The sequence below is a fragment of the Phoenix dactylifera genome, chromosome 7 (genome assembly GCF_051530095.1).
Source record: "Phoenix dactylifera cultivar Ajwa chromosome 7, Ajwa_hap1_PhDact_Kaust_v1.1, whole genome shotgun sequence".
Classification (NCBI taxonomy): domain Eukaryota; kingdom Viridiplantae; phylum Streptophyta; class Magnoliopsida; order Arecales; family Arecaceae; genus Phoenix; species Phoenix dactylifera.
The window spans coordinates 33,635,981-33,748,965 of NC_143196.1; the positions used below are offsets into that span (position 1 = coordinate 33,635,981).

General features: G+C 38.4%; 9 protein-coding genes and 1 long non-coding RNA gene across 21 annotated transcripts; 4 read left to right on the plus strand and 6 right to left on the minus strand.

The window, feature by feature from the left end:
• Positions 1–4,543: 4,543 nt before the first annotated feature.
• Positions 4,544–20,445, minus strand: LOC103701945 (mitogen-activated protein kinase 9-like). Of its 2 annotated transcripts, XM_089924516.1 has the most exons (12): positions 20,435–20,445; positions 15,654–16,055; positions 14,434–14,842; positions 14,221–14,348; positions 13,998–14,057; positions 13,406–13,555; positions 12,137–12,292; positions 11,883–12,020; positions 11,714–11,787; positions 6,171–6,272; positions 5,732–5,981; positions 4,544–5,021 (listed from the first exon to the last, which is right to left on the minus strand). In XM_089924516.1, exons 2-12 carry the CDS (start codon positions 15,915–15,917, stop codon positions 4,944–4,946), a joined length of 1,809 nt encoding a protein of 602 aa, XP_089780642.1. In that variant the 5' UTR covers positions 15,918–16,055; positions 20,435–20,445; the 3' UTR covers positions 4,544–4,943. The 2 variants fall into 2 exon arrangements, with proteins under 2 accessions (XP_089780642.1, XP_088557946.1); XM_088701820.2 differs by lacking the exons at positions 15,654–16,055; positions 20,435–20,445 and adding an exon at positions 15,219–15,416.
• A 10,917-nt stretch (positions 20,446–31,362) lies between these two features.
• Positions 31,363–35,825, plus strand: LOC148703025 (uncharacterized). Of its 5 annotated transcripts, none has more exons than XM_089924521.1 (3): positions 31,363–34,554; positions 34,722–34,942; positions 35,682–35,825. In XM_089924521.1, exon 1 carries the CDS (start codon positions 31,421–31,423, stop codon positions 32,510–32,512), a length of 1,092 nt encoding a protein of 363 aa, XP_089780647.1. In that variant the 5' UTR covers positions 31,363–31,420; the 3' UTR covers positions 32,513–34,554; positions 34,722–34,942; positions 35,682–35,825. The 5 variants fall into 5 exon arrangements, with proteins under 5 accessions (XP_089780647.1, XP_089780646.1, XP_038983012.2 ...); XM_089924520.1 differs by having other exon boundaries at positions 31,363–34,219; positions 34,497–34,554; positions 34,722–35,825; XM_039127084.3 differs by having other exon boundaries at positions 31,363–32,575.
• Positions 35,826–37,432: 1,607 nt separating this feature from the next.
• LOC103702055 (putative transcription factor bHLH086) lies at positions 37,433–39,397 on the plus strand. The gene is made up of 5 exons (XM_089924522.1): positions 37,433–38,180; positions 38,372–38,470; positions 38,677–38,742; positions 38,854–38,919; positions 38,994–39,397. Exons 1-5 carry the CDS (start codon positions 37,542–37,544, stop codon positions 39,111–39,113), a joined length of 990 nt encoding a protein of 329 aa, XP_089780648.1. The 5' UTR covers positions 37,433–37,541; the 3' UTR covers positions 39,114–39,397.
• A 5,690-nt stretch (positions 39,398–45,087) lies between these two features.
• On the minus strand, positions 45,088–50,464 carry LOC103701946 (mitochondrial ribosomal protein L51/S25/CI-B8 family protein). Of its 5 annotated transcripts, none has more exons than XM_088701825.2 (5): positions 50,306–50,462; positions 50,109–50,190; positions 49,236–49,347; positions 46,045–46,151; positions 45,088–45,571 (listed from the first exon to the last, which is right to left on the minus strand). In XM_088701825.2, the coding sequence occupies exons 3-5, from the start codon at positions 49,313–49,315 to the stop codon at positions 45,399–45,401; spliced, it is 360 nt and encodes a 119-aa protein (XP_088557951.1). In that variant the 5' UTR covers positions 49,316–49,347; positions 50,109–50,190; positions 50,306–50,462; the 3' UTR covers positions 45,088–45,398. The 5 variants fall into 5 exon arrangements, with proteins under 5 accessions (XP_088557951.1, XP_026658368.1, XP_008782398.1 ...); XM_026802567.4 differs by having other exon boundaries at positions 50,109–50,197; XM_008784176.6 differs by lacking the exon at positions 50,109–50,190 and having other exon boundaries at positions 50,306–50,464.
• An 829-nt stretch (positions 50,465–51,293) lies between these two features.
• Positions 51,294–59,065, minus strand: LOC103701947 (BED zinc finger and hAT dimerization domain-containing protein). Of its 3 annotated transcripts, none has more exons than XM_088701821.2 (6): positions 58,589–59,065; positions 56,064–56,131; positions 55,810–55,869; positions 55,223–55,444; positions 52,431–53,293; positions 51,294–52,319 (listed from the first exon to the last, which is right to left on the minus strand). In XM_088701821.2, the coding sequence occupies exons 3-6, from the start codon at positions 55,841–55,843 to the stop codon at positions 51,426–51,428; spliced, it is 2,013 nt and encodes a 670-aa protein (XP_088557947.1). In that variant the 5' UTR covers positions 55,844–55,869; positions 56,064–56,131; positions 58,589–59,065; the 3' UTR covers positions 51,294–51,425. The 3 variants fall into 3 exon arrangements, with proteins under 3 accessions (XP_088557947.1, XP_088557948.1, XP_008782400.1); XM_088701822.2 differs by lacking the exon at positions 56,064–56,131 and adding an exon at positions 56,384–56,431; XM_008784178.6 differs by lacking the exon at positions 56,064–56,131.
• A 2,860-nt stretch (positions 59,066–61,925) lies between these two features.
• LOC103701948 (Adenine nucleotide alpha hydrolases-like superfamily protein) lies at positions 61,926–64,098 on the minus strand. The gene is made up of 4 exons (XM_008784179.6): positions 63,585–64,098; positions 63,097–63,215; positions 62,470–62,595; positions 61,926–62,354 (listed from the first exon to the last, which is right to left on the minus strand). The coding sequence occupies exons 1-4, from the start codon at positions 63,801–63,803 to the stop codon at positions 62,270–62,272; spliced, it is 549 nt and encodes a 182-aa protein (XP_008782401.3). The 5' UTR covers positions 63,804–64,098; the 3' UTR covers positions 61,926–62,269.
• Positions 64,099–68,114: 4,016 nt separating this feature from the next.
• LOC103701949 (protein decapping 5-like) lies at positions 68,115–83,729 on the minus strand. Its single transcript, XM_008784180.5, has 8 exons — positions 83,383–83,729; positions 79,286–79,386; positions 74,299–74,367; positions 73,280–74,224; positions 71,525–71,590; positions 68,891–69,088; positions 68,648–68,758; positions 68,115–68,561 (listed from the first exon to the last, which is right to left on the minus strand). The coding sequence occupies exons 1-8, from the start codon at positions 83,528–83,530 to the stop codon at positions 68,412–68,414; spliced, it is 1,788 nt and encodes a 595-aa protein (XP_008782402.4). The 5' UTR covers positions 83,531–83,729; the 3' UTR covers positions 68,115–68,411.
• A 1,985-nt stretch (positions 83,730–85,714) lies between these two features.
• LOC113462400 (uncharacterized) lies at positions 85,715–90,853 on the minus strand. The gene is made up of 2 exons (XR_003384662.4): positions 90,713–90,853; positions 85,715–90,553 (listed from the first exon to the last, which is right to left on the minus strand). It is a non-coding gene; the product is annotated as an uncharacterized LOC113462400 (long non-coding RNA).
• LOC103701950 (Cyclophilin-like peptidyl-prolyl cis-trans isomerase family protein) lies at positions 86,165–87,765 on the plus strand. The gene is made up of 2 exons (XM_008784182.6): positions 86,165–87,009; positions 87,111–87,765. Exons 1-2 carry the CDS (start codon positions 86,165–86,167, stop codon positions 87,211–87,213), a joined length of 948 nt encoding a protein of 315 aa, XP_008782404.1. The 3' UTR covers positions 87,214–87,765.
• Positions 90,854–94,913: 4,060 nt separating the features above from the next.
• On the plus strand, positions 94,914–106,949 carry LOC103701951 (nuclear matrix constituent protein 1-like). The gene is made up of 8 exons (XM_008784184.6): positions 94,914–95,722; positions 99,625–99,834; positions 100,533–100,786; positions 100,942–101,212; positions 101,312–101,395; positions 102,003–104,158; positions 104,917–105,169; positions 106,417–106,949. Exons 1-8 carry the CDS (start codon positions 95,393–95,395, stop codon positions 106,651–106,653), a joined length of 3,795 nt encoding a protein of 1,264 aa, XP_008782406.5. The 5' UTR covers positions 94,914–95,392; the 3' UTR covers positions 106,654–106,949.
• Positions 106,950–112,985: the final 6,036 nt, after the last annotated feature.

Below are 112,985 nucleotides of genomic sequence, written 5' to 3' on the forward strand. Positions count from 1 at the left end.
ATTAATCATCGCAAGCTTATAAAGAGTAGTCTTCACTTTGGACCAAATTCTTTCCTAGCTCCATCTGCATATTAGTCTCCCATAAAACTGACTAGTCATTGAAAATCCTAAGTTCCTTTACATCAATTGAGGGCAACTAAAAATTTTTTATTTAAAAAAATTCTAGAATTCCGTTCTTTCCAAGAGATCCAAGATATAGCTGCAAGCAGCATTAGAGTGATGAACTGAGTACATTTTGTAAAATGGTTCGACCTTCAATTAATGTATAATTTTTTTTAAGAAAAAAAAAAGGAGGAGGCAAGAAGCTTCCCCTCTAAAATTTATTAAATGAAGAAATTATGCACAAGTGGGAAAGAGATGGGAACAAAATGTGACGTTGTGGTCAAAAGGGGTAATGCACAAGAAATGCAGGGCAATTCCACAGATTGACATGACTTTCAATTGATAATCATATCAATCTTCTAATGAGCAGAGCATTAATGACGTCATACCAAAGATTAGAGCACCTTCTAATAGGTTTCTAACCCTTAGATAATTTGACTTTTTTGTAGTAGGCAAATTGCACATGCTAGTCCCTTTAGATTTTTAGGTCATTTGAAAGATATGTTAATCTCCATTCTTATTTTGATAACAGAGAGATATTAAATTGAGCTAGATCCTTTTAACTGGCAGACCGAATACTTTTTATTTGTCCCAATCACTATGGTTGTCATACCACAAAGTCTAAGACACGAGGCATTAGAACGTACGGATATGGGACTTGCTTCCGAGACCCGTCATTTACAAATACAGATCAATCTAACCACAATAATATTTTTTTTAAAATTAATGAAAATTCTAAAATTTGAATCGGTTGCATACCAATCATGAAAACTATAGTTAATAACGTCACCACTAAACACTGGAACAATTTCACAAGCATACCAACCAAACAACTCATATTCTACAAAAATCCAACAAGTTGTACAAAACTACAATATCAAAGAAGTTTTCAATATAAATCTATTAATGTAAGGTGAGTTTAATTCATCCTTGAAAGGCCAAAGTTCCTCTAAGCAATGTATGGGCTCCTAATGCATGAGACCAACAAGGTTTTCGAGTACCAGGGGCTTGTTACACAAAACACTGACATGTTTCAACTACTAATGCTGCCTTCATTAGGATTTCGTAGTGATCTAACCCCTGCTAATAAGGTACGGTTATAGGATCTAATGCCAAGAAAAAAAGATATTGTGTGAGACAATTTTGCAGCTCTTGCCACCTGACCTTTTCTTTGAAGTTGCTAAATATATGGAGGTATAGTCTCTCTCTAAAGCAGCTCACAATAGAAGCAGCATACAATGGGGGACAGGCCCTCATCTTCTGAAGGCTTTCCGCCCTTCCAGAAAACTTCATGTAAACCTGGGTCTAGTCTTGATTTTTCTCTTTTTTTATAAAAAGAAGAAAACCAAAAGTGGACCGAAATGCTCGTATTACTGATCATTAAACTGGACCGAACCGGTTAGGCACCGGCCGGGCGGGATAATTAGTTGTCTTTATGTTTGTAATTAGGCCTGTGGGACTGGGTTTTTTTTTGCCGGACCGGCTCGTGGTTTACTTTCGAGCCGGGGGAAGGAGGGTTCCAATGGGAAGTGCAAACTTGTCCTTTGGGGAAAACTATTCTCCACTGACCATGCTTTGGCATTTGTAAGGCTGCAAACTTGTCGGGTCGACCTAAGACCCGACCCGCATAGATCCAACTCAATCCAAATTTTAGGACCCGCGAGTCCGGGATAGGTCTTAAAGTTGGACCCGAATCATTTTCTGGATCGGATTTGGGTTTATCGAAGGGATCCGATCCGATCCGAATGGATTCGAAGAGAGAGAAGAAAAAGCAAAAGAGAGTTTTTTTTTTTTGTGTGGGGGTCGGGGCACTATTGGTCCGCTAGAAATCTCTCTCGATCTATTACACTATGTCTCGGTAGCTGGCTTTTTTTTTTTTTTTTTCCTTCTGTCTTTTCGTTTTTGTTTTTTTTAACTTTTGCAGGGAGGAAGCGAGGGAACACTAAACTGGATATGGGTCGTGCCAGTTTTCTGCAATGGAATAATCTGGGATTTTTTTTGTCGTCGTGAGAAGGGAGCTGGGAGACACCAAGTTCCGTCCAATCAATCATATAGACAAAAATTAGTGCGATATGAAATTTGGCTTGTTGACCGACTTTGTTTGTAAGTCATGGGTCATCTGTTCTGACTGGAGGTCAATTGCAAATGCAAGTCTTTCAAGTCATGGGTCACCCAGCACCTCATAATTATGATATGACTAAATTAGATTTGCCCATTTTTTTTCCAAAAACATAAAAAAAGGACCGACTCAGACCCGGATCCTACTCGGACCCAACCCGACCCGATCTTCAATCGAGTCGGGTCTGGATCCAAAATTAGAACCCGAACAAAAAATTGGATCGGATCCGGATCACCCAAGACCCGACCTGATCCGACCTATTTACACCCCCAGGCATTTGTGAGGTTTAGTCGAGAAGATTTGTCCAAACGTATCTTATAGTGGATCTATTGCATTTAAATGGGTTTTAAAAATGGGCATGGAGTATATTGGGGTAATTCTATTGCAATTATGGATTCCAAATATGGCAATTGTGTCATATAGCATGAGTTGCTTTCTTTGGGGGGGGGGGGGGGGGGGGTAAATGGCTGCTCACTCTACTCTAGTGTAGGTGCAGCCAGCAAAATCAAGAGCTACAATATGACACAAAGGCAAGGGAGAAGCTCTCTGATGTGGCCAAAGAATCTCTTCGGAGTGCTGCGCAGTATAAAAAGCTACCCAGTCTGTCATCTTGTTTGCAATGGGATAGATTTTGTTGTAATTGTTAGTTTCCAAATATGATATTATTAAAAGAATGGTTTAGGTTCACCATTTCACAATTGCACTTTGGTATAGGCCAACTTATGTGGTATAATTTTATTCCACTATTTTGGTGGAATAGAATTAATAAGCTTGCCTCGAATCCCATGGGTTATCATTTTATCCTTCTTTATTCTTATAAACACATAAAAGATGAACCGACAATATTATCTCTAAAATAGCATTCAAAACATTTTGAAATTCAGCGTATATTAAATGTATCTAAACCTTCCAAATTATATTCCACATTCAAGTAGTACCTTAGTATATGTGCACACATCTCCTTCCCTCGTCCCTCCCCTGGTGGATATAGCAGATAGATAATGTCCTCAATTCACCCCGTGTTATTTTGCGAACAAGAATTGACATCAAGATGATGAAAAGACCATATCTTTTATTTGGGCAAACCACGTTTCTATACTTGAGTTCTTGTGTGATCTCCTATTTTCTGATTTTGTTGGCCACATTCACATCCATCGCGTATGAGCCGTAGAATGCACTACAGAAGTACCTGAAGGTAGAGAGGAGCAATATTCCGTACTCCAACAGAATGATCACCGCATGCTATATTATTTATAATATTTGGTTGTCTTTAAAAATATGAATCAGGATCCTCTCACCACTATTGTGAGAGCTCGGAAGCAGGCAGTTAAATTATATCCATGCCATTGCTACTCAAAGAATCGAGACAACCAGAGAAAACTGAGGCTCCCACTCTGCACATTGTGCGTCTCCCAAGAAGATACACTTCACTTAGAGCTCCTCCACCCCTAGCTTGCTCGAGATAAACTTTGATAGCAATGTGCGAGATGGAGGAATGGTGGAGTCGGCTATGTGATTCATACTCAAGGGTCTTCATCGATGGCAGCTGGAGTTCACCTCTATGATACTGCTATTCTGCAGGCCCAGATGAGAGATGCTTGAGAGGGCTTGATCTATACTGTTACAGTATTAAGAGCCTCCAGTATTATCTTGGAGGGAGACTCAAAGAACTGTCATCAGTTGGCTGACTAGAGCACCATCTAACCCAATTTCTCTCATCCCATTCCAGACAGCATGATAAAGGTCATCCCTACGCTGAGATGTTTTGAAGTCATTCACATTTACAGAAAAGCGAATAGAGCAGCTGATTTGGCAGCCTGTTATGTGGCTAACCACTCAGGCTTTGTAGCGTAGAGTTCAGTCCAGCAGATCCCATCCCACTTATGGGATATTCTTCGTGCTGACGCCACAGGTTGTATCTACTCTAGGGCCATCTAGAACCACCCATCACATTACACAACAATACCGATATATAATCATCCTGATACTTCTCTGTTTTCCCATGCGCAAAAGGTAGACACAAATAACACATCCCAAATGCTAGTGTTTTCAGAGCGCACCTGGTCTAACAAATCCTCAATGTTTTTGAGAACCAGATATGCATTGCTTGATGAAGTCTTTAATTGAAAGAAAAATGGGCAGGAAATAAATTCTATTTCAAGCAAACTTTGCATTATTTCTTTGAAAGGAAAAGAAAAAAGAAAAGAAAAACAACTCTTTCTAGTTGAACTTACAGGGAAGTCATTTTACAGAACCACCTGGCATAAATTATCAGAGCTGTAAATATCAGCAGGTAAAGAAATACAAAGAATAACAACAGCCTGTCAAAAATATTTGTAATACGTTCCGATTTACCAAATAGACTGATAATTCTTTTACAGCAATATGGCCAGTTTCAACAATTACAGGTTTGCTGATCCTTCATTAACAAAGTCTTTAGACAGTATATATGACCAAAAATAAAAAAAAAAATCAGCAGACCGGCTGAAGAATCCCAACCATTGCTAAATAACTTATACATAGCCATAGTAGTGTTCTGACTTCTGATAACTTGCAATAGAAACAACAAGAAGTAATGCGTTTGGTATCTTTGAAACTAATACCTGACCTGCAACCTGAAGTCTTAAAAAACTCTCGACCATCTTGGGCATGATATGGAGCTTGTAGCCCAATAATGGTTGACAAAAGTTTCAGTAACCTAGTAAATGTTCTCTCGAGAATTTCACGATGCATACAACTCTGCTACCTTATGTGATAATCCATCAACCACCTCATCTGCATGCTCAGAAATAGCCTCATCCTGAAAGAATAAATAATAACAAAAAAGTTTCCGTGATTTCAGTCGTAGATAGCGCAAACATATCAAACAGAAAAATATGCTCCTGAGAAAATCAAAATGTGCCAGTAAATCCTATTCACAACACTTGGAAAACAAGGTGAAATAGGTTTCTGCTCTCCATTGCAGGCCATTAAACAAGTCAAAGGACCAGCTCTAAGACAAGTTTTAATCTACACTCGCCCAACAAAAATGTCACATCCCCAGAGACGAGATTCTGGCAGCAAAATTGCCCCTATAAAAGCTAATATTTATAAGTAATCCATTTATTAATCAAGAGATGGAGCATGCTGGGAAACTAATATTTTTATCTTGAACTTATACTTGTACAACATTTTTCCCTCTCCTGGGGAAAGTTGTAGTTTGTGTTTCTTGTCCTTCTGTTTGATAGGTACCAGTGGTTGCTAATATTTGAATTCATTTATTCGTGCACTGGCATGCCAAAAAACATAGTCGACAACTAATTGAAGTGCTGTGATGACCAAAATCCAAGGTTGTGCAAAGTTTTGATCAGTCTCGAAGAGTATAATTCCCATGGATGAAACCTGACCAACCTTGGCCATATAAGCAGTCAGTTAAGAATATCTTTAAACTCCGACCTCAAATTGTGCAAAAAAAATTCCAATTACAGAAGGAATGAAAGAAATTTAAGAGGTTAATTTTTCTATACTTACTTCTAACTCCCTTCTTCCATTGACAGCTACGCACTTGGAAGCACTGATACTAGCACTCTTTATCAAGCTCCGGGCACTACAGTCTGGTTTGCTTATGCCATTTTCTGCAGCATATGCATGCTCAGATCCCTCACATTGGCGTGACCTCGGAGGGCTTTGACAGGTAGTGCGAGCAACTGAAGCTGCGGTCCTTTTCTCAAAATCTTTATTTTGATCAGCAGTTTCATCTTTCAAAGCACAGACCCTCTGTCTGTTACAAAGGAAGTAACAGAACATATTTTAATCAAATGAATTAAAAATTACCAACAAATTCCATCTTCCTACATCTCATGTAAAGAATTTCATCGCCATGAAATGGAGTTCAACAAAGGTAGTAGGACCATATAAGAAATTGACTGATACTTGTATATAAGAATTTGCTGGTTATAACAAATAATACCTTGGCAAAGAGGCATGCTGCCGCTGGAGTGGAGTGCTTCTTTCTCCCTTGCCGTAGTGCTCTTCAAGATGTGCAAATTGTCGTTTAAAACGATCAACCCCACTGTTATTAGAGATTCATATGTGACAAGCAATAAGAATCTCATGTGCCAACCTTTGCATCTAGTTGCTCATAATATGCGATCAAGGTAACCAAACAGAAAAACCAAGTAATGATATCGTTCAAGATGGTTAATTTACTTTAGCAACACAGAGAGAGCAATCATGATTTATGCCTCAATGAGATAATATTAGAAAACATCCTTGTGAGAACCACCACAAGAATCAAATCCTCTCTTCTTAATCACTACTTGTTGCAGCAAAAAATTGCTATTATGATAGCATTTACACCGTGATTGGTCAAGTTTTGCAACACATAGCTTCCACGAAATGAATTAGTATCAGTACCAGGAATCATGTTTGAATGCATTTGAAAGGTTTTTTTGCGCAATATGAATCAGTTTGAAAGCTAAATCACATGAGCAGAGGTCAATTCTCATGATATTTTGCCTAAGCGCGAGACTAAGTTGTGAACGGTCAAAACAAGGAAAATTTCACCAGAAAAAAACTGCAACAGGAACCCTTAACCTGCCATTACTGGGAGAAGATAACTTGAACTCATCACTTTTCCAGTTCAATTAAGCAGTTCAGCCAGAGTTAAGGGCCAGGGCCATTGCCCAATTAAGGTCCCAGCACAATCTGGGATCCTGGGAGGGGCAAACTAGAGACAAACCTAACCTTTGGCCATTTCTTGGCACAAAGTGGCTGCCCTGGGACTCAAACCCGCACTATTGCACTTGTCAGCCCAACCTTTTTTACCATTGCACCAAACAATGGCCCCTAGTCAGAGTCAAGAGAAGATAAAATTATATCTTTGCTATAATCAAAAGCAATAAAAAAAAAGTTACAAGTCGGTGATGAAAGAAGCCTAGACATGGGAGGCTAGAATCTTTCAACGAGTACAATTTGACCAAAACTAAATATGCTGCTGATAGAAGATTCAATGTGAATGCTTTTCTAGATCAAAAGGAGAAACGTACTGCAACTATGCCAATTAGTTTAATAGGATATGGATTTTAAAACTTATGCATCAGATGAGTAAAATTCCCCAATGTCATATTTTCTCTACAGTTTCTGATATTGTTTATTTGAGCTCGCACACCAAATGAAAAGTAGAAACAACGTCAAAGCCTATCTAGCAAAGTACATTGCATGACATTCTACATATATATATATATATATATATATATATATATATATATATATATATATATATATATTATGCTGTGATGGAATCCATTTATGTTATTAATTCCAGTGAAGCAAAGTAGAAACTAAATTGAACCCAGGGCTTGAGGATCCACCTCCAGAGCACTCTGTTATTCCCTTTGATGACTTCCGTAAAAGAGAGATCCAAAAATTTCAGAACTGATCCAAATAATCAGATCTAGGGTTTCATTGTAGTTCTAAATTAATCACCTAAGATCAGCTTGTGTTCACAATAAGTTCATAGAATCGCAATCCAACCACTCAGATAGTTAGCCTGTGCCATAAAGTTACGAGTCCAGGTGCCTCCAAGCACCTTTCATCACAATTCACCCTGCAAATTATCATTTTCACAAGGGTTTTAACATAAAAAAACTTGCAAGTAAGTGTCCAATGACAAGTCCTCCTTGTTTTTTGTTAACTATATCAACTCATTAGCACGGTACATGGTTTCAAAGAGTTTGGTCCTTTAGTCTAAGAATCATCTTCAAATTCCACAGTTTTGTTATTAATGATGGGAGGAAACAGCAATTTTCAAATGAGTGACAACTAGAACATTACTCATGAAAAAGCTGCGAAGTAAGGGATGCCTTGTAATTCATTAGAAAAAAGAAATGGAAGACCAAAGTCAAATGCAATGAGCCTTATCATGTTTGGACTATATTAATATTTGTAGTTCAAGGTTTGCATCCAAATCACAGGCTTATCTATAAGGCCTAGGCTTTCCTCTTGTTTAATCTTTCCACTCTTTTCCTGTTTATAGCCCTAATTAGCGATTGTCACATCTAATGATCCAGGAGGATTCTCAGACTCAATGTGGACCACTTTGACCACTACGAGCGGGGTTGGATAGGATTCAAGAGCGAGATCAGTTGCATCGAAAAGTCGAGTCAGTCAAACTTTCGGATTCCATAACTTGGTCATACGATGTCCGATTGAGATGGTCTTTTTTTTTTAAAATAGATATCTTTTCGAGATCTACAACTTAAGGTCAACATCCTAGGAGGTTGAATCAGGCTGAAATTCCACCATTTGGAATCCGAAACAAGCTGGTCAAACCAAAAGTTTCCTTTTCGGGTAAGAATTTGATTAGGCGTAGCTCTCTATGCGATAAAAATCCGGCGGAGCGACAGAAAGCAGAGTTGACGTAAAAATCAAGATCTACCTCCTCAAAATTTTTAGCTTTTTCTAGAAGATTTCCACTAGAGATGTCTATTTTGGAAAAAAGAGTCCTACTAGGTTTAGGAAGAGGAATCCGATCCAAATTATGTTAGGACGGACCTCACATTATAAATAGTCTATGTACCCTATTTGTTTAATCATTAAAAAAAGAAAAGAAGATTTAAAGCCCTACTTTCGAAATTCTTCCATCTTCTAGTTATCTTCCAAGAGATTCAAGTTGAGCAGGTTGAAAAAAAATTTTCTTCTCCTCGGTCGGATCAAGGTAGTATCAGAGCTCCAGACCTCTATATCTGTGGGGCCTTTATTCATGATCCAAACACGTGAGCAATACAAACAATCAGGAGAAAGGTTATCCGTGCTTCAAGTACATCGATGGACAAAAGCAAGTATGGCCACTAGTTCTTCCTCAATGAGTGATGAAGAGATAAAGAGACGTCTCATATAACTAGAGAAGATTGCCCAACTCACCGAGATTATCTCGAGATTGGCGATACATTTAGCACAAGCACCAACAACTCCTGTTGCGAAGCTATCTCCTACGGCTCAAGATAAAAAACCACCATCCAGCGAGGAGGATGAGAATGAGCAACCTACGAGTATGAAAAATCTCTCTTCAACCGTTTAAAGTTGAGGCTCGAATCAAGATTCTTGTATATGATGGGATTGTTATGCAGAGAAGCTACATAACTGGCTAGACCAATTAGAGACATATTTTACTATCTATAGATACTCCATTATCCAGAAGGTAGCTTTTGCCCATCTCAAGCTTTCCAACCATGCTTTTACCTGGTGAAATTCGTGCATAAGGAACAATGATGTTTCGAATCTAATATGGAACAAATTCAAAAGCCTAATCAAGGAGCACTTCTACCCTTCAGCCACAAGAAGGATTGGTGGATTAAGTGGCAGTACCTACGGCAGAAGTATGATCAATTTATCCAGGGCTTCACCGAGTTCCATAAGCAAGCAATCTTTCTTGAAATCTCCCTTGACGATCATTCAGTTTTTATTAAGTATGTTGGAGGTCTCTATGAGAACATTCGAAAGGAGTTAAAACTCTTCAAAGTTGAAGATATCAGCGAAGCCAGCATAAAAGCCACGAGGATTAAGGAGAAGAATCGGCCTAAAGAAGGTAAAAAAGATGACAATTTTAAAAAAGGCAGCGAAAAATCAAGCCATTAGGGAGAGCAAGGCAAGAAGCACGCCAACACGACTCGGACAATTTATTGTGATCATTGTAACCTCCGTGGACACACGAAGGAAAAGTGTTAGAAACTTCACCCCAAGCTGCGACCGAAGAGAAAGACATAGATGGATGAAGATTCCAAAAAGAAGAAAAAGATGAATCTCAATACTGTAGAAATTGAGAAGCTACCTGAATTTGAATAAGCAAACTCCAAATTGAGCCTGATGACGAGTAAACCCGAGACAGGTACTGAAACTGATTTATAGAGGTGCAAGAGAAACTCTTCCGCTTGAAGCTCCAGATAAAGCAAAGTATCATTGAGGCTATTGTAGATCCTAAAAGCCAGAAGAACCTCAAATCTGAAAAGCTGGTTCATAAGCTGGGGATGCAGACTAAGCCTCATCCACGTCTCTGCTCCCTTGGTTGGATTTAAAAAGATGTTGAATTGAAGATCACTAAGCAATGTACCTTCAAATTCGCTATAACTAAGAGTTATATCGACGAGAAAACTTGTGAAGTAGTTTCTTTGTTTGCCAGGTTATCCCTGGAAGCCCATATATTTGGGATCGAGATGCAGTCTTCTACCGGCGTCTGAAGAAGTGTCAGTTCATGAAAAACGAAAAGGAGTTTATGATCAATGCCTCCAGAATACAAGAAAACATAGACTTTGTAATTGCTGCCCAAGCGAAGTGACTTGTTAATACCTGTAACAAGTTTGTGATGATGGTATGAAAATCTGATAACTACTTATGAAAGACCAAGCTCTCATTTTTTGATTTCATTGACCGATCTACGAGATCAAGATCGAGGAGTCACCATAGTCATCATTGACGAGGAAGGACATCAAGAAGCATCCCTACCACGAAATACAGATGCAAGAGTTGAGCAAATAGCTTGCTGAGACTTAAGAGCAAAAAAGAGTCAGGCCAGAAACCATCTCCAAGCAAAGATAGATGGTTCAACTATGAGACGGGGAAGCAGGCATTTTTTACTCTTAGTTCTGATTTAACGGGAGCTAAATCCCCTAAACAGGGGAAGCCCTAATCCAGGAGGATCCTCAGACTCGATGTGGACCATTTTGACCACTACGAGCGGGGTTGGATAGAGTTCAAGAGCGAAATCCGCCACATCGAAAAGCCGAGTCACGGCCAAACTTCTGGAGGCCATAACTTAGTCATACGATACCCGATGAGATGATCTTTTTTTTAAAAAAAATTGAGTATCTCTTCGATACCTACAACTTTGTGCCAAGAGGTTGAATCATACCAAAATTCCACCATTTAGACTCCGAAACGAGCTGGTCAAACTGAAAGTTTTCTTTTCGGATAAGACCTTGACTGGCGTAGCTCTCGATAAGAATTTGATGGAGCGACAAAAGGCCGAGTTGATGTAGAAGTCAAGATCTACTTTCTCGAAATTTTTAACTCTTTCTAGAAGATTTTCACTATAGATGTCTATTTTGGAAAAAAAAAAGTTCTACTAATTTTAGAAAAAGAAATCCGACTTACATTGTGTTAGGACGGACCTTACATTATAAATAGAGGCTATGTACCTCATTTTTTTAATCATTAATGAAAGAAAAGGAGGTTTAAAGCCCTACTTTCAAAATTTCTCCATCTTCTTTTAGTTATCTTTTGAGATATTCAAGTTAAGCAGATTGAAAAAAAATCTTCCTTCTTCCCGATCAGATCATCTAAGAACATCTTTAAAAAATTTATTGCTTTATCCTCTACTACTGTAATTGCTAGGATTCATCTAATGCACATCATATATTGCCACATTTCCAAGAAGTAAAGCACTTAGTTACCCAATTCTGCTGGAATTATATGTAAATATATATCTTAGTTGATGAGGAAAAAAAGATGTCACACCTTGGGTACATGAAACTAGTCTGTTCTCCACCTCGAAGACACTCTTGCAGCAGCTGAGGATGATATTCCAAAATCTGTTTGCTTTTCAAAAACATTCCATCATAAGTGAAAAGTGCAGTAGACATGACTGACGACACTGCATGAAGAATATGAAGCCGCAGCAGTGTACCTCTCGATAAATCAATTCTCTGACATCATCTTTTGTCAATTTCTTCCTCTCAAACTCAAATTCAAGTTTGGATATCGGTTGAGTTGATGGTTCGCGGTCTACATTAGCCAGACCTTGGAAATATGGATCACCCAAAGCCTAAAATGTAAAAAAACACAGGTATCAGCTAAAAACCACGCACCAATTGACCTCTTAAATGTCAGATCACACTTCATCTGCGGTTGGATGAAGTAGTCTAAGTTGCCCAATCTCACCTCTTCGGCTGTAGGCCTATCTTTAGGATCGAATGCAAGTAAGCGCTCTAGTAAACAAAGTGCCAATGGATCTGCATTGGGGAACTTCTGCGAGAAAGGAACAGGTGGTTTTTTGCGCATGCTACTCAAATATCTTCTAGCCTTTTCATTCCGAATCTGAAGATAAAAAAATAATAATAATAATAACAATAGTAGTAGTAGTAGAACTAATAATATTAATCATAGTAGTAATAATAATAATAATGAGAACACATTTAAGCAACAGAACCTTCGAGGCAAATAAAATATCAAAATACTAATGCACAGAGGTGCACAAGGCATACAGAATAAGGAAGAAAACATTTGCAAGGAAACATGTATGCAGGTTTATTTATAAAGAAAAATCAAATAGGAAATGGTAGTATAAGTTATATCCTGTATTAGTTCTACAAGGTAAATAGAAAATTGCATCTTTTCCCTATAAAATGCTGGTCACTGTCACTATAATCCTTGTCTCCTTTTGTAACCAAAGACAAAAAAATGGCTGTTTGACAGCATCTAGCAAATCAGTAACCTTATTCTTTATTTTATAGGTTGCAAGTAGTCAACAATATTTTCCTATAAAATACTGGTCTACTGTCACTATAACCCTCATCTCCTTTGTAACCAAAGCCAAAAAAACTTTGCTGTTTGTCAAAATTTCTCAGGACAGTATCTAGCAGATCAGTAACCTTATTCTTCATTTTCTAAGTTGCAAGTAGTCAACTATTGTAAGCTTTACATCCGGATTATTTGCATCCTGTTCAGATAAGAACACATTCTCAAATTATCCCATGCATAATTCATTGACTTCTGAAGAGTTTATTTCTGATCATCACATTTGTTCATTTTTTTCCTGTTTCCCTCTCTTTTCATCTTTCCTTATTTCATATATGCCTCAAGACTCAAAAAAGACAAAAACATAGTGGTAGGTAGAAATTTTATGCAAGCAAGTAGGCCACTCAATTGCCAAAATCATGTAACATAATAAAATAAAAGAAATAGGATAGAACCTTTACATGCAAAAAGGCAAACTAGTATTCCTCTCAACAACAGAGGATAGCTTAAATAAGGGATTCACATGGAAGCATATATTAGAGAAAAGAACGAATTTAAAACAGGGGAGAATAAGAACAAGAAGAAGACGACGAAGAAGAAGAGGTCCAAAAAGCAAGACATTGATGCATAAAGTCTAGATCATGAGCATCTGTTTGTGCTGAATGTAAATGGTGATAGAGATGGCAGACAAACCCTAGCAACAGCTTCAGATGAAGGAGTGCCAAGTAGATCAGTCATTAGATCCAACTGATGCACCACATTCTTTCCAGGAAATAATGGTCTTCCTGTAAGCATTTCCGCAAATATACATCCTATGCTCCAAATGTCAATAGCAGGGGTGTACTGTAAAATACAAATTTGTTAGTAATCAAGCATCTGCATGAAATATAACTCTTTTTTTTCTTCATAAGCATAGGACTAAAGGTCAGGCAGCAGGCTATCTAAATCATATGCTGCATGAATTGTAGAAGACTGTCAGCAGCGACACTTTTCCCACGATAGAAGCAGTGCCAATTCATATAATTTATGTCACAGATGCAGCATCTATTCATAAGTTATAGAGCATAGAAAAACAATATAAGAACTCCTTGCTAAATCTATGATTATTTTGTCATCCTATTGCACTGCAGCCATGCAACCACAGTTTAACATTTAAAGTTGCAAGTCCCCGGTATGGAGCATAATCATTGAGTTTGAGATACATATCAAGTACAACTAAGATAAAATTTGATAATCAAGTTATATGAGTTCAAATATAAGCCCAAAAGCCATAAATTAGTCTTACTTTGGAGAAGAAAGAGCCACATAGTTCAGGGGCACGATACCACCTTGTTGCCACATAATCCTAAAAACAAAATATAAACTATGAAAATCAACAAAAGAAAAACACAAATATCACAAACCTGTATTTGAAGAGAAAAATAAAATAAGTACAAGTCACCAAAAAATTTGACCACCAACAACAAATAAAAAGCTAAAACAATGGTACAATGGAAAGAGTCACATACAGTCCAAAAAATAGCAGATGGAGTATCATTAAATGATACTCGTGCAAGACCAAAGTCGCAAATTTTCAATTTGCAGTCAGCATTCGCAAGTATATTCTTGGGCTTTAAATCACGGTGAAACACATTAGCTGAAAAAAAAAAAACATTGACAATCAATAACACATAAAATCTGAATGCACAAGCAACTATACTTGATCTGCAGGAATTTTTGACCTGTATGGATATACTTCATAGCTCGAAGAAGCTGGTACAAGAAGAACTGATAATGTTCTGGTGTGAGGTCATCGTTTGCCTTGATTACTTGGTGAAGATCCGACTCCATCAGCTCAAAAACAACATATATATCCTTGAATTCTCTCCGAGAAGGAGGAAGCATTATATGCTTTATTTCTACGATGTCAGGATGCCGGAGCAGCCTGAGCACCTTGATCTCTCTTAGAATGCGAGTGGCATCAGAAACATGCTCAAATACATCATTAATTTTCTTGATTGCCACCCTCTCGCCTGTGTGAGTGTCCACTGCAGCGGCAACCACCCCATAGCTTCCTTTGCCGATGACTTCTTGTATCTGGTATCGTGTTGCTTCGCCATACTCCGTGAAGAACTCCTTGTCAAGCATGCTCTGAACGATTCAAGATCAGCATGAGAAACTGTGACTAACCATACATATTACACATCAATGAGATCAAACGCAACAAAAAGAATAAAACAAGCATGTTCAACCTAGTCATAAAAGCAAGAAGAGCAAATGGGAAGCTCCTTCTGATCGATGCTACAAGAGGTTTAGAATATTTCCCAACGCAGAGGAAATTTTGGTAAGATGGCAATAGAAAAAATGTGAAAGGAAAGATAAAAATTGCATCTTTGGTTAGAGAATCGGATGAAATTAACTATCGAAGCAAAATTCTGGATTAAACGCGAAAGGGAATCTCCAACTTTGATTCCAGTATAAAAGACTGAGAACGAAAAAAGGAGTTAATGGAATCTAAAGCTCTTACCAAAGATCAGAAGGAGGTGGTGCTCTCTCTCTCTCTCTCTCTCTTTTTCTTTTTTTTTGTTGTTGTTGGATGTGGTGCTCTCTTCTTGAAGAAAAGAACAAGAAGAGCCGAGAGCCCCACCCCCTCCTTCTCGGAATTCCCCCACTTAGATTCCAATAAAAGAGAAACCCCAATTGATCGATTCCTTCTGAAAGGAACAGAAGATATGAATGACATCCTAACCTCATTAAAAAGAAGAAAGATTGGCAAAGTCCATGTTTGCATTTAAAAACCCGCAGATATGGACAGCAGACATAATGATCTACAAAATAAACAAACTTTATGACGTAAAATGGAGCGGAGTTCAAGATGAGCAAGGAACTCCGAAAAAGGTCAGAGCTCTACAGAGAGAGAAAGCGAAAGGTCAGAGCTTAGGGGGGAAATCGGCTAACGGACCTTCTTGTAAGAGTCGATCCCGGCCATTCGGGATCGTTTGGGGACTCGGAGGAGTGGGAGGCAGATGAGGGCCAAGACCTCGACGAGGGGGGTTTGGTCCTCCTTCTGCTCCTTGTCCGCCCCCTCGTCGGCGTAGGAGGCAGCGGCGGAGGCGGTGGCGGGGCCCGGTTCTCCGCTCACGGAAGAGGTTAGGACGACATCGGTGCGGCCGGAACGGCGCTGGAACCAGCGACGGACGCCCTCGACGAAGGTGCCTCCCCCCATATAAAGGCAACGGCGGCGGTGCGGCAGATCAGAACACACCGCAGAGATCGCAGCATTGCCCGCCTTATCTCGCCCTAGTTTCGCTCCCCAACCTTCGCCATCTCTCGCTCTCCCTCTCTCTCTCTCTCTCTGAGGTCACTGGAGACGAAACGCGGAGGAACGTTCAGCTATCAACACTGGCGACAGCCGATAGATAAGTATATTTTTAAAATAATTATAATTAAAGCTAATAACGAACTTGTTACATACGTGAACTGCTTTAAACCGTGACTTCTAAGCAAATCAATCCTCTCTGGTAAATATGTTTTTTTTCTTGGTACAGTAAATTTGTTTGCAGTTAACCCCAGTATTATATTATACAACAGTCTTGTTGAAGAAGATATTGGACTCGGATAACATGGATAACTAGCAGGAGAAAGCAAGATTAGTATATTCCGATGGTTTAAATTTTTAAGTGAAGTAAGATTTCAACATGTATATCAAATTCTACTGCACTTGATTTCTTGTTCTCTCAACAAATCTCACAAGAAAAGACTCCATGATTTTTTTTGCATATTAGTCATTTCACTATTGTCTAGTATGGTATCAAACATAGATTGATTTTTATATATTAATCATCTTTTAATGCCCAGATTACGAGTCAATGGGCTAATGAAACTATCATTTATCAACCCTATAGCTTTCATTTGTATGAAATTTGATTGTTATCAAAACGTTTATCACTCGTTATTTACTAGCAAAACAAGGTTGGTGATTGGATAACTTAAAGTTGGATGTGAATGAATCCATTTTTACCGTCGACTGCCAGCATGGGATTAATTTTTCCTAGATTTATTGATTTTTTAGAAAAATAAAAGGAAATCATGGAGAGTTTAATGATCTGTTTGTGCAATATGATAGAAATATGTATGATACGCCTCCAAATAGGCTACAACTCACCAAAAGGTCCAACGAATTAAAATATGTCACAGTACTAACACATGGTGAATTGGGAGCAGCCACTAGGCTGGCCTAGCACCATACCGCGGAGCTTACATATAAGAAGCTCCCAACAATTGGCTGCATCCTAACAGAGGACCCAGTGATCATTGACATCCCGCAAATGTGACAGACAGAATGTTGTCTGTATGTAAAGCATTCATACCTGATGTCCAGGCCGTACTCCGGCTAGTCACTTCTAGTCGACCCGCGTGCTCTAATTTTCTGGTGGTAGGTAAGCCCCTCCATTGGATATACATAAAAAATGGAGAGAGGAAGAGGAGGCAAAGGAGGTAAGAAAGAAGAATACTTTAGCAGACTAAGAAACAATCTTCTCATGTTCCTTGATTACCACACTAGCTTAGGTATCGGAGGGTCCTCCGCCAGATACGTTCTAACTAAAAAACTTCTTTGCTTCGTGTTGTTTCAAATCGAAGTGCTACCATCCGACGAGGATCTCGGCCGCAGCGATCAAGCGCTGCTCATCTTCTCTAACTCCGACCAAACTAGCCGACACTCGAACTCTCCAGCGTCGTCGCTCTTCTAACCATGGTGCCTAGGGCTAGTTAATTCTTAGCAGCAACAATGTCGATGCTAGCCCCCAAGTATGAATCGTGAATCTCTGTCGAGCTAAGCTTTTAAGGGACAGGTGACGGACTAATCTATCAGATTTTTATATTAGATAATAAATAAACTATTTGTTAATGTATTGGGCAACTTTTTACATTTCATTGCATATGCATCTCCCTCGTTCTTGACATCGTTTGAAAAAAAAAAATCCAATTTTATAGCATGGTTTATTCGAAGCTCATTTATCCTTGATTAACCCATGCACTCACTTCCTTCCTATTTAGTTTTTGGTCACAGGATAAAGTAGAGGCAAACAGGCAAGATTTGGATCAACCTGGACATGGGCAAAAAAAAAAGGGAATTTTGATAGAACTTGCATGTAGCAGGTTAGCCATTACTTCTACAATAAAGCAATCATTTACATGTGTATTATTCTTTTCATGAACAAAACATCCCAAGTCAACTGCAGCTTGGAATCCCAGAGTTAAGCATGGTGTATTAAAATAGTGATTAGATATTTAATGCAAAAATGTAACAACCCCAAAATTTTTTTTTTAAAAAAAGGGATAGAATAGTTCTTTAAAATTGATATAAGGAGTAAAATTGGGAGGAATCAAAAGATAATGGCATAGTTGTAGATACGTTGAAGTGGTAAGGGTAAAATTGGAAAGGAATCAAAAGTTAATGGCATAACAGTAGATATGTTGAAGTGTTAGGGGCAAAATAGGAATTTAATAATATTAAAAAAGGGTGAATAGTGCTTTGATGTGATTTAAAGGGGGGTTTACTGTGGCTTTTGGAATGAAACCGAGAGAAGAAAGGGAGGGGTTCTCAGGCGACAGAGAGGAAAAAAAAAAGAAGAAGAGGGAAGGAAAGGAAGAAAGAAAGAGGAAGAAAAAGAAGAAAAGGGAAAGAAAAGAGATTCCGGTTGCACTTCCAGCTGAAGGGAAAAACGTAGATCTCCTTCCCCTCTACGCAAGGACCTCGATTTCCAAAAAGAAAAAGGTAAATATCCGTCCCTATCTAGTCTTTTGATGACATTAGGCTATACAAAGGGTGGATATAGTCTAGAGGGGTCGGATAAGGGTTGTAGAGGTGGTTAAAAGAGGAAGAATCGGATTTTAACAAATTTTTCCGGCACTACGGAAAAACTGTGTCGAAGTCCCAACTTCGGCGAATTATTTAGGGGGTCAAACGGCCTCCGATGATGATGCATGTTATCTCTTTGGAATTCTCTATGAGTGTAGAATGTTAGGTAAAAATTTCATCAAATTTGGAGTCCTGAAAGTGGATCAAAACCGGGATGAAGTAACCCACTGTCAGTTTGGGTTACTGTTCATCCGGGTGGAAAATAAGGGATTTCATGCCATAATAGGGTATTAAGCCTAGATTAGGCTAAGGGAGACCTTGTACTCGTGCAAGGGAGTCCCTAATACACATAAATGATGAGTTAATTAATAGAAAAAGAAAAAGAGAAAGAAAAGAAAAGATTTAGGGAACGGGGGAGTTGAATCAATTAAAGTTCCCTATATTATAATTGGCACGTAGATTATAGCCCTTGATACAAGACTAAATGTATTGTAAATGCATGTCACAGTTGGGCAAGAAGCTAGGAACAAGAGGAAGAAGTTCCCCACTGCCTGCTGTAGATTTTTGGAGGCGTATCAGGGCTGTGCCAGATTGACAGGTGAGTGGGAGTCATGTACTTTGCACCATGAGCATTCCTTATTCATTTTCATGAATGTTGCCAAGTGTGACTTGATTCCACCTGAGCCTATTGATTAATTGTTGTTGTAGATTCCTCTATATTTTGTTCTCCATACTTGATTATTCTGTACATGCATTCGAGGGAACATTGAGAGGAATTACGATGGATCTGAATTGGGAAATGACATCTTTTGTAAAGTGATTTCATTTCATCTATTTCAAAGACTTGTGAGTGGGAGTCATGTACTTTGCACCATGAGCATTCCTTATTCATTTTCATGAATGTTGCCAAGTGTGACTTGATTCCACCTGAGCCTATTGATTAATTGTTGTTGTAGATTCCTCTATATTTTGTTCTCCATACTTGATTATTCTGTACATGCATTCGAGGGAACATTGAGAGGAATTACGATGGATCTGAATTGGGAAATGACATCTTTTGTAAAGTGATTTCATTTCATCTATTTCAAAGACTTGTGAGTGGGAGTCATGTACTTTGCACCATGAGCATTCCTTATTCATTTTCATGAATGTTGCCAAGTGTGACTTGATTCCACCTGAGCCTATTGATTAATTGTTGTTGTAGATTCCTCTATATTTTGTTCTCCATACTTGATTATTCTGTACATGCATTCGAGGGAACATTGAGAGGAATTACGATGGATCTGAATTGGAAAATGACATCTTTTGTAAAGTGATTTCATTTCATCTATTTCAAAGACTTGTGAGTGGGAGTCATGTACTTTGCACTATGAGCATTCTTAATTCATTTTCATGAATGTCGCCAAGTGTGAATTGATTCCACTTGAGCATATTGATTGATATTGTAGTAGATTCCTCTATAATCTTGATTCTCCATGCTTGATTATTCTGTACATGCATGTGAGGGAACATTGAGAGGAATTACGAGGGGTTGATGAGTAATCAAATTGATTCCGAATTGTGAAATGACTTCTTTTGTAAATTGATTTCATTTCCTCTATTTCAAAGACTTGTGAGTGGTAGCCTTGATTATACTCTTTTATGAGTAGTTAAATTGGATCTGAATTATGAAATGATTTCTTTTGTAAATTGATTTCATTTCCTCTATTTCAAAGACTTGTGAGTCGTAGCCTTGATTATACTCCTTTATGAGTAATTAAATTGGATCTGAATTGTGAAATGACTTCTTTTGTAAATTGATTTCATTTCCTCTATTTCAAAGACTTGTAGAGCCCTTCTCATGGTATATTGAGTTGCATTGTACTCCCGTGATTCCTCACTCCCAACCCTGATGTTAGTTTATGATTGGGTCATGATCGAGTGAGTGGTAATCTTGATTATACTCCTTTTTAGTAGAGTATTGGGAGGGTGCATTATGGCATTTATGCATGGCTTGACAGTATCTGCAGGACACCTATAGTCGATGGGGGTTGAACATCGGCCTTTGTGCACATAGTAGCCTTCTGGGTGGGCGGAGCCCAGTCCCTTCCTAGGGGGGGACACGGCCCTAGGCGTAGGATCGGCCGGTCCTACGACTTATATTCTGCTTGCCGCCGGGCATAGTAAGACCCCGCGAGGTGCAGTATGGCTTTCCGCGGATGTAGAATTCCCGCGAGGTGCCGTTTAGTATGTAGATGTGAGATGGATTTCTGTTCTGGATACTGGCCAGCATTTATATGATCAGTGTGGTGTCTTATCCTGCATATGCATGTGACAGTAGGGAGTTGTTGTTGGTTCGCCTGGGGCGTAAAACCCACCTCCCGATAGCTGTCTAGCATTTACATTATCGATATGGTGTCTTATCCTGCATATGCATGTGACAGTAGGGAGTTGTTGCTGGTTCGCCTGGGGCGTAAAACCCACCTCCCAACAGCTGTCTAGTGATGATTTACATATTGGTGTGGTGTCATATTCGATATAAGCATATGGCAGTAGGGAGTTGTTGCTGGTTCGCCTGGGGCGTAAAACCCACCTCCTGATAGCTGTCTTGTTGATGATTCAGCCTATTGACACCTGATTTATATGATTCAGTACTATGACCTGTTGAGCATATTCATGAGTAGCATATATGTTTACTTGATTATTCCATATATGCTTCAGATGAGTTGATATTGATTGTGGTGGTATTGATGACTTACTCCATATTTTCTATGTTGAGATCATGTTCATCTTGTTATTGATCTTGAGATTTCACATCGAGCCATGATTATATTCTGTCTCATGTGCATAGTACTCTCTACTCCACTCACTGAGTATTTATATACTCACTCCCCAGTTTGGTGTTTTTGATTGCAGGGCAGGTATTGTATAGAGAAGAGCAGGATTAGTGGTTGCCTGCTAGCTGTGCCGCTCCATAGTATAGTATAGTATAATGTAGATAGAGGTTTATACCCTTTTGGTGTATTATAAACCTTCTATTGTATATAGTGTATAGTTACAGTCATAGATCCTGTTGTGGATATGGGTTTGACCATGGATGGATTGGGAAGCAGGTATATATATGTGTGCAGATCAGTTGTGTGCCTGTGATAATGTATTGCTATATATTGTCCAGGTTTATTATGTGACAGATTATGTGATTGCTGCTCTGACAGGTAGTGTGTTGTATGTATTGAGATAATCCTGACAGGTCACTATAGGAAAAGTGATCATTTTGTGCATGCATCATGCCAAATTTTTCAAGATTTATTGATGATTGATAGGTAGTAGGGTTCTACGCGGTGGCTGGTGGCCTTATGCCTACCCGCACCCTAGGACCGTCGCGGCGGCCCGCTAGGGAACGGGGCGGGGGTCGTGACAAAGCTTGGTATCAGAGCAAAGGTTAAACAAGAGTCCTGTCAGAGCAATAGGGTGAGTCAGGATTAAGTATAGGATTATACTATGGAGCATAGGATTTTTCTGTATATTCATTTATGAGTCATTTACAATTCAGTAAAATATATTATGGCTCTGTGTAATGACTGCCCTCTCTTTTTGACTCTTTTAAAGATATATAAAGAATACTTCCAAGGAGAATGGAGCCAGATATAGCATTGGATGCGGGTTCCGCACATGTCGAGCCCCAAATAGAAAAATCTCCTCCTGCTGATAGACGGAGGGTTGATGATCAAGGAGAGGTAGGAAGTAGAGATGCATTGATGGAACAGTTACTGGCGGAGAATCAGGCTCTGAGGGAGCAGATTGCTCGGGGGAAATCTCCTGCCCCGTCAGTAGTATCCATCCCACCTCCTGTACCTGTGCCAAGAAGTTTGGCCAGGCGGGCTCTAGATGATGAGGGGATTACTGTACAAGAATTTCTGAGGCTCAGAACCCCGGAGTTTAAGGGGGAAGAAGGTGAAGATCCTCAGAGATTCTTGGAGGAGACTGAAAAGATGATACGGAGACTGCCCTGTTCTGATGCAAGAGCTATAGAACTTGTAGGGCTCACAATGAAAGAAGATGCCTGGGGCTGGTACCAGAGACAAGTGGAGGACAGATTGTACAGTAGGAATCCTCCAACCTGGGAAGAGTTCAGGCAAGCAGTGATGGATGAGTTCTTGTCTCCGGCTGAGAGGGAGAATCGGGCTCTTCAGTTTGAGAGGCTGAAGCAGATGCCCGGAATGAGCGTATCTGAGTACGCTCGTGAGTTCACTAGATTGGGGAAGTATGCTCCTTACATCATCCCCACTGAAGCTGCCAGGATAGAAAGGTTCAGACGAGGTCTGATTTTTCCGCTTTATAATGCAGTACTGGCAGTAGAGGTCCCCACCTTGTCTAGGCTGATAGATAAAGCAAAACAGTGGGAGACCAGAAACAAAGAGGAAAGAGCTGAAAGAGAACAGAGGAAAATGAGTGTGGAGAAAGGACAAAGCAGCAGAGGTAGATCTGAGGGAGTAGATCTCTCGGAGGGCCCGACGGAGCAGTCTGTACGCTCAGCTCCACCTGCCCCACGTAAGAGGAAATGGAGGGAAAGAGGTCAATCACAAGAAACTTTTCTACCATCAGTACCTCGTCCTCCGGTCACTATGGCCAGAACTGAATCCAAGTTTCAATCATGGCCAGTGTGTGGCATATGTGGGAAGCAGCACCCTGGCAGATGCAGAATGGGTCAGGGAGTGTGCTACAGATGTGGACAGCCGGGTCATTTTGTCAGAGAATGCCCGCAGGGTGCCACCCAGCAGTTTGTGCCTTTAACATCCTACCCTTCTGTGCAGATGGACAGGCCTAGTAGTAGGGGGCCTGTAGGCAGAGGCAGAGGTCAGACACCAGCGTCACAGCAGAGTGCCGGACCATCTCAGCCATTAGCTCCAGCAGGCAGAGGGCAAGGAAGGGTGTTTACGGTAAATCCACAAGAGGCACAGGCATCGAATGCAGCTGTGACAGGTATGCTCCTCATTGATAAGATTAAAGCTAGAGTGTTGTTTGATTCTGGAGCTACCCATTCATTTGTGTCCCCTTATTTTGCTAAGAAGTTAGCTAAGGATAAGATATTAATGCATATTCCCTTAGCTATTAGTACATCTGTAGGGGATAGTATAGAAGCGAAGTATGTGTATCCTACCTATGTGGTAGAGATAGAAGGTAAAACACTCCTAATTTATTTGATTCCCAATACCATACCGAGCAGAAAAGCTTCTGGTAGTATTGTTGCTCTACTTACCCCTTTGAGTAATCAGGTAATTTACTCTTTCAAATTCGAGGACGAATTTTATATAAGGAGGGGAGGATGTAACAACCCCAAAATTTTTTTTTTAAAAAAAGGGATAGAATAGTTCTTTAAAATTGATATAAGGAGTAAAATTGGGAGGAATCAAAAGATAATGGCATAGTTGTAGATACGTTGAAGTGGTAAGGGTAAAATTGGAAAGGAATCAAAAGTTAATGGCATAACAGTAGATATGTTGAAGTGTTAGGGGCAAAATAGGAATTTAATAATATTAAAAAAGGGTGAATAGTGCTTTGATGTGATTTAAAGGGGGGTTTACTGTGGCTTTTGGAATGAAACCGAGAGAAGAAAGGGAGGGGTTCTCAGGCGACAGAGAGGAAAAAAAAAAGAAGAAGAGGGAAGGAAAGGAAGAAAGAAAGAGGAAGAAAAAGAAGAAAAGGGAAAGAAAAGAGATTCCGGTTGCACTTCCAGCTGAAGGGAAAAACGTAGATCTCCTTCCCCTCTACGCAAGGACCTCGATTTCCAAAAAGAAAAAGGTAAATATCCGTCCCTATCTAGTCTTTTGATGACATTAGGCTATACAAAGGGTGGATATAGTCTAGAGGGGTCGGATAAGGGTTGTAGAGGTGGTTAAAAGAGGAAGAATCGGATTTTAACAAATTTTTCCGGCACTACGGAAAAACTGTGTCGAAGTCCCAACTTCGGCGAATTATTTAGGGGGTCAAACGGCCTCCGATGATGATGCATGTTATCTCTTTGGAATTCTCTATGAGTGTAGAATGTTAGGTAAAAATTTCATCAAATTTGGAGTCCTGAAAGTGGATCAAAACCGGGATGAAGTAACCCACTGTCAGTTTGGGTTACTGTTCATCCGGGTGGAAAATAAGGGATTTCATGCCATAATAGGGTATTAAGCCTAGATTAGGCTAAGGGAGACCTTGTACTCGTGCAAGGGAGTCCCTAATACACATAAATGATGAGTTAATTAATAGAAAAAGAAAAAGAGAAAGAAAAGAAAAGATTTAGAGAACGGGGGAGTTGAATCAATTAAAGTTCCCTATATTATAATTGGCACGTAGATTATAGCCCTTGATACAAGACTAAATGTATTGTAAATGCATGTCACAGTTGGGCAAGAAGCTAGGGAACAAGAGGAAGAAGTTCCCCACTGCCTGCTGTAGATTTTTGGAGGCGTATCAGGGCTGTGCCAGATTGACAGGTGAGTGGGAGTCATGTACTTTGCACCATGAGCATTCCTTATTCATTTTCATGAATGTTGCCAAGTGTGACTTGATTCCACCTGAGCCTATTGATTAATTGTTGTTGTAGATTCCTCTATATTTTGTTCTCCATACTTGATTATTCTGTACATGCATTCGAGGAAACATTGAGAGGAATTACGATGGATCTGAATTGGGAAATGACATCTTTTGTAAAGTGATTTCATTTCATCTATTTCAAAGACTTGTGAGTGGGAGTCATGTACTTTGCACCATGAGCATTCCTTATTCATTTTCATGAATGTTGCCAAGTGTGACTTGATTCCACCTGAGCCTATTGATTAATTGTTGTTGTAGATTCCTCTATATTTTGTTCTCCATACTTGATTATTCTGTACATGCATTCGAGGGAACATTGAGAGGAATTACGATGGATCTGAATTGGGAAATGACATCTTTTGTAAAGTGATTTCATTTCATCTATTTCAAAGACTTGTGAGTGGGAGTCATGTACTTTGCACCATGAGCATTCCTTATTCATTTTCATGAATGTTGCCAAGTGTGACTTGATTCCACCTGAGCCTATTGATTAATTGTTGTTGTAGATTCCTCTATATTTTGTTCTCCATACTTGATTATTCTGTACATGCATTCGAGGGAACATTGAGAGGAATTACGATGGATCTGAATTGGAAAATGACATCTTTTGTAAAGTGATTTCATTTCATCTATTTCAAAGACTTGTGAGTGGGAGTCATGTACTTTGCACTATGAGCATTCTTAATTCATTTTCATGAATGTCGCCAAGTGTGAATTGATTCCACTTGAGCATATTGATTGATATTGTAGTAGATTCCTCTATAATCTTGATTCTCCATGCTTGATTATTCTGTACATGCATGTGAGGGAACATTGAGAGGAATTACGAGGGGTTGATGAGTAATCAAATTGATTCCGAATTGTGAAATGACTTCTTTTGTAAATTGATTTCATTTCCTCTATTTCAAAGACTTGTGAGTGGTAGCCTTGATTATACTCTTTTATGAGTAGTTAAATTGGATCTGAATTATGAAATGATTTCTTTTGTAAATTGATTTCATTTCCTCTATTTCAAAGACTTGTGAGTCGTAGCCTTGATTATACTCCTTTATGAGTAATTAAATTGGATCTGAATTGTGAAATGACTTCTTTTGTAAATTAATTTCATTTCCTCTATTTCAAAGACTTGTAGAGCCCTTCTCATGGTATATTGAGTTGCATTGTACTCCCGTGATTCCTCACTCCCAACCCTGATGTTAGTTTATGATTGGGTCATGATCGAGTGAGTGGTAATCTTGATTATACTCCTTTTTAGTAGAGTATTGGGAGGGTGCATTATGGCATTTATGCATGGCTTGACAGTATCTGCAGGACACCTATAGTCGATGGAGGTTGAACATCGGCCTTTGTGCACATAGTAGCCTTCTGGGTGGGCGGAGCCCAGTCCCTTCCTAGGGGGGACACGGCCCTAGGCGTAGGATCGGCCGGTCCTACGACTTATATTCTGCTTGCCGCCGGGCATAGTAAGACCCCGCGAGGTGCAGTATGGCTTTCCGCGGATGTAGAATTCCCGCGAGGTGCCGTTTAGTATGTAGATGTGAGATGGATTTCTGTTCTGGATACTGGCCAGCATTTATATGATCAGTGTGGTGTCTTATCCTGCATATGCATGTGACAGTAGGGAGTTGTTGTTGGTTCGCCTGGGGCGTAAAACCCACCTCCCGATAGCTGTCTAGCATTTACATTATCGATATGGTGTCTTATCCTGCATATGCATGTGACAGTAGGGAGTTGTTGCTGGTTCGCCTGGGGCGTAAAACCCACCTCCCAACAGCTGTCTAGTGATGATTTACATATTGGTGTGGTGTCATATTCGATATAAGCATATGGCAGTAGGGAGTTGTTGCTGGTTCGCCTGGGGCGTAAAACCCACCTCCTGATAGCTGTCTTGTTGATGATTCAGCCTATTGACACCTGATTTATATGATTCAGTACTATGACCTGTTGAGCATATTCATGAGTAGCATATATGTTTACTTGATTATTCCATATATGCTTCAGATGAGTTGATATTGATTGTGGTGGTATTGATGACTTACTCCATATTTTCTATGTTGAGATCATGTTCATCTTGTTATTGATCTTGAGATTTCACATCGAGCCATGATTATATTCTGTCTCATGTGCATAGTACTCTCTACTCCACTCACTGAGTATTTATATACTCACTCCCCAGTTTGGTGTTTTTGATTGCAGGGCAGGTATTGTATAGAGAAGAGCAGGATTAGTGGTTGCCTGCTAGCTGTGCCGCTCCATAGTATAGTATAGTATAATGTAGATAGAGGTTTATACCCTTTTGGTGTATTATAAACCTTCTATTGTATATAGTGTATAGTTACAGTCATAGATCCTGTTGTGGATATGGGTTTGACCATGGATGGATTGGGAAGCAGGTATATATATGTGTGCAGATCAGTTGTGTGCCTGTGATAATGTATTGCTATATATTGTCCAGGTTTATTATGTGACAGATTATGTAATTGCTGCTCTGACAGGTAGTGTGTTGTATGTATTGAGATAATCCTGACAGGTCACTATAGGAAAAGTGATCATTTTGTGCATGCATCATGCCAAATTTTTCAAGATTTATTGATGATTGATAGGTAGTAGGGTTCTACGCGGTGGCTGGTGGCCTTATGCCTACCCGCACCCTAGGACCGTCGCGGCGGCCCGCTAGGGAACGGGGCGGGGGTCGTGACAAAAAAATTAGCAGCCGTTAGAAATTATCATGGCATCATCTCTTGCAACAAGCTTAGCCTACCCACCGTCCCGGCATGATGACCAATCCGTGCGGGTCTACGCATATAATTTGTCAAAGGTGTTGCTGTTAAGCAATAAAATTCTGTAGAAAAGAAAAGAGTTCCAAGGCGTGTGGTTGGAGCAATTTGTCCGGGAAACAGGCCAACTTGCTAACTTTCCGTCGCAAATTGTCAACCTAACGACAGAAATATCTCACCTAGACTCTCAAATTTCCTCGCAAGTTTTGGACTAACCACGTGTCAGAGTCTGTGCTCTTATATAATCTTTTATTTTCTGATCTTGTTAGCCATACTCACATCAGTCGTCATTACACCAAAAACAAAAACAAAAAAACACAACTCAATGCCGGATGTTTCTTCTAGAGTGGGAGTGTCGGTCATTTCCCTCACGACTCCTTTGATTTACTTAAAAAAATATCATTTAAATATTTTTTTTTAAAATAAATTTAGTATATTTAGTTGATCAATAAAAAAATATTTTACAATAATTTTTATTTGATTGAGGATAAAAGAATTATATGAAATATGTGTTATATTTTGATAAAAAAATATTTATCAATTTTGATGTCTTAAAAGTATTTTTGAAAAAAATATCAATTTTTAACTAGTAAAAAATATTTTTTTATAACTTTCTTATTTTTTATTAAATATATAAATTTTATTTTTAAAAAATTTAAAATATTTTGTTCGTTTTTCCGTTGAACGTATTTTTCTTTCTTTGTCGTGATGCTCTTCTATATATATATATATATATATATAAACCCATGGTCATGTGCTAACCAGTTCGCGACGCCCGATCGACGTGTCATGTGGTCCCCACACGGAAAGGGGTCGTATCGATCGCACTACGAGGACCATGGATAAGGTCGACGCACCGACGCATAGCGTGCCGACACGTGGCACTGCTAATTGGTTCTCCACTCGAGAAGATGACCCGAGACACGCGCCGATCTGGTGGCGGTATGTGAAGCCCGCACGGCAATTTCTTGCGTCTGAGCGGCCGTAGCTAATCCATGTGCCCCATTATTAGGTAGACCGGTGGTGCTCAGACCCCATCCAAGCATTAAGAGAAAAAATTATTACCTATACTGCATGCATGCATGCACCACATGATCAGTCATGCCGTCAATTACGACCACTAATTTTTACACCAATACATTGAGATGCTTGCTTTGAAAAAAATTAATTTTTCACGGAAGTCAAAAGTCATCTTAGAGTTGCACACAGCCATATGCTTTGGAAAAAAAAGAAGTATATATACATCATATTTGGGTGCTTTTGTGGTTGGACTAGTTCACTACTGAATTGGTGGACATAATCAAACAAGTAATATTGCGTTCTAAAGTCGTCATCCACGATCCCCCTATACAGCATGAAGCACCAGCAGCAAAGGCCAACCAAAGCTTCGTAAGAAAATATAAAATATATAAATAAATCTACTCCATCCTATTAACTTAAGTTTTTGGGATAAGTGGAGATTTCAACATGGTATCAGAGCAGAGGTTCTGAGTTTGAATCCTATCTCCGCACTCTTTAACTTCATTATTAAAAAATTTCACATATTAGGCTCATCCATTAAAGGAAAGTTTGGCCCATATATTCTAAGAATGTGATTCGCTTTCTATGCACGAGTCTGCGACGATCTCGTCCCAAGATACAACAACTCAGCTCAACCCAGTCTTTCTTTAATAAACACGATCGCTGGAGAGGCTTGACCACCGACTCTTTCAGATGTCCAGAAAAGATAGAAAGCAAAAAATTGAAGAGTGGAAGAACTCACTATCTATGGAAAAAACTCTCGTGAGACAGAATACTCGTGAGAAAGAGATAATTTTGAAGATACATAATATTTCGAAAACATCACATCTTTTCAGAAATTAATGTTCTCTTTCAAATAGTCACAACTTTTTTGAAAGAGGAATCCGATAAAAAAATATTTTAAAGCACTTAAAACAACTAAAATTTAGGGGATAAGAAAATTTAAATCTTTTTAAATTAAAACTTCAACAATTCTCTAGAAAAGATTTAAATTTTTGAAAATTATAAAGTATAATATATGGGCAACTTATACTGTGCAATGGGTGAAGTATCCTGTAGATTTGAACCTCACTTAATATTGATAGTATCCATCTGAAGGAATCGTAGTAGATTAGACCTTGAATTAGGTCCTTTATCTCAAATTTCTACTTATCATACACACATTACTGATCAATTGGGTCTATGTGCGGTTAACACCATTTAAAAGTCTTGCACTTAGCACCTTAATTTTTTATAAGAATTTTGTTAGAGTTAACCCAAACTTCTAGTTGCGGCCTATACAACAATTCTCACATAGGTTAGTCCTCTAAGAATATTTGTGGCATAATACTCTGCAAAATTCATATCTTAGACTTATTAAGAGTATAATCCAATATTTTCTTTTACTAATAAAAGTATTCATTATAGAGATAAGAAAAGATATACTCCAAAAAAATGTGCTCTGATACGAACACGACCATTCAATTAGTTTCGTTTCTACCATATTGAGCCTTCTTTATGGATCTCTAATACAGAAGTTGAATATTCATTGTGGGTAACCAAATAAAGGTGTTAAGCCTCATCTTCTTCGATGATTCTAAGACTCAATATCCTTGGCGACTTTGGGGGTGGACCGCCGTGCCGGGCGATGGGCTCCGACGCTAGAGGGGCCAACCGTGAGATGGCCGTTGCGTAGACAAAAATCTTCGAAACGTCGGCAGTGTCCGCCGTATGGAAAACATGTTTTAGCGGGTAGGTGCACGCGCACTCATAAAACTTCTATGCGGAAGAAGTTCCAATGGAAGTAAGTACGCGGACGTCCGCGCAGGAGGGTGCATGCTGATGCTTTCGGAGTTGCGCGTTTATTATCCACCATACCGCGCGCCGAGAGCAGCGGAAATCCCCTTCTTTTTTTTTTTTTTTTTGAATTTTTTTAACAAATATCCTTCTAAATATCGAATTTTACATTAATAATTTTTCAAAATTAATATTTACATATATATACCCTCATAAAACTTTATTATTGTGCAAATGCCCATAATATAACGATTGTTCGATGTTAAGAACAATTATATTTATATTAATTAAAAATAAAATAAAAATTTTAAAATTATGCTATTGTTCCTGTCTTCTTCTCCTGCTATTGAGATTGCGATCTATTTGCATGTCTACCCATTAAGAATATTTTAGTCACTTTAATTTGAAACTGTTAATTTTTAACGTTGTTAGATAGTATGGGTATATATGCAAAAATAAAAATAAAAAAAAATAAAATGGCAAAACAAGTGTTTTACGAGGATATATATGTAAATATTAATTTAGAAGGATGTTCATGCAAACTCTGATATTTAGGGGGATATTCTAAAAAATTTTTTTTTTTATAACAACGCAGCGGTAATCCTGTAACAACGTGGACATTCCGTGCGGTCGTCCGCATAATAATCTACGAGAAATAAATCCGCTGGGAGGAGGCGGCTCTCTCCTTGGGAACGAAGGTGACCCGAGACGAGAGAGAGAGAAGGAAAGATGAGAGAAGAGGAGCTGCTGCGGTGCCAAATTCAGGAATGGTACCCCATCTTCAAACCTTATTCCATCCGCACCCTCTTCCACCCCCTCCCCGACTCCTTCCTCCGTTACCTCCTCGGCCTCCCCCTCAACCCTTCTTCCCCTCACGCCGACCCTGACGCTGACGCCGATGCCCCGCCCCCTTTCCTCCTTCCCCTCTCCGTCTCCGGCCGCGACCCCCTCCCTCGCCCCACCGCCCACCTCGACCCCGTCTCCCTTCTCGACTCCCAGACTTCCTTCTCTTCCTCCGACGACGATGACGCCGCCGAGGCCTCCGCCGCCGCGGCTCCGTCATTCCCGGACCTGGAGGCGGCGGTGGAGCGGTCCATCGCGGCCCTGGGCGCCGCCGCCTTCCCCAAGCTGAACTGGAGCGCCCCCAAGGACGCCGCCTGGATCTCCGCCGACGGCACCCTCCGCTGCACCTCCTTCGCGGACGTCGCCCTCCTCCTCCGCTCCTCCGACGCCATCGCCCACGACCTCTCCCACGCCCTCCCTTCCTGCCGCGACAACGAGCGATCCTCCACGACAACCTTCTACCTGGCCCTCCGCAAGTGGTACCCGTCTCTCCGCCCGGAGATGGAGTTCCGGTGCTTCGTCCGCCGCCGCCGCCTCGTCGGCATCTCCCAGCGCGAGGTCACCGGCTTCTATCCGGTGCTCCTCGACCGCCGCCACGAGATCCAGCCCCTCATCGAGGCCTTCTTCGCCGAGGTCGTGAAGCCGAGATTCGGATCGGAGGACTACACGTTCGACGTGTACGTGACCGGGGACGGCCGGGTGAAGCTGCTGGACTTCAATCCCTGGGGGGTCTTCACGCTGCCGCTGCTCTTCAGCTGGGAGGAGCTGGAGGGCGAGGGATTTGGCGGGGAGGAAGGCCGAGCGGTGGAGTTCAGGATCGTGGAGAGCCAGTGCGGGGTGAGGCCGGGGCTGAAGACGGCCGTGCCCTACGATTACTTGGATACAGCGGAGGGCAGCGGCTGGGATCAGTTCTTGAAGAAGGCGGATGAGGAGATCAGGAGGCAGGCCCAGACCACTCCCGCCCCTGATGCTGGCTGAATGCCTACTAGTAGAAGAAAAGAAAAAAAAAAGGGAAGGACTCTTCATGCTCTTTGATCTAAGGTCAGCCAGTCTTCAGAAAAAGTCCTTGCTTTTTGCTTGTAATTGTTGTTTAGCAATGGGTTTTGAAGGCAACCATGGAGCTTCAGTTGTAGTTCTAGTTAAGGATCCAAGTGTTGGTTCATGTCATGCTGCTGAAAAGATTACTGACACAGTATAGAAGTGTGCATATCATGTATTTGCTTGTATCGGTCAGTAATGCACTATGATGCTGGTTAGTGGTTAGATTGATATTGCCAAACTTAAACTAAATTCAGCCAAACCAATTCACACTACATTATTTCATTCAGCTAGTTTGGTTTCGCATCTTTTCTTCCCTAGGCCTTCTATAAGCCTTTTGCAAGCTAAAAGCATTATATTTTTGAAATTGGAGGTAGACAGAGCCTAGATGCAGAGAGTTAATCATGTCTTATGATGAATTTTCTTCATAAACGACAGGCAAACATTATTGTTCTAGTATGATAGTGGATAATAAAGAATAAAGATAGAACCTGGATTCTATAAACAAATCAATCTTTTACAAAAAATTCTGTATGGTTTGGAGGGAGTCTGCATGACATAATTCCTTTGTATGAATCAAAGTTTCTTAGAGCAAGTTTATGATGCTTTACAATTTTCACTTAAAAATTTTCATTTCATCAGCTTTGTTTTGGATGGTTTAGGCGAAGATAATGCTAATCTATAGCTTGTGGGCAACCTTTGTTGATTAGTGTGTCACATATACTCAAGTTTTGTCTATTAGCAGCATCATACATGTTTAGTTGGACCAATGATGCTTGATATCTTTTAAACTGTCAAAGTTGGTTTATAGATGTTCAGGACGTTTTTAAGAAATAAAATGTTGAAGGATTTTTGCTCATGCACATATTTTTTAGGTTCATGGATTTTTAGGAAACAAAAGCCTTGGTAATTTGGGTTCATGTACTTGTGGGTTGTGCTTTGTAGTGGTTGATTTTATTTAGGAATGAACCCCTGGGTAATTTTGGTTAATGAAAATGTTTTATTATCTTTAATGTATTCCATGAGAGCAAATAAAATTTTAGTTAATTTGGTTTGCTGTCCTGCCATACGTGCAGTAATGGATTGAACACTTTTCAGGAGTAGCATTTGGGTAATTTTGGTTCGTGGGTGATCTTTTGTTCTGGTGCATCATTTTTTTTTTAATGACATTTAGGAGACAATGTCTTTGTAGATGTTTTTTCTTGTACTTGCAGGATGCTCTGTAATTTTTTGCATGCTGTTCTTGGAAACAAAACCTTCGGTGATTGGTGATCCCATACATGTATTTTAAACTCCCATGACTGGTAAACAAAATATATGACAGATACATTGCTATCCTGCCTATCATCTAGCTTTGAGTTCCGTCTCTATATAAGTATATGAAGGAGGGAAAGGAATTCTTGCAGATCCCACCTCTTACCACCTCTCAATCAACTAGAATGACAGTACCTCATGTGGAAGATAGTGTCTCCCACATATCTCCATCTCATGACTGGACGAAAGAAATAAATTTACTATAAGCCCTTGCACCTTTGCTCCCTTATGCAAGCGATGCTTCTCAAGATATTTATGCATCTCTTCACATGTTGGAAGGTGATTTCCTTGTAAAGCATTCACCAACTGAGACAAATTTCAGCCGCTCCGAAGGTTCCTCCTCTTCTCCTCCTCCTACCATTTTTCTGTTTTTCAAAATTTATCTACTCTTCTTCTTCCACCGTTGCTGGGTAAGCTGGGATCAAGTGAATTAGTCAAGCTCCAAAAGCAAGGTAATTTGACCTCACAAATACCATACAAACGCATCCCTTCAGCCATTGCCTTCCCTTTCCACCTTTCTAGCGTTAGACTATATGGCATACATGTATGGGTGCTTGAGGAAACCCAGAGAAATTGACACCACAGTTGACAGAGCTCACTTTCACTACAGGATTCATGGTATCTTCTTACTGATTCATTGAGACCCAATACTCATTAGAGTCTCTGAGGTTAGTTTCTGTTTGTTCTTATTTCTCCTTGGGATTCTCATAAAGTAATCCAAACATGCTTGAATTTTAAGTTTATAGAATGTTGTTGATATCTGTCATATTCAATTCTTGCTGACAACGTATCTTTCCTTGCAATGATGAATGATTTTCTATTTCCCCCTTTCCAGGATCAATTCATCCGTGTAGTTGGTGATTGGATGGTTTACTCAGAGATGTTCAGGGATGGAGGCAAGCAGGAGCTTTGCAAGCATACAAGACATTGTCTCGTTATGAAAGCTAGCCTTGCATGGTTTCTGAGTTGCTTATATTCCTCAAAAATCCAAACATGTTGCTCTGTGTTTATAGAACATATGATGGAAAAATATGACGGAAAGAGCGCATCTTTCAGGTATGGTTATGAATATTTGTAATTGCCTTTTTATGTTAATCAGCAAAAAAAGCACTGCAAAAATATTTATATTTTTGAAATTGTGTATGAAGGATCGTTTCCAAAAAAAATTGGAAAATAATTGGTATGCCAATCAATCTATGAACAAGAGTACATACTAGGAGTATTGCTCTTGTTGATTCTTTCTGTAAGGCAAGTGATCTAATGGTCTAATGTAGATTAGGGATTTCTCCCACATAATTAAAGCCAAAACTATGAGCTCAGTTTGACGGTATTCAATTGTTTGACTGTGACTCTAGCTTGTTTTGGATTCCTGAGCCTCTTTGACAGAAACAAATGAAAAAAATACTGATCTGGCAACTCTTGGCTGAGAAACTCTTGCAAGCCTTGTTGGCTTTGTGGTTTTGTGGCAAGCTCACTTATGCCTAATTGGCTGAAACAACAGTTCAGCAGACATTTCCAAGGAAGCAACATAAACTTGATGGATGATCATAAAATCAAATCAATCCTTCCGCTTCTAGCCAAACATTTATCTGGTGAAGAAGGCAAGAAGGTTCAGAATAATTAAAATTAACCTTTCCAATGTCAAAACTCCTTTATGGTATGCATTAATTCAGTCGAGGCACATCCACTCAAAATTGGATCATCCCGATTGCAGCTAGTGTTGGTGGACATGTAAATATTCCTTGTTTGATGTTTCTAGTTTTCTTTTCATCATGCCTGCTCTGACTTCTTGTAGGATGAGAACCTCAGGAGCGATGACAGACTCAAAACTCCAAGAGCCCACATGGTCTTCAAACCTGCTATTGGCTTTGCCACTATAACACTTGTGTTGTACTGCTAACACTTGCTAATTTATATCGCATCATTTGCTTGTGTGGCATCTACTTGCTGATTCAAAATCTGTGGTTTCATGGATTACAGGTATCCCACTCATCTAGTAATCATTTGATTACATATTAATCAATCAAATTAACAACTAAAGCGAGCTAAGTGCGCTCATTATTCAATGCGTGTCGCAGTAAGGAATTAATTAACAAGGATCTTAATGTATATCATATCTTAAGATTAGGCGAACACCAAATAAATTAAGGATTGGTACTCTAGTTTTGCGAGCTGTAGCGGTCAGCTAATCTTGTGTTGGAAACATGGTGCAGAAGGGCTCATGTTTTTATCTAATTTCCGACTTGGCTGCACAGGACAAGCGGAGGATATCCATTTGATGCAGAGAGACAAGATGCGAGTCAAATTGAAATTTAGAGACTTTTTTTTGAGAATTATGCAGGTATATATATAGTCCCACATCGGTTATATATAGAGAACCAAGAAACTTATATAATACTATCTGACTGGTATTTTTGGATAAGATTCTTGGTTGCGATATAGAGTATTAGAATAAATCCGGCCTATGGCCCATGTGGACTAGGGAACATTGTAGACATCAATCTTTTCTCTTCCTCATTTTTCCTTTTTCTATAATTATATACATAAGGAGGAATGTTGCCATCCAAATTGGAACATGAAATCTCTCCATATTGCATGCCCTTATGAGAGGGATGCCAACAAATCAAACCAAACCCTGTTCTCAAAAATGATATGTTTCACACTTTTACATCCTCTTACTTATGAAGAAATGGGACTCGTTGAATTGGCATCAAAACGGTTATTAAAAGAGATTGCCTCACAATTCCTTCCTCGCAATTCGTTTCTGTCAAGGTTTGCATCTTCTTCTGCAGATATGCCAGCTTTTATTGGTGCTATGACCATGTTTTTTTCTTTAGCATTAACACTTCTCAAACTTATGAGCTTGACAAACAATAAGGCTACGTCTTAATAATGATGAAAAAGTGGAGCTAAGTTGACCGGAGTCACAAAAGAAGCAGCTCGAACTGTGCGATGAATCACAATTCAACTTACAGGATCACCCAACTGGTATATAATTTACCCTTAAAGTATTTAAAGCTAGGGTTTAGATGGAAGACTTCATGACCTATAAATTGGAAGTCCTTGGGTCCGGCACTGAGTTAAATGCATGGGATCTACCAGTAATCATCCATCTTGATTTCTTATTCCTACATTAATATAAATAAACAAATATACGATTTCTATATTAAAATCTCTTCAGTATCTTGTCTAGAATTTAACTTGCCATAAGCTAAGTAGCTGCCAAGAAAAAAATTATACATCTATATGAAAACGGGCTTCCGAGGCCACATGCTCATAAGTGTGGAAAGCGAGAAGGGAGGCTCATATGGGAATCTTCGACGTGGGAATGCGAGAGATCCGGCGACCCTTCTGCTGCCCTGCTCTCTTCTAATCTTTCCTTCTCTCCACAGTCCTCTTCACTCGTTCCATTTCGTTCATCCATGCCAGCTAACAACTCCTCACAAAAATATGTGCAAGCGCTTCACAGCTCGATGCTAGTATAAAGACTTCATCAGTCCTCCCCATATGGATCTTAGCTCGCAGGGAGCAATATATGAGGTGAGAGTTCTATTCCATGCATTAAGAATTCATACAGCGCCATTTCTCTAAGGAGCTGCTCCTCTTCTTTTTGCTTCCATTTGGTCTATCCTTCTTGCTCGTCAGCTCTTCCTCTATGGCCCTCGCCAAGGAGCGAACGCCGGAAGGCTCGCAAACCGGTTCGCTCTATGGGAATGTGCAGGGAAGAGGGCCCTCCATTCAAGGGTTGGATCCTTCTTCGCTCGAGTTGTTTGGCTACAAGGGCCACAATGATGTGCTGCTTGAGGATGGAGGAGGGTCGGAGTCCTTCGGGAGCTATTCTGGAGGCCTTCTTCCTATGTTGTCTGATCCAAGCAACTCATCCTTCGTGTTTGGGCCGCTGAACTCTTCACCACAAGGAACTCGCTCCGTTGTCGACGTCGACGCAGGGTCCAGCCATTGGGCACACTCAGGCTCTTCCGTCCTTAGCTTTGAGCAAGGGGATAGGCTGCTTTGCACTAGCTATCCAAACATTGATCATGAAGATGAGAGTGCTATTTGGATGGATGACATGATTCAAAATTACCAACTGAATGACTTTGACATGAAGCGTGGCACTGACTCTCGTTTCATTCAAGACCAAACTTGTTTTGATATGGGAAATGGGTATAAATTGAATGAAAACCGAGAGAACAAGAAGCGGGGGTTCGGGCTGCTATACATGGGCGCAGCTGCTGGTGATGGTCATCAAGAGAGTGCCAAGCAAGAGAAAGGCATCCAAGAATGCCCTTATATGGTGCTTTGATCCTCTTTGAGAGTTAGATCATGTTTATACTAAATTATAATATTGTTCTCAGAGAATTCAAGTAGTGAAGCATGATGACATGAAATATATTCTTGTTTATTCAGAGAGGTCATGTTAATTCTTCACAAATAAACAAGGAAACATTAGTTAGGTTCTAACTCAGGCCATGGTTATTGCTGCAGGGTGGTGAATTGCAAGCCTCCAAGAAGCATTGCTGTAGCACATGGAAGACCAAGGCCAAGCCTAGTCCATCCAAGGATCCTCAGAGTATTGCAGCAAAGGTCAGTTATTCTAACTGCGTAATACTTCAATATATGGTAGTCCTCGGGCTTTCTTTATGAACTGCCATGTCTTTATATAAGGCTACGGTAAATGGAGCATTTCTCCAAGAGCATGAACTGTTATGCCTTTATTTAAGGCTGCAGTACAAGGAGCATTTCATCCAAACTCTCGGAGATTTCCGTTAATAGATGATTTCATGTTGCAGAACCGAAGAGAGAGGGTAAGCGAGCGGCTAAAAATTCTGCAAGATCTCATTCCCAATGGATCAAAGGTGCACCTTAATTATTTCCCAACTTCCTTGAAATTTCAATTTGGGAAATCATTGCATGGGCTCCATGAATTATCTCGTCATTAATAAAATTTCAACACCTCTTGACTTTAGGTTGATGTGGTTACCATGCTAGAGAAAGCCATTAGCTATGTGAAGTTCCTCCAATTGCAAGTGAAGGTGATCATCCAAACTGAGTTGAGAATGGTATGATTTTTGCATGCATTAGACTAAGCATTTTGATTTTGATATAGGTATTAGCAACTGATGAGTTCTGGCCAGTGCAAGGTGGGAAAGCACCTGAAGTGTCTCAAGTGAAGGAGGCTATTGATGCCATTTTGTCTTCTCACAGAAACAGCAACTCTAGCTCCTAGCAGTTAGCCTTTAATGGGAAGAAGTCAAGAGGACACAATAAGAGGACTCCACCAGAAGAAATAAAAAAAAGGAACCTTCAGATGCCAAGAAAATAAGGCATTTTTATAGCTTGGTGCTGAAGAGTAAAAAGAAAAGGCCATTTTCATCTTTTGCTCTTTCTGATGCTTATGTAATATTTTTATGAGATGTAATGGAACTGAACTGAACCGAACTGCAGCAACTTTAGAAAGGAGTTTGAACTGAGGAATACAGAGTATCTTAATTTTTATTCCCTTGTTGATTATATTCAATTTCTCCTAATTTTTTGAGATCCAATTTCCCTTGAGAAATTAGATGTTCAATGTTTCAAATTATTTGAATGATAAGTTTAATATTTTGAAGCATGAATGTTATGGTAGACAAGACAGCAGCTCACTCTAATACTCCTAAGCTTCAAGTTAAGAATTAATCAATTGCACTGATAATTAAGACAAACTTTTATTGACCATTAGGGTCTTGGCATGACAAGGGCTGAAAGTCAAAATAAAAGACAGAATAAGCAATTTGCATCTTTCATATGCACTTCCACTTGCTTAAAGTAGGGTATACTGGTTGGTAGCATGAGAAGAGTTAGGTACGTAGTTTTGTCTTGCCGATCTATGGAAGTAGCCCGCATCACCGTTCAGGGATCGGCAGCAACAGATAGCTAAATTCTTTAGGCTACTGAATATGGAATGCATTCATGGAGTCTCGACTTGCCGAGAAACAAAATCATGCGGCCAAATTTGACAACGCATTTGACAGCCAATCTAGTAATGCATATTCAACATAATGATTGTTTAGAGTCAAATTTAGATTAATATAAAGCGAGTTTCTTGTCATATGTGCCCTTGAAGAAAAGGAAAAAAAGGGTTTATGCATACCATACATAATAGTAGGGGAATGTAGGAATGTTCAAGGCATCTGATAGCAAAGAATATAGGCAAGAATAGAACCAGGGAGCAGATGAAAACCTTACTTATGGTCATTGGAAAATCAGGAAAAATGGTGCATGCACCTAAAACCTGTTAAATATTATCGACTAAATGTGTTCATTTTATACTCCTTTCTATCAAATGGCAGCAAATTTCCTTTCATGCCATAATTTTGTAGGTTACATTAGAAAGTTAAGTAAAATGGATATCTTGTTTTAAAATATCCAAGAACTTTTTAAACCAGATGTGCATATAAAAGCAAGAGCAAGACAAGAAACTATTGAACATAGGGTACATTATTAGAATGACAACAATTGAACACAAGGCCTTACAATCCCTTTGTAGTATAGCTAACCCCCACATTAGCTCAATGAACCTCAATACCACAAATTCAGAAAACAAAAAGCTCCAAAATCCACTTAGAATAAACCAGAAGTCTCAAGCATCTCAAATCTTTCACCCATTATTCATTTTTAGACCTGTCTTTGCTAGACATGGCAACAGCATATAACTAACTTACAATAGCTAAAAACCCATTTCAAGTGTACTCCCTATAGAAAAAGTATGTATTTTGAGAATATTAACACAGATTTGTTATTGAATTCCTCATACTATAAGACTATGAAAAAATGTCCATTGTTACAGTAATCATAATACGAAAAATAGCTGTTGTCGAAATCATCAATTAGGTATTGGAAGCACTGGCATAGAGGCCAACAAAAAAGAACATACATATTATACCATCCCTTATTTTGTTTCTTATAATTTAGTTCTAGTAGGAGATCATTATAGTTTATAGTGTTACTATAAGAATTCTATTAGCAACTAGGAAACACAGTTATATGATCTTTCTGATGAGCTAGGTGCTCAAGGGTGTGCTGCACAGTTATGATCCGGCTTCTTGACTATATTTGAAATATTCATAAGAAAATTATTTTAAACAAACCGCAGGTTGCAGGGACATGCATTGTTAGACAGATCGGTCGAGATCCAGTTAAATATGAATTAATTTGATGGCATAACTCGATGATCGTGGCCCATGGTTGAGAGCAGTGTCTATGATTGATAGAGCAACTGATCTACTTATTTGTTTATAGGTAGAGAGCTATAAGTACGTGCGATGGCAGAAGGCTATTAGAGCAAAAGAGTGAAGAAATTGGTCATAATAATGATAACAAGATGTGGAGTTAATATTTTTGCATGATGAGAACTTTCAGCAAGCGCCCTTCTATTTCATAAAAATTGAAGCAATCACCCAATCACTACTACAAGTATCACCATCAACAGGGGATGGTTGGTGTAATGTTAATATGAGCACAAATTGTTCGATTACATTAGTCTATACTTGTGGTCTGTGTCTAAGAGCAATGTGTGTTAATAAGTAGAGCTTCAGAGTTCATGCACCAACATAATTAGGACAAATCAGCAGAAGTACCACATGTAGGTGAATTAAATACATCTGAGTTATACAACAGAAAAAATGAATCATCAACAATGTGGAATAGGATTAATATGTTTGCAAAGGAAATGGTAATATGAAATTGGAACAATAACTAGGATTAACAGTTCTGAGGGGAGGAAAGTTGGTGGAAGCTTCCCAAGGTTGTCTTGCCTAAGTCTTTGAATCACTCACACACACCATGCACATTTGTATTTATGTCAAGCTTCACATGACTCTCACATGCTAAACCCTAATCTCCCGGGGGAGCCGGTTTCGAAGAGCATTGCAACCTCTTTATTGTCCTCCCCCAATCCAAAGTCCTACAGCAAACAAGTGCCCATTCACAAACAGAAAAACATGCCATTAATGAGAGGATGCCTCCCTAAGTAGAATACCTGTTTCTCCTAGGGAGATGGCCACCATAGCTCTCGTCGACCATTGCTCCCAACCACCCGATCGACTGATCGAATGGCTCGCAGGTTCCCGAAGCCCATAAATTCATGGATCCTGTCTGGATGGCTTCCTGATCTCGATCGATCGGGGACTCTTAACTACTATAATTATATAATAATTAATTGACTCTTGATTTCTGTTATCTTGGTCTATTTTATTGCATCTATATATGCGGCATTGTGGAATTCTAGAGTGCCAATTTTCAAATCAGTGGGAATGATGTGTTGTGCCTCTTGTGGGGCTTAAAGCGGGCAATGGAAGATTTTAACCCAATAACATTTGTTTATGCGCAATGATTGATATCCTGCTGGTAGAGTTAATTAAGTTCATGTGCATATATTTGACAAACCTTGCTGCTCTATGTTGAGATTAGTTTAATAGTAATAGAATGGAAAGTTTTATTGTGTGAAGGCAATTAATGGTTCTTCAAAGTTCAGACTTCTTGGGTAAGGAGATGGATGAGAGTGCCAGGTGGTTTGGTAGTTAAGCCAAGCTGGTGTTATCACTCCCCTCACATGCATTGAGAACCTCACTTCCACCTAATAGACAGAATCACTAGTTCTTTGGTGGACATCAAACATAGAGGAATGAGGATCTCCCTCATTGTTCTCCTGTCTCCTGATGGACTTAAAAACAAAAAAAAATGCAGTAAATTATTGTTGGAGCAGAAAGCAAGTGCATGGAGAACAACAAAGGCAGAATGCATGGCTTAACAGACCCAAAGTCTTGCCTTTATCTATTTATAATGGAAATAAACAAGAGAGCAGACATAGAGATCATAGATAACCAATCTCCAATAGCTGCATTGGGATGCATGCGAGTGGCAAGAGTACCAAGACGATATCGAAAAACAATACTATTAGCAATAATGCATATGCAAGCGATTTACATAGTTCACAAATATTTTATAATGGGTCGCGAACAATTTATAAATAGATCATGTTTTTTTTCTTGATTATTGAATAGTTCTTGATTATTTCCTTCATGGAGAATAATTTGCAGAATCATTTCGCACGTTCATAGATAGATAGATAGAGAGAGAGAGAGAAAGAACACGTAAATGGAAGGCATGTGATTTTTGGCAAGGCAATATAACATACGAACATACATTGTATTTAGCTTCTGTACCGTTTGTTATTTTGATATACATGAAATACGTGCAGCATAATCCTTAGAATACTATATTTGTTGACCATCGATGAACCGGTCAACTTAACCGGCCAAAATTAGTCTCATAAGATATCTATTATTTTATTATTATGAAATCTTATTTCTAATTCTCCAACCATGTGAGAGCTTTAACAAATTTTAAAGGGTTGGAGCTTGCCTTTCCTCCACAATCCCAAGCAATCACACGACAATGTACTAAAATAACAATATAAGAGGAGAGGAAAAGCCATAAAGAGCTTACCTTCCAATCGATAATATCTTTTATTTGATATGTTTCTTTTAATCACCATAAAATCTTTTTTAACAACATACGTGTGCGCTCGCTTGCCACGACAGCAGCGGGAGCATATTTACGAGGCAGGGCCCACATGAAAACTCGGTGCACGTCAACCACGTGGAGCTAATTATTTGTGCTCATTATCACAAGTCCTTGCCAAAGTCCAATATTGGAAAGAAGCTGGCTCACATGCAAGAACACTGCTAAATTGGCAATAGTAGAATGCCACGTAGCATTATAGAGTTTGACTGAGGCTACCAACCACATGGCAACCATCACACGTGGACGTGGGTGAGACCATTCATCATATTATTTTCTTTTATTTTTTTTCTTCTTTTTTTAGTATTAGTCATACGGACCAATGCGTTGTAGCATTCTAAATAGGGTGGCAATCCAATCTGATTGGATCCGATACGAATTGAGTTGAATTTAGATTGGGTCAAAATTCTTTAACCAAACCTGATTTTTTTATTAAATAGATTAAAATTTCAGATTTGAACCATCACTATTAATTAAATAGGTGACTCAAGCCGATCCACATAACACATTTATTGAACAGATCAAGTTAAGTTAAATGGGACAGGTCTGGACGGGTTGATCTGTTTATGATCAAAACTCATTTATATCGAACCAAAATATATTTAAAGCGGATTGTTTACAAGTCAGACTAACAAGTTGGAAAATAAATTGCCACCCTTGATCCTAACCTCCCTCCATCCTACATATGGGGCTTATGTAAAAATTCGTGCAGGCGTGTGTTTATCCCACATCGGATATGCACTGAATAAATCTTGAGCATTTATATAGACTATCACCAATTGGATGCATCCTAGTTTAGGGATACAGGTAGGTGAGTTCAGATCATGCACCTAGCTTGACCCAAATCCCGATTCAACCTAGCTCTGGGTACAGGATTTGGACTTAGATCCCATGAACGCACTTTTGAGTCATGACAAGTGGCTGAATCCGAATTTTGACTCCTTTTGTCGGGTACAGTTAGTCTCTTAGATCCAACGAGTCGGTTTCTGCTACAATGCTTCAAGGTCTAGATGCATAATGATTGATGAATCAAGTTGCAAGGTCTATAATGATTAATGAATCAAGCTGTAACTTTGCACGCGTTCCGCATTTGGACCCTGACATCTTTCCTGAAAACCATCGGATTTATCCATTAGCCATGTCTGTTTAGTTGCGCAAAAGGTGATCTATCTCCATTTGTTTCAGTTATACCTTAGCAGCCAGTCTAAACGTGAATTCTTTTGTGGCTTCTCACTGGTTGATCAACAGCTTGGCCAATGACAGGCCTGGGGAATCCGGAAAGCTGCAAACAATGGCTATATATGGAGGTACAGACATTTGTTATCAGGCCATCACCCAACCAAATGTACTCTTTGTAAGCTCAGAGATGCTCATTTTCTATGATCTACCAATAAATGTTGCCAGTTACCCAGAACATGATCCAAACTTGGAGGGCAGAAAAAACCCAGTGCCAGAGTTTTAATGCTTCAATCCTGCCTTCTGAGGCTTCTTGTTCCCCTGCAACTTTGCCAATACTAGAGAAGCCAAGGTTGGGCAGCAGCACCCTTGCGGACGAAAACTCTTACCCAATCTGAACCTGCCAACCATGCCTTCAAGTTCCCACATGCCTTGCTATTTCTGCAATGCCTCAACAGTTCATCTTAACCAAACTATTGTCCTTGCAATTCTTTAATGTCCGCCAATACAGCGAAGCTCATGCCAAGTTTGAATGTCAGAAAAATGAAACCAAATGCCTTAGAAAACATACATAAAAGATGACAGATAAACTGTAGGTTCTTTTGATTGGCAAGTTATGCATAGGGTAAGGAAAGCTTTGTCACGCAGCTTGGAGAGCATGGCATTCCATCCAGCAATCACAGAGCCAGTTTGTCACTTATGAACCCACTCAAAGGAGCATGTCTTTGACCTGTATAAAAGCAGCAACACCAAAGAGAAACTAGGTTGTCTTGACTCAAAATTTGACCGCAGTTGTCCACGTGCCTTGAACGCTTGGGTGCTTGGTGACATGCCTTGTCCTAAGCTTCACGACCTTCCTTCCCAAAGCATTCCTCAGCCTGGTTGCATGCAATAGTATGTCCTCTGGTGTCATATTTTTGACACAAATCACCCGTTGGTTATGGTTCTCTGCACATCGACAGAAGTACATCTTATTCTTACCAAAGCAAAAGAGTGTTTTCTGGCTAATCATCACACTGAGTAGCAAAGATTATATTCGCTGCAAACTATATTGATCCAGATGAAAGTATTATTCCATGTGAATAACTACATGACATGAACCACATGGTGTATATTGAATATACAAACAAAAATATTTTTTGGTACTCATGTAGTTAGTTAAAGAAAACACCTCTCGATCCCCCTAGCATCATCATTCAGCAAAAAATATTGCAAAAAAATAGTATGAAAAACTTCTCTTCACTTTAAAGGTAAGTATAATAGTCCATCCACTTTCTTTCTAATATAAATACATAAAAACTCAAAAATTGGGTGTTCCACTCAGTTGCATCATCAGTTTATAAGATATTTCATTTCATACTCAGGTGAATGTGACAAGTGTATAAGTACTTCAAAAAATCAAAGAGAGAAAAAGATCTTACTATAGAGGCCCTTCAAATGAGGGTGCTGACCACGAATAAGCTCTGTTACCACCTCTAGCTGTGGATTATTTTCCTTCAACGTCGGCAGATGAGTTTCCATAAACGCCCTGCCATTCCAAGTTTTTGATTAAATTTGGCAAGGTTCAATAAGAAAGACATAAGACCTTCCTAATATGTCTGGAATAAGAGATAACACCAGCATCATGAGCCAATGTCCATGTTACCTGGACATTCACGCCCAACTCCTAGAATCCATATCTGATAGGTATCCAAGTCAAATATGCATCGGACACCTGGATACTTATCAAACTTTACTAACTTCAACTATTAGAAATTGGTAGAGAGTTGACTCCAACAATTACTTTAGCGCATTATATTAATGCTTAAAATGAGGTTTTATTCTTCTCTATAGATAGGATAAGCATGCACCATTAAAATAATTTTACAAATTATCATTTTTCCATAATCCTCAAGCTAAATAGAAAGCTTAAATGAGAAACATGTATATTGGAAGACCTTACCAAATAACATCTTTAGATGTTTTCTTTTATGTGATACATACACACACACACACACACAAGTATCCACGTATCTCCTTTTTCTCTTCCCAAGTTACACTTGTACACGTCTGAATCTTATTCTCGTGTCCATATCCATTCAACACTGATCAATGTTGCCCTCTCACTACCATCTTAATGAAAATCAATTTAAAAAGCAGCTGCAATATGCAGGCAGCTTATGCAAGTGCATAGGTGGTTACCATTTTTTAACTATTTAAAAATATAAATAATATATTATGTACAATAAAAACAACAATAATGATAGCATTTTTTAATGGATGAAAAAAAAGCAATATTAATAACAATAACAACTAACAATTCGTGCTTATTACTTCGTACGTAACATCCAATAGCAATAATTATAACACAACATTTTAGCACTATTGATACCCATCTCAACCCTACCTAAAACCAGTATCAAATCTAACCATGAAATCGAACTCAATTCATTTACATGGCCAACATGGGAATGGATTGTATATGTGGCTCTACAAAGCTAAATGCGCTAATATAGGCAGTCATATGATATGCCAAGTTGGCCGTCTTTTTTGGGTCCACATGCAATATGACCACATATGGTATCGCATATACGCAATGCAGTGCAGTCAAGAGAAGGAATACATATATTTGGTTGTGTATGCAGCAATATGCACTGCATTTTAAAACACTGATGAAGATTATATACAGCTAATGACCTGTCAAATTGATGTTCAATACCATGCCTTAAATTGCATTTTCAGATTGCATTGTAATAAAGTTGCTGGAAGATGCAATATTTGATATCTGTTACAGTTATTTAACATTTGACATATGTTACAGTTATTAACAAGTTCCTTGCTTCATTAATACATTTTTCGGCCCATTATAGCCCTGTTCTAGTCAAATCATTCTTATACTATATACTGATCCTGCACCTTAGGCATAGTTTGTGATTGGCAATAAAGGAACCATGAGCTTAAACATCCACTCTGCAAAATCAAGCTAACAATCAAAATTCTCTGCCCGTACCATGCAATGGTCCTTAAAGGGAGGCAGCAGCTTTGTCAAGAAAAAGATAATCGAAGAGATTCAGCTTAAAGATAATGCATGCATTTAATTCTATCAGCTTCTCAATGACAACTAACCATTAGGCATTTTTAGGATTGGAATTAATATCAGAAGAGTAATAATCGTAAAGCACAATCAAATAGACAAGCAGTGTGAGCATAGTTGGGTTAATTTTGGAGCTTATTTATGATATCCAGTTCAACATCTTAAAATTCTAAGGAAAGAACTGTTTCATGTTTGAACTATTTAACGCGTGTAATAAACATTTTAGACCTATTATGTGACGTATCTTTTAAGGAACCTACTTATGCCATAGTTGAAAAACATTAAACTAACTGATACACCTTAACCAAACAAGATGCAACAAAGTACTTGTTCCACTGCCATTACAAAAACCTACACACCTACCCTGCCTGTCATTACATCTATTTACTCATCTTGTGTATAATAACAAAACAAATTTTGAGATACAAAGTTTCATAGCATAATGATTATATGCTGGAGGGACCTAATATGGATGTGGGCACCATACATCAAATTTCAAAAATTCACAAGCAAGTTAGGTATGTATATATGATCATAAATGGATAAACATATTTATCTGTCCATTAATATCTATTTTTGCACAGAAGAAGCTGATCAACCCAGTTCCAACCTGAACTCGTATCGGTCTGTGATTTAGACCCACATCTAACCATTTTGTGGGGGGTGGGGGGGGGGGGGGGTACACTTAGTCTTTTGAGCTAAATTTTGTCGGGTCAGATTGAGTCCATTTGGATCCAATCTGGTCAAGTCTAATTCTGCAAGATCTATTTCTGACCCACGAATATGAAGTTCAGGTTTGGACTGGGTCTGTATCAGATGCCAACCTACATGCACTTTCATTTGTAGCAACAGATCTTTCAAAGGAAACCACATCCATTGGGAATTCAAAGCAGGCATACTTGGACTGTCCTTGCATTGCCTTCACTACATGCATGTGTTAAGTATACAAATCAGACAACTAGACACAACCTCATGCATACAATGAAACATCTGCATCACAAAATTTGATGCATAAGCACATACACAACAGATCATACATGTGGATAAATAAAACAATAAGTCCTCCAAATAATAGGAAAGGACTTAGGCTGGGTACATGTAGCTCAAGACCCCAACTTGAGTGTCCTTAGCCCCAGTCTTCAGCCTATTCTATGACTGAAGCCCAAATTATGCAGGAATTCATGCTTGTCTATAAAGTTAGGATTACCTACTTCCCTGACTTACATCAGCTTCCAGATAGGGCTAAAGAAAGTTTTATGAGCTTCCTATCAGCAGGAAGCAGTGGGGCGCTCTATCGTGGAAGTAATGGCCTCACGCGTTAGCTGGGCCCCTGATCCGCGTAGACCAAGGGCGAACACTCATCGTAGAGAGAGAAAAGAAGAGGAAACGTACTAAGTAGTAGACCGCCCTAGGAATGTGAATTCCATTGCCTTCCTTGCTTTCCGTGAAAAAGGAAGTTCCTCTTTTGGGTAATTTGTGAAAGCAGCAATTCCGGTAGAAAGAGACAAACCTCGGCACCAAAGAATATAAAGATTATACCTGATCCCCCTGCTACTTCCTCCCCAGTCACAGTAGCTAACTATCAGTTTCTGAAGTTGCCAAACACCTCGCAGTGCCATTTATTTTGAAGTTGAAGCCCGCAGAATGTCAACTGGGAAAAGAAAAAAAGAAAGAAAAAAAACATTATACCATGAGAGACAGCATATGGTGAAAGAGTCATCAATTATTTAACAAAGTTCTAAATATCAGCTTGAAAAATTGTGTATAAGGCTGAAATGTGAAACGAGAAGGCCATAAATTACTACGTCACTTTTACTGTTATTACAACTAACAGATCTTTTATGTAGATAATAATTCACAAAAAAGAATAAAATTCCTTCAGAATAAATTTAGGACTTATTACATGAGTAATTGAATCTTTTTATCATTTCTTCAACTCAATAGCTCATAGATTTGAATACATGAAATTCGTTTTCTAGTTCCTATGTAACAATGTTGGAGAAAGATAGAAGCAGGTTTACCAGCCATGGATTTCTATTTTCCCTGCGATTTCCATTAATTACAACAAATTAGCGACAGGAAGAAGACTTCATATATCATAATTCAAACATGCGCGACACATTAGACAATAAAAGATCCCAGATCGCTCGGGCCTATTACAAACATACAAAACACAGAGAATAGAAAGAAAATAATCTTGAGACTGGTTTAGTCCCATGCGGATTCTAGGCTTAACAAAGCCGGTAGCAACAAAACAAACCGCTCTTTACCACCAAAAACAATAGCTACCAGAAAATAAAAGACGAGATTTTGAAAAGATAGATCTAAGCGGGTGTGCCCTTGTTTCCTTCACAATTAATTCATCAATATTAGATGCAAACTCTGCCCTCACAAACCTAGCAAAATAAAAACCTTAACATCCACCATAAATTCACAAATCCGCGACGATTCGTCTGCACGTTCAGATTCTTAAAGCTCCATGCAGATTCTTCGGCTGCCGCCTCCACGACCGAGAGTTACCCTTGAATTACCATCAGATGACTACGAGTGGTAGACCCCTTGAAAGAAATTAGAAAAAGAAGGAAATTTTCGAAGGGATCCGAGCTTACCTGCCGGCGACCACGAGAATCTGGAGCCCTTTTGATCCAAAGCTCCGGCGAGCGAGAGAGGAAGGTTTATGGGGTTTGGGAGTGGGGTATGGATCCCTTTTGATCCAAAGCTCCGGCGAGCGAGAGAGAAGGGTTTATGAGGTTTGGGAGTGGAGTACGGTATCCTTTTTAATCCTGTTCGATCAAACGGCTAAGATTAACCATTTAGATATACAAAGGCCCTGGTCCGGGCCGGAAGGTCAGGCCGGCCCGGCCCATTAACAACTTGTTTTGTGCTAGGTGGGAAAAGGTCAGTGAAATTACTTATTTGTGCTTTTTTTTTCTTTTTTTTCCTTTTTGTTAGCCATTTACAACAACAACAACAACAAAACAAAAAACACTATACTTTTTGAGGGAATACATATGGCTGTGCCTTTTTCAAATTTTTTTTATGACTGGGTGCTTGATCGTGCAGCCGAGATCTTATTAAAGTTCTAAGATCATAAATTACACATTCCTAGTGCGAGCAGAATTTTATGCCTTCATATTTCTCCATTTAAATTTTTTTTCATTTTTTAAATTTTTCCCATCTTCTTGATTTAATAACCGAGCATCTTTTAAAAATTCAAAAACTTTCAAATATTTTAAAATTAGAAGAAGGATGGAATTATCATTTTTGCAATCAAAAACTTCCAAATGCAGCTGTAGTACTTCAGTTGTAAATGTACACCGAAGTTTATTGGTGGAATTCAAACCCTTCAAAGTTGAATCATTTAACTAGTATTAATGATCTGAAGAAAAACAATCACCCAGCCATGATACTTACATTTAAAGTTGAACTTTCTGTGGGTGTGGGATCCAATCCCTTCAAAGTTGAATAAGTGCATTGCAGGAAAACTACCATCCAATCCTGGTCACAGGCATCAGATGTACATCAACCCTCAGTGTTAGCCTTCCATGATTCAATGTACGTCACCAACTATTTCCAGCTTCTAGGGATGAGAAAAAGTAGCTAGAAAGTTGCGTAGCGCTAATAAATATAAAAGAAATAATATACAGCCAATTCCAGAATCATAAGCCTGATGCTAAATGGAAATAATACAATATCTCACATCAATCTACTTATCTAATTATTTTTTGCTTAAGACTTGGCATTGTCAGCTGCAGCAGCACCAGATTCCACCAACTTCTCAAAGTCAATTTCAGTCGATCGAAACTTGAACTTGTAGCCACTCTGGATCCAAGAATTGATGCACATCACAGCTTGCATGCCGCTATAAGGCAAACAAAACTGTTGTTTGCGTATTTCATTGCATTTGCTGGTGAACAACTCTACAGGCTCAACTGAAGTCCCCTGAACAGCCAAATAATCACGGGCCATAATAGAAAGCCGTGGATATCTTGCGCTGTTCACCTTCCACCAGTCTAGAACATCTGTTGCAATTGGTGCAGGAGGCTCTGACAAATATTGGGATAGCTCATCTGTAGCAGTGTTCATGCTCACACGACGCCTCTTCCGCGCAATCTCCTCTGCAAAAGAAACAACATTGGCTTCTTCGGTAGCATCTTGGGTACCAAAACCATTAGCCATGGCTGGGAATTGGCTGCTGGAGTAATATCTTGTAAAATGGCTCCTTGCTTCCTCTAAATTCTTCTGAGAGTTGAGGTTCTCAGGGATGAGCTCCTTTTTGATTCTAGGATCAAGAACTGCAGCCATGAAGGTGAAGAGGTTATAAACTTGGGTGCTAAAGCTTATAGCTCTCTTGGCCATGTCATCAGCAACGGCCTTAAGCCAGTCTTGCCGACAACTATCCCTGCAAGAACTGATTAACTCGAAGACATGATCCATGAAGAAAAGCACTAGACCAACCGTCGGTACTTTACAAGTGCATAGGTTGGTTGTGATCTTATAGAACGGCTCCAGGTACGAATGTAAAATACTAATCGCAGACATCTCTGTCGTGCTCAGCAACAGGTTTCTATTACCAAAAGTTTCTTCATGCTTCTTGATGGTGCTATCCACGGAATTGGGGGCCTGCATGGTGAACAACATATTAAGTCAATGATGAAATAGTCTGAAAGAAAAGCATGCTATATATTTATATTTTTTTAATATGGGAACATCAATAGCAGACAGAGATAGTACCTTCCGTACAATGTCAAGCATTGTGTAATCACCGTTCCAGCTTGTTGAAGCATCGAGTGGGAACTTCCATGAACCTTCTTGATAAAGTGCTGCCAATTGCTTAAAGTCCTCGATGATTTCTGGATACCTATTCAGCCCAAGGACAAATTCTCGGATCTTAGATAGTATTGGCTTTGGAGTTCTCAGGCCATCTTCTATTATTTGATTTAGGGTCCGAGCAGCACAGGGGATATAGCAGAAGGGCAATTTACGAGCATCCAGCTCCTCTTTGAGTGCACGGCAGGCATGAAATGCATGTTGATTGTTATCAGTTGTGCAAGATAAGATCTTTGTCTCAATATTAAAGGTCGTGAGTACCTTCATTAGAGAATGTAAGATTTCTGAACCAGTGCATGGATAAGGGATTTGACAAACATCAAGAAGTATCTTGTGCAAGGACCAGTTGTCATTTATCCAGTGACATTTAACTGACATATAATATACTTGCTCATAGGAAGTCCAAAAATCCAGAGTAATGGAAACCTTAGAGTTCACATGTTCCAGTGATGCCCTTACATCCTCCTGCATGCTTCTGAAAACTTCAAGAATGACTGCTTGGACTTTTTCTTTTGGCCAAATTGTAACTGATGAATTGAGAAACTTAAACGAATTCAGAAGTCCCTCGTCCTCCAAGGTGGAAGGAGGAAGAGAGGCTCCAATGAGCCATTTAAGCAGCAACCAGTTGAGATGATCCAGATCAATTGAAGGTTTAGCGTGAGGTTGAGGCTTCTTGCCTGCAACAACAGTCTGCGAGACTTGTTGACCAGTATCACCTAGTCGATCATAGCCAGGATGGCGGTGACTGAGATGCCTACCAAGATTTCCTTCATAAATCACAAGTCAGTAAATTATGATATGCATAAAAGAAGTAACTTTTGGAAATTACACAAATGAGATGATTGTGTTCTAACACCCCAAGGCTCTATCGACTGTGAATTGCTACTCACATCTTCGGGTTTTTCTTGTGGCAACTGACTTGTTCCCCAAGAAGTCATAGACAACTACAGTCCATTTGATGAATCAAGACAACCAAGAAAGATGCAATAATTGTGCACACAAAACAACTCATTGTTTTAAAAAATGGTTGCAGTATACATGTGGTCAAGGGACAGCACAGTGCATGTCTAGTATGCAGGTGCATATGCGTTTACTATTTTTAACTATTTAAAACAAATATAATACTAAAGGCAATAAAAACAAAAATAATGATAGTAATTTTTATGGATAGATAATAGTAATATTAATAGTAATACTAGCAATTAGTGCTTATTACTTTGGTATCTAATACCAATAGCAATAATGATAACATAATCATATTTTTGCGCTATTTATACTTGTATCTGGCCCACCTCAAACCCATATTAAACCTAAGCATCAACTTGAACCAGCTTCACATACATGGTGTTGTCGCCCTTTCCATCCCATTCTAGGTGAGTCAGAGAACTCGGGATCCCAAGAACTCGGTCAGTTGGGGGAGGGCGTGCCACCAAGCTTATTTGGGCAAGAGGTAGATGCGTGCGTGGGCATGCCAATGGCTAGCTAAAAAGATGTTAATCGAACGGAGGATAGAGAATAGCATGGGTCCAAATGCCTTAACCTTTAAAAACTTTCGCCACCGTTTGATGGAGATAGAATTGGATAGGAGTACAACATTGGATTACAGTAGAAGGGTATAGTACTGAGCTACAGTAGAAAATCTAAGTTGGCCCTACACCTAGGTTAAAGATTAATATAAAGATAAAGTAATATAACTGGATTGATTGTCGAAGGATCCCTCATACAGAGTACAATTCTAATATTTATATAGAGACATGATAACTAAAGCATAATTGAAATAAAATAACCGTAGTGTAACCGCTAATCCATGTAACCATCCCTATAACCAAGATCTTCTGTGGTTTCAATAGTTCACTACTATGATCTCCAATGCAATGCAACCTCAACCTAAGTCACTCCATGCTTTTCGGCCTGTACCTATACCGATATATGGTTTTAAGCCTTTGGCTTGCCCATCTCTGTTTTTGCCATAACCTATCTATTCAGTTTTCATCTCCATACTTAGCGTAATTCGCCACAACAAATCTCCGCCTGGTTTGGCAAAAGTCATGTGACTTTCACTTGTTCTATCAAATCTGTCCACGTGGCACCAACTATCAGCCACCACTTGGATTGTTGAGATGGGGTCTAAGCATATAGGCTCACAAAAGAGTGTACCATATAGGCAGCACCGTAACGCTAAGTGGGCTCACATGTGCACTTGTACAATACTGAGCAAGCCAGGCATGTGGCTGCACAATGCTAAGTTGATCAGCTTTTGAGTCCATATATGGTATGCTGCACATAGTACAGCATATAGGCAATAAAATGCGGTTAAGGAATCACATATGCATATACAAGCGCATAAGTGGTAGAATGCGCCACATTTTAAAACACAAACTATATAAAAATCAGGTAAATTGTGCATATCTTCAGCAAGTTTGAATATCTTTTGCATGTAAGGGAACACATATCCATGAAAGCTACAATCAACTGTGACCAAACATATTTTAGGTGTTTCCAGACAATATTACTATAAAAAAGCTAGCTTCTTTAGATATTATTATTTAGTATTAAATTCAATTAAAAAGAACAGCAATTTAAAATCATTCAAAAGTTGTAAACCCAAAAAAAACCCTCACTGAATCCTTTTAACTATACAAGCAAAATACAATAACTTCTGCATTACAAAGAAAGTTCCAAAGAATGGTAATTACCAGTTGCAGTAGCTATAGAGTAACTTTGCTTGCAAAATTTGCATCTGCGACTCTTTCCATCAGGAGCAGTTTCAAAAAATTTCAGGTACAATGAAGTCATTGACTTTTTCCTTGGCTTCACCGGTGGACCGGGATTTCCTTTGTCTGAGGAACCCAATCCAGATTCTATAGGTTCTACACTGGGCACAAGTGTCATGTCCATCAAGGTTTTTGGTTCCATCTCTGGAATAAACAATACAATAGTATGTTCATTTTCAGCTTATACAGAAAAATGAAATCAGAATACCTTGTGACAGCTGAAAAGTAATTAACAGAAAACAACAAAGGGTCATGCAATTATGCATAAAGAATGATTTAGATAACTACCATCCTCCTTAATTCTAACAGCAATTTGTTTAGAAAGCATTCTAAGGAAACACATTTAGAGGTTTAATGTATTTGATTACTTGGTTTCCACACAAAGATAAAAAGTGTAATGCGATGATATAATTTATTTTTTCTAATACGTAAAGTATGTGGCCACATTACATGCTAAGAAACCATGGTTATCACATCCTCAAAAGCAAAAATTCAAATCCAGAAGATACCTTTCATGCTTTTAAATGTATTATTCCACTCCATCAAGTCCCTTGTTTTCAAACAAAGCCCTGCATATCAAAACCATTGAAAGAGTTTATTTGACAATTTTACTTTTGAGACAGCATGCTAATATTAACTAACAAGACTGTAGTAATTAATATATAGAGAGGAGATAGAGAGAGAGAAAGGGAGGAGCATTCATGTATTCCAATAAGACCTTATCTATTGGAGGTTAGTTATCTATTAAAAAATGAGAACATACCAAGAACTTGGAAGACCAAAAGGCTTAGAAAAATGCTCTTGTTTCTAAAAGGTGTAAAACCTTGTACCCTGTGAAGATATCAAACTAAAACCACCCATCACCAAAGATTCCAGAATGAGACATAATACAGGAACCAGGGATATCCAATACAACAAGTTAATTCTTCATAACTATAAATTTTCCTTCAAAGGTTATCTAAGAAGCCTTATCCTACACCCAACAGGATATCTGAGAGCTTAATGGTTCTCCCCCCACAGAAAACACACACGCACACACAACACCCACAAAAGAAAAGAAAAATATGGCGAACTGTTAAGTACCTTTTATTAGAAGTAGACATCTTTAGCAGAATTAAAGCTTTCACCCATCTAAACAAGTTTAACGTCACCAGTCAAGATAAAGAGGTCCTAAACATGTGCAATACAATATATGAAGAAACTTAACATAGAAATTAGCATGAAGTAGCATATGTTTCATCAAATGTGCACAGCAAAGAAGAGAAGCTCTGAAAGATTGGAGAAATTTGCAAGGAAGAAAAAAGCAATCAGAGTATCAGATTTCCCCAGATAATATATTTCACTTTGGGTGGATTTGTCTACACGTATGTAAAGTCAAACCATCTATCAAGCATATCTGCTGCTAGCACATCATACTGCTAAGTTATAGACCATAGTACAACTGATACAAAGACAATACATACATATACAAGTTAAAATCAGTAAACATCACCTGTACTATGTTGATTACAAGCAAAATGTCATATACAGTGCAGCAAGATATGATATAAATCTACTCTTAATCCTTATATGAATCAAAATACAATTCATCAACTTTGTAAATAATTTATGAATTGGCTATCAAACAAATGTGAATCATCTTTGCTGAAGCTTGCAACTATCCCTTAAATATTATGCCCAACCTCATCATCAATAACTTGAGTCCACTTAGATATTTATGTAAACAAAATATATTTAAAAGAAAAGACGGGGAGGAAGTGGAGAAGATGAAGAAGGAGATGAAGAAGAAGAAGAAGGAGAAGAAGAAGAAAATGGAGAAGGAGAAGGAAGAGGAGGAGGAGGAGGACATTAAAATCTCAAAGATTCTCTCAGATCTTCCCAACAAGAACAGAAACAAATACTAGAGGAAGCTAGATCTAATATGGTTAGCTAGACTTAACTTGAGTGTCCTAAAACAAAATCTCTTATACTGCTGAGTTTGCCTCTAAAGGGTCATTTTGATGTAAGTTGTAGACGATAATCCCATAGCTTTTGATTTTGGGCCTACCTAGGATGTATAACAAGCCTGGCTGAAGGTCCTATTTGCACATAGTAAACCACTGCTTGTGGAAAATCAGAATTTATTGAAAATACTAAAGGTGGTAGAAAAAGGTGGCAGCAAGGGTTGCATTAGATGGCGGTGTGAGAACTAATGGACTCTCAGTCAGATCCTTCTGCAGCTTCCTCAATTCTGGCACACCAAGCTCTTGACATCTTTGCACTTGCCTAACCTCAATGGAAGTCAGATTGTCGTCTCCGTTAGCTAATATGAGTAATCTCACATACGGGATTGTTTGGTCAACACAAGGGAAGGAGAAATTAACTCTGTGCTCTAACTTCAACATCTAAATCTTGCATCTCCATTAACTGTCCTTTCTTGGGTTCTTTGAAATATATAAACGTGTTGGAGTAAGAAAAACAAAAAACAAGATTCTAATTTGGACAGAAACTTGATTGTTTTTACTCTGCCATGGAATCTAAAAGTGAGTAAAACAACATAATTTCAGGAAGAAACACTTATCAAAAATGATGTAAAGGGTGATGCAATATCACTGAATCTGCATTCTACAAGGAAATTACCAATTTGAAATTTCAAACAAGCCAACCAGGTCCTTGGATGCCCAACATGCTATGCAAGGAGAAGGACAGCATACACATGCAGCAATTATCCCACTATGAGAAAAGCAGCGGCTAGTAGCCAGCTACAAGTGCAGTCAATAAAGGGAGCAAAGGATGGGAAAGATAGATTAGATAAGTTGAGTTGAGTATCCCCTAATCCCTTATTAACCAGGATATAGTAAGTCAGTGTACCAATTAATTGCAACATCTTATGCATGCATGATATTTGAGATTCACACTGCAACAGTATCAGTACACTTCCACTCAGTATAAATTTTCAGTGTACCCTGTAACAATAATTGTGTGAATACTTGCAAGAACATTCTTTTCCCAAAAAAAAAAAAAGAGAAAAAAACGCAAAAGTTCATAATACAAAGTACAAAACACCAATTTCTTTTAACACAGAGCTACAGCTCCATCGAGTGCAAATTCCAGTGCCAACTTCACGGCAATCAAATATTTTAGGAAAAATATCAAAAAACAAACTGCGAATTAGCTCAACGACAAATGATCATGTGAATTGCTCATCTATAATAACATAAATTTACTTTTACATTCAGTACAAGCTTTTTATTATCTACCTCATAGCAATAATTGCATGATAACATTACAAAGAAGGGTTTTTTATACCTAAAAATGCATGCTGGAAGCGTAGAGCTTCGAAATCAAGCACCATCCAGAGCCATGGTAACAGATTACTAATTCACTCTAGAAAACAGAAGGATAGGGTTTCAAACGACGGGAACCGCACCGCGCGACCTCCCGCCGGCGACCGACCGTCCCGACCGATCGGCGGTCGCCGAGCATCCGGTACGTCCGTCGGAAAGCAAGGGACGGCGTGGCGCCGAGGAAAAGTGGAAGAGAATCGCGGGAGAACGAGGCGCGCCGGATCGGAGCCGACCGGAGCCGGATCTGAGCCGGATCGGAGCCGAGGAAGGAAAGAGGGGAGGAGAGTCGATGAGAGAAAGAGAGAGAGAGAGAGAGAGCAGAGCCGACGACGCCGGGGAAAGTGGGGCGAGCGAGCATTTAGTCGTTTTCTTGACGCCCTTTGGACGGCTTTAACGGCGTCGCTTCTTCACGCCCTCCCTCTCTCTCTCCCTCTCTCTCTCCCTCTCTCTCTCTGGCTGGTTGACGGCCGTCTTAAATGTATGGTTAGCTGAACGGCTCGGCTCCACTGGAGATTTGGATTTCGTGGTAATGATATAAAGATAGCTAAGCTATAGCCAAGAAAGCCGGACTCAATAAATGAAAGCTAGAAATTGAAGCCAGCTGCAAAATTGTATGGTGGAATAATTGCTAAACCAAAATCCATTTGGTTCTCCAGGATCGAAATTAGAATCAAAATTGAAATGGATTGGATGAGAATCTAAATAATCATATTTTCGAAAGAATTTGGTTTGTAATTAGAATCAAAATCGAAATAAAATTTGAATACTGAATAAAAAGTAGGAGTTGAGATTTGTAGGATTCGGATATTTTTATTTTTCTTTAAAATTGGAATAAAAATAAAATTCTTCTAACTAAATGGCAGGAATGAAAGTTATTTATTTTCATTTCTATTTAGAGTCTAATTTTTCCTAACTAAACATGCCTTAATATAGATAGAACTGTGAAAATCGAAAAATAAAATGTCTAAGAATTACGAAGGAAAATTAGCCAGTATCTCATATGAGCGGCAACATATGATGCCTTCATGATATGGATGGCTAGTTTTGTCTGAAAAAAAACTCTATTTCTTTCATATATTTTTCAGCATTTGCTAAAATATATTTATAATGGAAATGGAACACAGCTGCACCAACTTGGATGAGAGATTCATGGATTCATGTGCAAAAATTCAGCTAAAGATAACTAATATTTGCCCAATCTTCTACTATATAAAGGAGTGAATCCTCACAATTTTTTCTTTTAAGCCCACATCTACATGAGGGAGAACCGTGCTGAGATCTTTTTTAGAACCTAAGGATTAGTTAATTTATTCTAGCTAATCTTTTTCTTAGAGTGCCATTGCTATAACCTAATAAGTATTATTAAAAAAACTTAGTCAAAAATCTTCCAAATTTTCCTGTCCGATTGAAAAATAATCAAGTGACAAACATCTCTTAATTTCTCTCTTAGTCCCTTAAAAAGTTGCATTTTTGACTTTGCTTGCCAAAAAAAAAAGTTGCATTTGGACTTTCTCCATTACCCTCTTAAAAATAATATTTTGAGAACAAATAAAACATAAACTACAACCTCGATGCACATGTCAAAATTTGGTGTTTTGTAAGAGAATAAGAACATTACAGGTATGGGCCTCATTCATTACATGGGATATGCACTTCTTGAATTACACACACAAAAAAAAAGAAAAAAGATGATGATGATGATGATGATGATGTAGGCCTCTCAAGAAGATGGTATCCAAGTTGAAATACATGTATAGCCTACAAACCTTTTGCAATAAGAAGAGCAGAAAGAAATCATTTCTTTTAGTATAATGCATAGTCTTTTGCAAGTTGAAATACAATTTTGTGGAATGCATTGCACCTATTTTTTCAGTGAATTATTTTCCATCATAAATTAGTAAATTTAGCCATTGCTGATCACTTTATTCTTCCAATATGAGATCTTCTTCACTCCTTACAACAGCCTAGGTCAGATGCAAGCTCCACCTAATAGCTCAGGCTCAACTGTATTTCCGCCCAAATCAAGCCCAAGGGTCCCACACCTGCCCAGTTATGCACAAGATTTGAGCCAGGCCGAGAAAAAAAAAAAGGGGGCCTCAATAAGTACTTAGGCCAGGGCCGGCCCAGACTTGGATATATCGGGCTTTATTAATTTGCAAACCGACTCAGAAGGCTTACATTCCAAGTACGAGCCCGGTCATCAGGCCACTTGAACCAGCCCGGCCCAAATATATGGATATCGAAAAAATAGGAAAAGGAAACCTACATACGAAATAAAGCCATCAAGCAAGAAAAAATCCACAAAGAAGAAGTAGAAGCTTTCTAGGACCAGAGATACCAAAAAGCAAATCCATGGATACTAAGTAACCCATGTAAGTGTTAGACCGGTACACACTGAGTCCAAGACAGCAAACTCGACATTTGGGGGTGGACAGATAAAATAGGTTAAATAAGATATCTGAAAGTAGAGCTGATTATAGGCTGGGCCTCAAGTCTAAACTCTATTAATTTTTAATCAAACTTTGGGTCAGACTTATGTAAAATTTGATATTGTCTGTACCCACCCTAAAACACCGCCTCATCGTTTTGTCCATCGGTACAAATAGCAAAAGCGATGATGCCCACCACCAAATGTTCTTCAAGAAAACACGGATCAAATTGGATATAAAATTTGGAATAAAAATTTACTTCGCTGTCAAAGAGATGAAACTAAAAGAGCAAAGTTGGCAAAACTCATCATCAAAAAAATGGAACAAAGTAGCAAAGCCTTCAAATTCCAAAGACAAAGATAATGACCTTGATCCAGGTAAATTTCCATAAATTTCTTAACACAATCATCTTATTCCTTCAACTTGGCTAAAACTTATTTTCCACCAAACCAAGGTTCTAGCAGCAGCCTTTTTATAATTGCGCCCAAAACGTCATGAATCAGCATCATATTAATATTGAATTACTTCATTGCTGAACTACAACAACCATGGTGATGCCATGACCAATTTTATAACAAAGCATGCCTGCATAGTAAATATTCTATAGTTAAATAATTATTGAATAACAAAATTACATGTTCGTCACAAACATTAATATAAAAATGATGTCAAATACCACAGACAATGATAGTGCTTAACATGTTTGCGAAGCAAGTATTTTTGTCATAATCTTCTTGTTGTTAAAACAATGCTTACAAACGATCGTTAAAATAGTGGAATTCATGAGGACCACAAACATCACATTTTGCCAAGGTTTAGGCATGCTGTACCAATCATGCCACGTAGTCATAAAGGACTGAGACAAAGATCAAGACAAGAATCTTGCATAAATTTATATGAGCTATAGTTGGTATCTTCAACTCAATCAAGTTAAAAATAGATCACAAACTGTAAAAAGTAACAAAACGGCCGACAGTACATACAAGCGAATGTCAACACTCAAGACACAAACTCATGGCTCATGACAAATGTCAACACAACTCTTCGTTCTTTAATCAATGGATTTAAGCGCTGTAATCCTCTGCTATTTCTCAAAAGACTATTACATTATGATTCATTTAAGCACACTTGACCAATTCTAACTCTGTTTGGGTGTGACTGCAGGTTAGATATCAAGGCTGACTGCAGGTTAGAAGCACCTCTTAATTGTAGGCTCATCGCTTTCTCCTTTTTGATCTTCTCCATAAAAACCCCAAGGAAAGAGGGAAGCTTGGAAATGGGTTCTTGGGTTCTGCCATGCTGTGAATCAAAAAGAAAATAGTTATCACATTAGAATCATTAAGATTTGAAGGATTTGACGTTGGAGATTAAGGGTGAACTACAAGTGTCATAGATAAAAGTTCCAAGGACTCACCATATCCTTGTAATTTCAACTTGAGAGAATTCTGCATTCACAACACCTTCACAAGTTTTTGCGTGCTCTTTAATTGCAAGAATGCGACAATTGAAGTTTCTTGCACCAAGATTTGGGATGGGGGGCCTGGAAATTAGAACAATTTTTAGGATGATATACTTAACATGCTTGATTCTTAAAGTAGCATTTCAACAAAGTTAATTGAAAGATCCGTTTTAAAAGTTTTGCTGATTGAAAAAGAATGGCCCCTATATTAACTGCATACGCCTTCACCCTTATTCGGCTTACAAAAACTTGCACTTGAGTTAATCTTGTCCAGGAGTGGCATCTGAACAACTTTTTGCAAGACGTTAAAGAGCAGCTTAAATTTTGTATCTAAACAAAAATTTTGACATGGTGTGGTAAACCCAATCTATCATGGCTTTTCATTAAGTAGATTGCCATCAATACCAAATTAAAAGGATGAACCAACCCTATGGAATTATGATGGAACTTATTACTAAAATCCGCTCAATATTTAGATGTAGAAAATACAAAAGATGGGCCGAAGAAAGATAAGAAAAATGATTTTGACGAAGATCATTGAAGAGATGAATGAAGATTATTGTAGATATGAAAGCAAATTACTTGCAAAGGAAGCTCTGGTCATGGAGCCCAACTACAAGGGTGGAGGCTCCAAGCTTGTTCACTGTAGAAACGACCAACGCCCCTTGATCGCCTTCAGTCACTATGATCTCCACCTTTGCCTGAAACAAAACCAAACCCCTTGTGTTCATCACTCTCTTTGTTAGGTGTTGATTAGAATACCAGGTGCTGCTTAAAACAAGATTATTTTCATAAGCTCTGCAAGGACCACTAGAAGCAGCAGGTGGCTCATGAACAAGTCCTTTTTAGGGGGACTGGAATTTGGAAGAGGAACTCGTACAAAAGAAAACTTATCATTATTTGTATCATGAAACATACCATCCATCAGAAAAATAATGATTAAAGCTTTTGAGAGGAGCTGAAACTCATGATCGAGCTTCAACTCGCATGGTTCATGGTGTTGACGTGATTACACCTATGCCTTGGAAATTATATCTTCTGACAATAAAAATCCGTATCGGGAAACGCACCTCGGCGATGCCATTGCAGAGGTCCTTGAAAGAGAGGGCCAACTGGAAGCCCTTGAGCCTTAGCTTTCTCTGCTGCTTCTTGGATCGTGTCGAGGGGCAAACGTGGAGGAGAGTGACGGAGTCGCTGCTGCGAAGGAAGTTGCGGACTGCCCACTGGAGGGCGGCTCGGGCGGCGTTGGCCTCCTCCACCACCACAACCACCTTCTGGCTCTCCTCCATCTCTATGACTTGGCTCCCTCTCCTCCTCCAAACCACATATTATTCCAAAGTCTCCTCATGTTCTTTCCATTTATTTCTCCAGACTTGGCATGTCCTTTCTTCTTCTTCTTCTTCTCTTTTATTGTCAATGCTGAGATTGGAGTGCCAAATGACCTGGTGAAGTAACTGCAGTGGTTGACGGGCCAAAAAAATAAAGCACAGGAGATAACCTGGAGAGTCTATGTTTGTCCATCTTAGGTCCACTCGCTTGTTAAAGAGACCTAAAGCACCAAAGACCAACAGTGTACTGCACCATACAAGATGAGCAGAGCTTTATTAGACCCGAGAGTCCCATAAAGGTAATGCAATTATCTCGATTCAAGTTAATTAATTGAGGATATTGTCGTTTCTGTCGTTTAATCGATATGATCTTAGAGCTCACTAAATATCGGTCCAACTTTAAATAGCTTCTTTTGGAACTATCTTGAACGCATGATTTAGAATACTGCCTAAAGCTAATTGTGTGCCATGATTCTTACTACTCAACCACACTAGATTCAAATCAAATAGTTATTAGACCGTTATTTGATGATGTGTCATTTGATATTTTGTCGACAGTGATTGAAAAGATCATATGTTGGTAGGAGCCAAATATAGGACAAATAATGAAATATTCAGATGATTTTTTTCATCATAAAATACAATTTTTTTTTTTTTTTATCTCCGTTGAGATGATAGACTATGTCATTCAATTCACCATTTTGATCATAAAATTCAGAACTAGCGGAAACAAGAACGGATCAAGCTTGACACCCACATCCTAGAAGAAGAACAAATTCTGCTCTCTCAACTTAGTTAGAGACTCATGACCATCACTAATCCATGCGGGTCTCATGCCTACTCGCGGCCTAACAACATTCTGGTCTAAATTTCGGGTCAACTTTGCGTCCAATTAATTCTCGATGGCGCATTTAACTTCTCAGCTGCCGGAGGCAGCTGTCAAGGTCTTTTGTCCCGCGACGCGTTCGGCCAACTATGGGGGTGGTTCTATATACACCCCCCCTATTGCTAAGGACACCCCCCAAAAACCAAAAAAAAATACCCAAACTAACCTTTAGTGTAATTACCATATTGCCCTTGAAATTTTCTCATACACCCCCCTTCCTCCTCCTCCGTTTCGTTTTGAAAAGAAAAAAAAAAACACCCCTCAAACCCCCCTTAAACCCCTCGATCCATTTACATCGTTTAGACGATCTTTGAAGGAGATTTAAGCCCCATTTGAAGCATGGACAAGCAACTAGTGATTTGGGACGAAGAATCGGCCGCAAAGGTACGTGTTCCACCTTGTTTCGAAATTTTTTTTTTTCACGGTTCGTGCTCCGTTCGGCACTGGATCGCCGAACAAAAGGCTTCTGTTCGGCTGAACAGTGCCGAACAGAAGCCTTCTGTTCGGCAACCCTCAACCGAACAGATCTGTTCGGCTGCACAGTGCCGAACAGAAGGCTTCTGTCCGGCACTGTTCAGCCGAACAGAAGCCTTTTGTTCGGCGATCCAGTGCCGAACGGAGCACGAACCGTGAAAAAAAAAATTTCGAAACAAGGTGGAACACGTACCTTTGCGGCCGATTCTTCGTCCCAAATCACTAGAATGCCGGCGACGAGAGGGAGAAGGGGGAACGGGGGGGTTTTGGGCGTTGGCGAGGTGTTTTGGAGGGGAAGAGTGGGGTGGGGGGGGTTTGGGGGGTGTAGAGAGCAATTTAGGTGAGGGGGTGGGGAGGGTGGGGGGTAATTTAGGAATTTTTAATTTTTTAGGGGTGTCCTTAGCAAATGGGGGGGGGGGGGGGGTGTAGAGAGTATTTAATTTTTTTTTAATTTTTGGGGGTGTCCTGAGCAATAGGGGGGGTGTATATAGAACCACCCCAACTATGGGCACACAATTACCAAACTACCCAACATCTTTTTTACTTTTTGACCAGAATATCCTCTCCACCGTCATCATGATCATCTCCATTAAGTATAACCGAATCATAACCGTTGGATCGATTCCGGGATGCCTCGGCACATAAAACAGTGCGTGTATCGGGTTCCATAAATTAAGTAAAAGGAATACCGTGGGGTCGGGTAGCGCCGAATGAGGCCGACAGCGGAAACGACGTCATCCACGGTCCGAATCGGGCCCCACCCGCCCCTGGAGAACACGATACTCGAAGCTGATCCGATCACGACCGATCGATGTGGCATCGAGCTGGGCGGTATGATCTACGGATCTGATGGTCCCCTTCAATGGAGTTCCATGTCGGGGACCGGGATGAGTCGATCGGAGGTGGTCCATGGACGACACCTTGCATAGCTGTACCGATGTTTCCAGCGTTTCTTGGCCTCGTCACGGACTCATGGGTGGATTACCTGAAACTGGGTAGTGCAGTTTGAGAAATTAAAGCCTCTTTATTTTAGTGAAAGTGACGCCGCACCTAATCACTACATTAAAAGGAAAACCAAGTACAAGTAATCAAAACAGGGGAAAACGTGCAGGATTAAGAGCCAAGGTAGTGAAGAGAATAGTAGGTAGAAGATCCATGAAGTTCCAGTTCCAAATCATCGTATGCCGTTTCGTTCGTTACCGAACTTTGTATCCATGCAATTCTATTACTGTATCGGTATATCGATGCCAGGCAAAGTGATAAGAGGAAATACTAATGGAAGAGGATGGGGATCCAAATTTCTGTCCAGTTTGTAACAAGGAACAGGATTTCCTTCAATAATTTAGGCACAGATTTCACTTCATTGTTGAAGAGTCCTCCGTTCCTTGGAGTAAAAATGGTTCAGTAAACTGCTGCTGCTGCCAATGTAAACCAGGCAATTCTCAAGTCTTTCTGGACACAAAACCAGGGCAATTCAAACCAGAGAGAATAATTACTCCCAGGTAGGTTGACAAAAAGATAGTCGATGTTTTCCTCAGCAGATTGACAAAACGCATGCACTTGGTTCCAGCCAATTATGTTTCACAAGCTTTTCCCCGGTCAAAACTTCTCCTTTACTTAAAAGTGCTGAAAAACACTTTATTCTTAATAGGCAGCGGGCATTTCCAAATTAGTTTGCCTGTTGGTGCAGCGACCGTGCTATCAATAATCATACTGTAGTAGCTCTCAACTACGTAAAATGAGTTTAAGGTCTCTCAAGAAAGCTTCTCTTACCTCACAGATTAATAAGAGTGTCATCAGCATATACAGAATAGTGATAAATTTAATATCCGACACATTATATCTTATATCACTCACAGGCCCTTCAAAATTAGCCTTGTTCAGAATCCTGCAGCGAAGATCTACAACAAGCACAAACAAGCCCCTCTGCTTGGATCGGCCAGCAAATAGAAATGGAAACCACAGAAGACAAGAGGCAAACAAACACAAAAACCACAACCAAAAAGGCCTACACTATAAAAGTAGTTCATCCCCATGTCCTGGACACACAACAGTCTGAGAGTTTCTTCAACAAAATGCCGCATTGGAGGCACAGCTTCATCAGATCTCCGGTACTCGGGAGACAGCATCATCAGGCCAAGCAGACCATTTAACCTCTGAATTCTGGTTTGGCCCTTCCCAGTCCCCCTGATCAGCATCAACATTGTTTCCTCCATTGCCATACCCACCTACAATGACGTCCACCCCCAAAGGCACCAGTCTTGGATGCTCACAACAAAACCCCACATCAAAGCTGCTGGATCTACTGAGTCTGATCATTTCCCCAAGATAGCAACAATAGCGGGAACAAAATTTGCATGGCAAAACAAAGGGAGATCCACCACAGTTGGACCAACTTTGTACGTCAAGTACTTCAGATGGCCGCCATCGACTTGTGGCCATGGCCAGACCACCACGGTAAAGCCCTCCCTCGCCTTCAACGGGGCGCTTCCTACACACGTTTTCAAGAACTGGAGAGGGACAAACAAGGACTCAGATTCTTCATTCTCCAGCGAACAAAAATTCGAAGGCAACAGGCACTGAAAGCAACAATTGAATTATTTTTGACCATCAGAAGCCATTGTAACAAAAATTCGAATGCAACATAAGCCACCCCATTAAAAAGCAACCCACTAGAATAGAATTCATATTCAATTGATATCACAATCACATCCAATTTAAACAGTAGTCTTTATTCTTTAATCAAACTACTGCTTCAAAACCAAGATTCCTCTCACGTTACAAAGAAGCTGCGCACTAATTTTAATCCCATGCTCACTGTCAGCAGATATTACAGATTGAATAATGCAGGCTTTCCAAGAGACCAGTCGAACACCCAATTAACAAAGCATGAACCTAAGAACATTCATAGATGCGAGCAAAGAAAACTTCTGCATATTTTAAAAAAGGGCAAGGGCAACCATTCTACACCGCCACAAAAGCTCCGTCCATCCCAGACTAACAAAACAAGATTAATTCGGCGAAATGGAAAAGAAGGCCTCCCATGTTTTGTCCTAAGCTCCTGTTTATTTTCAGGGAGATACACAGGGAAGCAGGCATTGCTACTTAAGAGCATATTACAATCATTGCCCCTTTCATCAGTATCTTCCTCTCCCTTTCATCTAAAGAGATTGCACTGGCACCTACACTCATAGCAGCACTGATCTTTCCTAAGGGGCACGATTTGGCATGGCATGACCTCGGCCCCTACCCATGTAGCCATAGCCTCTACCATAGTAAGAACCTCGTGCACGACCACCACCACGAAGACCTCGTCCACCACCCCGAGTTAGCCGATGCCGTGGAAAATCGCCGAAAGTCTACATGAATCAAGTGCAACATTATAAGACAAACCTTTCCTAGAAACAGCAACAAAATATAATCCACAAAGAGGGCTCCCAAATACCTCTGAGTCTATTTTCAACTGCTCCGAGAACTTTGTCCTCGCATTTCGTGTTCCCCGATCAAGTGTGGTGCAAGAGAGTGAATCAAAGAAATCGTCCTTAACATAAACAGGCTTTAAGGAACAAAAAGCAAACCAATCATTAGCTGTAAAGACAAGATGATGACAAGACAAATATTTTTATAGCAAAGATATTAACCAGAGCCATGTGGATGCAATGACAAAACTTGTGAAAAAACTTGCTACCTTGATTTCGAGCTTTACAGCTTCAGCCTCATCTTCCCCCAAAGTATCATCGGCTTCATTTTCTTTTGGTTCTCCATCCTTGTCCCTGAACTGGGCTTTACTTTTACCAAGATGGCCCCACACTTCATCCTTTTTAAATTTTTCATTCATAGCCATAAAATCAAAGTCTTCAGTAAACTTAGTCACAGGACGCAAATACTGCAAGACCAAAGAACAAGGACCCAATTTAACGAAATTAGTACAAAAATAATCCTTGTCAATAAGAAGAAAATTTAACTAATTGGGAAAAATTACAACTGCGTGAATAAACATAGCAGATGTGTGTGTTTGGGGACAAGCAACAATGTTTCTAGTGAGCGTGTTATGGAAAGAGGATTGGCATGGAAGATAAGTCACAAGCAAGCATACATGCATGTCAATAAAAAGCTGAGTTCACTTCATGCATGATTTTCTGTAACAGTCATAAAGGCCATTTAGAGCCACTACCTTGGAATTAGGTGCATGCTCCAGGTGGCTTTTTGGTTAGATGATCAAATAGCTATGCAAATAGAAGATTTATGGACACCAATGTCTATGAACAATCACTTTCCAGAATTGCAAAGGAAAACAAACAGGGGTAGTTCAGGTTCTGATATTTTGAAGCAACAGCATAATTGCACGAAGTCGTAAAACAAGAGGGCAGAAGATGCAATGGGAAGTGGAAACAGGTTTCCCTAGAACACGTCCAAGTCCCAATTGGCTTCTTTTATTAGCCAGTAATTCCAGAATTTCTTGGCAAAGCTTTGAATTACTTTTAAAGTAGTCTTATAGGCAACCACCACACTTTTTACAGAATAGTGTAGGTAAATATCAATCTTTACATGGGATAACGATTCCCCAAACCTCAAAGAAGCAGAACTGGCGATAAGTTTGTCCATATATGTGCATGAGTGGATCTCTGTGCTACTAACAAGAAACATAAGCATAAACTGAAATACAGATAAGAAAAAAACAATGCCACAGTAAACCAAGCACAGAAGATAATAAAAGAATAGAAGAAAGCCCTCAATTAGAATTTTTAGTCACTAGCAACAGGTTCTCTTCATGGATATCAAGAATCACGGAGCATATATATCCTCATACAGAATAAAGAAACATAATGCAACAGTTTCAATCATCAATCATATATATGATTGAAAATCACCAATTTATTGGCTTCTTTTGTCTTTATTTTCTGAATATTTCACCTCCCATGATATTTATCATCACTGTTCTCTATTTCTTCACATCTTAGGTTTGATTTTGAATCTCCTAATTTACCTCATGTTTTTGTCATTCTACGTTTTTATGATCACCACCCAAAATAACACATTCAACTATGAAAACTCTCTTGAAACCCATTTTTGTACAGGGGGTTCTTCAGGAAGAAGAGCTGAGACGTCCACCTTGCCCGTATCCAATGAACATAAAAGAGTATGTAGATTTTATTTCCATAAGATAAATCTAATACTTGTTGATTCATCCTTTTGTTCTTTTTGCATCTTTTTTGTTATGCATAAAATATGCACTCCAAAGACCGCTAAATACGGTTCTCCTCCAATGCAAGGGTACCAAGTACCACCAAGATCAAGGAAGCAATCAAAAGTTAATACACTAGAAAAGAGCATTTCAAGGGTGAAGCTGCAACAAGAGGTCATGAAAGTCTTGTTGCTTGGTTGGAATGAAAGACATGATCTATACATTCTACATGAATACAAGATCAAGTTGAGTTCAGGGTTGAAATGTAGAAACCGGACTCCAATGTCCTTATAGCATGTGACTGCTAAGAGGCAGGCACCTGCAAGCATGCACTGTCAAGCTTACATATGCAATAAATCTTCGGCAGTTTGACAACACAACATCAATCCACCCAGACCAATTGAACAAGCTAAAAATTGTTTTGATCCATCAACATAAAAACAGCCCAGCTGTGATTGTTGCATAGGCACAAACCTCCATCAAGCCACTCAAACATACCAGTGCCTTACCAGCTTCAAGCATACACATGCATAGTTCAGGTCAACCTGCACATGCCAAAATGCCAATGCACCCCCCCCCCCCCCCTCCTCCTGCCTCCCTTGCCGCACACGTGTGAAAGCTCATACCCCCACACATATGCAAAAGCTCCTTATATTTAGCGCCATCAAGGTATTTTTTCCAATAAAAATGGTAGCAGAGTTCCAGTTTTTTATCAAGCAACAACATCAATCACTATCCAATTCAATTACTTCAGTTTTAACCCCTTGAAGTCATGTTTATCAACTCATGTTTATGGAGACTGAAGAGCTAATTATAAACATAATTTACAATCATGCTCCATACAAGCAAGAAAGCTTGATGTTTCACATGAGGGGATGATACTGTAGATACACCAGCCAAAATGAACATACTGAAGTTCTGTGCAGCTGATGGTAAGAAACAAAATAGATACATCCATCTAAAAAGTAATCCAATCTTTTACTTCCATGCATCTTGATGATTTGCCTTTGTCCTATGACATTAGAAAAAGCCATACAGCAAATCTAAGGTGACTAGTGATATTTAAAATGTTTCTTTTATAAATTGTTCCCACAATAAATTATAAAAAAAATAAAGCAAAGCGAACAGATGCAGTACCCCATTTCCTCTTCCTCTTCCACGCCCCCTGTAGTTGTAATGAGTGTGTGAAGAAGCCCCATTTGTCTGAAAAACAGATTTACAAATATAAAAACACACACTGTACAAGGACTACCCACAATTATTCTAAAATAATACGCATAAGCAATATGTAGAAGACAGATGAAATCAAAATAGAATCTCAAAAACATTAGCAGATAATAAAGAATCTACAAAGCGAACCGGCAGTTCCTCTTGTTAATCAATGTGATCATCTTAACAAATGAACAGGACTCGAAAAGATGATCCAAGAAAACACTCAAATACCAATTTCAAGCTCTATTTGTTCTGGCCAAGTTTGAACATGCAAACCTTCTTGATGCCTCCTGATGACCTAAACAGCCTTTAATGTTACCTACTGTTTAATTGTTTTCCCCTCTTCTACTTGACTGGTTTGCCCATTTCTCCATCTTTAACACATACTTCCTGCTGTTTTATCTCACATCGTTTGTGAATATGAACCATAGAGCTTATTGAAAGTAGCCCAATATGTTGATATTCTTTCAACTCCAAACATTTAATAATACCTCTCTAGCACAGATATATGTGAAAATTTGTTCCTGGTACTTGGGTTTTTAACTTCTTAGTTTCCATCTTCTATTAATGTACTGGAATTCTTAAAATTCTTAACAAATCTGATTTTTTCCTTTGAAGTGTCCCTCTAGTGCTGCTGTAGAATATATCGCAGTTAGGTTTAACCTATCACTTAATTTGTTCATGATCTTGGGTCGATTTTCATCATAGCATTTGCATCTCTCATCCTTTTACAAACATATTTTTTTCACAACTATAGTAGGGTCAAAGAAAATTCAAATATTAAGGTACGACAACCAGATTGATGATATTTTGCACCTTTAAAAAGTTAATCCAACTGAACCTTATTTATGAATAAAAAGATGATGAACTGGCCCAGGAGCAAATAAAAGCTTGTTGATATATCACTAATAAAAGGTACTCTACATAACTCAGAACCTCTTGACTGCTTTCAGACATAGGAGAGGGTCCACTTAGACAACAAGCCCTTTCAATCACAAAGGGGAAAATGCAATCAAAGGTCAGGAAAGTGCCTCTCTAATAAGAACGTAAAGGGACCAGAGGGATAATAATTCTTAATTACATAAAAATAATGAAAATGATAGTTGTCATTTGTCAGTTCTTGTTATATATGATATTATTGATGAGACTAGCTGACTGCATGATTAATAATAATTATTGAATCACACATGTTCTATGGCCATTGGGCCACCATGTGAACTTGACCACATTTTCACTATCTTTATTCACATGTATAACAAGTTATAAATATGCAGAGGCAGGTAACAGGGTCATAAATTTGGAAAATAGCTTGAAACATGAGCAACAAAAAAGAACGAGACCGTTGAATGCTAAATTCACAATGCTCCACACAAGAGATACAACAACAATTATAGTACTTACAAAAAGAAATACAAGAATAATTATAAGGTACAAAGTTGCATGCAAGCAAACACATCAGTTTTCCACAATCTAAATCAATTCTGTTAACAAGATTATATTTACATCATAATGCTGAATGCTAAATTCACAATGCTCCACACAAGAGATACAACAATAATTATAGTACTTACAAAAAGAAATACAAGAATAATTATAACGTACAAAGTTGCATGCAAGCAAACCCATCAGTTTGCCGCAATCTAAATCAAATCTGTTAACATGATTATATTTACATCATACCTTTTGAGCTGTGGGTTTGGGTAATGGCAGTATCGGCTCCTTGGCTTCTCCTGGAGCACGTACAGATGGTTCAGGTAACAGTGGTTTACTTTTGGCTTCTACTGGTTTAGCCTCTACATCTTTATGGCTTGTTTCCAAGGGCTGGGATGGAGTAAGTGCTGAAGAGCCGGACTGCAGCAGTTGACCAGGAATCACTAAGGGAACTAATGTTTCAACTTGGCTGGAACTAGATGAACCGACAATTAGAGGCAATGACTGAGATATAGTCTGATAAACAACAGTTGGACCAGGAACAGTGTTAGGATTGCTACTAACAACAGAAGGCATATTTTGCGACATGGTTGCAACAGGCTCGAGGCTAGAAGTCAATGGAGGCATGATAGGAAGGTTAACACCAAGAGTTGATGCAGAAACAGAGGCTACAGGAGATTTATTTGGCAACAGATTGGATGGTGTTTCAGTAGTTAATGCACTAGCCGAAGTAGGAGCCACTGTTGAGGGCAATAAACTTGAGGTTAAATTCAGGGTGCTACTAGCAGGTTGCAGTAAAGGAGAAGGGAACTCTGGCATATTTGGAGATACAGATGGCAATGCTGCATTCATTCCAGGATATTGCAAAGGTTGCTGCATGGAATGAGGAATTGGCAATCCAGGTGGTGGCCGAAGCAGAGGTGGCTGTTGCAAATGAGGAAGCCCACTTGATCGTGCATAGTATCCTTGCCAATACATAGGCGGCATTGCAAGCGCAGACCCATTTGCAGTTGGAGGCGTTGGAGAGGTGCCCCATGACCCTAAGGCTCCCCCAGGTTGATAAAGAGGCAAACTGCCTTGAAATGTTGGCCTAGGGAGTCCCAACTGAGCAGTGTGGGAACTGAGATCTGCTGCAGTTCCACTTCCAACAGATGGCAAACTTGTAGATGTAGATGCAGGATGAGAATAATGTGACTGCATAAAATTTGAAGACGTCAACAGGAACGGACTCAGGTTGAAAGTTCAAACATCCAAGGCCACCTTCTTACCTGAATAATAGCAGGATCATGGTGTATGGGAGTAGTTTGAATTGGTGGTGAGGACTTGACCTGTAAATCCTGCAGCAGTGCAAGCAAAATATTCATTTAATTGAAAACAGGGGGGGAAGAGAGATAAGATTACACATTGAGACTGCAGTTTTTTAAGATATTAAAAATACATCAAAAATTTATAGTTTCTAAGAAAAAAAAAGATGTTTCTTAACATTTGCAAGGTATCTCTAGTGGTTAGAAAATTTATGTGCAAGTGCACCTTAGAAGAGGTTGCCATTTCTGTCATCCATGTATAATACCAACCAGATCAAAACAGATTGCTGCCCCTTAGACTGGAAAGTATAGAGCATCGCAGAGAGATGTTTCACCAAAGAGCAAAGTTGATAGCAGCAACAATGACAAACTAATTCATCAAATATTTGTATTATGTTTGCTGTCAGTGATAAAACGTGATTGAAAACAATCTGAAAAAGTTGATCAAATATTTGTACTATATTTGCTGTCAGTGATAAAACGTGGTTGAAAACAATCTGAAAAAGTTGAATACACTCCATTTAAATGGTAATTTTACATCAATATGCAATACCACTTTAAGGTGGCCATGGCACTCAATCAGGCACCGAAAATTGAAAACATTACTTTATAAAACAAAATTGATGAAATAATTTCGTTTCAAATTTCAACTGCCATGAAGTATTAGAATATTCTACATCATGAACCCTCAAAAAAATTTCAGCATTATACTAATTCATCGAAGCAGCAAAAACTGAAACATGTCATGTAGATCTTAGTAATGGCTTTTAATCGAACTACTCTAATACCAACTGCCTGTAAAGCATTGGAAAATATAAAATTATCCACTATGAAATGCTCATCATAGAATATCATTTTAAATTCATGGAGTTGACAATTAGCATAACTACCCCCACTGAAGTGGAAAAGAGGAAATATGAGAACATGGATGGATATTGAGCATGATACACTATAGATGTATACTTGTTTCAAGAACTTTAAATGAATCTTTGCCCAAGTTCACTGTCTTGGAAGCATCATGAAAACCTATTTCACAGTATTGGCATCTTGCTCAATGGAAATATTTTCCCCGTTGCACGAAAGATTTATATTAGATTCAATTCTCAAGTTTCAATTCGCCTCCAGCATTTCATCAAAACAGGTCCATCACATTTCCAAAAAAGAAAAAAAAAATCATATATAATCCTGCTAGTGCTCAACCACTTATTTTCTATAATGTCTCAACATGACCTCCTAGCATACTATAGCATACATCACTATAATGCGTCCATGTAGTTTAACAGTGTGATTGAATGAAGACTGGGCCAGATTCACTGGTTATAAATGAGTCAGATCCATTAGTTATACATGCACATAGAAACCTTTTTTTTGTTGCAGAAGCTCACCAAACACAAATAATAACAATAGCCATAAATTTTGCAACTTGAGACCGATCAAGTAAACCATGACTACTAGCATGCAGTTGGGATCGTGTTCCTGCTCAAAAGCACTACCTTGCTCATTCATATTCCTCTAAACTTAGGAAGCATAGTTTTCTCCCTCTTTATATCTGGTTTTCTCTTATTCATTGGTTATAAATGAGTCAGATCCATTAGTTATACATGCACATAGAAACTTTTTGTTTGTTGCAGAAGCTCACCAAACACAAATAATGACAATGGCCATAAATATTGCAACTTGAGACCGATCAAGTAAACCATGATTACTAGCATGCAGTTGGGATTGTGTTCCTGCTCAAAAGCACTACCTTGCTAGCATCCAATCCTTTGGCAGTATATAAAATTCTTGTTCGAGTCTCTATATTCCTCGTTTAGTAAGACTGGCTTTAAAAATCTGCTCAACATCCAACCTCTCCATCACTCAAAGATAGCAAGATGTCAATCACATATAAGAAATGGTTATGACTCTAATGCACATTGTAGACCTAGCAGACACGTATTTGACTGGTTTAGACCTAAGTCGGTTCTAAAGGTTGAATTAGGAAATAGTCCTAGAGATATAATTAAATAAGGTTGGTATCAATAACATCTAAACAGATTTGGAATAAACTAATATCAAGATCAATCAGAGATCCTCTCTAATCACGAGGATATTATGTCTACAACCACTTTCCACATTTGTACTAGATCAAATCTTGGCAAATTGTAGGGAAGATTCTTTTCTGTGATTGTTATCCTTATTTATGAAACCTCAACATATGTGGACACATTCACGGGTGGGTTCAAGGGGTCCTACAGCTATAAAGAAGGGTGCATAGCCATTGTAAAAAACTATCTTGAATTGAATGAAATTCCTAGTTCTCTTCTCAGTTGTTCTATAAGTTTGAAAGTTTTTTATCATTGCATCTTCCTCCTATCTTGCTACTCCACTATCAGGAAGATCTTTTTTCAGGGAGAAAGATCGCCATGTGCATTACCCTGGGCATCCCCCCCTTCAATATCTGCATCATGTTTGAGTATGTTGGATGAGATCAACTTCTAAACTAAAATTGGATTTTGAGCGGTTGGTACTTCCCATTCACCTGGTACATTTCATTTGATATGTCATGTTTCACTTTTTGGATTATAACTATATTACACATTTCATCTTATATTTATTAGTTTATTGGATTAGCCACCCATCTAGGCACCAGCATCCCCCTCATAACCCATCTATACTCAAGTCTTTTAGAACATTGCACTAAATCACAAAATTTGATCTATAAGAATGACTAATAACCATTGGAGCTCATGGCTCAGACTGAAGTTATCATGTTGGACATCTCTATAAAAGATCCTAAACCAAATTTAGAAATTCACTATTCAAATTCAAAAGCTTCCCAAATAGGCAGGATAAAACTCTTCTAGAAATAGCTCATTTACAGCAAAAACAATTGAAAGAGCATAACCAAGGGACTTGCAGGTTCACTTACAGTAGGAGTTTGGGCTAAAAAAGTTCACCTGCAGCTATATAGAAAAATGGGAGGTAAGGGTCCTATTGCAATTTTGTGGTCATCCCTGAATGCAAAAGTCTTCTCATCCACGATACTTAGAAAGAAGGGAACATGAACTAGTTGATTAAATATAGGGTTGGCAGTCTCATGGAGGTGAATCTAACTCAAATATTCACACAATTTATGGGAATTACTTCTATATAAAAAAATAAAATAAAAGGTTGGGGGTCACCTGATGCAAATATTTTCAGTAACAAGCCCAATGTTTGTTCATGGAAAAGATTATGCATAAAGCCATTTTTGGCAATGAGCTGGAGGTTTCATCATGCGAAAACATTCAACAGCAAGCTGGAGATCTTTCTCGTGATGTTGATGGGCAATAATTTTTTTCCCTCCACAACATTCCAATCCCAGAACTTTATTACCAGCAACTCCTTGGCTTTAAAGGGTTTTGAACTTTTGATTGCAAGATATTGGATCACCTATCATCACATAGAAGTCTTTTCTTAGATGATTTATCATAATTAGGATCTTGACATTTTCTTTTCTTAGGACCAATTAGCTTCCTCCCGTGTAAGAGTCATCCCAAAAATTCATACAGGAGAAGAGAGTACTAAATTCCTCTATCATAAAAGTATAGACCGGGTTTTGTTTGTCATACGATCATCATCATTGGAAATTTTCCATCTCACCGTAAGCTCCTATATTTTAAGATGTACAGCTAACCTAACCCAAGCCAGCACACTACAACACCCATCACCCCTTGGAATCTTAGTGCAAGAACTTCGGCAATGAGAGGCTAGTTCCCCAAATATCAAGGCATAGGAATGATCCTCAACAAAAGTAATGCAGGCAAATAGAGAATCACATGTGATGATCCATGTACCTTGCATCATGTGAGGTGAGTACTTCGATTTTCATCCTATAACCAACCACTTGCTCTTATCTCAAAGAATATATGGCCCACTTGTGAGCCCTCTGAGAAATTATTTATTTGAAAAAATTTCAGAATAGTGAATTCATACAGCTCAACACCTTAAACCAAATCCAAAGCTGAACTTGAAAATTTGACCTTCATGAACCTCATTGAGGCACTGAAGCAAGAGGAAAAACTGCTAACTTTAGTATAAATAAAAGTAACCTAACACTTGAAAAGTAAATAAAAAAACTTTAAGTTGTATTTATTCAACAAAACAAGATTGTAAAAGGCACTTCATATGAAGCACAAAAATGAACTTAAGCAATAGAAAAATAAACTTGAAAAGTTGAAGCTATGACCAAATAAAAAATGCTACACAACATCAGCTCTGGTTTCTAGTTGAGACACAAAAAGGCATTGGTGTGCAATTCTATCAATTTTTCATCTCATATTAAGAAATTTTTGAAACTGAAGTGTTCAACCTTAATGCTCTAACTTACCGTGCCGTGTACTTTGGAATCAATGGAGTCATGGACTCAGCACAGTGAAGGAGTTTAAGACCTAAAGTCAAAGCCGTTGTTACCAAGGTCCGCCGTACCAGTACCGGTCGGCGTACCGGTGGCCGGCCGGACCGGTACGTACCGGCCGGTACGCGGTGGTTTCAAAAATCACAGCGCGCGGCGCTATGGTTCTAAAAAAAAAAAAAAAAATTGTACCGGTGCGAACCGGCCGGTTCGCACCGGTACGAGGCCGGTACCGGCCCAAACCGGCCGGTTCGGATAAAAAACCGGAAAATATCGGTTTTTTTGTCGTTCCGGTACCGGTCTAGAACCGGGCCGGTACGTACCGGCCGGTACGGCATTCCATGGTTGTTACCATAACCATCAAGATAAAGGAGCAAAAGACCAGGTACATAATGCTAGAGAAGGCGGAGTCCCATAATGGGGGAGTTCCAACGGAGATTCAAGAAGGGAATATCATGTTACTCCTCATCATTCTGACAGGCATGATGGTTCTTAGAGTGCAGCTACTACTAACTTATTGAAGTGTATTGTGCAAGAATTTATGGCATATTGCTACATCGTTAATTCATTATGTACCTTAATATCACTTCCACGAAAGAGTATGTACTCGTATATTTTGTCGCTAGCAGGAATTTGTGGGCCGTCCTTCTTTCTTCCTTCAGTTCCAAATGATCGTACTACAAAACAGAATAGAAAGTGTTGAAAGAAGCTACAGTAAAGCTACTTCTAAGACACATAAAAGACTGCAAACAAAAGAAGGTCCAACCATAAAATAAGTTGGCAAAACAGAAATTATCAACACAAGATTAAATTTCAAAAGGTTAACATATTGATACAAATTAATATATAAGTTGCTGTGTTAGAAAATCTGTAGACTTCATTGACACTTGAAAAGTGCCAAAATTATTCGAGGCTTTAGAAGAGATTTCCTGTTCTGCATAAAGACAGATAAACAGATCTGTCAAAGCATCAATCTGAGAGATATTACACATCCTAATACATCAATTAACCAATTTGCGACACTGAAATTTTATCTGAGAAGCTTGCATGATATGCCATTTGCAGATATTGCAAGCAAAAAAGCCTACAATTGCTGCAGGAAAAATTGGAACTGGTAAACAACATAAGATAACTATAAAAATAAAAGAAACCCTTTTCATATCCCAGAGAAACATCACATTGTGAAATGAAGACAAGGCTGCCTGGCATACTTGACGTTTGATTGGTGAAATCAAATGCAAAATCAAGTTCATGCTGATCAAGATTGCAACTGAATTAATAGATTAAAAGAAGAATATTCAATCATCTTTTCTTCAAAATTGTGAACAATATCTCGATTATTGGTAGTTTTTTCCATCCTTCCAGAATCACTAAAATATACAAACATATCGTGTTTGTATATCTCATAGTTCAACCCAGATTAACTTGATAGTAGATTAAAATGGCTGACATGATGCTCTCAGTAAGCACTGAAATAATAAAAGGACAATCGAAAGGTTGTAGAATAGCTGAAATCAAGTGGTTGCAGCCATAAAGAAAACAACAAAATCAAGAGTGAATAGAAAACAGTAGGTCCAGCTAGATTCTATTCTAGCAAAACAGTTTGGTCAGCCCAAAATAATATCAAAGACTCGAGTCAAAATTTTCTTGTTTTGAGATCATGGCACTTTTGTGATTGGGAACTTTTAATGCTATCCTCCAATATATAGTCCAAATTTTCATGGCATGGTCCCAAAGGTACTACTATTTCTACATCAATAGTTGATGCTGCATCAATAACAACACCTCCTGACAAGGAAGTCATCAACTAAAACATACGAGCCACAATACATCATGAAAAATTACGGCAGTCAAATTAACTTTACATTATAAACTTTGTATAATCTGCATTTTAATAAAAAGTATTTACAGTCCATAAATGCCAATATATTCCATCAGTAAACAATTCAGCTTTTCCAATTGTTCAATACCAGCTTTATTGATGTTTACTTTATGCAAAATTAAAAAAGAAAAAGAAAAAAAAGTCTCAGAAACCAGATTTCTTATTCTAAGCTAAAGTAACCCCACTCTTCTTCACAACACCTCAGACCTGATCTTGCTGTACTTTGAAATGTACAACCACAAGCCAAACTATCGAAAAAGCTAGTAGATGAAAATCCAGTATTTATATCCAAACAACTACATCAGCATTAACTACTTCCTTCCATTTTTTTTCATTATCAATGACCATCAAATAAGGTATGAACGACCATCTCCACGAAGTGATTGAAAACTCTTACTTGCACTGCATTCCAGATAATTTTTTTTCCCGGAGAAAACAATTTTTACCCGGGTATGGTCTGATTTAGTTGGCCAGCAAGCAGAAAAGGAACTACAAAACCAATTATCCTTAACAAGCCAGCAATCATAATAATAGAACCCATGTAATGGTATGCGAGAATGCCCGAAATAATGGCATATGCCTTGGGCCTGTAAGGGGCATTTAAATCAAACCATACACCCCAAGATTTAGTAAACATATGCACCCACTATTTGTCATTAGCCAGCACATAAAAGTGGCTAGCAGAACATGCAACAGAAAAAAAAGTCTCAATGCAGCAGCACAATCCAAAAAAAGGGTCTCTAATATGTTCATGTATTTTAATCATGAACCAGTATCAAGCTCAGGATTGCTGCAATGGAGATAAAAATTTCAGCTTCTTTTTGAGTTCTTCCAGCAAAGTTTTACAGATGTTTTTGCATATGGAGTAAATATTTTCTGGCTTAAACTGTCACTGCTTAAGGTGATCTTTATGAATCAAAGTCACTCGGTCAATTAGGATATCATTCCTTGCTGCACAAGAGGAGGGTGGGTTTAGTATCATGACAAGGCCTCTTGATGGGTAGAGTGCCATTACAACTATAAATATAGGACCCAGGTTCCTCACTCCCTGCTAGTCCTCATTGCAAGGCTAGGGAGCAAGAAGAAAGGCCAACTGCAGCTACAAAATCTCTAAAAGATTATGCAAAGGGTTGACTATTGTTAGGATCAAAGAAACATGAATGCATTGGCAAGTTGAATCAATGATGCAAATACGAAGCTGTCGTCTTGGAAAAGTTGTCACTTTGCACAAGAGCACAAACAACAAGAATATGTTGAATCAATGGCACAAGATTCACACTTTATATACTATAGGAAGTTTTGATGTCGTATAACATGATCAACAATCTTCCAGGTACTTGACGTTTACATGTTTTATTAAAGCACAAATTTCTGGTCTTTAATCATGCAAGTAATTGCAAATCAATATCTCAAATTCATTGCAACCTAAACTTTCGAAAGGGCATAACTTGAGAGTTGGACCCACTCTATCATCATAAATATATTTTTTGGGGGGTAGTGTCTCTTCACAAATTCAATGACCCACCAACCTATTACAACAAAGTTACTAGACTTTAATCTTATGAAGGAATGGGGACATATTAACTCTTTATTTATTTAGATTATTCTAGCATATAAAGTTTCATCTTGGAACATTGGTCTAAATTTTGGTCATGAATCAAGTTGGAAATCAGGTTGGATAAGATCCAAATCAAGATCTACTCAACCAAGTTGCTTTCCACAATCTGACCATAAGTACCTTGTAAATTAAACAACTAAAGCCAATAGAATAATAAATTGCCCAACAAAATGAACATGAAAAAAAAAGAAGTGGAAACAATGGAAGTGAGGAAAAGCCATGGTGGGAGGGGACATACTTTGCATGTTTTACCCTCGATGATATCAAAATCAAATTTGGTAAGTCAAATAGATCTAATATGGGATCATTTCAAATTTAGGACTGCCAGACAACAAAGATTAAGATGGTAAACTGGAAGGGTCTATTAAGGGACATAAGGAAAATGACATCAAGGTGATCCTATTGATTGTCGGGAACAAAATATCAGCATACCATCGTTGAGAATTGGAAAACGTGACAGTAGTCATGGAGTGAATTAAATTAAGCAATGGACTGCAATGCAATAAATGCATCCAGTAAATTCCTTATTATTTATGCAGCATTGGAGATTTAAAGCATGCTACGAGTGGATACCGCATGCTTGAAAGCATACCATATCGAAACCACGGGCAGATAAATAAGTAAATTTTGTTATAGCTCCCAAGCGATCAATTCAAAGCACAAAACCTAAAAGAGCCTTGCTCATAGAACCTTTAAAAAGATGATCTCAAAAAAAATAAATAAAAAAGCAACCTGAAGACATAATAGATAAATTAAAGAAAAATATTACTTCAATAATAATTTAACGAGCAAACAAAAGAAAAATAAATCAGTCCCTGATTGGAAAAGGAATAATGTAAACATAACTAGAAATTCCAGCAAATAAGAATCAGATACTCTATAAACTACAAGAAAACATAAACAAAACCCTAAGATAAACTTAAAAAGAAAATAAGAATTGATAAAAAAAATAAAAAGAGTAAAGATTAACCTAAACCCTCTATGCCCTGCAGCAGAAGAGGGCACTAACCTACATTGAGGCCGCAAAACCTAAATCCCAACCTACTCAAGAAACAAAATCCAACAGCCAAAAACCCCAAAAGAAAAAAAAACTCAAAAATCCCAAATTTCTAACACCATAGCCGCGTCACAGATAAAGGGGGAAACTTCAGAATAAGAGGGGATTCAAGGTACCGTTTCTCAACCCGATGCTGGATTCCTCTGTGTTAATGTTGTAGAGGATCCCCTCGTATCTGATCTCGCTCTTGGAGGTCAGGCTTATCAGGCTCCCGATGTAGGAGTCGGCCGAAGGCCCCCCGGATCTTGAGGCCTCCGCTGCCATGGCCTCCCCCAATCCCCGCCAAGAACAACTACTCCTCGACTCCTCGCAGAGAGACGAAGAAAAGAGAGAAGAAAGGAGAGATGGGTGTCTTCGTGAACAGGGGAGAGAGGAAGAGAGGCAAGGAGAGGGAGAGGGAGCGATGGGAGGGTCAGAGAGAAAACCCTTTCGGCTTTTCCTTTCTTTCTACTGCTGGGTATATTTCATGACCCCGCCTGGGTGCCTTTTATACACTTCCCTGCCTATCAGGCTGTTGGAATTTCCTGTAAGGGAGGGGGGTCAAATTGGATTTTTATTTACCAGCTTTATTTCCTTCACTGGCTGGTTGTTTATTTGTTTTGGTGAACCAAAAAAACTCTTATTTGTGCTACAAGCACGGGGACCATACCATACTTTTTTTTTTCTTTTTTTTTTTAAGTAAAAGAATGGGGGGTGGGGGTTCCGGAAGATTCTGCATGCTCCCTCTCCGACCCTGCCACCTCGGTACCGGCGGATCAGATGGCGACTCTACCGGACAAACTAAACAGGAGGCATCCAATCTCTACATTTAATCGATGCCCGCGTATTTCGAACTCAAGTCACTCCCGTGGAATATTAGCGCTATTCCAACCGTGCGACCATCTTGGTGGTAATATCATACTTTTTAAGGAACCAAGGAGTATATTTTACTGATTTATACGTCTAATAAAAATAATTATTTTTTTGAATTAATGATTTTTTATATTGTGAATATAATAATATTTGAAGACCTATTTGATATCTCTATAAAATTGGACTGGAATTTCTTTACCATTTATTTAAGCATAACTCTGTATTAACCAAATACCATCCGCCTAAATCTGAGGCTGCATCCAAAGGCTAGGACCGAGGCTGGGCTTGAACAAACTCTTAAAATATGCAAGCTAATGCTCTGTTCTTACGGAATTTTCAGCCAAAATTTGTAAGGATATCTAAGTATGCTCTAATCTATGGTTAAATGCTATGGTAAGTGAAGATACGGCTATGGAATCCTAAAGGGTTTGGGTCATGGGCTGGACCCACTGGGGGCTATGATGGCATGTACAATTGGATTGCATGGGCCCGTGGGCCTTTAATGTGGGCTCGATGATTGTGACATGGTCTGTGTAAGATGCTTTTACTTAGGCTTGCTATGTGTTTAATCATGCTAGGACTTATATGGAATCATAAATCAGACTTGAATTGTAATTCATTTGACAAGATATATTCTTTTATGTCACGAAAGTAGGAAATGGGTGGTCTTCCATGGTGCCCTATGCAACCTCATCAAACGTAAGTTTCTGCTACAATCACGAAATAACTTTTTATATGCAAGCTAATTGGCCCCTTGGGCATTTCTTTGTATCTTATTGTTGCTTAATAGCTTCTTTCACATCAACTCACTATGCAAAGTTATTGGTAAAGACTTTCATGGTACCCTCAGAAGCTGCAATCAGGGCTGGTCCAACCCTTCGGCAATTTAGGCGGTCACCTAAGGTGCGGGCCCAAAGAAGGCCCACCATAGGAAATACCTCAAAAACAAAATGAAAAGAAAAAAAAAGCTTTTCTGTGAGTTGTATGAGTTCACCTTAGGCTGGCTCACTACAGGAAATGCCTCAAAAATAAAACAGCCTTAGGCCCCCAAATACATTGGGCCGCTCCTGGCTGTAATCTTGAATGAAGTTGGCTTCGATCACAAAGTCTCTGGTGTGGTCACAAGATGAATTTTTACATGCAAGCTAATTGGCATCTTGGATATCTTTTTTTATGTTATTATTGCTACTAGGTTGTTTTACATCAGATCGTTCTTTTGCAGGAACTCGAAAAAAGTCACTGGAGTGCAGATCCTGCAAATATTATTATTTTGAATTACTGTAATGTCTAAAAGAGTACCCTGGGAAAAACAAGAACAACATGGCTGTGCCCCTTGAGAAGCTGAACCAAGATCATCTCTTTTTTCCCATATTTTTTGTAATGAGGAACAGAAACATCCATTTGCAATGATGCAGATAGGAAACTTATATTGTTGTCACCTTTGTCTGTGATATGACCCAAGGGCCCTACGGTACCTGCCATGTTGCTTTAAACAGTCATAGAGGGTAGATAAAGATGAGAATGGCATATTCTTCCTTTCTCCAATCTCAAACAAGGGGGTGAAAAACAAAAGCAAAAAAACAAATACCTCCCTTCTCAAACAAACACACAGATAAAACAAGGTAAAGGTCGTTCCAATACAGACAACTGCTCGAGTTTATCAAATTACTTCTCAGTAAAAATTTACAAAATAACATCTCGAGGGTAGAATCGAAGAGCATTAGTTTAAAAGGCCTCTGGAGTAATAATCTGGTTCCGATGATACATCATGATCTTCCTCTCCACTGCAGAAGAAAAGGACTGATGAAGAGCCACCTTGATCCATTTCTTTTCCCAGCCGTAGCCTCCACTCCCTTGAACTAAAATGGATTGACTTCCTATCTTCCTTATCCAAAACTCCCGGGCCATATACCACACAAATAAAAGGAACCGGTTGCAATATGATAAACAGAAGATAGCTGATAGCAACATGATAACAACATGGTAACAAAACAATAGCAGCATGAAGACCAAAGTGGCTTAAAAGAAAAACAAGCATCCTGAAGAATGAGGCAGCTCTTACAGTCCATGAGCACACCACCCCAATTCCATCTCCCATATCCACCCCCTCATCTCCAAATCAAAGCAGCAAAATTTGCCAGACCAGGCTGCAAGATCTCCCGCCGAGACCTCGCCATCAGCGGCTCCACCCTACCCTTTCTCCTAGCCACCTACTTCTGGCCATCCCAAGCACAGGCCAACAGCGAGGAAACAAGCACTAGCATTAGCTCTCCAGAAGCTGATTCTGTGAAAAATGACTGCACCAACCAACCAACCACAAAGAGAGCATTCTTGGATGTCTCCATCGATGGAGAACCGGCGGGCCGGATCATCATTGGGCTATATGGTGACAGCACACCATTTGGATCCTCCAGGTTTACTTCTCTGGTCACTGGTGCTGCTGGAATTAGCTATCGGAGAAAGGAGTTTGTCAAGATCGTGCCCAATTACATCCAACATGGCGGGATCAGATCTTATGGTGTTGATGCCGAGCTCGCAAAGAGGACTGGAAGCGATCTAGCAGCAGACAGTTTGGTGTTGGAGTGGGAAGCAGCAAACAAGAAATGCCCCGGAACAAAGAATATAGCTGGTTCGCTAGGAATTGTGATCAGGGATCCTGCAAAACCGCCACCAAAGCTGAAAGTGGTGGCAAGAAAAGGGAAGCTGGAGATTGATGAGGAGGAGGTTGGAACAGATCCGAATGGGACCGAGTTCTTGATAGCCACCAAAGATTCACCGGAGCTAGATGCATCGACACTGGTGGTGGGGAAGGTGGTGGAGGGGATGGATGTAGTGGAGAGAATTTCAAAGGTCAAGACTGTTCAAGAGAACACAGGTTCCCCTTACTTCAGGTGATTGCTCTTCTAGAGCACCATTCCTTTGAGACTGTCTGAACTACTGTTTTTTTTTTTTACTGATATCCAAACCTGATGTTTCTTTTTATGGTGGGCAGGGTGGCAAAGTTGATAGGTGATAAAAGGGCAGTTGTCGCAGAGCGAGGCTTTTACCGCCCATATTCGAAGGTCATCATCACCAACTGTGGATTGATAGATTAGAGCACTGGACTGTTTCCTTTGTCGCACTTTCCATCCTCTCCTTTTTGCAGTAGGTGAGAGGAAGAAGAATACAAATTGCAGTATTTTCATTATGTACACTTCAAGCAAGAGCAATTTTACCCAGCAAGCCTGAGACCGGATAGAAACCCATCTAGCCATGATACTATCAAATCAAGAATTCCGTTAGCACCTTTGAGTCTAGGCAATAACAATGAATGAGCTCTGCCCGTTCTTGGATCGGGAGAAAAAAAAAAATCTTAGAAGATGCACCCAGATTGAATTCCAACTTGCTGTGTGTGCAATAGTAGATTTGGTCTTTTTCAATTTTTATTGTGGGCTTGCATTATCTTTGGTACCCTGTGAAGCCTATTATGCTTGGTATATTTGCTTCTTCTTTGATTTTTTGGGGTTGATAATATTAACAGCCTTTCAATGTAAACAATGGGATAATTAAACTTTTATCTCATTTGTCGGAACAAATAAAAGTCCCACTTGAGATAACAGTCATGAGACAGTAAGAATTTCAGACAATATACTGCAAAGTTATTGCCATTTACCAGTTTATTTTATATGGCGAGTTGATGAATTCTACAAATGAAAGGGATGAGATGATCTCCATCTGGACATGCTTTTCTCATCCTCAGGAGCAATAAAAAAACAGAAAGGACTAACCTGTGCTGTCTGACCAAATTCAGAAATTTTGTTACACACAAGTAGCTAAGTGTTGTTTCCTAGCTTCTGCTATAAGCAGATTGTTGGGCTAGTATTACAGATAATCTCCAAACTTAGTGATCATTTTGGGGTCATCAGAGTGGCCATGTTGGTTGGCAATAAAGGGTGCCTATCACAGAGAGAGGTCTCAATTCCCATTCACATAGGTGGTCATCACCAATTCTGGTAAAGGGAAACGACATAAACTCAAGGAAGCTAAACCTCATGCAGAACAGATGGCAAAGTGATGACGCACCAGTTTGGTAACTTGGTCTATGGGTCATCGATAAATATAAATAAATAAAACACCTCATGTCCTTTTAAAGGGATAGATAGGAAAAAAGTGCAGAAGGTTAATGCAATACAGGACAACAACATGGATTATTATTTAGTGTATGCTTTATAACTGACTGTTTTTCATAATCCATAGATGTTTCAAGTTTCCAGGCAGCAAAACTGACAGCTTAGTATATTCTTTAAAACTGACTGTTTTTCATAATCCATAGATTTTTCAAGTTTCCAGGTAGCAAAATTCTTTAGATTTCTTTTATAGTAAGAAATCTATAAGAAGGGAAAAACAATCTGATAACCATGTGAAGTCCTGAAGGTTTGCTTTCCACATGTACCCTACTATTTTTTATAGTTGTCAAGTTGAAAGATGGTATCTTAAAAAACTAGTGTCACAGAGCTCATTTTATAGACAATTCTGTTTGCCACTGCATTGCCTCTGCAAGCACGTCCAAATGACGCCATTCTGAGCCATAAATCATCTTCAATTGCATCTAAAAACCCTTGAAATGCTATTTAGGTAAGCCTTAGTTCCAAAATTTCCTCGTTAAAGTTAGGCTTACATCTCCTTACCATAATTGGAATATCATTTATTGATTAATAATCAAACCTTCGATACAGCTAAAGAGAGTAGTCCAAGTTGAGCACTCACCAAACTGCGATCCAATTGATCAGCAAGAAAAATTCTTTAAATGCTACAAAAATGCATTTTCCAAGTTCTGGCCACCATATAAGATTCACCAACATTTCATGAGATTAAACAAAAAGAGTCTAAAGCCAGCATAGATGTATAGGATCAATGTTCTCATCATTAGAAAGAGAACTTGGTCTATGGGGCTCATGTTCTGTTGTGGGACAGGGAGCCTTAAAACCGAAGGGACTTGATAACATATTCAAACCTTACTGACCCTAACAGCTTATCAACCCCTTCTATTCCACAATTTATTTCATACAGGACTAAACCTCCCATTTGATCCTCCGCATGTTCAGTGTCATGACTTGGATAAGTTTGATGTGTAAGGGAACACTATGGCAAAAAAAAAACCCAATGGTAGGTAAAAGTCACCTAACTCATTCGCATCATATTGCCAAATTTAGCCACAAAATAATGGGAATCTTGGCAGTGCTTGTGCAGTAAGCTCTCTTGTAGAATACATGTTTCAAGCTACAAGTCCTTTAGTCTTGAGACAGGGTTCCCCCTGAAGTCTCCGCATCCTATTCTTCCTCTAGCATTTGTTCTTATTGAATAAAGCCTTTTTTAAGTAGTTCTCTTTCCCCATTTCTTGACAACTTCTTTCTTGGGGAGGGGTGAGTGACAAGTAATCAATCATTTTGTTTTTCATTCTTCTCATTTCCTTTTAATAGGTTAGTTAAGATGAACAAACTAACATGCCATTAGAGAAGATGTTTCTTTCTTACTCTCTTTTTTCCATATCATTTCTGCCTTGTCTTAGAAATGACGGTAGGAGGCCTTGTTTTAGATTGATGCTTAAGCCACCGAGGAAATAGTAGGGTCAACAAGTTGTGTTTGGTTATGTAATGCAATAATGCATGCAAACATAAAACTAGACAATACCATGAACTAATCTTTCAGAGATATTTTAGTGGATACTAGTACATAAATTTAGACATTTGAAGAGACCGCAGAAATTTTTCTTACATAAATAACACAACAAAGTAAATGAGTCCATCAATGAACACAGTGTAAGACTATTACATGCACCTTCCTAATTCAGTCATAGAATAAACATAAACATTTTAATAGCAAATCCACAGCACCTATAAATTTATCATCACTATCTTTGACATTAGATATCAACTAAAGCAAATTCATGATGAATATGCCACAGGCTCATCTTATCATCTAAGATATAACAGAAAAAACATAAGGGACCAAAATAAAGAAAAAAATACCTAAAAGTAGCACCACTGAAGTCCTTTTCCGGCGTCTGAAGAGAGGAGAGGAGGGAGGAGGGAGGAGGAAAAAAGGTTCTTGCTTTCAGTCGCAAAACAGCTGTACAGTATAATTTCTATCACATGACAATATAACACTTCCAAATCCATTAACATCATCAAAAGTAGAAACAGTGAGCCCAATTCAAGATCTAACCAAGCTAAACTACACAGTTATAGACATTAAAAGCCTTCAAGTTTAGTAATTTTAGATCTCATTGCAAAATGTAAAATAAGCAAGCCTCAAGTGAACAAAATTAGCAGAAAACAACTATATAAAAAAAAAACACCTGATTACTTCTATGGCATCTGAAGAGGGAAATGAGAAGAAATGTTGTGAGAAAATGGGAAAGGATAAAAAGTTGCGCGCTTTCTTCCCCCCGGATAGCTAAACAAGAGAAATACTATCACTGAACTGTCGAATCCAGCCAAATCATAGAAAATAGAAACATTGACGCAATAATTCAAACTCTAATCGAACTAAACAGCAGAAATTTAAATCACGAGAGCTTGCGAAATGAGAACCTTGGAACCACAACGGGATTACCTTCTCGATAGCACTTAGGGCAGCACCGTGACCTCTGCTGCCGGCTCCGGTGATGGCGATATCTTAATCGAAGCCTGTTACCTGGTTTCGGCGAAGCCCGACTGGCAACGGCCGAACCCCCAAGCCCTCCCTCCGGTGGGCGGAGTTCCGATGAAGTCCCGAGGAAGTCTTGAATTCGGAGCTTACGGAAAGAGAAAATTATTCGTAGATCCCTACAAGTACCTTTCGATTACTGATAGGTCTCCAAAGCTACAAGCTTTTGACGAGGGGCCTGCACTTGTGTTGAGAAAAAATTAGATTTGTGTCCCTGAACGAATTTTTAATTTCGTGCGGGTTCCAAAGCATTTAACTCCTTCACATGAGTGTAAAAGTAAAAAAAAAATTAGGTCCCAAAATAAAATAAAGTTCCAGCTAAGGTAGCCTGTAAAATCCTTGGCAGTTAGCCAAATAATCTGGCCTCCAATCCTTTTGTAACTTTTAAGTTTCATGAAGACCACAAATAATTTGTATTCTTTTGTTTGTATAAAATATGAAATATAAAACTAGAGTGTAGTATACATGATGTACATACAAACCTTTCTATTGAAAAATTAAGAATCTTTAATTCCTTGTCATTATGTAAACTCAAATAATTTGTATTCTTCTCTTCATATAAAATGTGAACAGGAAATCTTAAATTCAGGTCTTTTACTGATCTTTTAACTACTTACAAAATGTTTGTAATCTATATATGAAACTAGACTGGTATATCTAATGTCCATAGTTTGGGAAACATTGTTAATATGTTGCATCTCACAGATGGGCATTGTAAAGAATAGATAGAGGTAGCAAAACTTATTTGAAGATTCATAGTTGAAACTTTGATTACTTTTTAGTACTTTACAAAGTTAATGTGGAGACAACAAACAATTTAGAGTGTCTATGTGATGTGTTAAAAGATACTATTTTGGATCCTTGACTAAATTTTTAAATATCCATGGCTCTTTAGACTCTATATAAAGAATATGAACCATCATATGAAGATTATCTATAATATAAAAGTCATTTGTTCCAATATATACATTGAGGATCTAGAATATCCATGTTACGAGTTCCATAAGCTCAGAATTTCCATATAAAAGGTGGAAAGCAAAGAATTATTCTATGTCTTAGTTTAAATTGCTAAGCCTGCCAAACTTCATAGCCATTCCTTTTTCATCATTTTCCTCACTCTTCTCTTTGAGTTGAGAGCCTAGACCTGTATAGTGCTTGAAATCAAACACCTCGTAGGGTCCTGGTGATGAATAAAACGGACGCCGAGCATGGGTCCATAGATGTCTTTTTCTAGAAGATCTATGGGCAAAATCTTTTGCTCCCTCTAGATTCAATCGAAAACTATATTTATCTCCTTGTGAAAGATTGGCTGATGATTTTTCATATGGTAATTTTCTTTAATTAATATATATTATCACATATGCACCTCATTAAGTATATTATACGTGAAACAAATTGTTAAAGATCTTGACATGAATCATAGTTTTATTTTGATTTTCAATGATAATTGAATGGTGCCTTTGTAATAAAACTTTTCTTCTTTTTTATTTTATATCAAACATGTATATATAACGCACTTATGGGGAAAAAAGAAATATATATTTTTTGATTGTATTATGTATGAAATTGCAAAAAATGAATTAAAATGTTATTGGAATGAATGACTTAGTTGGCTTGTGATTGGAGAGAAATGAATAAATCAAGGAAAAAGAATAGAGGGAGAGATGCTATACGCGATCTTGTTTATTTCTTCAAAAAAAAGAAAGGATTTTTTTGATTGGCCAAGTTTTTTTTTTTAATACTTGATAGAAGAAACACTGATAAATTTGGCACAAATGCAAGGAAGCATTCATCTAAATGTTTGGAAGGGAATGTGTCAACATTCTGACCTTTTATTTTTTAATATAGTATAAATATGTATGTACGGTATCATACTTGTAAGTAATTTTAGAGTGAATACAACAATAATCTATGCAGCATTACGTTCTTTCCCCACCAATATATCATAATATTGGAGATTTAGAGCTCTTGTATAAGAACAACTATTATGACAATGCCAATTTTTATATTAAACAAGATCAGAAGAGAAGGGGAATAAGTGTGCACATGTTTATATCCCCCCCTTACTCCCCTCCTCCCTTATTCTCTGTAAGGCTAAGATGTAGTTTTTTTTAGTAACAAAAAATAGACTTTTTTTTAACAACAACATGGTAAACATAAACAAAACATAAATAAATTATTTTTTCTCAATGGCATATGAACAATAGATGTTCCATTACAATACGCCAACACCTATTCAAGTATATCGGTTACAGTAGTAGGAAATAGAACAATCATTATCAATGACACAATAGGAAATAACATAGAACGATGAAATGCTAACATACAATTTCTTCAAATTAGTACTTAAGGGCCATAATTTTATGAACTTATTATTAGATAATCACAATAAAATTATAAAAACATTAATTCAAAAAATATAATTATTTTTTTTAATAATTTTTTTTAAAAACTAATATACAAAGAGCTTGTAAATGCCAAATATGAAAACTCCTACCATTGCTACATGATGATAATTATGGGAAAATAATGGCCAAATGCCAACAATTATACAAATCAGGAAAAAAATATCTTGAAAAAAAAATCAATGGAGGAAGTAGGCGCACATAGGACAAGAAGATGCTTACCTTGGAGTTGTTAGCTTCCACTCTGTGCCCTTCTCCATCACTACCGCAGCCCCCCACGGAGACCGCTCCACGCACGCAATCAGAGCGCGCAAACAGTACAACATTACTCAAATACCCTCGACCGCCTTCGAGTTTTACCGTTTCACCAAGATTAACGGTTCCATGTGAACCGCTGCACGGACTCCAGAAAACGGATCCAATGGACGAGATGGCTCGTTACACACGGTTTGGTAATAAGAATCGACATATTAGGACATTTTTGTCATTCGCGGACATACCAAACACTACATGTCCACATCCCGCTATGTCATTGTCGTCACATGAAATGACGAAAACACCATTCCTATATTTTTTTTACAATTCCCAGCAGGCACACTGATGAGTGATGGGAGTGACACACCCCAAGTAAGATGATTAAATCATTCCTTTTGTAACTTGTACGTCATTGTTGATGTTTGGGGAATACGCATTATTTTATAATCACAATGCATGCAGGTTTTCATGGAACAAACATCAGCATGCGCCTGAAGACATGAATAATACCTGCAAAAAATTAAAAAAGAGTTAGATGTTCTCAAGATAGAATCCAATATCGCATCGTTTGATTTATGCATGCCGGTTTTGTGCATCCTTACCCGAGCTATCTTTTATTTGGGTGAATTGCTAAGAGGCATCGGTATATTTAGTAAGCTTAGCATCGTTCATGTAGTGTTATTTTTTGCGTGTGTATAACATGAATTATAGCTTTTTTTTATGTTTTTAAAATTTAAACTATGAAAAATGCTACTTATTTTAACTAACCAATTAATGATAGGATAAAAAATGTCAATATTTGATAAAGAATTTGATGCATTATTTCTTTAGCAAGATTTACCTAAATAAATAACTGGATATATCATAATATTATTCTTATTTTTGCATATATATATATATATATATATATAGACAAATGTTTAATCAGAGTTATCTTTATCTTTTTTTTGTACTTCGACTATAATTTAAGAAATTAATTAGTTTTAAAATATTTTTTATTATTCGTGCTGCATTTTGATGGGGTAGTAATATGGCATTATATTTATACTAAATACAGATATTTTATATTAGATAATTTATCTTACTATGTAATGCTAGCTAAGAAAATAATGAGTTGTCGGGTCTTCGTAATTATATCACAATGAACTCAAACTTTTGATTTTTTTTATATGCAAACCAGCCTAGATGGATTAACTAAATCTTATATAAAAAATTTATATAATGGAGCATTTTAGAAAGAATATGTAGATGGATTATCCCTTTTGGAGCAAATCCTTTTTTTATAATTTTTTATTTGCTTCAACTCATAATTACGCCATATACATTGTACCGACCGTAATCCCAAAGAAGATGGGCTTACCGGTCCCAGTCCATGTTAACTTATCCTGCACCGCTGGAACAGCACAAGGCGAGAATTCAAAATCGTCCCAAGGGGTAGTTTCGTCCATAGGAAAGAACGGAAGTGCTCGGGCCATTAAAATAGAAGGGATCGCGGAAAAAGGCAGAGGCGTAAAAGGCTGCGGTCTCGCAAAAGCAAGAGAACTTCTCGGGCTCTCATCATTCGCCCGTTTCTCTCTCTCTTTCTCTTCTCTCTCCCCGCTCTCGAAACTAGGGTTTCCTCTTGTCCCCCGCTCTAGATCCCGTTCTCCCCTCTCTCTAGGGTTCCAATCCTCCCCGATTTAGGTTTTCCTGCCTACGGAAGCCCCGATTAGGGTTTTAAAGAACCTTTTTTGCTCCAATTCCCGATCTTGGCGGGTCCTGAGAGAAGAAATTGCTTCCCTTTAACCGTTCGGAAGGGTAGGATTTGCTCTTTGTGGTTCTTGGCTTCGGTTTCGGGGTAGCTAGGGTTTCTGGCTCTGAATTCGGGGCCGGAGTCCCGCTCTAGGGTTTTGGATTCAGGTTTATTGATGAAGGATTGGGGGTACTAATGTTCACGCCGCAGAAGAAAGGGTGGGCTGCCGGGTGGTCGCTCTCGACGAGGGTCGGGGATGGGCCGGACGGCGGGTCGGCGCCGGTGAACGCCAGGAGTGCTGGTGGGGTATCTTTTGGGAAGGGGAAGGGGAAGAGCGTGGCGGCGGAGGCGCTCCCGCCGCCGCCGCAGGCTTCGCTGGGAGAGAATGGCAGTGATGTGGCTGGAGGTGCTGGAGATGTGGAGGTCTGGCGGAGGTTCCGGGAGGCGGGGTTGCTGGACGAGTCCGTGCTACAGAGGAAGGAAAAAGAGGCTCTTGTTCAGAGGATATCGGAGATCGAGACAGAGGTTAGTGATATCAGAAATACATGTTGTTGGTTGTTGAGGTTTTCTTGGTTTTTATTCTCCAATTTAATTCCCTAGGTGAACGTATTGTACTTTTATCTTAACAAGTTGCAACACGCCAGAGGACAATTGTATTAGTTCTCTTAGGAGTCTTTTCTAATAATTGAATGATTGATTACATATGTAAAATCATTGTCGAGGATGAATTGTGTGCAAAGTCAGAGGCACCTGGAAACCTTAAACTTTTGACACCTTAGTTTAAAGTACAACCTAAAGATTGGCTTTACAGTATTAAGGAATTATTGAAATACTGTGACATGCTAAAGGTTCTTGTTCTATTCAAATGTTGGATATTTCTCTTGCTAAAGGTACATTAATAATCTTGGGAGTTAGGGAGATGAGATTGTAGTAATTGTCCTAAACTTTGTATGAAGGATACCTTCAAAGAACTTGCAACTGATGTAGATACCAGTTTAGATTAGGTACTTATCATCATCACCATTGTAACTCAATATCTTTGTTGATCATGAGTGTAATTTAGCTTGCTCTGGAAATATCATAATGCTATTTCTATTTCTTCACTAACATGGTCTGTCCCAATCACAGTGAGGATAAAGTTTTGCTCTCTGGAGTTTTTCTTGTTTTCTTTGGACTGTGATGTCCTTGACGAAATGATCCGAGAAAAAGCAAGAGAAAAAAATAGTTCAACAAACTTAATATAGTTTAAACCTTGTCCAAGCTTAACTGGGGCCTTTCTTGACCTTCAGCATGTTGTTTGTATGGGATGCCTTAAGTATGCTACATGCTTGGTCTGCTTTGTTGGACTTGCAGGTCATTGCTGTTTCTGGTGTGCGGTATATGTCTATTATTCAACCTATACACGAGAAAGCTATCTTATGTACCAGAAAAAAGATATGATGTTAGAAAAATGTTAGGATCGAGGGGGGAAATCCATCTATTTATACTAATATCTTCAGTTTTATCACCGCCAGCTTTACATTGGTAACTTTGTCATAACTTTTCTCATTCACATATAACACTAGAAAAGGTGAAAAACTTTTTTTGGTCCCAGCGTCTAAACATTTCGTACTATCAATTGATTTCTGTGGGAAGGTGTATGTTTGCCCCAGGTATACAAAGATTGTAGTTGCATCCCCGCTTAGCCAGCCAATCCTTCATCTTATTTGCTGATCTATACTCATATTGAAATGAGCATTCTTGATCTCTAAGCTTTTGTTTTTGCTCCATGATTGGTTTTGATACATCAAAGATTTTGGAAGTTATCATCTATTATCAAAGATTTCTGCTTATCAGGTTTATATGTTTAAGATCTAAATTATCTGTCAGCTTCATTTCTTCCAACAAAGTCATCGCCTTAACAAAGTTGTTGCCTCATTCTTGAGGACATCATCTGCTTCTTTCATGCCATTTCATGCCTATAGATACAACTCCTCTTATTTTTCTGAATGCCTTCCCTGGTCCAGCTTTCCTCTCGCTAGCAAGTAGGCATTATTGGTGCTTAGCTTAAGGTAATCATGTTCAGAGGCTTTTGGCTTAAGCTTGTGCTTTTGATTCTTAATATTATGTATAATTTAGTTCCTAATTTCATGAACTAAGTTCCTTTTCATCTGGTGAGCAGAGAGGCATTATGGTTCATATGGTTGTGAGCCAGAAGGCATACTTTCTCGAGAATTCTTTTTTGTTGGTCAGTTCAGTTATCCGATAACTAATCAGTCAAGCTTCCCCGCATTGCATTTGAAGAATATTTGTTGACTAGAAACGATATAGCATAACATTACTTACTATTTTGAGATTAGCCCATTAAAAAATAATTTGGGAATGCAGACCGTATTTCCTAGAGCTGTCAATTTTTCCACAGGTGCTCACACCTGCTGTTTATATATGCTACACGTGTGAAGAACAAACATTCGTAAGGCTATTGTTTATTTGACACATAGAAATATGTGTGCACTACGTGCTCGTATCCAAGTCATGTAACATAGTACTAGACAAGTTTTAATTAGAAAATTACCGAGGTTGCGGAAAAGCTTAGGTGGGGCTAGGAGGCGGACATGGCCTAGGCAAGTGCCTAGGTGCCTAGTTGGCTGCTTAGAGAGGAAAGGCCTCAAGGCTTCAATTAACGTGTGCTGCATATATACCACATATACATCCTTTTTTCGTACTCAAAAAAGTTCAAATAGGTGGCTGCAGCATCTGGAAGAAGCTGCTGTGCAGACTGCTGGCTGCAGGGCCATAACCATCAGGCCAACACCTGGCCAAGAAGAAGAATAAGAGTAGGAGGAGAAAAGGCTCAGGCTGGAAGCCAGCAGCAAGGAGGAAGAGGAAGCTGGCCATCCCCATCAGAGTGCTATAAGCAAGAGCAGAAAAAAGAAGAGAAAAGAAAAAAAACAAAGGAAAATCACTTTGTTCGGTAACAGTAGCAGAAGAAGAAGAAAAAGAAAGAAAACTGGCTCTGGAACTTAAGAGGAGGAGGAGGAGGACGAGGAAGCAGCAGCAGCAGCCAACCATGCCCAGGCAGCAGCTCCAGTGCATCAAGCAAGGAAAAAAGGGGAAAAAACAGAGAATATGTTACATATTCACCAGGGCACAGAAGTCACAAGAAGAAGTGGATAGGAACTGGAAATTCTGCTGTCGCTATATACGGAACTCCACTCCATATTGAAGATCTTGCACACTCCAAAGTTCACTTGATATTCTTTCTATTTGGTTAGTGATATGTGATCGGTGTTTGTATGCAGAGCCAAGACAGAGACTAACGAATCTCACAATCCCCTTTGCTGATCTGAATTCTAAAACTAATTGTAGTTCCAGGCTAGTTAATCAAAAAATAACTCTTACTTTGCTAATAAAAAATACAAAGATATGAGAAATTTTTTCAATCCTACTCCTGTCGAACCAAATGCGTAACCTGTAGTGAATTTCAAATTCTGAACCAAAGCTGAATCAAGTGAAGAAGCAAATTTGTAGGGCAAAGCAATCCCTAAAATTTAGGGCCTTTGAGGAGAGTAATGGAAATTTTGCTTTATTCTTCCTGATCATTGAATTTTATGCTGTCTATGTTAGGAGGTGTGGTGTGTGATCATTTGGAATTTCTTGTTTCATAGATATCGCAGAGCGAGATACAAATGTATTATAAATCAAGAAAATGCAAAAAAAAAGTACGACATAATTTAGATACTTTCATAATGTATAATAAATCTAGACTGATTAAAATTTCCCCCTTTCATGGGCACCTTTTTCATGGATGCTGCAAATTATGGTATTCCTTCTATCACTAGAATATGTGACGATCAACATTATATTGATTGTTATTGCTTATCTTCTTCCTTTTAATGGCAATCATTTCCATCTGCCACTTGTACATCTTTAACATCATACATGTTGTCTATTTATTTTGCCTACCACATTTTTTTTCATTATCTGATTTCTTCTTTTTCCAAGATTGTTGCAATATACTTGTTTAGAAGTGTTTCCATTGTCATGTCTATGTGCTTGAAACTAGGTAGTGTGATGATTTGTTTGTTTATATTGTACTTTTTGTATATTTGTGCTTTGCTGATGTTATACTGATTTTTTGATGCTAACATATTTTCTGTCTCATTTAAGCATCCTGTGCCATTGACTTCGGGATCAGTGCTTATGATGTCTACGTCCAGGAAAATTTTGGTTCATTGAGGAGTTGTTTCACTGTTCCTGAACTTATGCCATTACTCCATCCTTTCACATGCTTCTTAACTTTTTATTCATTTCAGACAACTTTTTAATCAGTGTCTTTGTTCTAATAATCAGTAGTTGGGCTATGATTTTCATTGACATTTTTAATTCCTTCCATTTTGTTTCTGTTTGGCGTAACAGTTTTGTTAACCTTATTTTTTTATGAACAGCTTCATGAATATCAATATAATATGGGACTTCTGCTGATTGAGAAAAAGGAATGGACTTCTAAATATGAAGAATTCAGGCAAGGCCTTGCAGAAGCAGAGGAGATCCTAAAGCGGGAACAGGCTGCACATGCAATTGCTATATCAGAATATGAAAAGCAGAAGGAAAACCTGCAGAAGGCCTTGGGAGTTGAGAAGCAGTGTGTTGCAGATGTATGTGAGCAGTTATTTATTTTTTCACTAGTAGTCTATATTGGTATAAATAATTCTAAAGTGAATTATTCAGCCATTTAGCTCAAAGTGAATCCTAGCTGTGTCCTTGCGTTATTGTGTTTTGGGATATTGTAGTATTCTATTTTCAATTTTATAGTCATAATTGTTATCTTCATATAGAGTTCTCTTTCTATGCTTGACAACATAAAATGTCTTGAAATCAGTATGCTAATCTGTGTTTATCTGTAGAAAGAAGTGAATGTGACAATGAAGCTGGCCTTTCTTTTTCTTAGTTATTATGCAATTTTTGGATTTGACTTTGCATGGCGCAGTTTTAATGCTTTCTAAAGTTTATTGAGTTGATACATGCATGCATATGTGTGTGTGTGTGCATATATAAAAATAAGTACATTCATATATCTGTGTGCACACACACATATATACACATACAAATATACATGTATGTGTAGATACTATAACATCTTTTGAGGAGCATTTAATGGTATAAATTTTGATGCTGGATTTCTTTGATCATTATTAATTTCCTTCTGTTTGGTGTTGATGCCAGATGTATTATCTTCTGTTGTTGTTGTTTTTGTTGTTGCCATATTAAATTTTTCCATCAAATAATTATAATTTTTAGTGTTCTTTTTTTCATGCTTTATCTAATTCTTCATGGAATGGTGATGTATATGCAGCTTGAGAAGGCTTTGCGTGAGATGCGTGGTGAAATTGCAGAAGTTAAATATACTTCGGATAAGAAGTTGGCTGAAGCTCATGCTCTGGAAGCCAGTCTTGAAGAAAAATATTTGGAGATTGAAGGAAAGCTGCATTCTGCAGATGCCAAGCTTGCAGAGGCGAGTCGAAAGAGTTCAGAGGTAGATAGAAAATTAGATGATGCGGAGGCTCGTGAGCGTAAACTTCAGAAAGAATATCTGTCTTTAAATACCGAGTATGCCTTCTTCTTCTTCTCTCTCTCTGTGTTATTTGCATGTTCTGTTCATGATCTTTCTATATATGATATATTTTGGCGGCTATATCTTTTGGTTACATATTAATTACTTCTTTTTCTTGGTGGTGATTCTAATTGTGTTTTATGATATTCAGAAGAAAAACATATAAGAAGGATCTTGATGAACAAAGACAACACTTGAGAGAGTGGGAAAAGAATCTGCAGGAGAGTCAAAAGAGGCTTCTTGAGGGGCAGCGTTCAATCAATGATAGAGAGGAAAGGGCAAATGAAACTGATCGAGTTCTTAAAAAGAAAGAAGAAGAGCTTGAAGAGGCACGGAAAATGATTGAGGTTACTAAGAATTCACTGAAGGAGAAAGAAGATGACATTAGAAATAGACAAAATGCTTTAGCTTTTAAAGAGAAGGTTGGTTTCTTTCAAACTGGTTATATTTCGATTTCTTTTGCATTAATAATGCATCTTCATGTGGTTCTTTTGTATTTACTTTTGCATTTTTGATTTCAGGAAGCAAGCATTAACATTGAGAATCTGGAGAAGAAGGAAAAAGAGTTACTTGCTATAGAAGAAAAGCTGAATGCCAGAGAAAAAGTAAGTGTCTATCTTCAAACGCCTAGACTTTCTAATAGTTGAACTTTCTGACGACCTGACAGACTGTTGAGTTCTGTATGTTAGTTCTCATAGTATTGAATATTGGGATATGAATTTTTTAATATTTTTTCTTAAGGAAGATATGAATGTAGGTATACAAGAAAACATGGGAGAAAACAAGAATGCAAATGGGGATTTGTGTGACAGGGTTCATATGAATCTGAAGTCAGATGGTTCAAAATAAGTTTGATAACACTTGGTGAAAAATTTGGCTGTATGGTTGCACTAACTTTATTATTGTTAGTGCAATTTGTATCAAACCTTTAATTCTTTTTACTGGTCTTTAAATCTTGGAATGCAGAGTATGAAAGCTAAAAGGTCAAAAAGAAAAGAGAGATCTGCTCAATTTTGGACCTCCTGGCCACCATTTCCTCTGAATTTCATACTTCCCTTTGTTATGCATTTTGAGGAATATTCAGTCATTTGAATTTGTTTGATTTTGGGCCTTAAGTTTTTTGATCCTATGCTGTGCCATGATTGTATGTAATTGTGATCTTCCTATTTATTGTACTTGATAAATCTGACTGTCGCTTTTATCCTATTGAAGGTGGAGATACAAAAGCTCCTTGATGATCACAATGAGACTTTAAATTTCAAGAAAAAGGAGTTTGAGTTGGACTTGGAGCAGAGGAGAAAGTCTTTTGACGAAGAGCTGAAATGGAAACTGGATGCAGTTGACAAGAAGAAAACTGAAATTGACTGTAAAGAGGAACAAGTTACTAAAAGAGAACAGGAGGTGGAGAAAAAAATGCAGAGCTTGAAGCAGAAGGAGAAAGACTTAGACACAAAATCAAAGGCTTTGAAGAAGTGGGAGGAATCTATTAAAATTGGTGAGAAGAAGTTGGAGGAAGAAAAGCGGCAGCTAGGCAGAGAGATGCAGGATCTGGTTGGGTCTAGAAATGAACTAGAGAATTTGAAGGCTACAGTAGAAGAGGCAAAGCAGCAGATGATCAGGGAGGAGGAAAATCTTAAACTTACCAAAGAAGAGAGGGAACAGCATCTCCTGTTGCAATCAAAGCTGAAGCAAGAGATTGAGGATTGCAGAATAATAAAAGAGTCACTTCTTAAGGAACAAGAGGATTTGAGAGGACTGAGGGAGAATTTTGAGAGAGAGTGGGATGTATTGGATGAGAAGAAAGTTGAGTTGGAAGCAGAGGTAAAGAAAGTCAATTATGAAAGGGAAAAGTTTGAGAAATGGCGACTCAATGAGGAGGAAAGGTTGAATAATGAGGTACTGGCAGCAAAAGCTGATATTCAGAGGGAGTTGGAAGAACTTAGACTGAAGAAAGAAACTTTTGAGAGCACAATGGAGCTTGAAAAGTCAAATGCTTTTGAGGAGCTCAAGAGAGGTCATGCTGATATTGCTCGGGAGCTTGAGCTTCGTAAGCATGAGCTTGAGATGGATATGCAGAAAAAGCAGGAGGATATGGAGAAGCAGCTGCAGGAGAAGGAGAATCAGTTTAATAGGTGGAGAGATAGAGAACTAAACCAAATTAATTCTGTAAAAAATCTAAATGAGTCTAAAATTCAGAAGATGAAGATGGAACAAGATCAACTAGAGAGGGAAAAAGAAGAGCTCTCTAAACACTCAAAAAAACTGGAATCTGACCAACTTGAGATTCAAAATGACATTGAAACTCTACGGATGCTTAGCAGGAATCTGAAGGATCAAAGAGAACATTTTATCAAGGAAAAAGAACGATTCCTTGCTTTTGCTGAGCAGTATAAGGTTTGCAAAAACTGTGGGGTTACAATGAGTGATTTAGAGCTTCTCCAAATGGGGACTGATGATGCAGGAGATATTCAGTTGCCGTCTTTGGCTTTGGAAGAGCATCTGAAAGGTAAGAATGCTGAAATATCTCCTCCAGGTACAGGCCTTCGTTCTGTCATTTCGGGTGGTCGTATGTCGTGGCTGCAAAAGTGTTCGAGACTGTTTAACTTCTCCCCAGGAAAGCAAGCAGAGAAACTGTCTGAATGCCAGGCAGAGAAGTCTCTCTCATTTGGTGCAAGACTTGATGGAGAAGCTTCAGAAGGCGAAGCGAATTATGAACCTGGACCATCCTATGGAGTTGGTAATGATTTTATTGATGCCCAGGGGGTGCAATCGGATAGTGGAGTCAGGGGAAATGAAGAATCTGAAAGATTAGTTGAAGTTGGTGATGGTCCAGAGCCATCTTTTGGAATAGCGGATAATTCCACTGATATCCAGGTGGAAGGTGAGCAGATCACTGCCCCTGTTGATGAACGGAATGAAAGGGAGGAATCTTCTATGCCTACTGAAAATGATTTGCAGCCCGAACCATCAAAACAGCGACGGCGCCTTCCTGGCAGGAAAGGTAGGCCTAAAGCTATCAGAAGAACGCGCTCTGTTAAAGCTGTTGTTGAAGATGCCAAAGCTATACTTGGGGAAACCTCTGAAGAGAAGAATGATGGACCACCAAATGGTGTAACAAAGGATTCTCTAAATATCCAAGAGGAAAGCCAAGGCGATTCTGTTCATGCTGATACGGGGGCAACAAGTTCCAGACAGAAGAGACGTCTTGCTCACGCATCTGGGATGACAACTGGGGAACCGGACGCAGAGGATAGTGAAACACGTTCAGAGAGCATTTCACTTGGCGGACGTCGAAAAAGGCGTCATATCTCAGCTCCTGGAACACAGGCTCCTGGAGAGAAGCGCTACAATTTCCGGCGCTCTACAATGTAAGCTACATCTTTATACATTTTTTATGCTGTTACAAGTTGTACATGATCATTTGCTAAGAATACTTTCATGATTTGATGGCATTTCTTATCTGGGAACTAACTTTAAGTGCGAGCTATTATTTTGAAGTTTTAAAAATCTTGGTCAGATTCATAGGGGGGCATTAACAAGCTGAGCTGAATCAAGCATTGCTGGTTCGGTTGGCCTCAAATCTCAGAAGGCTTAGCTTGGTTCTTCCTTTAGTTTGAGCTCAGCTCAGCTTGGTAAACTGAAGCAATAATAATTATAGATGTGTATAAATGAAGACTTATTATATATTAATTTCACTTGTTAAATATCTATATAAAACATTACCTCTATAGAGCTGAGTGTACCTATCATCTCAGGGTCAGTTTTCTCGTTGATTTTCTGCCAAGGTTTGGCTCATGAAAGCAATGTTATGTGTATAGATTTATCTGACTTGTTACATATGTTTGTGTAGTTGATATTGCCAGAACCAGGCTGACCCTATGATAGCTAGGCTTAGGCTCATTTTGACATCTGAGCCTGATTCATTGCTCGATCTCTTTTCTCAGCCAAGTTTGCTCTTGAATCCCCCTCAACTAATTTCCTATTGGTGCATCCCGTCCTTGAATCTGAAGTTTGTGCTTGTGCATTCCACGTTATAGTTCTGCTTTTTATTTATGAGCATTTTATTTTGCTGAATTACATAACAAGCGACTTATACAAGGAAATTTGTATCTAACTGTTGTGCCAGTGCGGGCAATGTTGCAGCAGCCCAAACAATGCCTGATCAGACTAAACAGCATAAGACAAGAAGCCTTCAACAGTCAACTGAAAATGAGGTTTTGAAGGGTGGCAGTGATGGAGAAGGAACTTCTAAACGTGCGCCTGCTGTTGAACCTTCATCTGGTATTGTTGGTGAGAACAAGAAAACATCATGTATGTTGCAGAGAACAACAGGGGGATGTGTAGAGGAAGTTCAAGAGAACTCTCAGAAGCTTGCCCAGGTGAGGTTCTTTATTTTTTTCTTGCTCGAACTTCTGTGTTGCATTAGCATGGTTACCACTTCGGCATTGATAGGAATGCTTTGCATCTTATCACTTGCTATTTATTCATTGGCTTCGTCACTAATTCTTCAAACAGATGGGAGCTTTGAATAATTGCATTATTCCATGATGGCATTCCCCCAGTGAAGTCTTTTTGACAGTTACAATGGTTGAATGGCTGTTATTTGCCTCACTGTGGTTTCAAATTTTTTAGTATTAAAATAATGACCGCTAAAATGCCATTATAATGGAAAATTATTGGACAATGATGAAAGAATGAGGTCATTATTTTCCAAATTACTTTCACCTAATAAACAATTATGTTTTTTCAGGTGCTACAAACTCTTTTGGAGGGAAGGGAAAATTGGTTAAGAAACTTTGATTTTTGTAAATTGTTCTTTTGTTTAGAGCAACAATACAAATGGAATAAGATATGTTATAGCTGACTGTTGTACGGCTAAAAAACCTATTATATCTGCCATTGTTTTTTTCTCCGTTATTGTATGTATAATGTGACAGTGGGGGCTCGAAACTGTTATAACTATTTATGACATATAAAAGCCGTTGCTTTAAATCTTGAGTAGATGAGGAATTGTCAATGTAAAATTGTTATCTTTTTTTTTTTCTGAGGAGTACAAGCATTTAGCTGTGGACTTTCAGGTGTACTGGTTGAAATATCTACTATATATAGCCATAACGATGAAGGCTCTGCAGCATAGTCAACACATCTTGCAGGAGCCTGTGCTCCCCCCTCCCCCTTCCTCTTTTTTCACAGGACTTTTTTTTTTATTTCTCCTTGTCTCTTGTCTCCAACTTTCTGCCCCTTTTTCTCTTGCTTGCCTTGAAAAAAGACACGTGGGTAGCACTTGCTAAATACTCATCAATTGTTATGACATAGGTGTCCCATAAGTGATTTAATTCTGCATGTCCGCGGCATTCCTGAACATTTTGGAAGGAAGAACTCTCTGTTTGATCTTGTTTAGGTGTGCATGCGCACTCAGAAATATTGTATTATTCTCACTGTAACAGTTCCATGGGTCATGTCTGGTGCAAAGATTTTGAGAAGTGCCTATGATTTTCTAATTTATTTCCTGACTTCTGAGACATTGGACTGGCTATATTACTATTTTATTTTTTTTAACTTTGTTTCAAGTTAATGTGTGTAAGATGCCTTTTGACCTCAGTTATTATTCCTGTCTTATTGACAGATGGAGGAAACCCATGCTAATGAGGAGAGTGACGACGACATTATTGTGAAGTCAATGGAGTGCAGCGAGCAAAGTGGGGAAGATGGAGTTGTGGTAGATGGGGCAGCAAGAGCGAGTGAACCAGCTACTCCTGATGGTGAATGTGGGAGTGAAGAAGATTATGATGAGGATGAAGAGGACTCAGAGAAGCACAATGCATCGATAGGGAAGAAGCTGTGGACTTTCTTCACAACATGACAATGTCCCGAGTATAGGGGGGCACAGTTTTCTTTTCGACTCAGATTCTTAAGCTCTGGAAGGCTTGCTATTAAGTTGCCAACCTTGTATTTCGTTGTGCGAACTGTTATTTTGATGTTTGAGGGATTGGTGTTAGTCATTGAGTTTGATGTATTGTTAGTGCTCACTTCTGTATTGTTAGTACTCACTGCTCTTTCTTTTATGTTTCTTGTAGTAAAATTATCTGATGCTCCATAGCAACTGACACTAGTGTATCAATGACAGTGCAGCAAATTCATGACTCCAGGTTCTGGATACTCTGTTGTGGCCACAGATCCTTTTTATGGTGTCTCGGCCATTGTGATTGTTGTCTTTGCTCTTTGTTTGGATTCCTCGTAGCCAGAGAGTGTTCAATTTGCTGCAGAGTGTTCAATTTGCCCATGGCTCCCATCCCTCGGATTCCTGTCTCGTGTTTTTCTCTGTGCCGTGGGATTTGCTAATTATATTGTTTGTGGCCGGTTGTTATTTTGTGGCCAATTGGATTAAGTTCCCCTTAAATTGCATGGTTCCATCATGATGTTAACCCGATTGATTAGGACTGCTGTTCCAACTGCTGCTGAAGATGAGACTGGTAGCACTCGTTTTCTTTTCGGGATCAATCAAATCAATGGCTCGGTGCCATGCATTATCTGGTGGGATGTCTTCGAAGAGCGTGGAATGTCGCTGGCCTAGAGATTTGATATCGATGTCCTATCTGAACTTTGCGTGAGAAAGTATGTAACATATGCGATATGATGTATTGTTAGCAATATTTACATTAGAAACTGTAAATGCGGTACCATATACGATACAGGGTATCTTGGGTCCTCCAACGCAAGTGTTTTGGAGGCCTAACCAGCAATTTGATGGTTGTTGAGATCTCGTTATGTTCTTATTTTGTAATTAGCAACTTTACATTGGCATTACTACTTTACCTGAGACAGCACAATAGAAGGAAAAAGCAGGAGGAGGACAGCCGTATCTGGGCTTCAGGGTTTAAAGTGATAAATTGTGCTCATTTGAGCACTGCATACAAGCTTTTAATGAAGTCTAATGAATCGTTATGATTTTATTTAATTGTTTCTTTTTTTGACGGAAGGCTTTTAATGGTCCTCATTTTTTTATTTTTGGTTAAAGGGGGAGCTGAAGGGTGGAAACAAATGAAACACAAGTGTCCCAAGAACCTCTTCTTCTTTTTTTTCTTTTTTTTTTTTTACGCTAAACAAAAGAGGTAGGGGGAGGAAGGGACCAGCCTACCCCCGCGTAGCAGTCTCTACTGTGTTCCTGCCTCACCAGAAGAATATTCGATACGGATAGATTCCGTTTTACTCATATCCTTCCTATTCGAAAGTGAGTACGTCATATCTGGCACCACCTTGGTATAGATGGAAGAAAAGTATATTTGCCACCGAGCCGTTCGGGCGTGGGACATTCGGTTTCCTAATTTAATCGATGCCCACATGTTTTGAACCCGGACAACTCAAGTTGAATTATCGCTCTCTTACCGCCTAGCTACCATCTTGGTGGCGTGTCACAAGAACCTTGAACCATCAGCTTGATTCGCCTCGCGGAGACATGGCCTGCCAGATAGGCCTGTCGACTTGATTTCCAGCTGACAACATCGGAGTATTTTTATACCTGTCAACCTGAAAATGATTAATCCATTTGATAGCAGTATACGTCCAAAGCAAGCAAAAACGAAGTGGTGAGCAGGAAATGACAAAAGAAGTCTTAAAGCAGGAAGTAGGAAATAATGGCTATGGAAGTGGGAGCAGGAATTGGTGCCTTTGAAGTCTCAAAATAGGTGGAAAGTCGCGAAAAATGAACAGGGCAATAGTTCGAGATTTTCTCATGGCAAGGATTTTTGCTCAAGTTTCCTGCTGCCTTTGTGTCCGTCTACATTCCTGCATGTTCTTCCTGTACGCAGAAGAAGAAATTGAAATGGCATCCCAAATATGGTTTTCGAGATCTAAATTAAGTAAACATGTGCTTCCTGGTAACTATGTTTCATTTGGAATATTAATATGCGAGCATTGCTGCTTCCTTGCTGGCAACTATGGTTTTTTTTTTTTTTTTGTTTCTTTCAAATTTCCGCTCAATCAATTAATTAGTATACAGGTGAAGGCAGCAGTTAGCATGTACATTAAAACCCAGTTTAGTGCAGTTTTTAGAGGATCAGAAAGTATTTTTTGACTTTCCAAAAAATACTTTTGGATGATATAATGATTTTTGGTAAAAAAATCAGAAAGCTATTTTGGCTTTATCAGAATATTGAAAATGTCTATTGGGGAAAAGCTCTATTTTGAAGCTTCTTTCTAAAAATATTTTCTAACCAATGTCAGAAAGCTATTTTGATTTTAATAAAATTTTTCTGATGACCAAAATGCCCACCAACAAATCTCATGATTACATCTTATATCATATCATAATATTATACTATACTATACTATACTATACTATAATATATTATAAAATAATAACAGATTAATTATAATTTATATTATATTATAATTTATTATATTTTAAAAATAGGTTTTTTACATGAATACTCTTCTAAAAATTCAAATTTGCACGAATATCTTCTTAAAATTTATATTTATTTCTGTACACTCATAAAATACTGTTTTTGCACAAATGCCCCTAATATAACAGTTCTTCTAATACCATTAATAAAAATCATATTTATTTTAATTAAGAATAAGATAAAATTTTAAAATTATTTTTTTATCCTCCATTGCGATTGTCTTATAAATATTTTTTTGCTCATCTATCCATTAAAAATATTTTAGCCATTTTAATTTGAAACTGTTAATTTTTTTAATGGCATTAGATGGCATGGGTATATATGCAAAAACAAGGATAAAAAAATAGAATAGTAAAATAAGTGTTTTATGAGGGTATAAATGTAAATATCAATTTAAAAAAAATATTCTTGTAAAATTCGATATTTAAGAGGGCATTCATACAAAAACCCTTAATAATAATATAATATAATCTATTTTTAGATTAGATTCTAATCTGTTACATTATATTACATTGCTATATTATATTACAATATTATTATATCATATTATATTATATAAGTATAATATTATTATACTAATAATAATAATAATAGTAATAATACTAATCACAGTAATAATAGTAACAACACTAATAATAATTATAGTTCTAAAAATAATAGGACTAATAATAGTTGTAGTACTAATAATAGTAATAATACTAATAATAGTAATAGCACTAATAATAGTAATTACACTAATAATAGTGATAATACTAAAATAGTAATACTACTAAAATAATAATAATACTAATAATAGTAATTATATTAAATATAGTAATACTACTAAATTAGTAATAATGCTTATGATAATAATTATCATAAAATAGTAATAATAGTAATAATAATAATAGTGTATATATAAATATATGTGTGTGTGCGCTTGTGCGCATACACACAAACACACACACACACACATATATCTACATATAGGTACATACATACATACATACATATATATATATATATATATATTACAATATTATACTATTTGAAATAAATAATTTGTTAATTAAGAATACTCCATAATTGCAGTTTTTGATATTATAAAGAGTTGAAAAATTAAAAGCTCTGGGCAATATCCTTTATTATTATTTTCTCCTAATTAAAAGTATGTTTTTAGTTTGATTACCAAACAAATGTTAAAGTTCTATAACATTTTACAAAAGTAGTTACCAAGCGGCAAACAACTTTCTATTAAAAGCTTAATTAGCCAAAGTCCAAAATCTCTGCTACCAACATCAATTCTAAAAAGGATCCGAGACATAATCCCTTATGCAATGCCAATTCAGGCGTTAGCCATAGCTTGCTAGTTTTTGGCTCAATGTGTGGTAATTTGATATCCACCTAGTAAACTCATACCCAATGGAGGTCGACAGCCATGAGTTGGATAGCCTTTGGAGCTATGCTGGCTTCTCTTCACCCTTCATACTAAAGAGAAGGAATACTGGCTAATAAGAGGGCCCTTTGATGATCCCCACCACAATCAATTAAGTACTAGAGTTGATGCAAAGCCTGCTACAAAACAAAGCTACCACATTCAACCATCCTACCAACGGCCAAACATAAAGCCAGGATGGATGGGGACTTCTCAGACACCAGGCCTGGCCACATAACCATGCACACATGCATAGGATAAGAGAGAGAGAAAGAGAGCTTCTATCCTACTCTCTGTAGAAAGAGACTGGTTCTGTGGTTCAAATCCCTGTGTTCTAGCTCCCAAGTACTGCCACCTAATGGTGGTAGGGCTGTGGACAGTGGCCCTCCAGGACCTAGCGAGACATGGGCTGTAGGTTCTTCTTACTTAAACCTCACTATGATGGTCAATTAGAAAGAAATTTATCCACATGAACTCAAGATTTACAATCTCATTACAAGTATAAAATCCAATACTGTTTCAACTATCAATTATAAGAGGTATATATACTCACATATATATAGTACTTATAATTTGTTTGGATGCATATAATTGTTAAAGATTTATAGTTTCTAAAGTGATTTAAATGTAGTTAACTTTTTCCTAAACTACTATATCTCACCATCCCTTACTCCTCACCTAAAAGTTTTACTCCCAAAGCCAGGTCCCTTCTTTTATAGAAGTACAATATACGTTTTAAACATTTTAAGATTGAAATGTAAACTAAGTTACTATAAAATTTGATTAGAGTTATCTCTTAATTGAAGATAAGAAACTAAAACTGCTTTTATATAGCTGAAGAATTTAACAATTAAGTTTGCGCATGCCACCGATCATTTTCTAAAGTTGATGGAAGAATTGTCCGTTTTAAATGTATGGGTATGGGTAGCATCTCCTAAACTTGGAGTGCAAAACCTCTAAACGAAAGCGATGTGCTACCAGGTGGACTGCAGCTCTATTTGCAGCTAATCTTTTGGGCATTATCAGGGCCAAAAGCATCGCATGCAAATCAAAGGATGACATGAAATTTGTTTGTCCAGAAGAGCAATTACAAGTTTAGTCCCCAAAGTTTGTACAGATGAGTCAAGATGATGTAGTACTTTACATTATTAATGCCATTATCTCTAATCATATCATTTAGCTGTAAATTGGAACAATATGTGCCAATTTTATTTTTTCCAAGATGATAATTATGAGGATCGTGTGTATAGTCCCATATCTGTTACTTGTTGAAAAAATTTTGAGTACTTATATAGAATTAAAGAATCTAGTATCGGAGTGAACTTGGCTATTATATCCATGTGGACTAGAAATATTGAAGTATGGGTCTGTTTAGATTGATCATATGTTAATCATGGTGTTTGTGATTTGATTTGAACCCTTAGTCTGGCGAAGACACTAGGCATATATCTAATTCCATATTGGTTAATCATCGAAAAATTTTTGGGTACTTATACAAAGCCAAAAAAAAATTTGAATAATATTTTCTAGCTAGTTTTTTTTAGATGATATCATATATTGTTACAATAATTACATTCATAACTCGAGGAACAAATTTGTCATGATCCAAAATGTTGTAAGGCTGCAACGCACGAACCAGATCACAATCTCTGGGAGTAAGAAGAAGCCAATAATAAGTCCAAGTCTTGTTACTGAGATGACACCCACAAAGATTTCTCCATGAGAGTGGGAGGAGGAAGTCATACTGTTGCTGATTGCTAGGATTTCTCCCACAAAATATTTAGATCATTACTTTTCTGGAGAAGAAATGTTTTAATGACAAGCATAACAGACCATCATAAATGAAAGCTGCACCAAAGATATGCATTTGGCATAGCTAAATTATAATATTAGGCACATATGTCTTCCGAGTATAGGAATAGTTATATCTATGTATGCTCATGCATATAAAATTATTAGTTATTAGTCATTGGCGATTTGCTAAAAACCTTTCCCACAATTATGAATCCCAGATTTTTCACAAGAAAAAAAAAAAAAAAAACTATGATATTGGTTGCATGTCACGTTTGATTCTCTGGATATTACTTACATGCATGTCGCAGTATGGTGATGATTCTGATCAAGTTAGATGATGGCAGTCCAAGGAATTAGTAATCTCAGAATTTAGAGGATAATCCAAACTACTTTGTTTGTTGAGTTAATGTGACTCATAACTTATCTCCGTATCGTTTATAGGAATTCTTTTATTGCTCGAGTGTCACAATTTTTAGTTGTCTCGGCCTTTTTTGGATGGGATGTAGTTTCCTGGTTTTGGGTTTTCCACCTCTCACTTCTTTTCTCCTCTCTTCCTTATTTTTTATCAATCTTTTTCTGCTC

Coding starts and splice junctions, on each gene's coding strand:
- LOC103701945 (XM_089924516.1), bottom strand. CDS start 15,917: ATGGGGGGAGGCACCTTCGTCGAGGGCGTCCGTCGCTGGTTCCAGCGC. Junction 14,843..15,653: donor GGATCGACTCTTACAAGAAG/GTCCGTTAGCCG, acceptor TGAATCGTTCAG/AGCATGCTTGACAAGGAGTT. Junction 6,273..11,713: donor ACTAGTTTCATGTACCCAAG/GTGTGACATCTT, acceptor CTCTAATAACAG/TGGGGTTGATCGTTTTAAAC.
- LOC148703025 (XM_089924519.1), top strand. CDS start 31,421: ATGAGAGAAGAGGAGCTGCTGCGGTGCCAAATTCAGGAATGGTACCCC.
- LOC103702055 (XM_089924522.1), top strand. CDS start 37,542: ATGGCCCTCGCCAAGGAGCGAACGCCGGAAGGCTCGCAAACCGGTTCG. Junction 38,181..38,371: donor TCCAAGAATGCCCTTATATG/GTGCTTTGATCC, acceptor TTATTGCTGCAG/GGTGGTGAATTGCAAGCCTC. Junction 38,920..38,993: donor TCCTCCAATTGCAAGTGAAG/GTGATCATCCAA, acceptor ATTTTGATATAG/GTATTAGCAACTGATGAGTT.
- LOC103701946 (XM_008784176.6), bottom strand. CDS start 49,315: ATGGCACTGCGAGGTGTTTGGCAACTTCAGAAACTGATAGTTAGCTAC. Junction 46,152..49,235: donor GGAAGTAGCAGGGGGATCAG/GTATAATCTTTA, acceptor TTGGAATGGCAG/GGCGTTTATGGAAACTCATC. Junction 45,572..46,044: donor TCATTTGAAGGGCCTCTATA/GTAAGATCTTTT, acceptor GTCGATGTGCAG/AGAACCATAACCAACGGGTG.
- LOC103701947 (XM_008784178.6), bottom strand. CDS start 58,634: ATGGTGCTTGATTTCGAAGCTCTACGCTTCCAGCATGCATTTTTAG. Junction 55,445..55,809: donor TACATTTAAAAGCATGAAAG/GTATCTTCTGGA, acceptor TGTTTATTCCAG/AGATGGAACCAAAAACCTTG. Junction 53,294..55,222: donor CTCTATAGCTACTGCAACTG/GTAATTACCATT, acceptor TGATTTATGAAG/GAAATCTTGGTAGGCATCTC.
- LOC103701948 (XM_008784179.6), bottom strand. CDS start 63,803: ATGGAGGAGAGCCAGAAGGTGGTTGTGGTGGTGGAGGAGGCCAACGCC. Junction 63,216..63,584: donor TCTGCAATGGCATCGCCGAG/GTGCGTTTCCCG, acceptor GTTTTGTTTCAG/GCAAAGGTGGAGATCATAGT. Junction 62,596..63,096: donor GACCAGAGCTTCCTTTGCAA/GTAATTTGCTTT, acceptor TCTAATTTCCAG/GCCCCCCATCCCAAATCTTG.
- LOC103701949 (XM_008784180.5), bottom strand. CDS start 83,530: ATGGCAGCGGAGGCCTCAAGATCCGGGGGGCCTTCGGCCGACTCCTAC. Junction 74,225..74,298: donor ATGATCCTGCTATTATTCAG/GTAAGAAGGTGG, acceptor AATTTTATGCAG/TCACATTATTCTCATCCTGC. Junction 68,759..68,890: donor CTGTAAAGCTCGAAATCAAG/GTAGCAAGTTTT, acceptor TGTTCCTTAAAG/CCTGTTTATGTTAAGGACGA.
- LOC103701950 (XM_008784182.6), top strand. CDS start 86,165: ATGAGGCAGCTCTTACAGTCCATGAGCACACCACCCCAATTCCATCTC. Junction 87,010..87,110: donor ACAGGTTCCCCTTACTTCAG/GTGATTGCTCTT, acceptor TATGGTGGGCAG/GGTGGCAAAGTTGATAGGTG.
- LOC103701951 (XM_008784184.6), top strand. CDS start 95,393: ATGTTCACGCCGCAGAAGAAAGGGTGGGCTGCCGGGTGGTCGCTCTCG. Junction 95,723..99,624: donor TATCGGAGATCGAGACAGAG/GTTAGTGATATC, acceptor TTTTATGAACAG/CTTCATGAATATCAATATAA. Junction 99,835..100,532: donor AGAAGCAGTGTGTTGCAGAT/GTATGTGAGCAG, acceptor ATGTATATGCAG/CTTGAGAAGGCTTTGCGTGA.